The following is a 125,558-nucleotide window of genomic DNA, read 5'->3' as shown; positions in this document are numbered from 1 at the left end:
ATGATATTTATCACGTTAAAACATGAAATTATCACGTTAAAACGTGAAATTATCACGTTAAAATGTGATATGAACTTATCACGTTATTTCGTGATATGATATTTTCACATTATAACGTGAAAACATCAAGTATGGTTTTACTAGATTTCATAAGTTTACCAACAGGCGTCCCTCACAACATGGTTCAGTCCGTAAACTGACTATGGCTCGTCTACATAAGTTAATTTATACTTTAATCTTGGTTTAAGACATGGTGACATACTATAGTTGTTGAGCACTGTAGATGACATTGTTATCAGTATACGTACTCTCCGAAGGATTTTGAAGAACATGGGGTTGTACCGAAGAAAGAATGAATCCGACCCTCTTGAGCCCGAAGAAATCTGCTATAAAGCTATTGAGCTTTAAAGCTCAATAGCTCCCAGGTCATGTGACCTATTGGTTCAGAATCAATGTAGAACAGTCGATCTACACCTGTTGCATCAGGTGCACTTGAAAATATTGGTGTGGCTGACTTGACCACGCGAAAACGAGAGACGGCTGGCTTGACCGCAGTGAAATCTCGACAGTGGCGAATCCACATTTTGAGCCATGCTATTTCACTCTCACGAGTCTCAAACATGGAGGGAAGCGTGGTAGACTGCCTTTTACATGGGCTGATCTCAAGTGAAACCATACTTGATGTTTTCACGTTATAACGTGAAAATATTACCATATCATGAAATAACGTGATAAATGCCTATCACGAAATAACGTGATAATTTCATATCACGAAATAACACGATAATTTCACCTTATAACGTGATATTTATCACGTTATAACATAAAACTTTTCACGATATTACGTGATACTGAGCCAAATTATTTTTTGGAGGGTGGCAGCAATGTGCTTCCGTAGATATCATATCTAAGCTCAAGACTTTAAATCATTGTACAGGAAGGATTACACTTAATCTTTCTTTTCTTTTTCTTTTTCTTTTCTTTTTCAATTTACCGCATATCACGTATCATTATTTATTCTCCAATCTTAAAACCTCTTTACTTAGCTGACACTTTCTGAAGGAGCTCAAGCTGTACTTGACAGTGTATCTCCAGACAAAATCTACTGGATTTGTTTTAGTTCATATGGTGGATTTAAAAAATCTAATCTAATTTAATCATGCACAATTATATTACACACAGATAGATGCAATACAAGATTGATCATTTCTCCAAATAAATAAATAGAGCTGTGTGTTATGTGCACATTTTGGTAGGTTTTACAAGCAATCAATCATCATCATCAGTAGGTGCTGCATTCTGCCCTGTCCAATCAGCACAGACATACACGAGGTTCTTTACCATTAACATGTGGCTACATAGATACTGACAAGAGCAGCACACATATTAACATCCTCATGGCCAATTCTCTGCATACTCTTTATAATCAGTGGTTTGTGTGAAACTTTATGTACACACATATTACCCAGAGAATTTAATTTTCAACAAATAATATGTGATGAAGCAAACTCCAAGGCAAATACAATAAAAGCTGTTCTCCAATGAGTAGAACAAGCTTTCATATTACATTTTTCATTGGTAGAGGAGTCTCTGCTGCAGGCTGCTAAGCTGCTAGCTGGCAGACTTAATTACCTTTATCATTTAAGCATGCAGAGTGATAAAATATGAATGGGAAATTGGGCAGGGTTGTACAAACAAAAGCAAGAGTGTGCTCATATTAAAAAACATGATGATAGATTGCAAGGCAGCCTGGTGAAAAGAAGAGAAAGAAGGTGAGCTTATCAAGGGCATAAATCACTATGTACAGCAACACTTGTGACCATAGTTACTCTGTATGTTTATGCATGGATGTGTTTCTGTGTGTGAGATTCTCCTTAACTCAAGACTCAACAAGAGTGTGCTTGCTAGATCATTAAAACTGACATCTGCATCAAATTAAATCTGTTGCCCAAATCACCATGGGTCTCCTGTAAGCCTAATGCAGATTTCCTTTAGACACACCGCTCTGTACTGTAGATCAGATAGATTACATTATTTCTTATTATAACCCTCACTGACTAAAAAAGAAAAAGGAAAAAAAAAAGAAATACAAGCACAAAAAAATGCTAAATTTAAATTCCATGTCTTATATAGACATATCTGTACTCAGATTTTAAACCATACAATGATTTAATGTCTTAATTTTATGTTTTAAACCCTTTTTCTTGCTACTGGGTGAACAGGTTGTAACAAACAAAAAACAAATAGCCAATGCCAACACGCTAACGGTAACATACCAAAGCTAAGCTGGGGTTGGCTGGGTGTGCAGAGTGGGTCTGGCATTGGTTACTTCATGATGATGGCGGATACTGTGCAAACAGCAAGCTGATTAGCATCATGGAGCCAATGGTGGAAATAAAATATAATAACAGTACAGATTGTGACATTATTCTTGATTAAAATGTATTTTCAGTGTTGTGTAGTAGCGACAGTGACATATTGGCCCATGTCAAGGATGATGCTCATGTGCACCTACAGAGTATAAGCAATAGGAATCTGACTGCAGCCTACTTAACCTTAAGATAAAAGATGTCATTATCAACAAGGGTTTCACTGAATCCTCATTGGTGCACAGATGTATGTGACGTCACATTTTTTCCAACTGATCCCACTTCAAACAGAAAACTGGTTTTAATTCTAATAATTCAATTAAAGCACTAAATGGTACCAAATACACCATAGACTTCTCCTGATTTACCCGATTTATCTACCAGTACCAGTACCAGTAACATCCCAGTAACATTCACTGCTGGTGTTCAAAAACATTCAGTATTATACAGATTTTAGCTTTATCTCTCTGCCATACATCAAAACTAGACTCACAGACCTCACACAGTGCAACTCAGTCTGGTCTGTCTGGTCTAATGTCAGCTGGATTTAATGTGATTTCTCTATTACTTAGACATGAGACACAAGGAACAGATATAGTTTGGCAGAGAAGATGAAAGGGGTATATCTCCTGATTTGAAAGAGACAGAGTGAAATACATCAGAGAGCAAATTCAGTACACCAATAACACCCCCAGGCCTCATTTCCTAATCACAGCTCTAATGAAGATAAATGTGGAGCCTGTGTATGTGTGTGTACAGGCACGCACTTTATGTTTAATGAGTGGAAGGATCTGCAAGTGCTCAGTCATATAAATCATATCTATATACAGATAAATATGATTTGTTTGCATGTGTCACTGTCTTTGTATGTTAGTATAATTTAGTAGTTTTGCGCATATGAACCTGAACAATTCATCTAAATACCGGATGACTTTCATCATGCATACTCATGTAACTGCTCTGTTTAACAAAGCCCATTGTGAACTGTACAAGCTATGCTACCTTAATGACTTATTCTCCCTGAGGGAGAAACATGAAAGCAAAGTATTGGTAAGCTATCAACTGATTAGACAACACAAACAACAATATGTCAGCTCTGTAGCTCCGGTGCTGTGGCTGCTGACTCCTCATTAGTTTACTGTAGACACAAAAAGCCTGTCTCTGCATTATGACTCACACAGTGCACAGTGAAAACATATGTGAAATTCTGAAATGCAAGCTCATACATGCAGAATATTATATAAAACTGCTTTATGCTTTTATAGCCATGTCACTGACCCTCTTTGTTTTTATATTACCCACGTGTCGCTCTCACTATGTCACTGGACTTGTCTGTTCATACCAGTGGGTTGTCTTGATTGCTATAATATATGGTGCTGCTTCAAATGTGTTTGCATTTAAAGGGTGCTACAAAAAATTGATACATGTTCAGTACAGTACACATAAATGCACAAGATATACATAGAGTATAGTGCTTGTATAATATTCAATATTGAATACTTTCAGCACACTGATGTGTTACAATATATTAACAGGCTCCAGATGGTTAGTCATAAATATATAACATCAAAACAGCCTGCTTGTGTGACTGGCTGATTCAGCTGATTCTTCATAGGCAGGTGGAGGGAAAGTATCTAAGTATGAGGCAATGTAACCAGGAATGAATCAACAGGGTGAGACAGTTATTACTATGCACTGTAAAAAAGTTATTGGCATACCAACAAATACAAACTGACACGCACACAAAAAATGAAAAGTGCTGATTAACTAGCTATCAGACCCTATGAAGACCCACTAGTAATTTATGACAGCCATAATCACCGTCAGGTAGCCAACACACACACACACACACACACACACACACACACACACACAGAACATGAACATAAAAGTACTATGGTAAATTACTGTCAGGTTGTTATCAGATCAGAAGTTGAGTCTTCAAGTAGACTAAGGTTTATAATACGAACATGTTTTTCTAGAAAATCCTTTTCTACGTTTAACAAAAGAAGCCAAACTTAGTACAGTTTTACATTTTGATAAATAGAGTTAGACTGATACCAGTCTCTGTGTGCTAATGGTAATGGGAGTCAGTTAGCTTAGCATAAAGACTGGGAGCACTGGGAGGTGCTAGCAGGCATGTTTTTTTAATTCTTGAGTCTGTATAGCTGGATATGGTTATGATCATATGATTATTATTGATTTTCCTATTCCCAAATGTCAAATTAATCCTTTACATGTTGACAAGCAGTAAGAAGAACTTGTGTAAAAATGTGTAAAATTGGCAAAATAAATATTTGCTACATCTGCTGATGATGCACACTAACATTGACTGAGATGAAGAAGGATGTGCGGAGGCATAACACATATATAACAGAATGTTTTTTGTATTGTTGCCCCACAACCAATTTTAATCTGGAGCTTGAATGAGCTTCATTTTCCTCATTGACCCTCACAGGGAAACACAAACACCCCCTCAGGACACACTGAATTGTGTCCTTTGTGTGGCCATGTTTTGTTTGGATAAACGAGATATTGTAAAGTAGGTGTTGCCTTTGTTAAATTAATTAGACCTCCACTGTCACAGCCCTCCCACTTTGTTAAGATCCTGACAGCAAGAAAAATGACTGACAAGCTTTTAGCATCAGCAGGAATACAGGGAATTAAGACAGACACACACTCCCCAGGTACACACATATTTAATACACACATACACTTTCAATTTGACATGGCAGCTGCTGTGCAGTTCCAGTGTTGTTCTCGTTTATTTTCCTTTCACTTTGGAAAACACAAATTGATTTAATTTGCATCAACAACAGCAATGGTGTCTCCCTCTGTTAACATTCTCACATAAACACACTCTTTCACACAAACATACTCACATATACAAGTACACACAAACTCAAAAGGTAGGCACACTCATAAGCAACTTCAGTTTAGCTTATTTGAAATTGTTTTCATTACCAAAGCATTGTCCCAGCTGCATTTGCAGAAGTAGTAGTTTTCTATGCATACTATATTTAGAGTGTGTCAAATTATCACGTTCATTGCGATTAATTAATTACAGTCATATTTAGTGCGTTATGTTTTTTAATCACGTTAATCTAATTTTTAATCGCTAACTTTACTGTTCCTGTATGCGAGTTGCCTTTTTATAAAATCTGTGAGAGCCATACTTCCCCAAACTAAACTCGAGGAGAACACCCCACGTATTAGCAAGTCTGCGACCGACAGGCTGATGAATGTTTTTGCAAAGTGGATAGCGATGAACTGCAGGCCGATAAACATGGTGGAAGACGAGGGGTTAACAGAGGTACAGCAGTGCTTTATATGGACCTGATGTTATTTTCTAATTATTTGGAGATTAACAAAAGGTTAAAACTAAACTAAACTACTAGGTTGTAGGCAGTACTTGGGACTAGCCTCAAATACAGCAGACTCGTGACTACATAGTGTGATGCAGAGGGTAAGGGGAGAGGCAGACCCACCACTGTTCAGTGTAGCATGGATAAAGCTGGTAGTCAGAGTTAACCAGCTGTGAACAGCTCCTGTCAGACTCTCTGTGTCTCTGCTGGAAAGACAGGGAGTCTGGCGGGGCTCTGACAGTCACTACAAGCATATTTATCGTGCTTTGAGAGAGTACATTTATGCAAACTGTGGCTTTTTTATACATGGCATGGCAGCTGACATATGAAATAGATCTCAGAGTCTTGCCTATTACATCACGGTGGGGAAGGAGGGCAGAGAATTCAACTGAAGTAACGTGTCAAATTTAAGCAGACAGCTTTTACACACACTATATGTTTTGTTGGAAAAATCAGTATCAACTTTAGATGCCCACAAGGTTTAATGTGATTATATGCACAGCGCAACAAAAATGATTTAGTGTGGAGTATCTAAAACATTATGTAACTTTTCTAACAATACTGCAATGAGCACCAGTACCGAAGCCAGGAAAGTGGGCAATGTAACTGGGCAATATTAATTTGGTTCAGCACTAAATTCAGTCCGATTACGAGCTTAATTGAAGATTCTGTTTATAAATTTGTACTATCGAGGGTGCATGAGAAAGAGAAAATAGGGTCATGACAAGGGCACTACAGGTGTCATGACCTGACAAAAACATGTCTCCTCCAGAACACCACAATACACGATGATTGCATTTACTTCCCCCTTTTGTCTACATGACAAACCTGCTATTGTTAGCACTGACAAATTGACTGTCAACACACGGAGAATAATACCAACAATATTCTTTATGGTAACACTCAGTTACTATGTTTGCACTTAAACTCTGATTTATGACTTTGGCTCTAAATGTTTATCTAACTAGCTTTTATAGTTTTCATTCTCTGCATTTCCAGTCATTTGTTTCTTTTCCCGTCACTCACTCAGGCTTCTAACAAAATCATTCCAGAGGGACTAGATAAGTGTGGCTGTTGTGATAAGAAACTGCGAGAGGGAACGATGCAATCTGTTTCCATCTCCCCCCACTGTCGCAGAAGTTCTGATCCACTAGTGGATATGAACGTCAGCATTATTGATGTGCGGTACAGCATGGCTAGTATCTCTGATCTACAGAGGATGCAGCGTCTCATCTACCGATTCTGATGTTATTCCCCTACTTACCCTGAGTAATTCTAATCATGCAAGATAAAAAGTTTGGGGAGGTTGATTATGATGATGGCGTTCAATAAAACGCTTTCAAGGGTTTAAGGGTTCAACGGGTTAAATGCTTCAGGTTTTGATTAATCTTTTTACTTGAATTAAACGTATACATTTGTTTATTTCAAGCTAATTTTAGATCATTTTGTATCCTCTAGCTGAAGCATGAAATCAAATCAAAACACATTTAGTGGTCTCAATTGTTATTCCTATAGGCATGTTCAAGATACTCTGTATCGAGCACAGGGTTTTGCTTTTACAAACCTAATTAGTTATTGATCCTATTAAGCGCATAGATTCAGCCACTTTCCAAGAATTGATCCTGTTTATCTCAGAGGAACACATTGTGTTGTGTAACACTATGGATGACAAACACTAAAGAGAAAATCTTCAGTGAAATTGCATTAATTATTATTCCTATAGCTTACATAACCAAGCCCTGAAACTGCTTTGATCTGATTTTAAAATACATAAATAAATACATTTAAAAAAGCATTGACGCACCACTGGTGAATTATTCATGAATATACTAACATAACATTTGTCACATTTCAATTATTATATTCACATGTATAGTCACTAGCAACGTACACAGTGCTGGCTACACTGGGATGACTAACACCTGTGACTTGGACTGGCTAGGCTAAAGCAAAAATGTTGATTGAAATAGCATTCATTGATATTCCTAATATAGTAGATGTAAAGCACAACCCAAATTACAAGAGGCTCTACACACTTAAGGAACATCAACAAAGGTGGTTTCAATTATTTTATCTAATTACAGTAGAGCTTCTCCAAGGATTGTGCACATACTTTGCTTAATTGATAGCTCACTCACCTGTTTGCCTTGCTTGACGGTTGTTCAAAAAAAAAAAAGAAAATCCTGATAACAAAAAGACAAGTAAAATACACAGAGTTCTGTTACTGTACTGTACTACTATAAACATCTCTCTGACTTTCTAGCTTGTTAACTCACCTGCGAGAAGCTCCCATGTTGGATGAATATCACTTTGCAGCTTTCTGATATGACTGGGCCTCTCACACAAACCTTGTTGCAGCGTCACATTATTTAACATGTGTCAATAGAAGTCCGTAATGTACACTCAAAACTCAGGCAAAGAAAACGTCAAGGTACAGTAGACATGGTATGCCACTCGAGAGAGCAGTGTTGATAAAGGTGGTGTTTTGCTGTATATATATATGTGTGATGTATAACTGTCTCGTCCTTGAAACAGCCAAACAATCTTCTGTAAACTAAATAAATCATGTCTTTGCAGTGTATATCTGTGCTGTCATCAGTGTCTATTTCAAACTTTGACAGTTAGCCTATAAAATCCTAAAAGGACAAACGTTTCCTTCAACTAATCTGGATGTTCACTGTTTATTCTCTGTGGATTTTCCATCTTTCATTCTATCTTGACTTGCTGTCTTTCTGCTCGCCTGCTTTCCTTTTGGATGAGCAGAGAGCACGCTACCACCTGCTCCCATTGCTTCTGATACTACCCTTATTCATTTATTTGTGCTAGTGGTATTATTTTATTTATTGAGGCCTGAAATTGAAGTGCATTGGCAGATCACATATCTGATCCCGTTGCTGAAATGTGCTGGCAAGGGCCGGCAAATCTTGTCACCAATGTGACGACACCTGCTCCAAGGATAATTGCTTTCAAACAGGCTGATGTCCAGCTACACTCTCCCTCCCTCTACCACACGCACACACACAATCACTATCTCTATCTACCCAGTTAAATGTCACTCAAGCACTTCAGCCAAGACACACACATTTTCTCACTACTTTCCATATTTTGTTCACAGTTTCTTTCTCACACAGACTCTGTCACCTGCCTTTTCTTTCTGCCCCTTTGTGTCCTTCTTCTCACTCTCAGACACATTTCAGATTTCAGATTTCCTTCTCTTTCCCTCACCCCAAAAGTTTCTTTCCATGTTTTATAGTAGCATATTGATTGAAAAGCTCATGTTTAACGTTAATGAGGACGTTAAGTGTAACAATAAGCCAGCATGCAAAATAAAAAAGTCTCTTGTATTGGTGTACAAACAGCCCCCTGCTCTGATATTATCCCCTTGGTTTAGTGGGATTTTTCAGATGCTCCACTGCAATGTATCAAAACTTCACCTCTGGCAAGAGACTGAAGAAACAGTCTATGGGGAAGTCCCCTGCTGATCCCGACATGAGTCAGCTCTTTCAGGGTTTTATGTCCCCCTGGGACTTCCTTTTATTCCTCTTGACTCCTGATAAAACCAACCATCTATTTTTATTTTTGAAGCATTAATATCACAGGGCAGTTTGTTCTTAGTGGGAGATTTGTTCAAAGCTTTTACTATTTCGACAGTGTGAGCAGATAATTAGATTACTTTTTTTTTCTTTGCATACCTACCAGAGGAGTTGCATTCCCTAAAGGTATTATTTTCATATAAGTAAGAAAAATATGTCGATATGATTAGAACCAAAGTGTATAAATCAAATCCAAATGAAACAAATACTTTTAGTCTAAATTTAAATTCTATTTCATGTCTGTTTCTCCCTTTAAACAGTCTTAGTTTTGGTTAACTCGGTCAGTAACCTGAGAATTAGACAGAATGAATCAAATCATGTGGTAGCATGCCTTATAAAACATCAATGAGACCACCATATTGATCAAGATGTCAGACAATGAAGAATCTAAATCCTGCTTCCTTGTTTCCATAAAGTGAGGAGCTTAAAGGCTGCTGCACATATTGACTGTGAAACAACTCTCAGAAATTGTCTGATGCAGACTGGATCGATCTATAGATCTGACACGCTCATATTTCTACACTACAGAAAGCTCTGCTTCACTATTCACCATGGGAGAATGTTTCTGTATTATCATCTCCTCTGGTGCTGTAGACATTTTCTAAATCCATAGAGGTGGTGCCACATCACACACCTGGGCTTCACCATTAACCTTTTTTAAGAGCTACCAGAGTACCTGGTGATACAGACAGCTATCCCTGTAAAAATAACCCAACACATGTCCAGCACAGGTCCAGAGGAAGGTTGGCTAATGTGCATTGACCAAATATATGCACATCACTGTGTCAGTCTGACACACAGGGAGACAGACCATAATACAGCTTGTAGATGGTCTTGAACATTTACATACATATTTAACAGGATAAAAAGGATTAAATACACTGGGTATATTTTTGTCATCTAAAAATATTGCCACTATATTTGATTTACTTTTCTCACTACATTTAGAAGCATTGCCCCCCCTTTTTTGAGCCACAGTTCTTTGTTACATCCGAAAGAGCAATTGAACATCTGTTTGGAACATCTGAGCTGCAATTGAATTGCTCCTTTATTTGTGTCTTTGTTCTATTTCTATCTCCTTTTATCTTACAAGTTGTCAGACATTAGCCTGGGAGATGAGAGCTACCTGTGCACTTGTATCTCGATCAGAGAGAACGACATGGTGACTGCACCCTTGTGATACACACTTCAGATGAGTGGGAAAATGCAAGACAAAACCCCATCTGGCTAAGGGAAAACAACATGTACAATAGCTCAGTCAGCAGCCTTTCAATAATAATAATAAAGCAAACAGTGCGTCAGTGCTTCTGCATACAGTTCCATGTGCGCTTGTATGTTCTCACACTGGATGACATTGAGATGGAGCATGCTGATCTGTAAACTCCAGTGTAATTAATGAGCCCACTGTGCATCACAGGGACGTGAGAGGGAAGAGAGAAAGAAAGAGGAGTGAGAAGAAGGAGGGGCGCCAATGAGAAAGCTGTGTTTAATTAGACTCATACAGAGGACCGGCCGTCCTACAGGACCTGCCAGTCCTTCAAAAACTCTTATACCAATTATCATTCTGCTGAGAGAACACACCAATCGAGAGAGCGAGAACAATAAGGACCGTGAGAGGCAAAGTGACTAAGTAGCAAGAACACATGATGTACTGTGCATTTAGAATAACTCAGATTTAAAAGGACATTTTTGATATTTTCTCATCACATCTGCAAATTCATATTGCTCTCCAGCATATCATATAACAAGCATTGCAAATAGCATTTTCATTTGGTGATAAGCTAAACAAACAGCTGTTTAGTTATAACGTAAGAGGAAAAGAACAGCGACCAGCTGCAGGACTCCTCCAGAGAGGAGAAATGTATTCTGCAATGCAAACAGTTCCAGGTGGTTAGCTGTGAGTTTAGGTCTGTACTGCATTGATTATGGGCCAGACAGAGCTCCACATCCATCTGGCAATGAAACCACAGACAGATGGAGGGGGTTGTTTCCCAGGGCTCAGGAACCATAACTCCTGGAGCTGGATGTCCTGGAGCTTTTTGAAAGGGTGTGACTCTGAACTCAAACAATGATACAAACTGTCCTCACTCTCTCAATTCTCTTGCCAGGCTGCAAATATTCTCAGCAGTGTGTCTCACTTTCTCAAAAGCAATCTCACTCTTATCAGGTCAGGTATGTGTCTCTGGCCAGGTCCACAAATCTTTTTGTTTGTTTGTTGTTGTTGTTTTGTTTTTTTGTTCCTCTGTTTGCACTCAAGGACGTTTTCCACACTGCCATCTTCTCTCCCTCTCCTTTATCTCTTGTTTCTTGTGGTTATGGCTGATACCACAGTTTGAGTCAGGCTGTACAGAGAGAGGAGGAAAAGCAAAAAAAGTGTAGAATGGGATGGAAATGAAAGCGAGGCAGACAGAGAGAAAAGACAATGTGGAAGGTAACTGAAGATTAAGAACATGAAACAAGGACTCACTGAAGCAAAAAAGAAAAAGATTCATGCAAAGAGATAAAGAAGGAAGACAAAGATAAAAGTGACAAAAACATGAAAGGAGGTTAATGGAAAGAAGACAGCACCAGAGAAGCAAAGGAGAGGAAGGAAAGGAAGGAAGTGAGGGCTGGGGAAATGGGGGGAAAAGTGAGAAAGAAGGAAGGTAGGAAAAAGGAAGGGTAAAAAAAAACAACTCTTTCTCTCTGTGTCTTTCCAGCCCAGTACTGAAAGACTTGTTGTGAGCTGCTGCAACAGATTGGCATCACAATCCATCACCAAGGGGGACAGTGGCCACTCTGCATGACTCAAACACGCTGTTAATAACACACACATACACAGATACAGTTATACACACCCACAGACATACGCGCGCACACACATACGCACACACACAAACACCGGTGCATGCACAAGAAGTTTGTAAGCACTTGCCCTTTGAAAAGAAAAAGGCAAGGATACTGTCAGAAAGCTCAGCAGAGAGTGGAGCGCAGCAGGAAGCGAATGAGAACAGGAGGTGACAGAGGGCAGTTACCTTGGCAACCAGGCCTCTGGTGACAACCGCCTAATCAGTGGGCGGACAGTCAGATACCCAGGGTGATTCCCAGGAGACGTATGCTCATTTCCCCTGTGGATCACTGGAACTATTTTACATTAATGGCCAAAGTGTTTTCACACAAATATTGACAGAGGGCTGCTGCTGTACTGAATGCACATTTTTGTGTATGCATAATGTTAGCTGGAAATTTACACAAGTGGTGTAAGATGGACTTTTATTATAGATATATAATAAAAAAATGTGATGTTTGCAGTCCAAAGTTTTGGTTTAACACTTGATAGAAGTAATTCATTTGATCTACAAACGAGACGCTTCACCAAGTGAAAATCATCACATCTTACAGCCCTTGTCAAATGTATTTAAACTTTTCTGAGAATAGAAATGAAGGCAGCTTAAGTATAAGTTATAGCATGAGTAAAATAAGTACACTGGACAATCTTAAAAAGACTGTAATTTACATCTTGGACTCAATGAGTTGTTCTGTGATCCTGTACCCCGTACTAATAAATTTGTTATTTCTATTTTAATGAGGAAAAAAAACATTAATTGTATATTGACTGTGGTCCCCTGAAAAACCTAAATGTGGTAAAAAAAAAAAGAAAAAAAAAATATATATAAATAAATAAAAATGAAAATATTATTAATAAACCCTAACCCTCATCAGGGGCGATGATTACTAATTAACCCCTTAACCTAACCCTTACCCTAACTCTATCATCAGGGGCGATGATTACCTTATTTACCCCTTAACCTAACCCTAACCCTAACCCCTAACCCTAACCCTCATCAAGTGCGATGATTACCTTACTTACCCCTTAACCTAACCCTACCATAACCCTAACCCTATGATTACCTTATTTACCCCTTAACCTAACCCTACCCTAACCCTAACACTAACCCTATCATCAGGGGCGATGATTACTTTATTTACCCCTTAACCTAACCCTAACCCTAACCCTACCCTAACGTCGGTTCTAGGGAGTAAAACGTGGAAGGATTATCAATTAGCCGAAGGTGTAGATAAATTAAGAGTTGTATTAAATAATATTTACTTAAATTCAATATTGCAGACATGAATAATTTGTATTTCCCACAGGTGTGACACTAAGGTTGACTGGCATTCAGCATCATCACTACAGTGCTTGGGCCCTCACAGGTAAATTGAGGTCCTGATCATAACAAGACATGCTTTATGGGCCAGGCTTGTGGCTGTGGTAACCATTCTCATTGACAGAGGGTAGATCAGAGGCCACAGCCTTGAGTGACAGACAATTTGCTAAATGTCTGGTTAATGCTTAACCAGATTCCCGACTGGGGTCAACAGTGACAGGGTAAACACATTGTTATTCAATATCTCTTGTGGAAAGAGGTTTTACCTTTTGAGTGTGTGTACATGACTCTAGAAAAGGATGTTATTTTGAAATTTGTAAAAGAGAAAATATTCAGTGTTTATTCAGGAAGCGTTTTATGTACGCATCCATTTAAGCATACTGATTTTTTTGTTTGTTTGTTTTTATCAAAATGTAATCCGAGTCCAAAATGCTCAACCCAAAGCACCCCACTAGTGGCTATTTCTTTCATGGTCCAGCAGATAATATCTTCTCCTTTGAGTCGCGCCCCATCTTCCTCTTTCTCCATTTCCTCTTCTCTGCAGCCATTATCTGTGTCTGGCATACACACATTGTCATTAGGACAAGGAGATATCTGATAGCAAATTTATTTCCACAGAGCACACACACAGGCACCACACATTGCAGTTTCACATACAGTATGGTCATCACCAATTAGGTGGTCAATTTAAGAGGTGTCAGACTCACTCATCATTCTCAGCTGCTGCCTGCCCTGCTGCTACCTGTAAATGTCATGCTTATTAGTCTCACTTTTTAAAAGCTTGTTGCAGGATGACATGCATCCCACTTTTCAAACTTTGAATTCCAGCGATCCATCCAATCAAACGGAGGAAGAGCTGTTGCCCTCACCGCTCCTGTCTGGTAGAAATCAAATGTCTGCCTGTGCAGTGTTACAGTCCGGGAAAGTTGAGCTACTAGATCTGTACCAATTTATATGGTCTTAGTGACGGATATATTCCTTAATATAGCTCCTATTTTTTGACAAGAGATTTTGTCACATGTGAATTACATTATTATTTTTGAGCAGGAGGGAAACTTCATTCTCTCATTTTCCACTCTGCCACTCTACAGCAGTTCACACAAGCTGAAAATTAAAGTCTGCATGAAATGGAAAAATTGAGTGCTATTTGCTTCGGCGTATTACTGTGTTTCTTGTGTTGTCAGGTAGATAAACATCCACTTTGACTTCAGTGAGACTCTAATGCTTGATGCTGCGGTGCTGCAATTTATGCATTTACAATGAAACTTTATTTGTTGAGCTGAATTATGGTTTGTTTCATGTACTGTACTGTCAGTACTTACAGTTAAAAGCTCACACCAGAATTCTAACATGGTAATAGTATTAGTTAGTTATTAGTTAGTATGTTGAGCATGTGTTTCTGTTATTCCCACTTTGCACTCCATACATCTGTTCCTGCACTATGTAATTTTGTACTCTAATCACCCGCAGGAGTATGTACAGTAATGCTTTATGGCATTAAATCACACACCGCCAACAGTTTCACTGATTTTAGTAAAATTTTGATCATATTTTATGGATAAAATGTTTTCTGGTTTTCCATCTGGTGTTCTTGTGCCATGTCTTCTGTTTTTGCACTTGCTTGATGCTTAACTGTGTTAGCAAAGTTGTCAACTCCCCAGTTTTCATTATAAGTAATACAGTAAGACGGTGGAACTGCACTCGATAAATCACAAGGATACCGATTTCTATGTAATTTTACTTGAACAACTGTAGAAACCTATCACATAAAACCTATTGGTAATCTAAGTCCAAACTGGGTTGTGTACAGATTACATAAAAGCGATACAAATTCATCGCAGATATGTTTTAAAAGAACCAGGATAGTTTTTTCCTACCATCTCCAGTCTTTATGAACTTTTTTCCCCAAATTCTTACTATTTCAGTCACAAAAAATTGAGTTCAAGTTTATTTGCAAATGAATGCTCAACCATGACACAGCATGAACTCTGCAACAAATGCTGCTTACTCACAAATGAATGTGCAGAAGTTCTGTTTATGGCTGACTAAAGGTACTGAATCATGCTGATTTTGCTGTTTACTGCACACCAGGTGGAATGAATGCTGAGATAAAAGTACACAAAGTGGCCAATTCCGTTCATGAATATCAAATAGGCTAGCAAATACCCGCTGTCATGACAGGTTGTTCAATTTGGTGATACTTCACAAAAATAGAGGCTCCCCCCTCTACACATAGTTAACTATATTTACTGGCTTTTCTGTTAAGGCAGGGATGCTGATGCCTGGACACACTGAGGGGTGCCCTACAGAGATCACATCAGGCCCAAAAGTTGGAAGTTTTACATTCTTTCACATAGTCTCCATATACTGTATATACCTGTAATGAAAATAGCCATAATATTTAACAATGAAACATTGATATCATGTTGATAAATTATTAATATTGTGTAAATATTCTAGCACCTTAATAATTTCTGTTTTTTTCATTTCTTGTTCTTTTAGTAATAGTGTTGTTTTTTGTATGCCTTTGTGACTTGACTTACAGCACACATACTCTGTGCAATATTGGTTTGGTAATGTAATGGATGCTCAGCTACCCTAGTTGTATTAGTGTACACACTAGTGTACACACTCGTAGAACTGTAGTTGGGATTTGATTCTGTGATTTATGGAGTTTTGAGGGCTTGCACTGATCTCTACCCGCTCTTGCTTTTGTTGATGTGAAATTTTAAGTTTGCAGGGATTTGCTGGAAACACATTAACTTGATACAAAAGTCTATCTGTTCCCATATAAAAATATATTTTAAATAAATGTCTACAGTCTTGTCAACTGTCATTGCAATTGCAATTCTGTGTCTTAACCATTAGTTCTGCAAATACTGTGATAACATCGCAATTCTGTTCCTCATCCAGTGACACACTCCAGCACGGTGTCATCTGCAAACTTTTAATACATATATATTCTCGCATGTCTCCAGGCACAGATTACATGTGGTACATTACACGCACATGTATCTTGGTGAGTGAACCCAGAGAGGGGAAATGTGAGCAGCAGGGTCTGCTTTGATGAGCTGTCAGATTAAGGATTATACCAAGGAGCACCATTAAAACTCACAGCAGCACTGTTCCACTTTCTGCTCCCCATCAGCTGTTTGCGAAACCTGTCAGAGAGATCGAGAGAGTGTCAAGAGTGTTAGTGGGAGAGCAAAATGGGCTGGAAAGAGCGAAAAGAGGAATGAAATGTTGGCAAAGAAAGAACTAGACAATCACAAGGAGGCAGGGAGAGGAAAGTGAACTGACAGTACAAGAGTAAAAGATGGGAAGAGGAGAAGGAAGGCTGATAACAAACACATTACCAGACTTGATATATGGAGGTGTATAAACGATTCAACAGCTTAGTTGAAATGGAAATGATAAACACTGAGTGATATTTGAGGATCTTGAGCATTAGTCATTTCAGACACTCGAGATTTTGAAATTCCGCATTAACCAAATGAAGCATGAAGCTCAAGGTAAAAGAATTAAACTGAAAGTATTGAGAAGCAGTGTTGGATACCAGTGTCTACTGTTTCGACTCGTGGACAAAAAGTAACAATACCTGAGCTGAATGTCAGTGGAAGATGTTTAGACAGCCACAGCACAGGTGAAACCTAGTGTAAAAATTAAACTGCGTTCAAATCAACACAAACTTATACAAAAAACAATCTCACCCGTTCTGTTTGGGACATACTATGCGGTAGTTAAGACAACCATAAAAGAAAAACCAGGTGAGGGGTTCAGTTATCCTCTGTTAGAATGAGACTATGAGGAGACAGAGCAGATATTGTATTCTGCAATGATATGTTGTACTACAGTGGCTTTCTACTGTAAATCTCTGATGTTATTACCTGATGTCAAGGACACACTTGATGTGACAAACATTCAGTGTATTATATATTAGTGCCCTATGACCCCAACTATCCTAAGACTACTAGATTCATTTTTCCTTGGCTGGAAAGATGGACGCAGCAAATCAAAATTGCTGACCAAAGGAAAACTGCTGGAAAGAGAAAACTGTCCTTGTGCATACGTTTAACGTTGAAGGGAGAAAGGGCTAATAAATAAGACATACTTTAAACATTATGTTTGAGATGCAAGATGCGTAACACTCAACAGGGAACAATGCAGGTTTTGTGTTCAAGTGACAGAACCGGTCCGTGTGCATAAGTTCTAGCCCTTATCACACAATCATTTCTGTGTTGATAGACGTCCAATGGAAGTGCACTTCACAAAGTTCAGTTCAGTTCTATTGTTTTGACTTACCCTTCATAAAGCTGCCATCTTGGTGAAAAGGAGTGTGGGTGAGTAGAAGGACCCTGCAGCTGTGACACAAAGTTTGAGCTGATATTTCCCTGTGGCTAAAATCACTGGCAGAAGTGAGAACCAGAGATTAGCTGAAGCTTTTATTCTCACAGGGTAGCTCGCCTCTCTAATGTGAGGGAACACCCAAACTGTGTGGACAGAAAAAACTTCTACTTCACATCTCCACCTCTTATAGCAGACAAGAACAACATATCTTTGTCTGAAAATTCAAAACATGCAAACTGTGTAATCATTCCTCCTTCATCTTTTAAGACTTACATCAATCTTTTACTGCCCCCTAGTGGACACTGATCATAGCTACAACTTTCATTATGATGCAGTGGCCAGCATTAACCAGCAATACAATGTTTGCCCTGATACAATTTCAACAATGATGACAAAGGAGGGAGTTTCCCGATGCTTATCTATAATTTGCTTGAAATCAGCCATAAATGAATTTCCCTCCACTGCGCTAGATATTAGTATCACTGTTTATATATTATCACCTTCATTCATTATGATTTCTGGCAGAGAGTAGCTGCTCAACCATGTCTGTCATCCTTCAGTCAGGCTGATACAGCACTGAGCAGCCTGCAGATCTCAGGCCCAGAAGAGATTTGTACAGCTGTGCTCAGTTTAAATTAGTTATTGAAGAACCAACAGTGAGTGCATTTATAATTTACTGGCCATTTACTGCTAATAAATTAAAAGCGTTCTCATGTTTAACTGTGCTTTACTCCCCTTCTGGGAAAAACATTTCAAATAACTATTTCTGTCTCACTATCTTTGAATTCTTTTTTGATTTGAGGTTTCTGGGTTAAGACCTAACAAACTACAGTTTTGTCATTAATAGACAGTTTTTGTTTTTTCACGTTCACCTGAAATTTCTGCCTTATCATAACAGATATTTGGAATACATTATTCATGCCCCAAAGTGAAGGGGGTATGAATTATATAAGCGGATGTGTCTATAATCTATTTGATCTGACATGTTATTTATAAATACATGGCATGAAACTGAATAAATAGATCAAATTCCAACATAACCTGCAAAATAACACCTCAAGTTTGTTCAAAAATCTTTTTAAAGCTAGACATGTATTTTTGATATTGAAGACAGGTACAAACACAAAGAGTATTCATTGTTTTCAGCAAGCAGCCAGAATCACAGAGATGTCAGAAACTTTCAATTGAACAAACTTAACCTTTAACTTTTGTATAAAACAGCTTAACCCACTAGGATTTGGCAGAAAGAGGATTATTTTGTAGGATCTACTGCAGACCTAACAATTCATGGTCACTTTGTAATCTTTAAAAGCCAGTTGCAGCAAAATATATATTTGTTAATTGGTGTGTATTTCTTTTTTCTTTTTTTAAACAAAATGTGTTTAATAAATGCTTAACAACTCTCCGCTTTGCATGCTGATAAATTCCTTATAAGAAAACCTGCTTAGCCAAGAATTCAGGATAATAATATGCTTTGGTCATTAAACTTACATAAGCATTTAAACAGACACAGAGTGTATGCATTGTGCAAGGATACATTCAAACCTCCAATATGTAACACTTCGTCTGTCCACTTGACCCACAGACCTGAGCTGAACAGAACAGAGCTGCTTTAAAAATGCTATCATTCTTCAATACAAGATGCTAAGATAAGATATAAGTTAAAAAAAAAGAAGAAAAAAGCTTCAAACTAATCTAAATAAGTAACTAAAAGTAACACTAATAATTGCAGGAGTTGTGAGTTTTAATGGGTGGAAACCAAAGAAAGCGCAGAACAGGATCATTAACTTTGATATGAATATGATGTATATTGCCTCAAGCTATTAATAATGAGTCATATTTCTGAATACATTTTGAAATAAATAATTTATAGCTTCATGAGCGTGCTTCCTATACTTATAGATTTCAAAATGCAATGTTTTTCTCATTTATCTCTTTACACACCAGAGATTTTACTGATCAGCATTTTGGCAAATTCAAACACTTTCTAGAACAGTCTTGGTGGTTTAGATGGGAATTAATCTGTCGGTCAGTCAAACGAGGCATCATTCCCTGTGAGAATATACAGCATATCATTTAGCTTCACTACCAACCCCATTGCATCCTTTTTTTATTTTTTGCACAAGTGAGATAGATGTCTATTGGCTAAAAATGGCTCTCACGGTCATGGCACCCCATGACTGTGAGCACCTGCTTTAATTGTAGAATTCACACTTCAGAGTGAAGCATTGTAGTACAGGAGTTTGACTTTTAAAAGGCTAGTCAACTTTAAATTGACTGTGGAGAAACCTGGTGGTCACCGTGGCAATAAAGGCAGAATTAATAAGGGAGAGAAGATGTGTCTCCATTGTTCTCAATGACCCTCTGACCGTGGGCGCTCTCTCAGCACAGAGAGAACCACAAGAACATAAAACCACCACCAGGAAAATGTGAGATATTCATCCACATCTACGAATCATTAAAAAGTCTCATTTTGAATTTTACTTTCAACATAATGACCTTTTTACCAGTGCAGGTGATGCATTAACTCTCCCACTCACTGCACTGGATACTAATTCATATTCATCATATGCAACAGCCTATCTGCTCTTTTACCTATTTATCTTAATATCTTTATTAAAATGTCACTAAAGTCAATGAGGAAAGCAAGACTCAGACTAATTTCCTGCCCACCTCACTTCACCTTGCTATCTGTCAGTATTTTGAAGGGTTTGGTTGCACAGATTCAGACGCCAGGGTGATCTTGCAGGACGATAGTATCTGGGGGAATCACCAACAAACTGAGTGATGGCAAGATAGCAAGTTGCAAAATAAATCTCCACACATTCCTTGGATCCAGAGAGCTGTGTATATACACCGTCCTTACAGCCCCGTCCATCCTGAATTTTTCATTATTCACACTCCCTCGCTCTCAGCGATTACATTCATGCATCTTGGTAAACATGCTGGTAGTTATCTGTCAAGTTTAAAGGAACAGAACAGAGATAAATGGTGCGTTATGCATTTATGCTTTAGTACACTTTGGGGGAAAATTAGTCACTCTACATTTATTTAATCATTGCATCTTCATGTTTTACTGCTACATACTCATGGTGACAAAAATATGTATGGAGATGTGGTGCTCACACTAAAAAGACATAACTAATTATATAATTAGAAAATGTAAAAATGTCATCGCAAACTGACGTTCACTTTTTTATCTTTTTAAAACTTAAGCCAGCAGGAAATTAGTTTAGCTTAGAAAATGCTGACTATAATCTAACAACTTTAAAAGTTGTTTGTTCACAGATGAAACAAACAAAGCCTGTTAATTAATGAACTTTGAAAGTGCTTCCGCTCTTTATGATGAGTAAATCTAATTCACACCTGGCTGTAGATTAACATAAAGAAAACAGTATCAATCTTGTCATCTTACCCTGAACAACAAGATATATTTCCCAAAATGTCAAATTATTCCTTTAAACTTGGTTTGTTTTAAATGTTAGATTAAATTAAAAATGTTTGTTTTGTATAATATGATTTACATCAGAAAAAAAAACACTTAAATACTGTAGCACTAATACACCAAGCTTCACAGTTTGTCGCTCCCTATTTCATCTGAATTTATTAGACTTGCTTGTTTGTTGTATCAGTGCCAAAGCTGTTTGGCAGTGTGTTCCTGTTTAGAATCATTTGGGAGGACATGGTAACATTTGTGTTTTATCAAATTATTATTTTTCAATTATCTTCAGTCAGTCACAACAATGATGAAAACTGTATAATAAGAAGCTTTTTAATCATGCGCGTCAGCAGGATGGTTTGTGTTTGCTCGTTCTTGTAGAAGCAGAATTGATTGAAAAGCTGTAAGATGGCATTTAGCTTCACTGGGAATCATTTGAATTACCAAGAAAAAGGTCATGGCACAAAAATAGCCTTTATTGATAGGTAAAATCAATTATATTAAGGCAACAGCAGTACTGAGACTGACAGGCAGAGAGGGTGAGTGCATAATATGGTTTTGCTTGCTGGTTTAAGTGAACTTCTTTGTCAAACAAAATGCATAAAAATAAGTAAAAGAAACAGTGAATTAATACAAAGCATTTCAGAAATGGTTGGCACTGTCTTTGGTTGGATCACCGGACTTCACATCCTCTGTCTTGGAGCTCTGTTAAAACATGCATAATGAAAATACAATGTTTATGTTTACTTAGGGATAAAAATGACAGAAAAATATGTTCTTAATGATTATCTGGAAGATTGTGTTGCTGTAAAAATGTCCAAAAAACAACATATGAGTAGATTTACATCTTAATATATATATATATAAAGAGTAATGTTGGTGATAAATTATGTTAAAGGAGTTCACCATTTTGGAAAAGATGCTTATTCTCTTTCTTGCCACAAGGGGAGATGAAAAGATCTCATCGCTGTAAGATAAATATGAAGCCAGTGGCCAGTTAGCTTGACTTAGCATAAAGACTATAAACAGGGAGAAACAGGTATCTATGTTCTTTCCTCAGTCTTGGCAAGAAAGCAGATAAGCGTATTACCCAAAATGTGAGCGGTCGCTATCCAAACTGCAGTACTGATTCTTGAATGTTGACCTGATGCTTCTCAGTGGGACTGCAGTAATCCTGTTGGTCTCACCTTGGACTTGAAGAGGAGGTTAATGACGCCCTTTGAGCGCCTGTCTGCTGTTCGGTCTGAGGTCCCACAGACAGACATGCTCTTGCTGTCCCTCCTGGCTCTGGTGGAGTCCACCTCCTCTGTACCCCCCACCACTGTCAAGGACAGACCTGTGGACAGAAACTACTTTGGTGTTTGTGTTTCACTGGATACAGGCTTTCTGTGAAACCTCTGCGTCTTCCTGCTGGTTTTTGTGACTAATTGTGCTCCTGCAGCTGCTCTACTAATGAACTGTGTGCTCTGGCAACACTGGCGCCACTGTGTGTATGTTCAGCCAGGCTGTACAGCTTGTAGTCAGCTGTGCTATTCAGAGGTGCATTAACACCACAGTCAGTGCTGGCTCAGCTGGCCTGGTCCAACATGGCAAAATGCCACAGAAACAGTGAATCGTGGCCTGATGCACTATTCTGAAGTGCAAGGTTATGAGACTGAAACGATGAAATATAAACTGGATGAAAGTACTGCGCAGTTCTGAAAAATGACATGATTGATGCACTCATTTGCCACCTTACATCAGAGTTTGTGTTAGGTGAGGCTGTTATTGCAGCACTCCCCAGCGTGCCAATTTGTTTTTAACGCACACTAGGACTTCCTGCCATGACCTTGTCTGTGTATTTTTCCATATAGTCAGCTTTCCAGAACATCAGAAAATCATAGTCCTTCCTTACAGGTAATTTTTTTAAATCTAAATTTGCGGGAATGTTGTTTTCAGATGTAACTGAATTCCAGTAAATTAAGCAGCATCAGGTGGTTTTGTATTTGTTTGTCACCTGTGATGGCAGGCAGGGATCTGGAGTTGGCATTGGTCAATGACACATTTCCTTCATTTGGCTCAGACAAGTTGGTGTCACTGCGGAACTCCTGTTTCTTGGACAGCTAGAGGGAGACAGAGATCACATAAAACTCAGCAACATCTCCACAGATACTCAGTCCCATGACATTTCACTTCTTTGCCTCTTTTCTCCTATTTTCTCCTGTTTCGTCACATGATCCATCTCCCACTAAAGCTCGTTCTCACCCGTTTGCAGTCCAGTGTACTCGTCCTTTCCCTTTCCTCTGAGATGAAGATCATGCTGCTCCTCTTCTTCTTCTTCTTACTCTTCCTCATTTTGACCTCCACATTTGTGTCTCCCACTGTCACCACCACCTCCTCCGTCGTACTTGCACTCATGCTTCCGCTGGAGCGCTGAAGGGTCCAAGAAGTAGGCGACTCAGGGGGGAGGTCCCTGGCAGAATGCGGGAAGGGAATGATTAGTAAATTAAAGTGGTTAAATGTTGATCGTCATATGCAGGTTGTTCTGGGGTGAATTTTTCAGGTGGATCAGGTTGCGATGATATACATGCAATTCACACTGGTTGCCATTTTAATTATAATATAGTGTGAGCATGTATCCTGAGATGCCATTCTTGCATTGTATTTTGGGGTTCTTGTCACCCTCCAAGGTCACTAAGTGATTTCATCTGTCAACACACACATGTGTTTGCTACCTGTCTGCATGGATCTTGGTTGGTGTCCCACATTCAGATCCCTGCAGTGAGGAAATCGAGATGATGGACTGACGAATGGAGCGCAGCATTGAGCGTGGACGAGTAGACTTCCTCTCATCCATGTCGGGCTGGAAATAGAGAAATAAACTATGACATACCCAGATAAAAAGACAATACTGGGAGGATAGTACAATTTATAGTGACAGTGGAACAAAGCAAAAGTACATCATCAGGGAAAGCAATTGGAGTTAAAAATACCATATCATCACTCCTACACATAATTTTAATCACTCCTAAAGGCCAAAGCCAATTTACAAGTTAATGACCATATGTAGCCCCAGTCAGACAATCTGAACCGTGTTCTGGTTGGAGGGAACTTTAAAAGGTACAAATCCCATATCATCGCTCTCGTCATAGACTTTTGTGAGTACTTTGATCTTTAAAATCCGCCTGGGTCAGCTCATTTGCAGCTTAATTAGTGCAGCTTTACCACTGTACCTCAGCGTCCATGCATGTAGAGAAACACTATCTTTAAGAAGTCTCTTTACCCCTATTTTTTCTCTCTCATCCCGCCTATTTCCTCAGTTCTTACCAGCTCTCTCACGCCGTACTCCTTCTCTACTTTCTTCTTCAGCTGTTTGAAACACTCCTCCATGCGCTCGTGGAAAGGACGCAGATCATCTGTCACTCTCTTTCCATGGAGAGAGATCCCTCCGCCGAGTAATGGAATCTATAAATACAAATGTTGTAAGCAATACATCAACATAAAAGAAACACAACTTATACTGTATGTGGTGAGTATAGAATAATGTGGGTTAGCTTGTTCAGTACCTGCCATGCAATGAGGTCTTTGAGGCGTGCCAGCTTATCTCTGTCCTCTGGGTGTTGCTGATTGTACTCTTCAGTAAAGAACGCCTGATATGAAGGAAATATTAAAAGGTCATTTCATGACGTTTTGACCCACATGTGCACTTTCAAAGAACACCAATCTTATCCTGTACGGGATATTATAACACTGAATGGTTTTTGAGGGTGAATGCTGATAATATTTCAAGGTATGAATATATCAGACTTTAATAACTTCATTGCATTTAATGTAATTTGGACAGAACTTATTCAGAGCCTCAGGAAAGGGATACTGATTCTAAATGAATTCAAGTCAATTCATCGTGGGAGATGAAAATTTGCAGAAAAGCAGTCCCCTCAGCATAGATCAAATTTCAGGGGCTTAGTCATCATAGAAAAAGAACATTACTGAGATGGTGAATTCTACACACAGTCAGGGCATGGTTAGATAAAAAATTGAGGCCACAGGTTTTCTTTCACCATTTCACCATATCCATATCCAAAAAAACAATAACAAGACAAACAATAACCATAACCAAAGGTATAATTTATGGTAATCACACTGACTTAAAATCTCATTGGGAGCTTTACTCAATGGTACAATGGTCATTAATTCACCTAGAAAAGTGTATTTATCATGAGCTACAAATTGATTGACTGTTTTTTTTTTACCTTTTCATACTTGGCAAAGCCGCCCATGACAGCTGGATCCACAATGCCATTGAGCAGCATAGAGAGGGGGTTGATGGGAAGAGTCCAGTCAGCCTGGTACTGGTTAATCATGGTCAGAATCTTCTCATTGGTGGACTCCATGGTCTCTATAGCGTTCTCCAATGGGGACAAGGTGGTCTGGGAAGAAAACCCAAGTATTACAAAGAATAGACGGAAGGAGGAAATCAAAATATGATGGAAGAAGGGACCCATGAAGTGAGGGAGGAGGGTTTTTAGGCTGGCGTGTCGGAGATGTAGATTTAAAAAATGTCGTAAAAAAGAAAGAAAACAAATTGAATCGACAGTGGTGAGATGGGGAACATGCTGTACTGGAGGCAACAAATCACAGCAAATGCAGCTCAAACATGGAGGGAAAATGCATCCTCACAGACTTACATGTTTCATGTCAGTAGCCTCAAACCAGCGCAGGATCCCTGGCAGCTTATACACAGTGGTGAAGGTTGTGCGTTCAATCCACATAGACTAAAACACAAGGATGCAAAGATGAGCTTGTACCATTTGTAAACACTGATACCAGTGATACTTGTATTAAAGTCGGAATTCCTTTCAGAGACTTATTGAAGAAGTCATTTAAAGTACAGATCATAAGGAATTTTACTGAGAAGGTAACCAAACCAAGATCAATAGCAGAGAATCATATTCACACAGTGGATCAACAGGTACTGAGCAGTATTGCATCCAGACATACATCTGACAGTACAAAACAGTTTACAGTGACAAATGGTCTGTGTTGGTTTAAATTGATATTCTTCATCAATCCACACTTAAAACCTTTAAACTATAAGTGACTGTCCTTCCCTCGAACTGTGCAGGAACTGCTCACACAGAGTTTGAGCTCTCAGCAGCTTTCATTTGAGGCATGTGTTTGTCTTCCTTATACTATATTGTATCATCAATGGGATCTGTAGCCTTCACTGTGGTGTGGGTGCAATCTAATCCAAGTCCTTCTTTGGTGGTGTTGTTTCCTAGTTAGCTGTGGGTGTCCTATATTTTTCCCTGGAACTTCATTGTTCAGCTCCACAGGGGATGAGGAGGACCCATGGGTTTGAAGAAGAATCCTGCTGTTGTCTGGAGCGTGATGAATAAGGCGTCCTGTAGTGTGGTTGTTCCAAACCTTTTCCCTCATGCAACCCTTTTTCTATCATTGAGTAAAGAGACGACCCCTGACAAAGTGACATATTTTCTGGATATCTTATTTAATATTCAGTCGGTATATAGAACAGATTGGAGAATTAACCCAAATAATGAATTCAAGGCCTTGTGAGCATCTGTGTACCATTAGTGACCACAACTGCTGTGTTGGTAGTAATAGGCTTATGTGAGTGCATATTTTCAGCTACTTTGGTGGGTAGTGCTTGGAAATGGACTTCAATTTCTCTCTAATAAGTCTGAGCAGTATGGAAAACAAACAAGGACAGAGAGGAGTTTCTAGTCTTTGCAACAGGGTCTATGTGAACATCAGATGGTATTCATGCAGTTATTTGGATCACTACCATCTTAAGAAGAATGGACCAGCTCGACCAGCAGACATTTTGACATATAATAACAGGAATAGTTGTAGTCCACCTGTGTTTTTATGGCTTTGACAAGTCAAGATGTCTGCTGTGAAACCAGTTCAAAGTCCTTGTCACATGCTTGTGTGCCTCTCTTATGTAGAGTAGGAAGCCATAAAATGGAGCTGACAGCAATGCTTGTTTCTAGTCATTACATCACTCTTCTGTTTGTTGTGGCCAGTAAGGGGAAAGTGCATGTTGAGGGGTTTGATAACTCTTGGTGCTGCAAGTTCACTGTGAATAATTCATTATCTGTTGTGTACAATAACCCCTCATCACATAAAAATGTCTTCATCTGTGACAGAGATTGAGTCACAGATGGTAATGCCTTTTTAAGGAGAAAGATACTGTGAGACCATTGTTAGAGAAGCATCATGTTTTAATGAAATACCTGCACTGGTTCTAATCAGAGTACCAACACAAAATAGGCACCAAAACCATCATGCCCCTGCCTTGTCTCTTCATTTGAGGGTTAATTGTTATCTAACAGGACTGGCAGTACAGCTGGTGTGTCATCCTGGTTCGTCTCTAAAAGATGCTGTCTTGTGTACAATAGGTGCTGCAATTTAATTTACATAATGTGTGTGGAAAGGAAGGTGAACTTGTGTAACTTGACACTCTCTCTATGGCCTATAGATAAGCAGGATACAGCTGGCTCAGTTACAGGTACCCCGCAGCTCTTATTGTTTCTTTTGTTTTGTTTAAACTGAAGCTCCAGTATCTACCAGATACTGTGTATATCTTCCATTAACATCTATCATTAAATGTGCAGTTCACTTGTTTTGCCAATTTAGCTGGTGGAGCTTGGGTCACATTTCCTTCTGTTTCCCATTTGGGGTTCTGTTGTCGAGTTAGGGCTTGTTGGGCTTTCATTTGGTTGCTTAGGCAGGGTAAGTTTGCAAAGGGTTGTTGGATATGAGGAATTTCTCACCCAGTGGTTTGACTCAACACAATAAGAGCAGTTCCCAGAGTGTATGACCTCTTGCCATTTTGTCTTCTCCTTGCTTTCCTTGTGTACATAAACCAATTAATGTTTTTTAAAGATTTATTTTTGCCTTTATTGTACAATTTGACAGGAGATGTGGTAAAAGAGCAAGAGAGGTGTATGACAGACAACAAAGGTCTCCAGCTGGAACTGAGCAGGTGATATTGCAATTATGTGGCATGCATGGCATGTATTTAACTTCCAATGCACTTAGCATTTTAATCTTAGTTTCATTAGTCTTAGATTCTTACATACTCATGTTCTTTGTTGTTGTTGCAATTTCTTTGTTGTTGAGAAAACATAAAATGACACATTCCACGGCAGTAATAGAAAAACTAACTACAAACACCAACAAAAACTGTGTAATAGATGTGTAAATTATGTGTTTTGGTGCTTCCACAAGACTTTTTTTTGTTTTGTTGTTTTCTTATATTAGTTTCACACATTCAGTTTTGTGTTGGGATCTTATCTTTTTTATTTGTGCAATCAACTTTTTTAGTTAAACAAGATGTTTAAGGCTTTGCGTTCTACATTTCACTTAAATGTTTCTTTTATACTCCTGGCACCAAAACTATTGTACATGTACTCCAAGCGGTAAAGTAATCTCCGACTTTCCACTAAACCATTATCTCACTTTTGTCCACAGTTGAATTTTAATTTCTTGTATCCATTTTCTCCTCAAAAAGATAAAACTCATCTCCATTGGTGAAAGGAGAGTGAATCATGACAAGTCTTCTCTACTTCCCAGTGGTCTTGCATAGTCTTCATTATTTTTCAGACTCTGTGGGCTTTCTTTCTCTTTTTATTCTTTGTTTTTCCCCTCTTTTCTTTTTTTTTGTCTTTATTATGTTTTATCTATCTCATTGGCCAATTTCTCTACCTTTTTACTTCAGTGTATAATCTGATATCCATACATGCAATACAGTATTACCTGAATCTCTAGTGCTCATCTGAAATCTGATGTCTTATCATATAATTGAATTACAACCTGCTTTTAAATGAAACACTGTTATTTCATAGCTTAGAAACTTATCTTTTCAGACTGATAATGTACAAAGTATACAAGAGCACCTGAAATACTTTCCTGGTCCCTGTGGTCATAAATCTTTTCATTAAATAAAAATAACTCACAGCAAACTCATTGTTTGGATCCACGGGTCCTTTCCTCACAGGTCTGGAATAGTGAAAACGTTGCACGTAGTTGGACTTGTAGAAGCTGACCATTGTGTATGAAGAGGGAGACAGAGGTTACAGTCAAACACCATTTACAAAAAAGGCAAATACATTTTCTTTAAAAATTACATAATCAGAATTGCCATTCTTTTTTAATGCCTATCATTTCACATTCCCGTTTTGCTGTATTAAAATGATGAGTGCTGTTTTACTGACTTGATAATCTGGTCAGGAACAGGTTTGTTCTTCAGGCGAGGAGGAATCTCGAGGACTGGCTGCACTGTGAAACACTGGATATCTGGTTCAGATCACTTAGGAATAAAATATGACTACATGATAGAGTATCCCTACTTGTGTTAGAAGGTACAAACTAATAGTGGTGGATGTGTCTGACCTCTAGATACCGTGTTTTATTATACAGAGTTAAACTAAAAGGTACATCATAAATAAATACCAAGGCTTCTGTCTAGATGCCTTGGCAAAAGGTCTCCTGATATTTTCTTTTGGAAAACTCTGGATTTTAGTTGATCATATCATTTAATTTTTATATTTGTAAAGACTTTTTCAGCAACCCAAAAACTTGTTAATCCAGAAAGTAATGCATGTAAATGTGTACTTAAAGGATACACTGAAGTGGAGAGTTCCTGATATCGTCTCCTGGCATGGTGGTGGTGTTGAGGCGCACAGAGCTTGGGAACTGGCTCATCAGCTGGTTCTGAAAGTCCTCTCTGCGTTCGTACTCTTTGCCACGGTGGATAAACACCTTGTTCTAAAGCATAGGGAGTGAATTGGGGTTAATAGTGACATTGAAATGATTAAGCCCTTATTTATCATGGAATAAACACTGAAAAATTGTCTTTTTACTTACTTACTTGATGTAGCACATTCATACACAAAGGAGAATGGTACAATACTTTACATAAGGCATTTAAAGTTAAGTAAAACATTTGAAAAACTGAAAAAATACAACTTAACTAAATAATATATACAAACTACAAAGGGAAAAAATGATTTAAAAGATTTAAGAAGTGCAAAAGCATAAATAAACCATTAAAAAAATCTTTCAATGACCTTGAAAAAAGCAGTGGCAAACAGAAAAGTTAAGCTGCATGTTTTGTTCTGACCCTGGGGACGATGAGCAACCCTGTCTCAGAATACCTAAGAGCTCTGGATGACTCATAACAAAGCAGCATAATTTGATATCAGAGATGTATTCTGGCTCCCGTATTCAGTGCTTTGTAAGTGTATAACAGTAATCTAAAATCAATTATTTGATGCAAAGTACGAAGTTGGTGCAAGGCTCTGAGAAATCGGGTGATGTATTCCATTTTCTACGTTTTAGTGAAGAATCAGCTGCAACTGTTGTATTGATTTTTTTACAGAGACTTGTAGAGAGACTGTTACAATATTCAAGCCTACTAAAAACAAAAGCATAAACAAGTTTCTCTAAATCTTGTTGAGACGTGAGCTTGCTTTATATTTAAGGTAGCAGTAGGATGATTTTGTTAATTTTAGGGAATTACATCTGTGTCTAATACAAATGTGACAGTGACTGTATACTGGTCCATAATCATCAGGATTTATTGTTATGTAAATCTGTGTGTTGCCTGTCTGCATTATTATGGTAGGATATTTTGTTGTTTTCAAAAATGTGACTGAATGGAGCATATAGATAAAAACTGGACCAAGCACAGACCCTTGGGGAACTCCACATATCGTTGCTGTTTGTTCAGATTTGTATTGAGAAAAAATATATTGCAGATATAATTTAAACCAGTTAAGGGCTGTGCAAGATAGTTCCATCAAGTGATATCTTGTGGTCAACTATGTGAAACTATGTGAAGACATAGACTTTACCATTGTGGGCCTGTGCCTGTTTTCCATTCAGGCCCTGCCCTGCTCCCCTAAAAACGGAGTCACTGACTTTGTCATATTCCTTACCACAGCAGATTAACTCATCTAATGAATAAAGCAGCTATAAACAGTAGAATATTTTATTTTTGCAGATTGCTGAAATCTACAGATCCACAATGTTCCCATAAGGCTTTTTATGTCTTGTTCTGTTAACTATTTTGCCGGTGTGTTTAAAAACTTGTCCATGGCTGCAATTTTAAATAGCTTAGCCTCTGTGCTGATAATAGGAAAAAAAGTTTTTTGACTGTTGAACAAGGAGTCAGTGAGTGTGCATGCTTCTACTCTATGAAAAGTGAGAATATTATTTTATAATGCTGTATATTACAAACACAAACCCGGAGGAACGGAGGGTAGCCCTGTCCGTAGTAGCCCACTGCAAAGTAGTCCGGCTTTGGCCTCAAGATCTTCATAATGTTCTCATAGAACTTGGCTTGTTTTTCCTGCAGAGGGAGAGACGAAAAGATACAGAGAAGGAGAGAGGTTTCGATATGCATTGTGTGAAGCCATAGCAGTTTTATCAGCTCATGCCAATGACAAAGCTACCCTCAGCAGAATACTGGGCCTTTGAGGGTGATAGATGCAGGGGAAAATAAAGTGCATGACATCCGAGGGCAATGCCTGTCATTTATATAACCACATAAATTCAACATTAGCTGAGACAGCCCCTGCTGCAGTTATATAAAGAGAAAGATTTTTCCATTGTTGGAAAAACTGTAATTCTCTGTTGGGAGAAAAAAAGAAGAATTGAGTGATGTGGAGACAGAGAAGAGGGTGTTGGTAAAGAATAAGATAGGATTTGGGTAAGAAGGGAATCACTTCAGTTGTGGTGCCAAAGCAAGAGATGAAAGAAATACAAGAGTGACTGAGAGGACAAAGTAAGAAGGGTTAGGAGGGGTTTGAAGTTGCTGATGATTGGCAATGAGGAATCACATTTTCGGGGTCATATGGTAATTGTGGAAGCTCAAACAAAGTTCTTGAGAAAAAGATACATTTAAAAGGAAGACTTGTGTCGAGTAAGTATTCATTTTTAAAATGATTCTGAATGGTTTTGCTGAAGTGGGGTAATATTTTAAAGAGCAGATGACTAATTTAGTATGGAAACGGTTCAGTGAGAACAATATGGTCTGAAGTTAAGAAAACTGACTTAGAGCAATTTAGAACTTTCAGACTGGCTACTGGACATTTTCCCCAGATTTAGTTTAACCATATAATGGCCAAAGACCAAACCAATCTAATTCTCACATGTTTAATTTAACAAGGGTCCTATAGACAGCTACACTTGAAGTGACTTATGTCCGAATTCTCTTTCTTTCCTTCAAACACCCCTTTAAACCGAAGAACATCTATAAAAGGAATTCAAGGGAGGCAGCTGAGATAAAGAAATACAGAAAATAATGTGAGATCAAGAACATTGTACAGAAGATTTGAGTTTGTCATATATTACCAGTCTCTTGCTGAGTAATTCGTAGTCAAAGATCTCATTTTCGTACTGTTCAGCAAGTTCCTTACACAGAGTGATGGCCTCTTCCCACATCTAAACAAACAAACACACAAGGAAAAAAGTGTCCTTCATTACACCATCTGCTAATAAATCGGTAACAGCTGTCGTGGTGGGAATTCAATCTTGTGAATCTCTGTTTCCAGGTCTCTGGAGAGAGTGGAAGGAAATGTCTCTATCACTGCTTCAAAGAACACAAAACACTTAAAGAGAATACTAAACAATGTCACACAAACATACTGCTCAGAAACTGTGACTGTATGATTGCAACACTGTCTCATTCTTTAAAAGACACTGTATGATACAGATCATTTTCCAAAAGAATGACCCAGAAAGCAAAGCTTAACTGTCCTGCCAAAAAAAGACAATAGTTTCTCTAGAGTGAAAGTTATTGCCATAATTCATTTGATCTATGATGGTGTAGCTAAGTAAAGAAAAAGCATGTCGTAGCCAAAAACAATGCTGACCTTGCCCTTGTCAAAGTAGTCAATGATGGTGTCGTAGAGAGTTTCTTTGAGCTGCCGTTGGGTTTGTGAGCCATGGGACTCAAACTGGGGGCTACACGTCTCGTCTAACCACTGTAATGGAGACAGGATAGAAGACACAGAGACAAAAAGTGAAATACAGTGTGCATAATTTTTTTTATTGCTGAAACAAAAACAAAGTTGCAGTCAGACTATTTATCATGATGTCTCAACAAGAGGGGAGGAGAACTTAAAGCTTAGAGTTTCATTGTTGTTGCAATAAATCAATATTAGTCTCTAAGCAGAGTGTGCACAAAAACATGCAGCATGATGCTCATTTATTATATAAATGAGACAATGCTTAATCTTCCATTACATAAATTGCACTGAAATTCATTTACAAAGCAAACAAAAAGTACACAGTGATCACCAAAACTGACTTATACACTTGGAACTCTTCTGTCTGCTTAGGAAAGTGGGAAAGGAAAGAATTAGAGCATGCTGTGCATTACAGCCTGATCTTTGCAATAATGTGAACCGGGCGTGACAGGACTGACATCAGCAATGAATAGAGATTATAAAAAAATATTATAGAGTTCATCTGCTTTGATGTAACGCTATTAGACAGAGAGAGAGGGAGAGAGGGAGAGAGAAAGAGAGAGAGAGAGCCCCTAGTCCTCTGTCTCTCTCTGTGAGCCTCTAAGTGTCTCATAAAACAGATGAAAAGACAAAGGAGGTCAAACACACTCAGACACATGCATGGGCACGCACACACACATACACACACACTTACTGCATCAATCACCGGAGTGATGAAGCCACAGAGGCCGATGCCATGCCATAAACTCACCTCTGAAGCGTTATCATTTAGAGGCCAGAGACATAGCAACAATTCATCAGCTAATAAAAAACTCTCAGTCATGACAGACAGACAAGTAATTAGGCCGAGCAAGACACTGAGTCCAGCATTAAATTACAAAATATCTTTTTGCATAAGTGTGTGTGTGTGTTTGTGTGTGTGTGTTTGTGTGTGTGTGTGTCTTACCTTGAGCAGGCGAGAGTGGAGCAGCAGTGTGTATGCTGCCTCGGTGTAGTTTTCACCCTCCAAGTGAAGGTCCCTCAACTTGTAAAGGTACCTGAGCACACACACACACGTGTACGAACACAGACACAGTCACAGAGAGGAAGTGAAATTTAATATGTAACTTATATATCACTCCACTAGATGCCACTGTTGGGCAACTTGAAGACGTGCAAATGAATTAATCACAAGCTTGTCACTGTCTCATGGGTTAGGGTGCTTTTTTCACATACAAACACAGACACACACACACACACACACACCTGTACATATCCTGAACACAACACTGAAAGGTTATTCAAGAGCACACACACCAGTATAATTCGGCGTAGGCCTTTTTAACGGTCTGGCAGATGTTTTGTAGCCCAATAATGTTTTAGAACCCTGACGAGGAGGAAAATGGGAACATTGGGCTGCTAGTGGACCAACTTATCCTTTTATTGCCTTTTTTTTAAAGTTTGGTCCTTTTTCTCTAACTCTCTCTGTCTGGAGACATCATTTCACCACATGGCCAGAGGCAGGACTTTTTTTTTGCTAAGGCATTGATGACGAAGCAAGAAAGCAGTGGCTTCTAGATTCTTCTAAATGAACTACATTTTGCAGTATGGATGCATTTACCTCATCTCTTCTTTTACTTTTTCTCACCAACTCAGTCACACTGCCAGCAGCAATCCAGGTGATGTCTGGAAAAACACACTTCTCTTGCTTGTTTGTTTAATTCATGACTGTCATGTATTTGTCACCATGCTCTCACTCTCTCTATTCTTCTGTTACCTTCCATAACTTCCTTCATCCATCTCTCTGTGTGAAACACCACTGGTATATCAGTACTGAATAGAAGCACTGGCCATTGTGTGCTTAAAAAAAACAGAAATAAATACTGTCCATAATTGCTAAAGACTACAGCATTTTACCTTCTTTAGGTGTGACAAAGCTCTCACCTAACTGAAGAATATTCTGATGTAGTTCGCTCACATTAAAAATAAGTGCAAAAAAATGCGTGTGTGTGTTTTGTGTGCTACAATATAATACACCAAGGAAATAGAGGTGGCACTTGCAGCTGCAAACCAACAACAAAAGATTAAATCTTTAGAAAACCAAGTATATTTAGCAGTAATATCCACAAAATCGCAGTTTGACTGGTGTCTGGCTGGGTTCTTGTTAGTACAAAGCAGTAAAGCTAGTTAAGCTCTTGTACGGAAACAGCAAAAAACAATATATTATAAAGATTAGTATATTGTGCAGTAGTGGGGATGGAACAAAACCAAAAGAACTGTTGTTTTTTTAAGTAGTCATTTTTTCCACAAGCTTTTTAGCAATTACACTGCAAATTTAATGTTGTATAATTCCAACACAGGACCATAACACAGTTAGTTTGGGGTTTCATTTTCCATGCATTGCCTGTAGTAATAGAGCTAGATCTTTAAAATTCTGCTTTATTATATAATACATACAGTGTTTAGAGCTTAAACGTGTTTGTGAGTTAAACTATGTTTGTTTGCTGACATCAACTGGCGAGCCGACCAAATATTTCCACATTCTCCACAGGATAGACGGAGGCAGCTGATCATCCACAGAGTTGAGCTCACATTCACACATACAGATAACTAATTATGTCTATAAGCCATTGCCAGAAACGCACTGTGGGACCTGACATGATCTGTATTCCCTCTCTCTCTCTCTCTCTCTCTCTCTGTCTCTCTCTATCTCTCCCCTGCTTCATTTGCTCTTCCTCCAACTCTCTAGCTCTCCCCCCCTCGTGCCCATCATGTCTCTCTTTCTCACTGCTCTCCCTCCAGTCAGACCAAGAGCTGATCCCGTGGATTTTGACATTAATTCAGTGGGACTCATATAATCCCTTGTCAGATTATGAAGCCACACACAGAGACATTTACACACATTCTGACATACACATGCATGCACATTTGACACATACACCACTTAAAAGAATATTATGTTAAATTCTGCAAGTATATACCTGATATACATCCCTTCACGATTGATGTCCTTGTAAAAGTTCTGCAAAATCAAAAGGAGATGGGTTAGCGTCAGTCTACCCGTGTGTTTGTGTGTGTGTGTGAGTGTGTATGTGTGTGTGTGTGTGTGTGACAGAGAGAGATTTACAAATCATTGTGAAGCACAAACGGCAAGTTTCTAATTTTGTATTTGAGTGTTTATCTAAATGGCTGTATGTGTGCATTATGTGTGTGATACCTCCGATTGCCTGTGTGTGTGTGTGTGTGTGTGTGTGTGCATGCATGTGTGGGAGTGTGTGCGCGCGCATTTATTAGTTAAGCAGCACAAACTCCCAGTTTAATGAAGTTTAATGACATCTACAGAGAACAGAGGAGTGAAACAATGTGATGTAACCTCCCCCACCAGCATGAGCCTGCATACACAAGAATACACACAAATACACAGACAAAAAAAAAATACATACAGTAAATACAAAAACGAGCTCAATTACTGAGAGATTTACTTTGGAGCCAAAGCATACTTTATCTACTTACTTTACTTTTTCAAAGGTCAGATACATCATTGTTTGCATCAACACATTTTAACTTGAGTAAGCCAATTTCCTGCTGCAGGCTGGCCCATCTATATGAAGGTCAGATGATTTTACATGCAGCAGATGCTTTTGAAAAGTCTTTGAAACATACTGTATATTGAGACGATCTACAATATAATTTTCCATTTCCATTTTCTATGTCTTTCTCAATGTAGGGGCAGATGTTTGTTTTTTTTAAAACATACACATATGACATCTTAGATGGAGAAAGTCATATCTGCAATACCAATATACATTTGTGAACAGTTAAAGGTGTCCCTGGAAAGACACAGTCATACTGGCAAACCTTGAGCCCAGAATAAGCAGAGGTTTAGCCTAGCAGTGTGTGCATGAGTAAGCATAGCAAATACCAATGTGATTTTGCGTACTTCCTAAGTGAAGTTGGCCTTGCAGGAGGAAGCATGGTCGAAGAGGAGAGTATTTTTATCTGGCCAAACAAATGAAAGAGAATAGCTAATGGGCAGCTGCCCCAGACTACAAGTTAAACACCTTTGCCATGTGTCAGCAGCCTCCCCTCCTCTGGGAGAAAATACATTTTTTTCAGACACAAACAGACTTGCATCTATTTATCATGCACGTACGAAATGTCAGAAATTTCTCCAAAAATAAAAATTCTAGGAATGAATTCAAATAAAAACAATACATACAAGAAGGAAAGTACAGCGAGAAATTCGTATGGTGGATAGATGGGATCTGTTACAAAACCTGAGAATACCTTGGGGAAGAATCTGATTAAGAGATCACATAAGAGAAAGAATGTGGAACAGACAGGAGCTGATGCAACCCTCTGCAAACAGTCAGAGACCAGACACAGAGATGAATCTTTTCCTTTAGATCAATCACCACCAAATTAAATGCTGTAAAGTAATACATAGACCTTGGCATGAAAGACAAGATATAAAATCTGTGTTTCGTAATGAACTCTTCACTCAGTGTGGCTCTTTGGGTATAGATCAGATTATTGACTGAGGTCTGCAGGGCACACACTCATTTAGTAGTCTCTTCTTACATTTGTCTTTCAATTAATAATGAGTTTATTGATGTGTGCATGTGTGTGTGTGTGTGTGTGTGTGTTTTGTTGATCTGTGTGCATCTGAGATCAGCACCTCATTGCTGTGGGGTTCAATACTACAGCTACAAAGTACAGTACATGAATCACAAGGTTAGTGTCAATAAATGCAAATCCATGGTGACACATGCCAGATTCACAACATATGGGTGCCACAGAGCATCAAAGAAACATGAAGAAAACAAAAAGTGATGGATGAAAACATTTGTATGGAGGCTCACTGCAATATGGTGAAATTTTACCCAGTTTCCTACTTAGGTTAGTTCCATGCTGTAAGAAAACCCTCTAGAAAACCTTTGTTGTGGTGAAGACATTTCTAAAGCTGATCAAGCCCACAGAACTCTGAAGGACAAGGTTTGGACAACTCACCCAGCTAAGCTTCAAAGACAGCTGGACTTACCAGCAAATTGACGGTGCAGCTCATGCGGTTGTTGCGGCTGTCATCGCTCATCACGGTACGGTAGTCAAGGAGACGAATGAGGAGTCCCTTCACCAGGGCAACGAAGTGCTGCACCTGTGGCCTCAGCATGAGTTTCTCTGCAGCACAGTCCAGGAGGCTGGGAGACCAGAATCGACAAGTTAATTATCAGAGGGTTTCATGTTTAGTGCTTAAGAGCAGAATATTTTTAACTAAAATCTAGTCAAGATATTTTCATTTTAATAATTTCTGTCCCATTATATATCACATTCTTACATTACTATCACTTTATTACTTTATGCAATTCTACTTCTTTATGTTTTTGTCAGACATTACAGTCTGCAGTACTACAGTATATTTTAACACTTGGGCCTACATGGTCTCAAGTAGTTGCATGTATCGCTCATCTCCTCCTCCACCCTCCACCTCATGGTCCAACTTCAGAATGATCTCATTCTCAAACTGCAGAGGAATAGAGAGAGAGAGAGAGAGAGAGAGAGAGAGAGAGAGAGACAGAGAGAGAGACAGAGAGAGAGAGAGAGCAAAGAAGGAGAACAATGGGAGATGAGAAAGCAAATAAGAGGAGGAATAGAAAAAGAAATCAATTATGCAAGCATAATTAAGGTGTCTCTTTCCTTTTATGTGAGCGTCACAGGAAACCGACGGAGGAGCACAATGTGTGTGTGTGTGTGTGTGTGTGTGTGTGCGTGTTAGTGTTTCTGTACAAGTGTGGATTTTGTGTGTGCAAAATCTTCAGATGTTTTGAATATTCCTGCACACATGCACATGCTGCAAATGTTCACACATTTGTGTATTACATACACAAATATTCACTGTATGTATTCAGTGTGTGAAGATTAGTTATAGAGAAAAATGTGTGAACATTTCTGCATGTACGCGTGTGTTTTTACCTTGTGGAAGTTTCCAGAGGTTGCATGTTCACAAGTGATCATGTCGAAAAAGATGGGAATGGTAGCCCTTCTCAGCTCCTCCTCTGGGATCAAAGTCATCTCCAGGATAGGACCCACCATGCCAGGGATGAAACAGATCTTGTGACTGCCTAAAAGATACAAAGTACAAATAAAAAAGTACAGGTCAATTCATACCCGATCCATCATGCCATATTTATTACCCGTTCTCTGTCCACTAAAATATCCCAATTCAAGTTTCAAGTGTTTTCCTTCAGCAATGACTTTAAACCAGGCCAGGTTCTACAGTACAAGGGAGCAAAAGCTTTACATTGGACCTTCAGCTTAATGTTTTGTAACATCAGCTGAAATGATTTCAGTTTGAGAGAGGTTAATTGAAATAAATTATTATATTTTAAGCATTAATTCTTCCTTGAAGCACATCGGCAGCATGTATTTAGTTTGAAACACAGGCACCTGATAATCTGACCTACTGTATCAGTTGCCTCTGTATTTAGCTGTGATTTCTCTGGAGAACGAAGCTTGAGGAGTGCTGTACTGAGTCATAAAGCAAATCGTTACTGAAAAGGAGAGACACTATTGTTTAAAACTTTGCAGCTGAGTTCTACCATAATCTGTTCATTGGGGACCACACTCAGGATCTGGTGACACGCTAATTTGTCTGCCAACTGTCCAACTCTAACTGTCAGCCAACACTGTAGCTACTAGTTCACCCCACTAATTTCAGATTTTGACTTATAAAGTAATGGATATTGATGTCTGTCTACGTGAAATGGTGCTGACATTGTCGACTCTTATTTCAATGCTGTTGCAAAAACAGCCTCCACTGACACTTGGTTGTGTCATGAAACGAAAGTGAAGAGACACCTGCACCTACACACACAGGTATTTCCTGATATCAGGGGAATCACATGTTCGTATACCCAGAAGCAGCTCTTATATAAACTCGATTTTCTTACCTAGTTTGTACCAGATATCACGTATAGCAAAGCCAATGAGTCTCCTCATATCTCCATACCTGAAAATAAGAGAGAGAAAAAAATTAGATGCAGAGAGAGGCAGAGACAAAAAGAAAAATCAGCCCCGAACGATGGTTTGATCAATACTGTAATTTTCACTTTCAGAAACTGAACAGGCGAGTGGGAAAGATAACGATGCACTAATGTGCACCAACATGAACTAAACTGAATGTCTATCTACAGGCACCACACAGTTTTAATAGGCAGTGGGAGTGTAAACGGTAAATGCAGACTCCAAATAGATCACAAATCACTGAGTGTTTCATTAAAGCGGTAGAGAGTAGGTGTAGTAAATAAGGAAATTATAGGGTCCTCCTCTCACTTGGCCAAAATCTTGTTCCTCTTGGTTGGCGAGAAATGCTCAAGCTGCAGAGACTCCTGGGTAATAAATGCCACCGCCAAGTGGAAGTAGTTATTCCACAGCTATACAGGGAGGAAAAGTGAGAAACAGAAGGAGGGGCATGTTAAATATAGTAAAAGCAGAATACACAAGATAAAACCTGCAACCACACACAATCACGCTTACCTGCACTTCAAAGTCATCGTTATTGAGGAACTTTTGGTTCATAGTGTCTGCATAGGTGTTGATCGCTCTCAGGAACACTCTAATGGACAGAATCACAGACATTTATTTTACATACATCAAAAAGTACAGTGAAATGGAAATATGTGCTACAAGAAATAACTAAATATGAAAGAATAGAATAGAATTATTAATAAATCAAGAACAACCTTACTTACTTGAAAAAAGTCATGTCTAAAAAAAGTCATGTCTAAGAATACGATAAGAATCTGTCAGTGTTTACAAATGCTACAATTTGTTTGTGGCTCATAGCTTTGTGCTGCTCTTTGAGACAAGCCCATAAATTTGCTTCAGATTCAAAACTTGTGTCAAAATGATAGATCATGGTAGCAACTTCACACAGTGTGCAGGTGTATCAGTGAATTGTGACTTTGTGCATTTCTAAAGTAAAGAAGCAAATCTGCTCCCAGTCTTTCTGCTCCAACACTATCTATCTATCATCGTTATTCAGAGTCGAATAACTCTCTCTCCTCTTTCTTTCATTTTCTTTTTCTCTCTCTACCTGCACATCTCTCTGCTAAGCCCGGTTTGCAAACCAGTTATCAACCTGTCTTCTCCTTTACCTCAATCTCACTTTTACCTATTTGCCTTTTCTTTTGCTCTGACACAGCTGTACCCTCCCCTGTAGCTTTAAAAAAAAAAACCCATGCCTTTCCCCCCCATCGGCTCTCATACACAAACACATTTGTCACATGAGCCTTTTTCATCACCACAGCCCTGATATCACCTTTACTATCTCACTATGAAAATTCACATACACCAAGCCTAATACCAGTTGTTCCCCTTTTTCTTACAGTAGCAAACTTGGGAGTGTGTACAGTATGTATATGTGTGTGGTTGTGGTATGTTACCTGTTCTGTACCATGATCATGGCCATCCAGTCAGAGGGATACACATGTTTCCCAATCAGATCCTTGAAAAGCAGGAAGGACTCCATCAGGAAGTCCTGGAGTGAAATAGACATAAGAAGGAGAATGATATTTAACAATATCTTAATTCAATACAGTTTAAGACAGTTCGGAGATATCTGCAGAAGTGTCTGTACTTACCACAAGATCATATGTTCCACTGAAGGTTTCTATGTATGTAGCATAGTGACGATCATCCATCTGACTGAGGATAGCTGTCATGCAGGCTACCACCCTGGACTTTGAAGGTAAAATGTATATGTTGGAGAAAAAAGGAGAGAGGGGAAAAAGAAATGCACCATTACTTTTTGGGCACTGTGCAGCTGCTTTTAAACTGAGTGCTATACATCTTAAGCTAAAGACATTCAAATGGTCATTTGTTGCTGCTCTATGCCTAAGCTTGTGTCAATTTCAAAGAAAACCTCATCTAACATTTTCTAATTTGAGCCACAAATTTATGCTAAAGTCCAAACATCATCACACACTCCCTACATGACCTGGAACAAAAGGGCAGTGCTCCGAGCAAGGAAAATTGCAGTGATGCTGGATGCATCAACAAGTCCCTACCCCAATGTTATTCACAAATTAGCATAATTATTATAAACAAACATAACCATTGGCAGGAAGACTGGCAGCTTCTGCAGTTTCTAAATTGCATTCCGTAGTTGGCACTGAGGCCTTCTGCCAGGTAAGATAAAAAAATAAAAAATAAAATAAATAAATCAGTATTTCTACATAACACAAATAAAAAAGCTTTCAGTGTCCCTTGTGACAGCAAATGGTGAAAGATGTGAAGAGCTTAAGGAAAAATCGCCCCCAACATGTCTTTTATATTTTGTAAATAAAAAAAAGGCAGCCTCAAAAAGAGAAGGCAGAACAATACCAGAGAGAATCATTTTGAAAAACACTAGGGTCTCATTTGTAGAATACAATGGTCAATTTCAAAGGGGAAGACAGTTCATACAGTGTAATGTTATAAAAACATGATATCAAAAGATCATATCTTATAAAATGAAAAAAATGTAGGTAGGTGCTATAAAAACTCTTTTACTTTAGTGCTAAATTTAAATAATGCAGATTATGTTTTAGTGTTGGAGTTTTTAATGAGGTATTAACTACTTAGTATGTGCACTTAATTTTGAATATGGCCCATGGTAAGTACACAAAAACACTTAGAGAGAGAGTAGCAATAGGGAGAATTAGAGATAGAAGATGAAAGTGAAGCAGAGTCAAGAGACGGAAGAGGAGGGAGAAGGAGCAAGCATTGCTTTTACTATGAAAGTAAGACAGACATGAAAGATGAGGATAGGCAAAAAAAAAAAAATAAAGTTTTAAGTGTATGTGAAAACTACTTATGCCAAGAGAATCTCCTTGAGCTGGATTGAAGCACAAAATTCATGGAAAATTTAGCATGAACCTTTTCACAACCAGAGGCTGAGAGAAGGGAGACACTGAGAGGGGCAGTGGGCAACAAAAGAGAAAAAAAAACTGAGAAGAGAAAGAAGGGAGAAAAACTTAACTGTACTGACCAGAAGAAAAATATATTACATACACATAATACTATCCCTTAGAGTGCTGAAATATTGATTGAGTCAAGCCAAAGTCATCTACCGTCAGCCCCTATAACCTCCCCCTTCTCCATGTACTCCACCACCTGATTGTCTGACGTTACTTTCGCAATCATTTCTCTCTCTGCCGTTGGTATTTTTTGTCCAGTCAATAAAGTGAGGCTCTATTGAGAACGTAAATTGAAACATGGTAAAGCTTAAACTGACAGTATATGGAAAAAAGAGAGAAAAAAACATGTTACTTTTGTTATTATTATTATTTTTTTCAATTATTTTCCATCTAGGTAGGTACAACTGTCACATCAATAAAGGCCACCAGAGTGAGACTGAAACTACAAAAAAGTAGATTGATGACGTAAAAGGGGGTCATGGCAGCTCCTGACTGCAGGAGTCTGACTCGTAAAGAGCACAGTGTAAATATGTACCATGGAGCATGATGCCTTGTCTTACGCTCTACTTAAAGCCAATGTCTTTTTTTTTTTTTTTTGTACCTCCACATTAATGTTTATTCGCTGTGGCAGGTGGACCACAGCACATCTGCCAGGGTTTGGTAAAAATGTTCTCCAGAGTTGGTGGCAGAAGAAGGAAACACAAGACACAGATGAAGAGTGATGGATGGCTAATTGAAGATGAAAGATGAATGCCGTCTAATGTGGTGACAGCCTTTATCTGAGGAGAATGGGCAGGGTGTGTGTGTGTGTGTGTTTGTGCTTGCCTGCATATTAATAAGAAACATACTTTTTGAGTCACATATTGAAAACAAAAACATATTCTCACCCTGTACAGTTTTAGAGCAAAAATATGGGCACCCACATATACTGATGAAGGAAGCATTTTATTACATAGATGTGTAGCTTGGGATATGTATGTTATTGGATGCGTGTGTTTGAGCTCAGTGTATAACCACCCACCTTTTCTTTGCAGTGACACCAGAGACCCTGTCAGCACACTCCCTTCTTTAATCTCTCTTCCCTTCTCCCCCCTATGTTCCACCCTTAAAAGTGCTAGGAGATCAATTCAGTGCAACACTAAAGCAGTAAACAAGTACTGCAAGTAACAGTCACTAAAATGAGGGAGCAAATGTTCAGATTGTCTAAAATTAACTCCTGTTGTTGAAGTTAAAACTCAACCTGAAAAAATCAGTTTTCCCGAAATGATAGCAGCAATTCAATGATGTATTTAATCTACTGGACAGAAAACCACACACACCTCATGGGGATATAAACTAAAAAGTCAGGAGCAAGTAATAAAATGAACTCTGAATCTTTCTACCTCTTCTTCTCCCTCTTCATCCATCTCTTTATTCCTCCTTTCCCTCTTTAGTGTGTAATGGTTGATCAGTAATAGGATTAAGAACACACACACTCAGTCACTCACCAAATGCTCTTCAGTTCACTACTTTCTGTTCGGTTTAATGTTCACTGTGTGCTTGTGTTTGTGTTGAAGTGCAGGTCACGTGTCGTATTGCCCTACTTCAGTGTAATTGGTCTGAGGACTCACACTCTCAATCTCCCTTAACACCATTGAAAACACACAGTTTGCTCAAAGGTCCAAATAGCCGACCATCAGCTGTCTGTATCCTCACACATTGATGTGTTTCATCAACACATTGCATGGCATACAAAGACATGTGGGAAAACATATGAGCTTTGTGTATATTAGTAAAACAGAGGCAGAGAGAGAGAGAGAGAGGGAGAGAGAGAGGGAGAGAGAGAGGGAGAGGGGCTTGTTGAGGCAAAGGCCTTACGCAACAGTAAAGAGATTACTGACAAAACAGGACACAGATGCTGGAGAGGTCTGGGATTTCTCTCCCTTGCTTCTCCTCCTCCCTCCTTCACTCTCACTCCATTTATCTATCCAGTCGATCACTCTTGCCACACTTGTTAATAATGTATTAACAGCTGCAATTTCAGCGTTGCATCAAAATGACAGTTATCTGGAAATGCACCTGCACCACTTGAAATAAATCTAGACGAAGCCTTGCTAGAAATCATTCCAAGCTGTTTATTACACTCCAAAGTGTTGAATTAAGCAAACATCATAATGATCACTTTGCTATTTCTTCAAACGTCAGAAGAGGGGTTGAGAGTTGGAGTTTGCCTTGTGGGTTGGGCTAGAGAAAGGGTCACAGGGTTATTAAAATCAAAAGCATCTCGAGCTGCAGTTTGAATATAGATATATCTCACTGCATATCATCAAACTAAATGCTTTCATTGATCACGGGTGGAAAATGTGCCCTCTGACACATGACATTTGCCCATGTGACTATAAAGGTTTCAAATTACGTGTTTGAAATACTTTAACGCTTTGCTGAATGCTGAATGTGAAACTTCTGCACAGCAAGTTATTTTAAATCTCTTGCATGGACTTCTCATTGTCATATCCCTTTGCCAGTTTCTGACATACCTCACCGTGTTATTGCATTTAAACACGCCATTACTGCAGTGCCACTGCTGCTGAGGCTTGTTTACTTCTGTCCTAACCGTGGGTTGGTTGATAGGTATGCAGGGAGTGTACTTAGTGACTGTAGTACACTGGTTCCAGCAAAATAACCTTCACACAACAGTCACCACACAGCCAAGAACATATTGCTACAGTAGAATCATTGAAATATTTATCTATGACATGCTACAACATCCTGCAACAATATCGCAAATAGAGAAGAGTCATAAAATCAGCTAACACAGCAATATCTGTTATATCACCATACAGTGCTGGTCAGTCTGCAGCAGAGAAATTGTCCAATGTGTACTGAACAGAGCAAGAGCACATTCTTTCAAAACTGACAGGTTCACTTTGTGTCGGCAAGTTTGAATTCTCTGTTTAAAGTTCATGAGATGCCCAGTGGGATAAACAGTGATACACAATTATTGCAATTAAGTATAATTAACATATTCATATTAATTCTTTGTCTTATTAAGACAGGGCATTAAAGCATTAACTTTGACAGCACCAATTTAAGTACTTAAACTGTTAGGGTTTAATCTGTCAGAGGAACACAAAGAAATGTTTCTGGTATGTTAGTCACAACCGTCACTCAGTAGTGTGAACACTGTGGAACAAGCATATCCACGACATTTAGCCTAATCTGAGGACAAGCAAACAGACAGACAGGAAGTGATTCAAGCAGCAAACAGAACCAAACGCATGAATAGATGAGTTTAAAGCTCAACATTCATCCATTTAAATAACCCTCTCAAGTCTGTTGACACCTTTCACAGCACTTTATTCATCCATATTCAGACTGTATTTCTCACCCCCCCTTCTCTTTACTGCGCTGTCCTTTTCCCCAGGTGGGAAGTCATTAAGCTGCTCTCAACTATGATTTTTCATCATTTTTCAAAACAGAACATCGAGAAAACATGGTCTCACTGGAAGCCTGCAGCACTGCACACTGTACATCCACACACACATGGTCATCTGTGACCCCGCCCTCTGCTACACACAAACACGCACATTTTTCTGACACCTGGGGGCTGAGGTGTAGAGGGGGATGAAAGAGAGAGATCGATTGTGCGGAGGTGTAATTCGAGTTGTGTGTGCATGTCAGTTGATGTGGCTGTGTTTGTGTCTGAGGCACAGTGCGGCAGCATGGGTGTCTATGATGTACGCTTGTTCACTGTTCAGAAAACAGATCAATGCGTCCTCAGACTCCCATTTCCCAGTCAAGTCCAAAGAGACACAATCAGCTGATACAAATGAGGTAAAGAAAGCAGAGGAGGGAGAGAGGTCAAAGGGAAAGGCAAAATGAGGAGAGGAGAGAAGAGAAGAGGAGAGGAGAGGAGAGGAGAGGAGAGGAGAGGAGAGAAGAGAAGAGAAGAGGAGAGGAGAGGAGAGGAGAGGAGAGGAGAGGAGAGGAGAGAAGAGAAGAGAAGAGAAGAGAAGAGAAGAGAAGAGAAGAGAAGAGAAGAGAAGAGAGGAGAGAAGAGAAGGATGATTTCATGCTTCTCTTCTCATCCTTTACTTCAACATCACTGTCATGCTTTGTCAGCTTATGTTTTTGTGCACTCGTGTAGTATTTCCGAAGGCCTCATTCATTGTACTGCACTCCCTGACTGCTTATGTAATTTTCACAAACACATTCAGACGGTCACACAGGCACACACCCCTTTGGTCATCTCACCAGAGGTCAACTGAAACACAACGCAAGGTGAGTCAACCACTTTGCAGTGGTGCATACATCACCAGTTATTTTCAGATGGGGAGGGTTCAGGAGAGACATTCACATGGTCATTGCATCAAGGGACCACTCAGGGAACACACAGGTAATAATTCATTGTCCACAGGAAAAAACACACACAGTCATAACTCAAAACACAGTTACGTAACACACACAACAGTTTTACTATACTTGTAAGAACCTCTGCTTTATTAGTGTTTATTTCAGAACTACTAGCATCAATATTATTTTTAGAAAAATAAATGAAATCTAACTAAACCTACTCCGATTTCTAACATAAAACTCAAAACTTTGAGCTGCCTGTAAAAGCAGTACATAGCAACTAAATATTCTCACCTTTCCTGATGCATGACGAATGAGGAAATTCATTTGCAAACACACACTTCCTACTGTGCACAAAAGACAAAGCACTCATAATTAAGCATAATTAGAACCTGATGTCATGTGGCGTTTAATCTCACTTTCTATTCAACTCATCTCATTTTTTTTGTCTTGTTTGGCTCAAGAAAGAAGTCAACATCCTCATCTGGTATGCAGAGGAGCAGACAGATTTAAAGAGAATAAGATAAAAGGGTGGAACAGTCAACCACAGAGGGTGAGGTGTGTGTGAGAGACGATGATGAAACAAGAGGAGAGAATGCCATGAGGAGGCTAAAGTGGGGCAAAGAAGAGGGAGGACGGCGACAAAAAAGAGGAGAACGAGGTGAAACTACCAGGGAGGGAAAGCAACAGAACAAGAAAGAGAGAGAGAGAGAGTGAGGCAATGCTACGCTAGTGTTCACGCAGAACAGCAGAGATATAAATAAAGTGACTAAAGAGTGTGTGTTCCTGTGTGTTCAAGCCTGTGTGTGTTTGTTTGTGTCCTGGCACAACTCCCGGGAGTAGACACTTTCATGCTGCCAAAGTTTCACTCGGTCTACCACCATGCCAGGGTCAATGCAGACACGCACACGCAGACACAAAAACCAGGGCATGGCATTGGATAAGCCACCAATCGAGACAGAAATAGGGATATAGACAGAGATAGAGGGAAAGAGAGAAGGCAGTGGAGGAATTAATGACAGAGTGACAGTGAAGATAAAGAGTGAGAAGCGCAGTACAGGAAAAAAAAATGGGTAGAGATAGATCTGAAAAAGGCAGAAAGAGGGGGAGAGGGAGAGAGGGAGAGAGAGAGAGAGAGGGAGAGAGAGGGAGGATCACTGGGCTCCGCGAGCATGCGAGGATCAGCAGCAACAGAACGAGACGGAGAGAGAGAGAGAGATAGAGAGCGGTAAAGAGTCTGAGGAGAGCGCTACTGAGGACTAAAGGACTATCAGAGATGAGACAGAGACAACGAGAACAAGGGAGAGGAGAAGTATGCGGACCAAAGAGGAGGATAAGAAAAGGTGAGTGACTGAGAAAGCAATGACAGACAGTTGGTGGAAAAGATTAGTCTGTGTGTGCAGTAAGTGTGTGTATGTTGACAGCATAAAAGCCTAAAATGTTTTTCTTATTTTGATAAAGATGCTCTATCATGACCCCCCTGAGGAATCTTTCCAGTCCCGTAGCCCACGGCTAGTACTTTAATTTCAAAGCAGCTCATACAAGATTTAAGACACTGGCCAGAATGGGAATAGAGCTAATGGTGATTGTATGGAAGAGTGCGACAGGGAGCCAACTCGACAAACGGACAAAATCCCTAGGTTAAACCTCTGGGACAAACAAAAAATATACAAACAAAAAATACAGTGTCTGGTGTTGGTTGGATATCTTATTTCCTACAGACTCGCTCTCATAGATTGGATAAAAGTGTCTAAAGCTTCACTTCAGGGAGGCTGTTTATAGCATTTGTATGTGTGTGTGTTTGTTTTCAAAGAAGAAGTGTGATCACAGCATTTAAACTCTGTGTGGATATATGTCTGCCTGTGTGCGTGTGTGTGTGTGTGGCAGGTGAATAATCCTATCCATCTGTCACAGTAGGATTTGATGCATATGATTGTGTGTGTGTGTGTGTGTGTTTGCGAACAGTATGTGCGTGGTGCTTATTTTGCGTGTTTCATCCTCCAACATTAATTACAACTTTTGCTTTTAACAAGCACTCCAAATGCTCCTGTCGACGTGTGTGTGCGCTATTAAAAGCCTCTGAGCCAATCGTCAGAACAGCTAGTGTAGCTTTAATATGGGATTATATTGCAATAACCCTTCTTTTATGCACTAATGCTGCTCCTGTGCATCTGTGTATGTAGTTATAGTTTTTTTGTTTTTGCAGATGAATTATTGTTTGACTGACAACAGAAATGATCAAAATTCTGTTAAGTTGCATGGAAAAATATATAAAAAATTGATATTGGACCTCTAGTAATGGAAGCACATTTGTTGAATAAATGATGTCATAATGATAGGGAGCTTGTTGCAGGTATATGGTTATTAGTGATCCATCACAATGTTGCTAAGTGCATTTCCCGGTTTTCCTTGAATGAAAGAATGATGCATAGCCAACACAAGCTGTCAGAAACTTTATTCGGTACTAATGAAATAATATTGCTTCCAGTTTCTCATAAATGTGCTTTATTCATTTATTTCCAAGTTTCTTTACTGCTTCACAGGTTTCATGTTTCAGATTTTATATTTTTGAGTGGTGTATATTTGTTTTAAAAATCTGTGTAAAGGCATTTCTGAGATTTATTTCTAAATACATTAAATATGTTGGAAAATAGTTGCTGAAAATGTGTGAAAAGACTATGAACGATAGTTAGAGGTTAAAACAGTTTTTCACCAGTTTTCAGTCCAGGATTTTGTGGGCAGTCCTAAAGGGTGGTTCGATGACATGCTGAGACCACCCTAGGCTTCCCCCTATCTCTCTGCTAGGGGTACCTAGAGAGATTAATTCATCTCGCTCATAGTGTTTCAAAGTTAGTCATGTAATTTTATGAACTCATCTGACATGTTTCACTTGCTTCAAAATAGCTGATTTCATAAACTTGTTGATATTTTTAATGGGTGGTTTGTAAGACTTTCTTCTTTGGTCTAACAAACTCAGAACACATATTTCTTTCTTTACATGGACATGGCATTTTTTTAGCATTTCCAAACTTTGTGTAAAAACTGTATAAAAGTAGAATATTGAAAACAGCTGCAGCTCAGATAGAGATAATTTGAAGGGGTATAATGTTAATTACAGGCTGGGCAACCCAAATCAATAGGTTATGACATTATACTGCATTGACTTTAATTATATCCCTTTTCTCCAGAGGATGACAGATGATGGAGAGAAAGAGAAATAAAGGTTAAAGGAGATTGACAGCGAGACAGAGTCGAAGGAAATGTGTGTATTTGCGTCCTTGTGAGTATGTGTGTGTGTGTCACTGACACTTTAGCTGCTTTGCTAACCAGATGGACAGTGAACAAGTGATGAGAAGGAGATGAGATGAGGTGAATGAGAAAGGGACTAGAAAGTCAGAAGGGGAGGAAGATGGATGAGGGGGAGAGAGAAAGGGCAGAGGGGGCAACAGGATGGAGAGATGGGTGGAGGAGAGATAGATTGGGGGTTAATGATGGAGAGATTGGATGGGACGTGCAGACAGGATGAGTGATACGGCAGAGAGGAGAGAGAGAGGAGATGATAGAAGAGGATGGAGAGAAGGGGGAGTAATCGGAGCACAGGTGAAAAGCAGGGATAAAAAGATGAGGTGACAAGAATAAAAGGCTAAAAAAGAGAGAGGGAGGATATTTGAGTGAAAATGCAAAACCCAGACTATATCACACACTATTAGCCAAGCTGATAAGATCAGTATGTGTGGTCGTGCATTTGCAGTTCCCCCTCTAATGTAGACACTTTGTTTTGCCCCCGTTGGCTCACAGGATCTAGTTTTCCAATTTATCGTGTTTATCTCTGGTTATCAAATATTTGATGGCAAGTGTCTCATAAATATTCAGTTTTACGTTGGTTTCTCTGCACTGCTGCTCAACAAACACACGTTCCTCAAGCCACCACCACAAAACAAATGAATTAAGCTGGCAGATGGATTTGTCAATGATACACTCTTTGTCTTTATTTCACCCCCTTTTTTCCGTTATAGGTACCTAACTGGTTGTAAATAAGCGCACACCATAAAATCCACAGACTTCACTTTGTATTTCTCTGAGGGCCCTCTGACTGGAACAGATGATCGATTTAAATTACGTCGTATTTATCCCCTCATGAAAAAAGTAAAAGAAGCTTAAAAAAGGATTCAAACCTTTAAGAAAATTATTTTTTTTCACACTAAATTAGGAGAGAATGAGCCTCAGACAGCTATAAACACATCCTTGACTAATTCATTTACATCTGTGAATATGTAAATGAACACGAGACATTGATTTATGATTTATATTCTCTACACATTACATTCAAGGACCACGGAATAGAATGAATTACAAAGATAAATTTGGAGGTGTGACTACTGATGATGTTCTTGCTTGCAACTGAGAACCTTTTCAAATGTATTCAAATTACTATCATTGTTATTATTATCTAAAGGCTCCTCAAAAAAAGGCTGGCAAGCTAAACCTAGTCAACCTTTTTGTCTTATGCATCACTGCTTCTAAACATGTATTCACATACAAAGTACATGATGCTCAGAGGAGTTTGTCCAAGGGCAAGGACAGTGTTGCTTTCAGGGTCACCATCACGTGATGGGCAGGAAATAAACTAAAAAGCTCAAAATCTGATTCTCATTTATGTTCAGAGCAATGTGACATCTTCATAGGCATAACAAAGAAGGTAAGCCAGATTGGAACATAAATTTATCATGAATACACAGTACACAATGTGCAGTAGAAAAGTGTTCCCCAAAGCTGAGCTCCGGGGGTGTTGCAAGATTTATCATATGATTTTAAATTAGTTTTTTTAAATAACATCCTAAAACTTTTTTTTTAAATCAACAACATTCATATTAACTATGTTTTATTTACCCAAGTCAGACCAGTGGGTTGTGCTCTCTCTTCCCACATGAACAGCAAGCTCACGTGTCTATTAAAGCGCCTGCAAACTCTGTTTGTTTTGTTTGTTTGTCTGTCTGTGTACAGCTGAAATCAGTGGTTGCCAGCCTTTTTCCTTAATGGACTCCCTTTTCTATCACTGAGTAAAACTGACAACCCCATAAACATATTTTATGGATATATCCTATTCTATTCAGTGCATAACAATAACAGAAGTAGTGACAAAGAAATGCTGATATATATCAGGGCCTCTTCTTGAAGCCTTGGCAGGCACTAGATGAGGTCAGGAGACCCAGGATGGGAACCACTACCTCCAGTAAATATTGAATGGAACCTGTGCTGTAGAACACGGCCCTTTTTTAAAATTCTATTTCTCATAAAAATGATGGTTTGTGTGCAGAGGAAACCTATTTTAAGGTCTCAGACACCAACATTTTCCATAGTTTGCAGTAGCTGCCTTGAAGAGACACTTGAGTCCCTTACTATCAGTGAGGCACACACAATCTGCCCCAAACAATGCTTCAGTGAAAACCAAACTTGGATTATGCTGGGTTAGCTGAGTCTTTTGGCTTTTGTGATATGAACCTTAGCCCTTTTGTGGCTTCTGGCTTTTCAGTCGAAATGCTGATTAAAGTGCACTGTCCCTGAAAAATACAGTTGGATCCAATTAAAATGCACAACAGGATGCAGAAAGCTGAGGCTTCCTGTTGTTTTGATGATCATTACTGGAATTTTTCCTTCTGTCTGAGAAGCAGGGATAAATGTTAGGCCACCATACTTAAGAAAATATGAACCAAGTGACCAATTATTGAAATACAGGGAACACTAAACATTAACTAAACATTGCATTCATAATGCATATCTGCAGTGCAGCATGCAAACATTAGACATCTGCTGACATACAATATTAATTTACAAGCAGTGATAAAACAAATACTAAGACTACTATTTATTACTGCTTCAAATACAGACACACCACTTTTTCTCACCGTACTTAATACACACACACGTCTGTACACAGCTGTGGAAGGCTTCTCAGTAATTCTGCTGAGTTTTATGTCTGCTGATCACATCATATCACACTGAAACAAGTAATCTAACAGCTCACACTCTTACTTAGCTCTCATCAGGTCTACCTGTGCTGACATCACTCAGGCTTCCCTCTACAATTATTCATCTTCAAATACTTGTGTAAGCCGTCTTGAAATTATGAGTCATATTCACGGAAATATGAAATATGTATTTTCATTGTGCAATATTGAAAGAACTCATATTTATTCAGATTGATTTGAGGAGTACCATTTTTGTAATAAATTGTCCTAAATCCTTTGACAATAAGTGTCCCTGAATTAATTAAGTGTTAGTTTTTAAAGTTTCAAAGGCTTGTGCAATCTAAGACATAGTGTTAATAAAACATAAAAGTTCATTGATTTATAAAATAAAAGGATGAAACACAAAAGTTTTCTCTCTTTGACTCCCTGATAGGAGAGAGGAAAAAACAGACTACAATACCCAAAATGCAGTGCGTGCCATGTCTCAAAGGGCTAGTAAGGTGCAGCATTTGTTCTGTTGTGGCGCTGAGTGGGCGAGCGAAGCAGTGTGATTACAGAGCACTAAAGCGAGTCTTAGACTCCCTAAAAACACATACACATATGGCCCATCAATCAGCTGCTGAAAAATGAGGCTCACCTTGAAACGACAGGGGACTCGATTCGCTGGAGCATTCAGTGCTGTTACCACCACAAAGGCGTAGGTGCGCACTCATGTACACACAAACACACACAGACACACACAAGGCCTCAACTGAGACTTCCTGCGCTGTAGATGATTCTTGAACAGCCCGAACCCACCAACTGGTAAATTAAACTCATTGCATGTATAAACAGATTTCATAAAAAGCTGCTCCCTGTAGTGTTTAAAGGCTGTGTGTGTGTGTGTGTGTGTGTGTGTGTGTGTGTGTGTGTGTGTGTGGTGACAGATGCTCTAACACACTTGCAGCACGTATTGACTACTCATAAGCTTTCCAGACCTCCTTCTTCCTCTCTTTTAATGTCTGTCTCAACACGTATCTCTCTTTTCTGTGCTTCTCTTTATTCTTTAACAAACTCCATCAGACATTTTAGAGATTTCAGCCTAAGAAAATGAGTCTTAACATCTCACCCTGACACACACACACACACACACACACACACACACACACTTTCACTTTCATCTTGTCATGATCCTTCTCCTTCATCTGTTCCCTGCCCCTCATCCCTACACCACATTTCACCTCCCTGTGCTGCCATCTCCCCTTTTCTCCTCTTTTGTAGCTACCCCTTCATCCCCACAGCCAGGAGCAATACCTCCCCTTTCCCTCCCCATTCATTTTGCACAGCCAGAGGTGTGATGTGGGCGAGAGACTATGATTAAATATAGAGACAGGCGGAGGGGAGAGAGAAACACAAAGCAAAGCAAAGACAGCATGACAGCAATGGAAAAGGGGGTGGTGAGTGGAAAAGTGTGACAACAAACACAGGTAACGATGAAAGACGAGAACGACAAGGTGAGAGTGGTATCCAATATATATATAGAGAGCGAGAGGTAGAAAGAGAGAGAGATAGCCACGTGCATCAGAGAAACTGATTTCTGAAGATATGGTGTCACTTTCTCCCTGACAGCCTGCAGGTCAGGGGTAACAAGTTAGACTTGAGATGGTAGGCGGCACACATTTAAACACACACTCAAACACACACACAGCTAGGGGGAGACAGTGAGAAGAGTGTGAGAGGGGGAAAGTTTGTTGCAGCAGGTGCTCTGGTGTGGCTGCTGGTGGAAAGACAAATGCTTGGAAATAAGCTGCAGTGAAATTACCTTCAATTGACTTAGTCTGAATCCCAAGGCAAACTGCTTGACAACACATATACACACTCAAACACACACACTCTTGCAAATGTGCACAAACGCATGCACATCTGTGGTCCTTACCAACTCTGTTGGGCACACAAACACTGCCTCTCTCTCTCGTTCTCACTCTTCCCCTTCCTCTCTCTTTGTTTGTTTCAGAGAAAATATCATCATCATCTGCAATTTCCTTTTTGCAAACAACACATTTCAGTCCATTTCTCATCCACCTGAAGGCTGCTGCCTGCTTTGCAAATGGATTTCACACACACAAACACACAAACCTGGATGGATGTGTGAACCCCTGGTCAAGACCTGTATGACCCATTCCAGGACAATGGTTGCCACTGTTACCATAAAAACCAATCATAAACAGTCCGGGCTGTCAATTATATGTGACCCCCTGCTAGCACTCAGGAAATGTAGTAGTCCTTGAGCCAAACACGCTGTCAAGATATTCATATAAATAGCAGCAATATGTCACCGAGGCAGAAATCCTTTGATCTGGTGCCTTACGTCAAGACCTTACATTTGAAAGCTCTGCTGTCTGTCTGTCAGTCTTGAGCACAATTGTGTGCCAGGAACTTTATCTAACACTAACTGCACAGTATACTTTGTGTGACACTGACTGTTGTCTCAGCAAACATGTAGAGAAGTTTCATAAAATAGGGAAACAGACTGAAAACAGTCTAAATTTAAACTGCTTCCAATTCTTAGCTGAGACCCATCAGCATAATAAACTGCATTCACTCAGTTTTAATATTTAATGATCTTAAATGAAACCTGAAATTTCAAAGAGTCTGACAATATTAATAACACTTGCTGTCAGAAAGAGAGAATGGATGGCCTCAAATGACATTTTTTAATTCTGCTCATGGTTTTTAAAAACAGTATGCGGTGTTAGGCTCCAAAATGGGTCGATTAAGGTCACACATAGCAGCATCGAGTGAATGTGTGCATGACTTTGATCCCCGAATACATATAAACTATTAGTGCAGCAGTCAGGGTCATCACAGTCAGTATGATTTAGTACCTGTCCAATGGTAAGAACATATAAACTGATATATTTTGGAAAACCTTGAATGTAATGTTCACCTTTGCCTTTGAGACCAGCTTATGAATGAAAACCTTCTTTGTCAGTAATCGCACGTGTTCTTAAACTAACAGGAGGACAAGGCCACAATTCATTTATTTTGAAAAATATTACACTGCTCCCTCCTTGACCCTATACCACAAGGATGTGTGCTGTGATGTTGCTGATCCAGCTGGCATAAAATAAGCTCTATCTCTGTGTGTGTCTCTGTAAGGATGCCAGCTGGTTTAACAGCAACATTAAGTGCAATGAAAGGACAAATCAAAACATTGATAGAGACATAAAAAAAAGAGTCTGCTGACTGATGCCTTGGACTAGCATAATTTAGTGCACAAATTATCTTTTGCCACCAGTTCTGTCATTTGCCTAAATAGACATCTGTTTAAAAGTAATGTCAAGGAATCAACAGCAAATAAGCTTCATGAGTGCCACTAAGGAATCACAGCTGAGCTGGAGTCTTTCAGCATAGATGATAGAAAGAAGTGTCTGACCTGGATCTACAAAATGTCTGGAGTGCATCGATGCTTGAATATTGTGCAGAGATGCTTTGAAGTCACAAAACAATTGCACAGGATTACAAACCACAGCACTGCCAATTACCCTCAGGAGTTAAATGTGTGTTATTGGGTGATACCATTAGCTTAAATGAAATGTAAATTTAAACATACAAATGTCTATAAAATATCAAATATGAATACAATACTTGAAAGCAGTATAAACAAATTTCTAAATTAAATGAATTTGTTTAAAGAACCTCCATCTACTCTCATATCTTTTTTTCTTTGATATACCCTGCCAATATGTGCTGCTGCAATGGCCCAATTTCCTCCTAAGGAAAAATCAGATATAATATTATCTTGCCCCAATTTCTATCAGCTACTCATAGTGTCATAGTGCGGCATTAAAGTATTCTATGTCGATTCTCAAGTGATTTGAAGTGACCAAGATCAAAAGGCTAATTTTGCTCTCCTCCCAAATAACCCAAACTATTTTGACCAAGCATATTAATACAAGCCCAGATAAGGCTTTGTAAAGGCTTTGTAAGTAAAAGAGGTCTACTCCATCAAAAAAACAGAAGGATAGTCAGCAACAATGTTGCAGAGCCTGAGTCATTAGACAGATTCCCAAACTGCTTCTCTGAGAGATGTCATGGCATGATGCATCATCAGTTTACATACTGCTGTGAGAGGCAAACATAACATCATCATGTGACAGACTGTGTCATCGTGGAATAAAAAGACTGCAAAGACATCTGTAGGTTCAATAAAGATTTACTCACAACCTCCTGGGGTGAGTGTGCAACTTTGTAGAGGCAAACGCTATTACCCTTAAGATAGGTCTAGTCTTTTGTGTTCCTTCAAGAGAAACGGCTTGATGAGATTTAGAGTTTTGCCTCTCTAACTCGAACCCACCTGCTGGTCTAATAAGAGGTTGATAGAGTTCTATTGATCTGGTCAGCGTGTGCATTCAGTCGAGGTCAAAGCTTTTATATGGTGCTTTACGTGCCTAATGTCTGTGTCTCTTGTTGCCAATCTGACCATTTATTCCCTGTTATCCCTGCTTTCTTCTATCATTTCTCTCTCTCACTGCCTCTCTTTTTTTCTCTTTCCCTCTCAAGAACGAACCCGCAACGCCCAGAGAATCCATCCAACTCCTCATCTGCGAGCCACTGGTTAGAGGCAGAGAAAAGCTGTGAAAGTGATGTCCAGTCAGAAGTAGCTAAAGCAATAAGGAGGTCATTAATAGAAGGACACTGAGCGTGTATACCCTTATTGGATATTGAATTCCTGTCTCCAGCTTCTACATACAAACTCTCCCACACCGGCTCAAAAATACACTGGATTCATCTGGATAAACAAAAGCTGGAAACATTGCTGCTTTCCATTGGATATAATCTGGTTGACGTTGGCTAATGTCACCACTCGCCTCTATACCGTTCAGCTCCTCAGGGGGCTGAGCCAGTCTGTAGTGGAGCATGGGCAGGAGGGTGGCGGATCCAACCAATCCTGTGCCTGCGCTGGGGGTTCCCCTGGCAGGGGGGCGATGGGGCCTGCCGTGCAGTGTCGGGGTGCAAACATCTCCCGGGCTGCGGATTCTCCCATCCATCAAACGACACGGCAACCAACCAACCAACACGCATCGGCCACTCACCAGGGCAACAGAAAAACCAACTTCAGCGGAGACAGCGGAAGTTATCAGAAGTGACAGCAACAGTCTGCCGGTGTCCAAAGAGACATCTCAGAACAAGATCAACAGTCTGACACAGGACGACATGGGGTCACAAGGGTCAGGCAACGGAGTTTACTGCCAGATTAAATCTGTACGGACAAATTCCAAGGATACAAGAGCTAAAAGGACAGCTAGGTATACAAATGGCAGTGTGGTAACCTCTGATGTGGTGGGAGGAGTTTGCACTGAGGTCACAGAGGGTAAGGAGCTAACCCACGAGAGGAGGAGGGTGCAGTCTTTACGCGGGGAGGGCCATCGATCTGTACTAAAGACGGCAAGTGTTTGTACGACCATGCACGCCACCCTACCGCGGCCCTGTCGAATGATGACGACTTCCCCATCCCGCCTTTGTGGGACGTGTGGGAGGAAACGTTCACAGATCACACCATGCACAGGTGCATGTCGCAGGAGGGCTCTCAATCAAATAACAGCCAGCCAGACGTTACCTAATCCATCACGGACACAGTCTGTGGCTCTGAACCAGTCGAGGAAAGAGTCTGCTGTGGACTCCAAAAACACAGACACAGCAAAGACCTCCATGCACACTTCAGTAAAGACTACTCAGATACCACAGCTGTCACACACTATACCGAAAACACACAGCTCACATTCCAACCACACAGTCCACACTCAGAACAAAACAAAAGATTCAAAGCAGCGGACCAGGCCACATTCTGCAGACCTTACTCTTTACAAGGATTCAGCCACACAAACAACAGACATATACACACAAAACAACACAGACCGGACCACACCTACGACACACACACAACAAGCACACACACCATCTGCAGAAGAAACAGACAAAAACAAGAATGACTCGGCTGAAATTCAGCACCCTGATGAACACAAACACACATCAGCTTGTATCACTTCTAAATCTCAAGCTTCTTCCCTTCACAGTCGCTCAAAATCTATCAACACTCCACCCATTCCCCCGAAAAACTCTCCTAAACCCACTCGTTCCCAACTAGGTACACCTGTAGTGCAAACCAAAAACAGCCAGGAGAACGTGAAACAAACATCCTCAGAACGGAATAAACTCATGGACTACGCAAGACAGAAGAGCAAGTCATTTGATGACCACACTCTACCTTGTAAGACTCATATGAAAGCACAATGTAATGGGGCTCCTGGAGGATTGTTGGGTGGAAAAGCAGTAAATGCGCCACGTGGGCTGGAGAGTCAGCTTCAGAGTGTGGAGGAGAACCTAGTGTCCAACCAGGAGAAGATCAAGGTGCTTCTCAACGTCATTCAAGACCTGGAGAAGAGCAAGGCTCTCAGCGAAGGGTGAGAGAAGGGAGTTTAGGAGGGAAGAAATTAAGAGAGAGAAGGGGAGATAAGGGATGGAAGTATATAAGAAGAGGAAAAGAAGAACTAGAGGATGAAGGGTGAAATGAGACACAAAAAGAGGGTTAGATACCAAGATAGAGAGCGAAAAGAGAAAATGAAGAGGAGGATGAAAATAGAGATAAGAGTGTGAGACAGTGAGTTGGAGTGATAGAGAAGAGGGTTTCATGGGAGTGTGCAAGATTAAGAAGAAAGTAAATTTGAGATTTTATAGGAATATATATAGATGGGCTTTCAAGTCCGTGTAATGGATTTTAAATGTCAGGCAGACCAGTGGAGAATTGCTGTAGCGTGCGTGTGTGTGTGAGAGAGAGAGATCCAATCCTGTAGGGATATATGATACCTGCCAGCATATACTCAAGGCCTTACTCTGTCCTTTAATCTTATATCCCTTATAGGGTATGTACTCCTAACTGTAACAGTATCCCTTAGAGACACTCTGCAGCCCACCATGTTAAACCAATCAGTTCTTCACTCTCTCTCCTGCTAATTCTTTTATTCATAAATCCTCCTTTCCTGCTACATATCCTTTGTTTCTCTCCTCTTCATGCATCCCAGTTGGTTTCTTTACTCGCTACATTTCAATCAACGCCCTCCCCTCTCTCCGAGGCTCTTTAAGCAGCTTCAAGCTATTCATTTCTTTCTCCACCTCCACTCTCAGACCTCTGCTCCCCATTCTTAATTAATACCTTTTCTCACTCCTTATCTTTCTTTCTTTCTTTCTGCACCTCCACATATAAATCCTGTCTGCGACTGTGAATCACTCCTTTGACCTCTCACTAGTTTTTGATCTTCCCTGTCTCTCTCTCCTCCCCCAGACAGCCTGTCCGTCACTCTCCTCTGCTGTCAAGTGTTAGCTGTCACTGTTTTGTTTCCCCCTCCCTCTATCACTCCCCATTCTTTACCTCCTCATCCTCCTCTTCACCATTTCACCTATACTGTCTCTTCTCCTTTACCATGTGTCATTGTCCCACCTTAACTTTCAACCTTTTTCACCCATCTCTCCTTTCTAATTTCTCATGACATTCGTAATTCTGCTACCAAACTAATTCCTTACATTTTTGCTTCTTTGCATCTTCGTACACCACCTAATTTTCCTCTTTCCTCCCTTCATCCTTCACTCCTTTCTGTTTGGGGTTCAAAGATGTCTTTAGCTCTAGACTAATCCCTATCAGATTACCTTTGAGAACTGTAATTAATGTAATAAGGCTCCTAAACTCTGTGAACACGCTGTCCTGCCCTGTGTGACTGTATAAGATTATGTGTTCATATCCTTCAGTGTGCGTGTGCTTGTTATGAGGACGTCTCATGCTAAGTGCGTAAAAAAAGGGGGGTAAATAGCAGACGGAGAGACAGATGTAAGAGAGAAGCAAAGACAGAGAGCAATTCAGAGAAAAAGACATCAAAAGAAATCGAAAGTAAAAGAACTAGAAGAAGAAGTAAGAGGGTCTACATGCATTTGATGCTGTGCCAGAAAAGTGGGCTGTTGCTGTGCTGTTTTGCTCTCCTGAAGCAAATACGTATCTTCTCTTGCTGTTGTTGTCTTTGATAAAGACCGGTAGGGAAGAAAAGCTGATGCCAGTCACACGGTCTATCTCCATGTAATTAAAATGTCTATTTTATCAAAATAAATCAGCTACTCACATAGTTCAGTAAAGGGCAGCCAAAATATCTTGGCAAAATGAAACGTTTTAATTACATGGCAGTCAGCATGAGCTTGTCAGACTTTTTGATTTTTTTTTTTTTAGCCGACTTGATTTTCCAACAGCTCTGTAGTCTTGTTCAACCTTGTTAACATGGTGTGCATGCATAATCACATTTTTTTGGAGAGTGGCAATGTGGACCAAATTTCAATACAGTTATTTTCTAGTATTAAAGATAATACAATGCTTTTCACAGAACATTATGCTTATAATATTAATGTCAGGTAATGTTTGGCTCCCAGACACTTAGACAGTCACTGCAAACAATGCCCAGTGGTTATTTTCACCTGCCTGTAATCACAAACAGGCAGGATTTAACCCACCACGACTATTCAGCCTGCTACTTCTGTAACCCATCTCCCTTTACCTGCTGGGTTACATCACATGCACAACATCAAACTCTTATTTTGTGCCCTTTGACGATCAACAGACAATACACCTCATGTTGCTGAACTGAATATGTGTAGGAGGAAAGAGCAATAACAATTGTGACTCCAGCAGTCATGAAAGCAAGACTCTTTACAGTCAACAAAAGCTAGGCTTGTTTCTAGTGCAAAATAGCTATTTCTATGATTTCTTCCCGTTGTCGAACCACAGTGCAAAATGTTAAGTGTAGTTTAGTTTGAGACTTTAGTTTTTTTAGTAGCTGACACCAAATTCTGCTATTTATTGATCAGTTTTGCGATTACCACATGACATAAATAACAAAATATCAGTAGTTTAAAAGCTTTTCATGACATCAGATGTGTTTTCAATTAAACTCCTCTTGCTAGCGTGTGTGAATGTTTGACATGTGTTGTTTCTGCAGTCGCAGCTCATACAGAACTGGTCAGGACATTAACAACTGCCCCACCTGCCAAAAGACAGCCTGCATCATCTACAGGTAACCTGATCAACATAATGAGCTTACTGCATTACATAACCCAACGATGACAACTCATTCTTTCCTAGAGTGTAATAAACAGCCCTGAAACTTCTCTTGAAAACTTGTCTTTTGTAGTCTTGAAAATGTTCAATTTCCTGAGGTTTCCTAAGTTTTTTTTTTTTTATCACTTATTCAGCACATATTCCTTTTTTGTTTTTGTATTCAGTTTTCATTAGCCTTTCTTCCTGGTATCCTGCTGTCTCTGCCCTTTTCTCACACTCTGATAATTGTACTACTTATACAATGTATCACTATTATATGAAATATGCAAGACTATGAGTGATCACCCTCATCAATATTGAAATGAATACGTGTGTTATTCTAGAGATTAGAAGAAATGCTCTCTCCAGGAAATTTATTTACACACAAAAGAAAGCTCTGCGCAAACACGCAAACTAATCCAACACCTAAATGATGCATCTTTTCAGTGCCAGTGATCCCTTGTGTGTGTGACCTAAATAAATAACTGCATTGTTAGATCCTCTGGAACTTATAGAACTGCTCACCAGCAATGTCATATCACATATAGTTTAATCCCCCTATCACCTTCACCCATTCAATTCTTATTTCCATCTTTTCATTATGTAAATAATTCCATCTTGCCTGCTCAATCCCTCTTTCATCTCTAAGTTTCAATCAGACTAGTTTCCTCCATACATCTTTGCCTCGTTCCATCTGTCAATTGGCATTGCTATAATCACCTGTGCCCCTCCAAGACTCTGCTCTTTCTCTGTACAGCACACACAAGCTGGAAATGTGGATTTTTTGTAGCTTCACAGACAACACAGAATGAGAAACAGAAACAGAAGTATTTGCTTGCTGTAACTTGTAGAATCTGGCACCAAACCCTCCTTTTAATCCAAAACTTTTTGTGTGCATGTATCAGACCAAAGCTAGGCCTGAAGCTAATTTTGCTTGTTTACAATCATATATAAACCTACCTCGCAGGCCACAAGGGATAAAGACAGATCTATCTCTCCAGCTCGGCCTGATTTACAAAACCACTCTCCTCCCAGTAGGCACACATCTGCATCCCTCCTGTATTTTTACTTTCTACTTCTCTGTTGTTTCATCTCTCCATCTCTTCACACTTGTCCAACTCACTCTTTCTCCTCATCCCATTCTGCCCTTGATCTTAATTAACACAGCAGAGTCCTTAGCTCAGTAAATTGTAATGAACACCAAGGGAAAAGAACTGCCACAAGGTAACATATCCACAGATATATCCATACGGATATACAGAGATGTAAATAAACACATGCAAATCTTCCCCCACTCTATACGGAATCATATGCAAGCACATACACCCAAAGATGAAGACAAGGGAGCACAAACTGCACGCAACTAGCTATGCTACAAATTCTCTGGCCTGTCAAATTTACTGCTTTTCCTTGTTTTATACTTTTTTAAAACTGAATATCTTATGAGAGAACAAACTACACAAGACGTTATCAAGGAAACAATTGGCAGCATCGGTTTTGATGGCATTAGTCCTAATGAAAAGATGTTACATAACCATTCTCTATTGAAAGCTCTCCATGTAATATTCAGCAGAAACTGAAAATGCTTGTTACAGGAATTTAAAAATAAATTCTAATAATAATTCTTTTATAAATAAATACATATAATATACATAAACCTACTCTGAACATGTGCAAAGAAACTTGTCATTACATAGTAACCACAAAAGAACATCTAACCATAGTATTAGACATTACAATACATCTCAAGACCAAGAATTTTGATTCAGATATTTGTTTTTTGTTTTTAGTTGTCTTTGTTTTTTACGTTTTTATGGGTTGAGTCAGGCCTGATCTCCTGAGGAGCATATTGCTACTTCTCACGTCAATGTATTCCTTCTTTTCTCTCCCTCTCAGTCTCAGAGATTTATGTTTTCTACTCCACTTTTCGTTTATGTTTCTTGCAGACATGCAAATACAGTCATGTACACACACATGGTAATTAAAGTCTTTGCAAACACACACTCACACATACAGAGAAACAAAGAAATTAATATATTTCACGCTACATGATGGATGTTACTGACTTGGACAGATATGCAGAATTTGCATTTTCTTCTCAAATATCAGTAGAAGGTTCTGACATAAATTACACATTACATGTGCAGACAAATACATTTTCAGAAATCCATTATAACAAACACACAACAGTCAGAAGTGGAAGAGCTCAATTTGTTTGACTGGACAGTAACAACCTTATTAAATTCTCAAAGAGGATTCTGGGAAAAGAGGATCGTAGACAGAGACACGTAAGCGGAGGATGATACGCGTGGGACTGAAACATCCATCCTAATGATTTGTAGTGGAAAAAAGGGTTTTTGATGTGGGCTGGCTGCCTGAAGATGGTTTGCCATTGTCAGTCCTAATTAATGTATATGCTGAGAGACAAGTTGGAGATCTTTTGACAGCCTCTCTGTTCACATTAAAATATTCAGGCACGTGTACACTAACACCTAAAGGTATTCTGTCACTTTCTGCTACTCATACATACACGTAAGAAGTAAGTTTAAATGCATTCGTTTATTCAACAGGGACAGTGTGCAATAGATGTATTGCACATGATATACCAACACTGTGCACATTCGTTTTGTTGTACATATACAATGTACAGTACATTATAATATAAAAATTATAATCTCATATAATACCAATATATATTGAAACTAATACTAATATTGTGGGGCTTTCTTTCCACGCTTTTGTGGTTGTAATGGAAAAGGCAGTTAGACCAAATTTATTTTGCGGAAAACACAACCATTTCTGAAAAACATGACTCACCCTCACTTTAGATTTAAAATTTTGCTGAAGATGACAGCTTGCAGAACAAACTAAAAGCAGCAGAATTTTCTACTGTGCTATAAGCCCATGAACAATAGTGAGAGGTATGGATAGAGAAAGGTAGAGAGGTAGTTAGGGAGGACAGAGGGAGGTGGAGGTTGAAACCTGGTAAATTGTGTGGATAGAGAAATATAGAAAACAAAAGAGACTATACTGAGTGAATGTAAGACAGGTGTAGCACAGGTATGTGTGTGTGTGTGTGTGTAAACAATATTTGGCGGTGTATATGTGTAGTCAGAGTACATCTCCTTTATTATTTATTCATGGCAGCCATCTCCCTTCCTCTGTGCCCATCAGAGCTTTTACTTCCTCTTCTATTTACTGATTCCCACACTCCTTTCCATCACTGCACTCTTTCAGGGGAGCCAAGACCTTTCTGCCCTCCTCTCTCCTTGTCTCTAGTGGGCCTCTGTCCTCTCCTCTTTAACTGATTCCTACTATCGTTTTGTTTTCCTCCTTTATTCTACAGTAACCTCTCTGCCCTGGTTTATTAAAGCTCTCTCTTTTTATCTATCCATCCCTCCATCTCCCAGAAGAGAGTTTCTTTCTCTTCCATACGTCCCTGTATGCTCCTTTTTCCAATCAGTCAGCCGTGGGCTTGTTGTGGAAGATGCACACGTAGGATGTCAGGGGAGCACATATGTGTTTGTACAGTGTATGTTGGGATGTTGGGATAGTGGGATGTTGGGAAGGGTGGGTAGTTGTCTCTACTCTCGCTGCCTCATCATGTGGCTCATTAACTCCAGATACCAGGCCTTATGCAGCTCCACCCGTGAAATCCAAGTCAACACACACACACACACGCACACGCACCCACACACACACACACACACACACACACACATATTCTCTTACTCACACAAAACCATAGTAAGAGGAGAGAGAAGCTCAAAGTCTACTACACTATGACCTGCAGCAGTGGACACTTCAGAGGCGGTGAGGAAAAAGGGTGCGAGAAGGACGAGAGGTGGGAGGGGGAATAAGAGAAGCATAGAAAAAGAAAGCCAAGAGGGTCTGCTTTGAACACATCAGACGAGCAAAAAAAAAAAAAAAAATCTTCCTTCCTTTTAGCTTCTCCATTTTGCAAATGCTCCTCTCCTTGCCTCTCCTCTCCATTCCTGGGATCTTTTTTATTCTCCCCCCACCCCTCTCATCTCGCCATCCTGTGATCTATTGGTGCATGAAACGCAGAAGAATACTATGGACGTGAAATGAGTGCTGAGTTGAGGCCTATGTGAAAGTATGTGTGCTGAAGGTGCACATATCTGACTTAAGAACACAACAGGATTTAACATCTCTATATAAAAGTGCATTATGTGTAAGTACTACCTCTCTTTAAAAGGTTTTGTCAGCATTTTGCGACTACATCTTAAAACTCCTTCACTCACCTTTCTCCCAATCCCTCTCTTTCTAATCTCTTTCTGCTCAGCAGACCTCCACTTGTCCTCACATCACTTTGCTCATCTCTCCTCTACTCACTTTTAATCTCTTTTCGTGAAAAATGAGCTATATAAATAAATTTGACTTGATTTAACACTACCCCAACCTCTAAACTGTGCTCTCTCCTTCCTTCCCCTTAAAGTGCTGTCTCTCTCTCTCCTCTCCAGTGTGGAGCATGATTTTCGACAGCAGGAGGTACGCTTACTGGGGGTAATGGAGGCTCTGGAGGGGGAGTATGATGTGCCTGCCCCCACTCTGAACAAGCCCACGCTAGCTCCTTCCTCTTCCAACCGCCCAAACACTAAGGCCCGTGTCAAGAAATTTCGCAAGAAGTGTTTCTGGTGGCTGTAAAGCTTTGGGGAAAACCCACAACTACCTTTCTGGCCATATGGCACATGAGTGATGATTATATTTCAGGAGAACAGAGACCCCAACATTTTGGAATAAAGCATCTCTCTCATGGTCCCGTGGGCATGTTTAAGTGTCATTAAAATCAACTGGAGCATTCCTGTAAATGGCACTTTTTCCACAGAAATCCATCGTCAGCTCTGAAAATATACACCAGGGGACCAGTTAAAGAAAGAGGAAATGCAAGATGGAGGAAGGACAAGAGGACCAAAAGAGCAGCTGAACTTTCCTCTCAGATGTGTCTAAGAGGGAGATCAAGATCACTATGACCTTCTCTCTGTGGAATCCAGACCTCAGCGACTGATTTGTGATTAACTTTAAGTGAGAATACTGTTTTCTCATAACAGTTCTGTAACAGAAAAATGAAGCATTAACACTTTGGATGACAGACGGGTGTACTGTTTGTCACTTGGCTGAGTGGTTGTCTAGACAGATGGACAGATGCATGATCGGAGACATGCCAAGACGGATTCACGCCTACAATAGACAATGAATCTTCAGTTTCAACAGTTTTTGGCTGAAGCAATAAGCAGGGAAATCGGAACAATTTTTGAAATCCAAGGAACTAATGGGAATACTGTGTCTTTGGATGGCTTGATAGCCAAAATTTGAATGTAGCAGCAACTGAACAGCAAAGAGGATACAAGTGGGAAACAAGATGATGAGCTCTCTGGAAACAGAGCTAGCTCACTGGATGGATATCAGGCTTTGGGAGTGTGCAGTGGAGATTAAAAATTGTATAAAGAATACTTAAGAGACAATGTGATAGGCAGCTGATCACAGACTGACAGGCCGTGTCAGATAATTTCAAATTCTGTCAACGTTGTCTGACAGAGTGATTGATTCTCCCCTTTATCAACATCCAAAATGGAAGTGTTTTGATGTAAGCTCAATCTTGTTTCAAGGATTTTGACACAGTCACATACACGTTCATGCAAACACACACACATAACATACTCACTGAAACAAAAGCAAGAACTCTGCGCACACACACATTACACAGTACAGGATACTCATACTGTACACACACTTGTGAACCAGTGCAAACTAGGGGTAGACCAGTTATCACTTCACAGTTAGTTATTGGCTTGTGTTCATGTTTCAAATATGTATCAATATTTGCAAAGTCTGAGCGAATAAAAAACAAATTGTGCAGAAGAATGCCCTATTGTTGTGCAACATATGGAGACCACAAAACCATCCGTTTCATGTGATTTAGCACCCACCAACTGTGACTTTCTACAGTTTCACAGTGAGTACATGCAGTAAATTGTCTAGTAAAATCAAAACAGATTTTTTGAAAAGTTATTCCCCAATCATCTTGTTTACACATACATTTAATATACAGTAGATAATCATTTCCATATCTAGCATTTGTTAAAGCTAGCTGGTTAATTAGGCCACAACAGAGCAACAAAGATCAATGCTAAAAACATACAATCTCACATAAATATCAAAAAACATTATCAGGTCAAGGTATGTTATCCCATTCAAAAGTGCAATTTTAACTAATTAAACAACGCCTTTGTAAAACCATAACCAATTAGTAAAAGAATATCATACTATATCACAAACTATATATTGGCAGACATGCCTTTCATCGGAAATGAAATCTTTTAAAAAAAAAAAAAAAAAAAAATGTATGGGTCTATCCCAGTTGCAAACATACACTATTATTTTGCACACACACACACACACATACACACACACACTGCTTAGTTTACTGCAGTTTAGAGTGTATCCACTAATCTCACAAGGTCGTACTTCAGCTGCCTCTGGATGACACAACTTAGAATCCTGGATGACACCAATCTTACTAATTAAAGGTGGAGTCAGCAAATGTGGAGAAAGATCGTGGATATTTGGTTTCAGCACATTAGCATGTGCCAGATTTACCGCCCCTCTCACTCCCACTGCCAGCTCCCCCCCCACCACCATCTCTCCTTCTCCTCCCCTCGCTCTTGTCCTGTGCACAAGCACGAATGCCCCCTGTTGCTGTTGGCTGGAATGGTGTATTTCCCATTTACAGAGCGAGGGCTGTGTACAAACACCAGGTTTTTTCAGCGTGTACACAGAAAGTACAGGTAGCAGACTGTGAAGGGATATTTGCTGAATTGGACAAAAATTGTACTGAATGAGAATCGCTAACTGCACCTTTAACTATAACACTCTGAGCTCCTACAATGTCACTCCCCCTGATCTTCCTCTTCTATGTACAATAAAAGTGTGTATTTTAAACAAAATGTGCTGTTGTTGACATACTTTGGGTTTCAGAATAAGACTGCATACCAGACAAGGATTTTTCCGAGCCGTTTTACTACTTCAAAGACACACTAAGGTTCTGCAATGCTTGACTCGTCAGTTTACAGAAAGTCAAGTAGATACAGAATGGCGCTTGTATGTACTTACAATTAGGGCATGCTCTCGACCCATTGTGATGACCGTCTGGTTGATGGTCCTCAGCAGAGACACCACAATGTCCTGGATATGTTGAAATGTTTCTCCCTGAGAAAGACAGAGACAGAAAGCATAGTAAAGCAAAGAGAATGACAGAGAAGGATGGAGGGGAAAAAACAGACCAAAAAAAGAAGATTGTTAGACTTCTTCAAGTGAAAACACACATGCATGCAGAACAGAGACCCGTCAGGTTTTGTTTGTGCAGCCACTTCTCATGCAGTCTCCTTACTGTGAAGACTGTGAAGTTTGCACACATGTAGTCCAAAGCTTCACTCAGACTCTGAATGGATGGATGGCACACCAGATGAAACAAGAAAGAGAATATGGTTTTCTGTATCTGAATTTATACTTTACTTTTTAGAAAATCAGCCTCACCAGAACATTCAGTTAATCAACTCCAGTGTGGACATTTCCTTTGAAGCCACTGTGCTGTCATGTTGCTTTACTTCATTTGAACAGGGGGAACAAAGGGGATAAGATGTAGAGTCTGTGTCTACTTGTCTTTCAATTCAAATTGATATCTGCAGTGGTGTTGTTAGGCATTAAGACAACATCATGTAATTTTTTTACCTTAAAATAACCTTACATTTTTGATGCAGCACTGGTTTATGATAGAGTGGATGGTGCCTCTTTCATTCCCACTCTGTGCTCTGTACTTGGTTCTTGCACAATGTATGGATGATCTCCCATGTGAGGTGCATAATGCTTTATGCCATTAAGTCACACAACACCAACAAGGTGACTGATATTGGTGAAAATAAATCATATTTTATGGAGAAAATGTTTTCTGGTTTCCCCTTACGTTACATCCTCTGGCATCTGCCTCAACTCTGTAAATACACAGTTTCCTGATGGACTGTAAAGTAAATTGCTGTGAACAGTAGCTGCTGTTAGCTAACCCTTAGGCATGGTCAGACTGGGCACTGGTGCTGGTGTTTACACTTGTAGCACAGGAGTTTTTGACTGCCAGGGGGAGGAGGTTTTTAGTCTCAGGATGGGTAGAATGCTGGCAGAGAGCAGTGTCAGTCTCATCCCAGAAACAAATCTGGGAGAGTGGCCAAAGTAGCTGGGCTCAGCAGCCTTTAGCAGACTTAATGGCAGAGGTGAAGGTGGACGCTGACAGAGGAAGCTAAGAAGAGAAACTAAGCAAGAGGTCACCGGACAAAAGTTAATCTTTCAGTTGTTTGCGAGAGCTTTGTGAAATAAAAGGCTGCGAGACAGATGCTCATCTGCATTTCTTGGACTAGTAAGTAATATTAGCTGGCTGCTATGTCTTATGTTGTTGCAGTTGCTTGATATTTGGCTGTGTTAGAAAAGTGGTTGACACGCTAGTTTTTAATTAATACACCCAATAACACATGTACAGCTGTCCACATTTACATTTACATAAACTAATATTATACTAATATACTAATACTAATACTAATATTTGGAACTCTTGTAAATGTTGAGACGACACAATGAGACAGACTCGATATACATAAATCCTCTCTCATGGTATATGTACTTTTATGTAACACAGTTGAAAACACTTTTCTATTTACCTTGAATTAATTAACATTGAACATAAAAATCTGTCAATGAGAGAAAAAACAGAAATCAGATTGTATAGAGAAATGAGGTCTAATTAAGGACACATAAAAATAGGCCAAATGACTCTCTCACAAGTAACCATGCATATGTAAACCATGTACCGTCACAGGGTCAGGGATTCATGCACACAGGACATAACACAGACACACACACAGACAAAGACACACAATGCTACAGTGAATTGGTGAATGGAGGCTGACTCTGACTTGCCTGGGGGCAGTAACTCACTGGTGAAGCATCTGCCACATCCAAACACACCTTTGCATTACTGCTCCAGGGAGTGTGTGTGTGTGTGTGTGTGTGTGTGTGTGTGTGTGTGTGTTTGAGTGTGACCCAAATATGTGTGTATGTCCTTGTATGAGCTGATCAGCAAAGCATAAAACAAAGTGGGAAGGTCCAAAAATAACAGAAGTAGGTAAAAAGGACTCAAGTTCAAAGTTTCAAACACACCACTCTGTTTTTCTCTGTGTGACTATATGTGTGTGTGCTAGCCTGATGGCAGATAATTTGAAGGATCTGATCAGAATAAGGTAGGAAAGATTACACCACATTAAAAACACTGACTCACAGCTACAGGACACAGAAAAGATAAAATATAACAGCATGTGTTTCAGCTCGGATACCATTTTAATTTCATACCCCAAACTCACACACACACACACGTGTGTAGTTAAGGTTGAGGCGCAGCTGTTGATCCCAATAAGCCTAAATCTTTCTGGCTCACTGTAGGTATTTTGGTCTCCTAGAAAGACTTTCTCAGACAGTCGTCGCAAAGCAGGAAGATGAGAGATGAGACAGAATGATCCCTCTCTCTCCTGCAGCAGGCAAGGCATGTGGAAGTTGATACTCTGTTCATTTATTCCAGTCTGCAGATAGACTGGTTTATCGTCTCGACTGGCAACATGATATATATATAAAATAAAAACAGAAAACATTGTTTTGGGGTAGGGGATAGGAAAAAGCAAGAAAGCTCTGGCGAGACATGTCTCTCTCTGTTAGTATTCTCTCTTTATCACACACATATGAATGCAGCTGCATCCACAAACAAAAGTTACTTGTAAATTCTACACAAACTCTCCCACAGATATGAGCATCTGTCTGCCGTGCCGTCTTTGTCTTCTGTCTTTGTCTCTCTCTTTCTGTATCTCTTTCCAATTTGGAGACATCTGTGGTGTGACAACTTAATCAGGTACCACCCAGAGCGAGGAAAAGAGAGATGGGTGAAAAACAAAGGAGAGGATGCAGAAAAAAAAGAGGTGGAGGGTGAGGAGGTGAGGCTCTCCCTTCTCTTCTTCTGTTATTTGCCCTCCATCTGTTTTCCCGTCGCCCTCTTCCAATTCCATCAATGTCATCTCTCTAGTTCCCTGTATTGTTTCCTTGTAAAATCCTTCCACCTTATTGTCTATGAAACAAACATTTTCACCTCCATCTGTTTCGCTGTTACTTCTGTGTGCTGCTTTTCCATTCATTCATTCTTCCTGCGTGGCCATAAGCACTTTTCATTTCCGCTTTTCATCCTTCCCCCGACAATCTCTGTCATGATACACATTGTGTACACACATTGTCTGGGTCTGGGACAGTGTCTGGGTTTTTCCTAAAGGCTGTGCAGAAGTGTTATGGCCAAGGTCCTGCATGTGCATTAATTATACTATGTGGAGTCTACAGTAAGAACACACACACACACACACTAGGAAGTATGTATGTTTTTTAATTCGACTGCAATGTTTGTACCTTAGGAAGTACATTTATATTTAGAATGAAATATCAGAGCCAATACTCACTCTGTGTCTTTAATGTTCAGTATACGAAATAATATAATAAATAATACAGTGTTTGTTTGTGTGTATACACTTATATGTCATCCAGTATTAGACTTCTGTCCTCATGTCGTTTGATATAAAGCCTGTATGAGGCTGTGCGTCACTGGTTTGTAGTCTCCACATTATTTTATTGTATCCGTCATGTCCTTTTGACACTCCGCCTGCTTTCGTTTTTATACCTCAACCGGCACAAATTTGTCTCATCAAATTCACTCCACTCCATTCATTAATTCTCTCTCTGCTCTCACTGTCTCTCTTCTCTTGGCTCATGCTTCATTAGTGTTATCCAAATAAATAGAGCTGGAAAAAGGCCATACCTTCACTTCAAAGACTCAGCAGGCTGTCAACAACTTGCAGGAGCAATTAAAAAGCCCTCGGCTGGATACTGGTGATGTATTTGCTCTGTGTGTATGTGTGGGCATTAAAGGTGTTTAGTTCAGGAGCTGACTGGATTTCGTTTCGATAGACTAACATGCAACATGCGTGAAACAAAATCAATTAAATTCTAATTGGTCAAGGCCTGCTTCATTGCACAACTGGATGACTGAGGACAAAACAGCTTAAGGCTATTTACTCTACTCTTTGGACAAGACAAGTTTCACTTGGGTGGTTTGAAGCTCAGGGGTCGTTCAAATTCATCCAGTGATTTTTAATTCATGGGCAGGATAATCTTTACCCTAACACTTATTATTCTCGAGTTACCAGACCTGTTCATCATTTGATATACGCAGACTGACCTCAACAATGTAAGAAATAAAGAAATAAAAGAACTGAGGTGACAATGCGGAGAGAAAGAAAGACGTGAGAGCTTGGCATCTTGCTTCAATAGAAGCTATGAATGGCATTTTGTCGTGTTATATGCAACGGCATGGAACAGGTTGTCCTTGAGCAAGGTCAAAAACATATTTGTTAACGGGCACTTAACCTAGCAATTGTACCCGAACCATGATCATATGTAGCAGATCGGATAATCGGATCATCAATAAGTTTTCAGTGCAGGTCGGATTTACTGAATTATGTGTTCTTTACTACAGACAAACTTGCTGTGTGTCTCACCACATTTTCCCTACTAAGGACTTCCAGGATGTTGTTGAGCAGCTCCAGACTATTTCTTCTCTCATCATGAGGCCCATCAGCCATAGTGACCAGTGCCCCGCTCAGCTCCCGCAGCATCATGGGTAACAACACATCACGGCACTCTGTGAAACAAAACAAAAAACGCACATGGTGACAGGTTCAATAAGCAGAAACACAATAATAAACATGCACACAAACTAGGTGTCACTCTGAGAAAGAAAACTTTCCAGTCAGTGAGAAAAATTGGATATTGTGAGACAGTGTACGCAAGAGTGATGTTGTATTTACTTCTTTTAGGGCAAGGCTCTGAAAGATAAGAATGCTTCAAACGCAAACAGTCACAACATCAGTATTTTCTTTAATGTGTTTCCTCTCTGAAAAACCCGGACTGAACATCAATTGGTGCAGCACCTGTGGAGACAGCTGTGCCCACACATCTATGAGTGATGATGCCACTGCACCCTGAAGAGGAAATTCAACCTTAACCCCAGACTGCACAACGGAGAGATATCAATCAAGTGTCTATTTACAGTTCCATGCATGTCTGCTGCTCTGTCAGCCACACAGTCAACACATCAATCACCATGGCCTAACATTTTCTCTTCCCCATCTCTCTGATTAATCCTAATCCTTAGTTAATTCATGTGGTAATTTGGCCACAGATGCAATACATCATCCATAATTGCATCCATAAAAGATTATGTCAAACTGAAGAGCACTAAAATGATTGTATTAATGTTAAATATATACATAGTCAAAACTACTGTACATTCGGTTCTATTTTTATACTACACACATGGTGTTTAACGCTCTATAAATTCTTTATGGACATTAGATGGTCACAGCTCTTCTATGGGGGTTGCCCAAAGTCATTCTAGGAATTAGAGGGAATCACTGAGGGACTAAAATAATGCAGAAAGTATTGTAGTGGAAGGGGGACTAAGTACTCAAGCAGACCTGAGTAAATTAAAGGATGTATGTGAGGCTTTGCACCTTTCCTTAAGAAGAGAAGATCAAAGATCATTTTTATGTTGCCTTGAGTTTTCAGATTGATGAATTTGTTTATTTGATGTCCCACAATATCCTCAGTGCACCAACAAGGAAGAAAAACAGAAAAACAGAAAAACAGTGCTCCCTTTCAGCTGCAAACAAGAATAATATTCAAACGTAACACTTCTAACAATCTGCTTCAAAAAAAAAAATACACTTCCACTTCCACTACAAACTTTTCATCTTATTTGCTGTCACAAAACAAGGCTTCTAAAAATGTACAGTGTTCTGTGGACATATGATGATTTAACGATGAGACTGGCCATTTGATTAGGTACGCTCTGACAGCTTTATTGATTTTTAAGAAAGCCATCCTACCAAAAGTCTCCTCTGATATTGTTTAGAAGTCTAAGGCTACAGTATATTGATTAAAATAGATACTACAGGTCAGAAATAAATGATGCAATCACAGATGCGTATAATCTAAGAAAACTGTGATTTGATCCTCGATATTTTTTTCATCATGTCTACATGTTCTTACCCTTCTTCATCTTCTTCTTGCTCCATCTTTCTGCCCCCGACCCCCACCTCAACTTCCTATACTCCATTCCTCTCTTGTAGCCGCAGGTAGACGGAGCCCATTAAAAGCTCATTTGGGCTGATGCTCGTTAGTTTCATTATTAACTGAGCCAAGCCTGCACGCCTGCTGAGTGGACCCTCATCACAACACTCACTCAATCACACAAACATGCAGAGAGGGGTAAATGCATGAGTCACCAAATGCCCTTAATGAATAGAGGAAGGACAAGGAGAGGAAGACGGAGGAGGGGCCTAGACAGGTGGAGGAGCTTGACATACTACTTTAGTTTGTCATTCAGTTCAATTTAGCATGACGTATAATAAACAACTTGAAATGAAGAGATCCTTTTGTCAGAATTAAAGAAGATAAAACAGGGATGCCTCCGGGTCTGTGCCCTTTAGAAAGATAGAGGATGGCTCTGTTTTGAGTGGAAAGTGCTAAATCTCTTTAATACATCAAAGCATAAACTAATCATCTTGTGTCCTTTCAGATAGAGAAAACAATGAGTGTTTTATAGCAGTATTGTTGCGTGTGGGGTGCATGGAAATTAATCCATCTGCCTTCCTGGGGCTGGATGTAACGTGCAACCTATGGAGAGCTCAATTTCCTGGTGAAATGACCCCAAAGCTACATGCATTTATATTTCTACAGATCTGAAAAACAAACCCCGTTGATATTTTGAGGTGGTTCGAGGGAGACAAAGCAAAATAGAGAGCAGGTGGGACGGGTTGAAAAGGTAACCCGTTGAGTGAAAGAACAGGAAGATGAAGAACACATTGACTGAAGCACTGTCACTGCACACTGATTTTATCACAGCGTAATAGCGACATGTTGGACAAAAAGCTCCAGACGGCAGCTGAACTTAATTTTATTTCCCATTTCATTGTGGTTATTTTCTAATTAAAGACAACTTTCAGCAACAACAACAGGAGGCACACTCACATTTTATGTACCATAGACTGCTGCAATTTCATTTTCCACAATGACACAATCTGGTCGACCTTTCTACAGGGCATGCCGACACTGGAAGTGTTTATATTTTCCCCTAGTTTGAATAGTGATGGAACAACCACCAGAGACTCATGCTTCCTGGACACTCTCTGTATAACCTGCACTCCTCTTGGGGCTTTTGTTTGCAGAGTAAAACACACATTAGTTCAGTCAGCGGCTGTTTCTCATCTTAAAATTCAGAAAACTTATTGAAATCTATAAACACTCCCAAAGCCTGCTCATCTTCAGATTGGTCAGGGCTGGGATTGTCTGTTTTGATTTTATTTAAGTTCCCCTTCCCTTCAAAAGGCCTCTTGAGATCCTGAATATGAGCATAAAAAATGATGAAGTACAGGCTGCCTCGGTAATGCTTCTCCAGACTCTGTGGCAGTCACTGATGTGGAACAGCGCCTTTAACTTTGCAGGTATTTCTCAGCACCTTGCCTGGCCTGGAATAACATCAGGAATGCTAATATCTGCTGCTTCAGCCTCAAAGGTGGCCTTCTCAGAGACTTCTTTGAACTGCACCACGGTCCTCCAGGTTTTCACTCTTGTAAAAACACCTGCTACAATGATGTGGAGGTCCCAGGTTTATCATCATTCTCTAAGAGGGCATTTGAAATTATTGCTATTTCAACTTCAATTTCTATAACACTTGCACTGCGGTGCGGCACTGTCGTTAACTGTACACTCTCTGTGAAGAAGTTTGTACCAACGGAGAGATCTTCAAAAAAACTTCCACAATAATGAATAAGTGACTCCTCACAATGGATCACATCAGTGATCCAATCAAACATGATGGATGCCTCCTACATTTCTTCTCAGACTTTTTTTTTTTTTAAAGAGATATTGCAAGAGCACATACTGTGATTTTGGGGATTTTATTTCTTGACTGAGTCATCATATTGGCTGAGTCTGAACCTGAACTGAAATTTTACCTCATTTAAACTAGAGGCAAAATTCAATTAACAATAATAATTCCCCTTGCACAAAAGCAAAATGCTTCCTCATATCTGAAGATTCTGCCATTGTATCCTCACTCCTGGCTGTCTTTCACTCATGTGCCCCAACTCAGCACTTTTAAATCCAGGTTAAAAACTTTTCTATTTTCACGTGCTTATGGCTGAGCTCTTTTAAAGAACTTTTAAAGAATTTCTAATCATAATCCAGTGATTCGTTTATTGTTTTAAATTGTTTTCAAATTTGCTATTTTAATGATTTTAAATGACATTCTGATGTTTTTAATTAAATGTTCTTCTCTTTTTAATTTTTTATTTCTATTGCTATTGCTTGTCTTAATGTCAAATGTTTTTCCTTGCCTCTGTAAAGCACTATGAATTGCCTTGTGTACGAATTGTGCTATACAAATAAACTTGCCTTGCCTTGCCTATGTGTGTGTGTGTCTCACTTTCTATTTCTATTCTTTGCGGTAGTCCTCTATGTGCAATGCAATCTGCTTCCTCTCCATCTAAATCTTGTCTTGTCGTTTCCCATCTTGTTTTTTTCTCTCTGTTGACCCTTCTACCTCTTATTTAACATGTCCCCTCTCATTTTAGGTAAAATTCATTTCAACACAAACTTTCAGTAATATATCAGCAATTTGCCACCTAATAAGTGATCCAACAAATCAACAGCTTTGTGTTATCACAGTCTTTTTAACCTGCCTTCTCAGTGAATATAACACATGTGCAATGTGGTCTAGATCTGCACTGGACTGAGTCTCTCTTACAGAACTTCTTTTCAGGCTGCATGCAAATCCGGCATATTTTGTAGGGATTGGCAGAGTCTAACCCCAGTCATGGCCCTAATCCTATAACCTTAAACCATTTTTGCAGAGGTCTGTTTGTTGGAACTTGCTGAAGGCTACTTTGTATCAAAGTAGCCAAAAAATAGACACTGCCTGAGAAGCTCAACTAAAGGCAAGGGTTTCGGGGTGACAGGGGAGATGAAAGGGAGAAACTGTGCAAAAGACACCAGAGAAAAGGCCAAAAAAAATGCCTCTGAACTGATGCAGTCGTTGCTTTTTGCTCACAGGTTTGATATAACATAATTATGAAAAAAACTTTTACAAACTAATTCAAAATGGAAAAGGTGCAACTTGACATACGACTAAAATTAACATTAGTGAATGCACCAAAGGTTGCACATCCCTGTGCACACTTGTTTCTATGTTCCACTTGCCTGTGTGATTTAGTTGTATGTTCTGTGTTGTAGCCTGCGGTGCAACAATGCAGTAAATCAATTCAGCTTTGCTGTGGAAGAAAGTTTCGCCAAAAGGTACTGACAGACAAATGGAAATTGAGGTCTTGAGGCAAACACTGGGATGCATTTTAACTTTTTCTCATCTAGCTTTCACCGTGTGCAGATATACACACTTGTTCAAAGAGACAGAAAGACACACTTGTTCAGAGGAAGAGGAATACACACAGGTGCTCACGCACAACACACAACACGTTCAAAACGTACACAGACGATGCTTCAAGTACTCATCTATATTCAATGGAAATGTCTGTTTATTCTGGCTGTAATCTCCCTTTGATTATTAATACCAATGTGTCTCTGTGTGCCCAAGTGTGAATTGTCCTTTTCGTGTCTGATTTGGTGCTTCAACGCTATTTGATGTGTAAGAACTGAAATCTTTTTGTGCCTGTGTGAGAGTGTGGTTATGTGTTTGGGTTACCAAGTTTGGGAGAGCAGACAGCCGCCAGTGCTGGCAGGCCACCGCAAAGAGAGCAGCTATGATGGCTCAGCATCCAGCTCATCTTTTCTCTGTTCCATTTTTTTCCAATTTGACAGCCAAACACAATAAACTATAGCACATGATAATGAGATGCAATCTCCGTTTCTAAGAGGCATGTAAATCAGGGGCGTCGTCCCCTTTTTTCTTATCCCTCTCTCTCTTTTCCCTCCCTTTGGTTGTCGTGCCTTGCTTTCAGGAAGATAGAGTGATAGAAAAGATGATAATGAGGAGGTTTAGAGGCGCAACGACAAGTAAATCTTTCGAGTTGAGAGGGGGTTGGGACCACGCCAACTGTCTTCCTGCTTGGTGATGACTAAATATCTCTCTCAGCAGGTTTTTCATCTCTCCGTGTCACTGTGGGTGTCTCCTCTCATCCAGTCTCCCTCCATCCTCCATTTGTCTTCCTCCCTCCTTCCTCACTTTTCTGTTGCTCTATCTTTAAACCCCATTAGAAATTTAAAGTCATACATTTCCTCTGTTCATATTTGGGTTGTTCCTATCCCACCCAGGCTGTTGGTCTTTTTTTTAAATCACTGGTTCGATTTGGTGTCATAGTAAAAATATATTTGACATGTATGATTTGTAAAAGCAAGCAAGCTGTCACAACATGGTTTACTGGGGTAATATATTTTTCATAGACCTGCATAAAATTGTCTATGTGAATATTGTGAGTGCCACCCAAAAATCCTAGGCCGATAAGTTACAGATGATGGAGTGCACTATTGAATGATGGTGATACACACAGTAGATATGATGCCTGAAAGTGCATTTTTCACTGTGATGTTTGCTGTGATGTTGATAATATCTGGCACAGAACAAATACTGTCAGCAAAACCAAAGTAAACACAATCACAGTAAAGGGTTCTGTCTTGAGTTTAATTGCTTCTCTTCATGTTTTCTTTAAGTGTACACACACGCACAGACACACATCTAAAAAAATCTGAACCTGACAAGAAATTAAGAACAATAGAGATGCATAACACCATGTAGGTGTTGATATTTGCTTAATAGCCCAGACAGAACTGGGCATGATTGTCATGTTTACCACTTAAACAAAGATTTGTTGTGAGACTAACAAGCACAAGATACTGCTGTTACTGTTCAGATAATCCCCTGAGTGTTGCTTGTAGGTGCAGCTTTTATTTATTTCACACTGTCTTTCATGGCCTGTGAATTATCTTTCTTTCCACTTGTCTTAGTCACTGTCTGAGTCACCCACTAATTGCCACCCCTCATCTTTGCCTTCCTCCTCTGTCTCCCATATGACTATTAAATTGATTGACCAATAAGTCTGTTGCTACAGCATTTTTTATCAATTTAACCAAGGCAGATCAATGGCAGATCAATGTCTCACAGTGAACATCTCACTGCTTTGACTGATGGGCATGCTTACTCCCAGTGTCTTCTAATAGGGGAGTAATATATCACAAAGCTGCCGGCTCTGTTTACCCCTTTATCTGATTTCAGTTTTTAAATCCTGCTTTGTTGTAATTCAGATTGGATAACAGGATAAAAACACAACTGTGATTCACATGCTCAGTCTGTAAATCTTTATTCACTTATTCTTTATATTATCTCCAATTTCCTGAAGTGTTGAAATCATTTGTCGTAATATCTTCAATGCCATCCACTGCATAATGACCCAGTGTCCCAACGGGGATCATTAAGCTCTTAACAATCCCAGAAATGTTATTTTGCTGTAACCTGAGAAACATATAAAAGAAAACCGCCACTTAGCCGCCCAGTGGAAAGCTATTAAAAGCACCAAGCAGTTTTGTCAGGTTGCGTGTGTCTCACATCTGTACCAAATTAAATTAGTAAGTGAGTGTGTTTATACACTGACCATTGTATCCCTCTACTGTTCTTGTCTAGTATCCATTGGGACCAACCAACAGACACAGACACATGGATCAGAATATAAATGAGATAGAAGGAAAGTGTGAGACAGAGGCATTTCCCAAAATGATTAAACTCCATTCACTTTGCTCCATTAGTCTCATCCATCCCTCTTTTCTCCCATTGTTTCATCTACAACTTCCCAAACTGCAGTCTCTGCAGACTCTACGATCTTCTCTCCCTCTCTGTCTCTCTCATTAACCTTGTGCAACAATCAACCCACAGCTCTACAGTGAGCAGAGCTATATTGGGTCAGCCTGTACAACAACAGTCAAAAATCATTTATGGCAGATGGCTCTGCTGCTGTCAAACAACCAAACCCATATTAACACACACACACACACACACACACACCATTTCTTGTAGCCAATATATATTCATAATTCTCTGGCAGGTAGGTAGGCAGTTGCTGGGTGTTTGTGAATGTGATTTCGGTGCAGTTACTGTAAAGCGTGACATGAACCTTAATGTGATGTAACAAAAACTAATGTAATGCAACAGCATAAAATAATATATTACAGCAGGGCACAGGAGGAGGTAAGAAGAGGAGAGGAGAGGAGAGGAGAGGAGAGGAGAGGAGAGGAAAGAAGAGGAGAGAGCAGTAAACAAAAAATACTGTAGTTCATGAGGTGCAGAGTGGAGCAGAAACAGAACAGAAAGAGGCACTTTTCAGACAGCCTGAGGGGAACACAGCAGCCTATGACAATTTTGTTTTTTTGTGACTCACATGTCTGTCACTTAATATGGCTATATAACCGAGGACAGCATGTCGCCACATGGGGGTGGGGGCTTATTGGACCACCGAGCAACCTGATACTCACACATGCACACGCACCCTGAGCAGCAGTTGAGTTGACAGATTTGAAATTACAGCTAAACCAGCTGCTTTGAGAAAGGCTGGGAGAAATACATAACAATAAATCCAGGTCCCTTGTGGCACATGCAAACACTTGCTTACCCTCGGGGGAAGCCTGTTTATCACACACACCATCTTTCCGCCATTAAAAACATTGGCATTTAGTTAATGTAATATACGAACACAGCTTTGTATCAGACCACATGGAGAAAAAGAACTTAATTGGCTAATTGGTTTCTTGGAAATATCTAATCGAAAACTGTCTTAGAAGACAAACGTAGCAAACCACATTTAGTATCATTATAACTGAGGCCCAAAGTGACCTGTCACTAATGCTGATTGGTAGAGGATGTGCGGACAACTGAAATCACTCAGTGCTGATTAAATCCTGACAATAATAACTGTACAGCACATCACTCATCCATATTCATCAAGCGCTGACATGCATCTGTTAAGCACAGCGGGGGAAATACAGACATGGGTGTGAACAATGTCAACAATACTGTATAATGCTCGGCAGTAAAATGCAAGCAATTTTAGTAATGAGATCGCTGCTGTCTCTAGAGGCTGATGTGAACAATGAATAAAAAATGTTCTTCACAGGCAGTTTTCCTGATTTACTTTAATCTATTTCATATGCACTATAAGAGTGATATGACTACAGTCTTGTGTCCAGATATATAGATGGAGGACGGGAAATTGTAGCCTGGCTGAGAAAATACAGAGGGTTAGTGGAATGAATCATGGACTTTGACCAGCTTTGGAAAATGAGTGGGCAAACAAAATGACAGACTCATCCCTCTGTCCCTCTGCTCTTTGCTCTCCTGATTTCTTCTTCTTTTTTTCCTCCCTTTATCAGTGTTGATGCTCTCAATCTGTCACAGTGATTGCCTGACGGCATTATAATTCGACTAAACTGAGCCATAATGTTCCTCGGAAAATTTAATTTAGTCTCAAAACCAGATTAACCCATATGACAGGATGCACATGTGTATCTGCACAAGCATGCCAGCATCCATATTGGTGCATTGTGTGTGAGTTTGTGTATACAGTATGTGCTTGCCAAGATCCTTAATCCCAGGAGTGTTTGTTGAATAAATCAGGAATATTTTTGAGCTAGAGAAAAAACAAAAAATCCAATCCCTTCAAACACTGGATGCAACCCTGGATGAGAAAGCCAAACACATGGACAGGCAAAATCAGTTGGACACACATAGATATACATGCATGCATGCATGCACACATACATTCATTTCAGACAAGGGTTGGAGAAAAATTAATACATGTGACTAAGTGAAGGGACCTCCTTACAGAAATAGCAACTGCTTTCCTACTGAAAAACTGCAAAAAAAAAAACGACCTTACATACAACCATGTAACAATCTTACATACACACACAGTGTGTGTGTGGGACTTTTCCTGGGTTTTTGATTTATGTTCCTCCAAATACATGTTTACGATATTTTTTCAGAAAGAAGCAGATTTATTTAAACCAATTCTCATCCCGATTTAGTTTTTCCGCTCTTGAAAGTTCTGGTGTTTTCTGCTAAAAGAAAATGCTGACCAATGTAGTTTGCAGTAAACAATGTCCTCTTTCAATGAGGACAGCTCAGAAAATTTTCCAGTGAGGAAAGAAACTGTCATGCAGACGCAAAGGTGCAGCTCATTATGCACCTCCAAGTATTGTAAATAAAAATGAATAAATAAATAAAAAAATAAGCTAAAATATAGAAGGGTTGCATTGCATGTAGTACTTTTAGAATCCAAGTAAAACCTAGATTTTTGTATTTTTTAATCTGCTCTTTTATATCCAAAATAAATGCTCAGATTTTTTATACATTGTCAACATCAAAAATAATTATCCCTAAGATCATTGATCTCCTGTCTCATACTGACACACACACACACACACACACACACACACACCATCTCCTACACTGTCAGTGTCTTGACACTTTTCCCCCGAGAACGAGCTTGGCAGGCCTGCTCAGACAGACAGTCCAACAGACAGGTAGGGGTTATTAAATATGTATTGCAATGCAGTGATGGGACACCGGGGGCCATTAGCTATAATAAATATATAATTTAGCACTGCTGCATATTTCAGCCTACTGAGCGAATGGCACCCTATCATACAAGCCCTCTGATTAGCATCCCAATGCTAAAATGCATCTCAATTAGACCGAGTGTCAGCCCTCATTTGGCAAGGCAGGGATCAAAATAGAATGGACCAATGTATAAATGAAGGAAGAAATAAATACGCAGCATGCCAAGGGATGGAGAGGAGACACCGGAACGGCTATGTTTCTACGAACAGAATGCAGGTTTGCTGATAGATTGCATGTGAGCAGGCCTTAAACTTAAATCACTTTAGGACAGTTTAAGAGCAAAACGAGACCAGTCTCTTTCTTACTCTCACAAATTCTTATTTTTCCATCCTCCTGAGCCATTTTGTTCAGCACCACAATCCACCTGTCCCCTCCTCCCACTTTATCTGTCTCAAATCCCTTGTTCCGTCTTTTCCAACCAGCCTTTGTCTCTTCCCCACGCCTCTGTCATCCATCTTTCCGATCCCTTTACGAGTCCCTCTGCCCCCGCCCCACCTTTACCAATCATTTTGTCATCCGTCTTTCCTCTCATCCCAGTCTCAATTCCTTTTTTCCCAAAGATTCTTCCTTTCTCCCCTTGCTAACCCCTGCCCCTTCCTGAAATGAACTCCTCTATTTTTTCATTGTTTGTTCTTATCTCCTTGAGGTCTCTGCTACCTATGCCTGACTCAATCTGTCATTTTTGCATTTGAATACTTTTATTCCAAATGGAGACTTAACACAATTTCAATAAACCTTAGCCCTCAATGACTCTTGGCATGATTTCAAACCACTTTGTGGGCTATGACTGGAGCTAAAAGTCATTTCCAAAGCTTTGCTTCCAAAATAGTTGTAGGAAAGGCATCTGTTCTTCACATATTGACTGGTCTTTGTTTGCCAAAATTGATATATAGCATTTGGGCATGATGCCCTACTTTCCTTTGATTTTTCTCTCTTTATCTTGCACGCTCTTTCTCTACTTGTCATCAACACTGCTCCCTCTGCTGTTACTTTCATCACTTTACCCTCTCTTCCCTTCCTTTCCTGGTGAAGGAGTGTAACTCTGAGCATGTTGACAGCTAGCCAGAGGGCCAAGCCTGTCGCTTGCTCCCTAGGGAATCAATCATCTGAGCCAGGATCAATACTAAAGGACCGTATCCCAGACCGGCTACTGACTTGGCTGGCAGCGACTGACTGATGAGCAGACCCACTGCTACACTGGGCAAAAACAACACTGAGGGTAATGCACACACCCATTTAGCATGCATCACTGCACAAACACTGAAATACACAAATACACTTACATCCAGCTATAATGTCATCAGTCACTCTGAAACAAATACATACAAATGTGTTTGCAGGTTGTGTATGAGAATGCATTCATTGACACATGGAGCAATGACCATGACATATGTCCAGCATAGCTGAGCATGTATCTCTCAGCCCAATTCAGACCCATTTTTGTCTTAAACCAAAGTTGGTCTATCACAATCACTCACAGTCTACATCGAATTCTTCCGTTTGCACTGCAGAGGCCTGATTCTGGCCACCATTATCGAGTCTGGATTATACAGCAGCACAACATTAGGCCATTCTATCTTCTATCATCATGTCATCGGCCCACTACAAGCAGATTAGACAGACATAATAGACCTGAACAGAGGTAGGGGGTGGAGTGATTGCTGCAGAGTGTGCGATCATCGATGTGTAGTGCACTTTAAAAGGACTGATACAGACAAACTCATGTGTTCCTGACAATTATACCAAATCTAGTCAAAATCATGTGAAAGAAGACTAGACATGCCATCAAGAGTGACATGTTAATGATAGTGAAGCTGCAGCGCTCTGAAAACACTTTGTCTTATTGCATCTGCTTCAAACATTAGATGATATTACTTCTTCTCTTTTGGCAGACAGCAAGTATCACCTGTGACATTAATATGGATAACACTTATCTTTCTTTATATTCACCACCAACACCCACTGAGGCGTGAATAGTATTCTCATTTTCCTCTTGCAATAAGGTTCATGGACATTTTCAGTCTGGCTGAAGAGGGAATGTCAGTGCCGCAAGGACAAAAGAAAACTGTCAGGTACTGCCAATGACTAACAAATACCTCTTTAGCTCAATGTTATTTTAGCCTCAGGACTGTTTGATCTCAGCAAGCGTGACTCGATGTACCCTTTATCATCAGCAGAGGAGTACATTAATAGATGCCACTTGTGCTGATTGTAATAAGATGGTATCTGACTGGGGTCCATTGCACTGATTGTAATGTCAGTGGAGGAGAACATAGCAGCACTTGTGTGCTAGCGTCAACATCAAATATCCATATTCCTTTCTTTATCTCAAAAGAAAGAGAGATTGTGATAGAAATTATGTAACACGTCACATTTGTTCTATGTAAATTAAATTGACATGATTGATGTGTAAGTCGTAGTAAACCAAATAAATGCATAAACACAAGTACGCCCTTTCACCATTTGGCTAATGCTTTTATCCAAAGCGCTTTACTAGATTGCCCTACAGGGAATGGAACATTACCCTTGCAGTATTAGCACCACACTTTTATCCACTGCGATGTATCATGATAAAACCTTTAAAGCAAAGCAACTCCCTTACTGGTCATAAAGTACAGTTGAAACAGCTGGATGGACCCTGTTGCTGGGCTGGAATTGCTCACTGAATAATAGACCTTTTAATGTAACCTTTAAGCAAGGAAAAACTAATGCTCTATAGGATTTCACAGTGAAAAACCTAGTAGCTGTAGCTGTTTGGTACTGTGCACATCTGTAATTGGTTCTTCACACAACTTTTAAGTCTGCTGGTTAGCAGCTTAGTGCAGAGGCCTGAACCTGGAAAAATCTGACCCACCTTGTCTCTGAAAGAGTTGGCTGCTGACGATTTCAGTCATGGAGGACACCTTCTGTTTCTGGAGTTTCTCAGGGGGGATGCAGGAATAAAAATCATGCAGCAACTGACTGGAGAGAAAAGGCAAGAGGCGGTGGAATAAATAATCAGAAAGATCATTATATGAAAAGAGCAACAGGTTTGTTTACTTGAAAATGAGCACAATAAATATTCAAGAATAATTTTGTACAGATTGTTGCATGTGTTTTGAATTTTAATAAAAAAAGAATCCCCTCCTCTAATTATTTCTACCATGTAATTGATTCAAAGATTAAAAAACAACAACAACCACATCTCACTTAGTCCAGCTTAAAACATCTCTTCTTTAACGTCATCAAAAAAGCAACCACTAAAAGCAATGGTTATGCAGCACAAACATGAGCAGAGCAGTGCATGCTGTATGAAAACAAATGAGCAACAGCCTAAACGCGCATTAATGAAGACACAGGTTTGAGTCATCCCCCACCCACAAATTCAATTTTAGAATAATTAAACAGGCTGGTTGCAAGCCCTGATCCTACTTAGAAAGATTGAATGCTTAGAGCATGGCAAACCCTCTGTCTGCGTTTGTTTTTCTGTCTCTCACTTTGTCTTCTTAAATTATGCCACACAGGTTGCAGAAGCACTTTCAGTAATGGTATGCTTGAACGAAATGCACCACCTCTGTTCCCAAACCCAAACATAACAAAAAAGTTTTCATGACTTCTGATGTGCATAAGCTGACACGCTCGGGCGCAGAGGCTCAGAGCAGACTTATCAGGCCCACTAATCATCCGAGCTGAATTTAATTAAAACCCAAAATGTCAGCCTATTCCCACATGGACATGCAAAGGACACAGAGAGCTAAAAAAAACCATTCATAAATAATAATGTATATGCTTGTACCACTCTGTGGTTCACACTATAGGTGAGCTTTCACGTAACGTGACCATACAGAAGACAGAACAGAACAGAACAGAGACAAAGCTTTGATGTCCACCTCATGCACGGTGATTGTAATTCACACAGCTTGTTTTCTGAAACTTTGCCTTAGGCAATTCTGATCAAGAATGCAATGGGGACCTAACTTTCAAGTTTAGATGGCTCGGGTATGTTTGTGCATGTGTGTGTAAAGAAGTGAAGAAGACAGACAATAAGGGTGAGTGAAAGTGTGTGGAAGGAGAAAAAAAAAAAAAAAGAATGACAGAAAGTGAGAATGTGTGCACTGACTTTTAACTCTCTGCCCCTCATCACCTTTCTACTTGTGTGTGTCTGGTGTTAAAGGTAGCACATCGATGAGGCTTTGTTGACATTGAGCCACTCTAGGGACTGAAGTGGCAGATGAGGATACCCCAAAAGCACACACAAGTCACAGAGAGGTAGAAACAGAAATTGTTGGGATGAGGATAAGATCCTCGGTCAAAGAGAGGTTAAACAAGTCGTTTTGCCCTTTGAGAGGCTGAAGACAAGAGGTTTCAAATGGTTTTGTTGGTTTGATGGTTTCACTGAATCCACTCAAGTGCAGAGTGTGTTTGTTTGTGTGCCCTTGTGTATGTCAGTTTGATGAGATTTTTATGACCTGATAAAGAAGGCAAGGTTCAACCAGGATGGAGTGTGTGGATGACAGAGGGATGGGGGTCACTGAACAAAGCCAAGAGGAATACGTGGGCTAAGCTGAAAGCTCCCATACATCCTCTCTGTCAGTGTCCCTGTATGAGACCAAAGATAAGTACTAGTGTGTGTGTGTGTCTGACTGTGTTTGTGTGTCTGTCTAAACTTACCTGAGGAGTTTGGCATCAAACACTTTCTCTACATCATGAAGTACTGTTGGCAGGTACTTCAGAGCAGCAACCTGATGACACACACACACGCACCAAAAGTAAACACTGTTAAATTACTGTCTTGGAAGTAGAAATAAAAGGTGACTTTGCCATCAAGGAGTCTCTAATCACAAGTGTGACAAAAGATTGGTTTTATTTTTCTCTGCCTAACTTTTTGTGACTCAGCCGGTTTGAGTGGAAGTAGCATGAATGAGAGGAAGACATTAAAGCAGCAGAATGGTGATGTGGTCAGAATCTGATTGAGAGATCATATTAGAGAAGTTGCAACATGAGAAGGAGAAAGACGATGAGACAGAGTCCGACTGGAAGGTAGACGATCACAAGAAGCAGAAGCATGAGGCTGGGTGAGTGTGCATGATTACCCTCAGCAATAGAGTGGTGGTGTAGTCTGTTCTCATCAGGCTGTTGATGGACTCGAAAAGCCTCCTCAGCGACTCCTCAAACTCTGCCTGCTCCTTCCCCTCGTATAGCCTGGGACGACAGGAGGAAATTAATGGAAATGCAACAGAGAAAAACAAAAAAGGAGAAAGCATAGGGCGAACGTCAGAAAACGTGACGTGACATGATTATCAAGGGAGATGGAAGGATGAAGGAGGCAAAAAAGATTTAGAAAGGAATTGAAAGATAAAGCAAAACAGCAGGGGGGTGAAAAATCGGTTAGGGTGAGGCATGGGGAGAGAGAGAATAAGAGACAACAGGTCAAAACAAGGATATTTGACAAGAAGCTCACGTTGGGTATAAATACAGACAGAAGGAGCCACATTAATTTTATATGTGCCGCAGAAATATGAAAAGATTAGAATGTTTGTGAGTAACACTCACAAAGTTAAATACAACAATGTGAAAAATGTGACTTGAATGGACGTACAAGGATGGACAGTTTACTCAGTGTATAGTTCACAATACATCTTTATATACTCACTTTCTATGGAATCCCATTTTAGTCAGTAATAAATAAATAAACTCAGTCATGAATAAATAAATATGCCTGCAATGAATCTGAAATAAATAATTGAGACATGATATGCAAGTATAAATATATAAATGAGTCAATATAGTTCAATGAATAAAAAGGGTTTTGTTTTATCTTCTTTGTAGTCATCTGTCGGGGCAGCAGAATCAGAGCTAGGGACAATAAAAAACTAAACAAACTGGTTTGAAAGGCTGGCTCTGTACTGGGGACTACTCTGGAGCCCCCGGAGCTGGTTGTTGAGAGAAGGATGCTCCATAAACTACTCAACATAATGGACAATTGCTCACATCCCCTGCACAACCTACTGGTTAAACAACAGAGTGTGTTCAGTCGGAGGCTTCTGCACTCCACAAAAAAACACTACAGGGAGTCATTCCTGCCCACTGCCATTACAGTTTATAATGGCTCCCCTGAAAGGAGACTCGTTCTGTGACACTTTTCCAGAAGGTAGACATTTAGATATGCACTTACAGTACATAACTTGCACTGACTCATTTCTATGAGGCTGTAACATTTGAATTACTCTTCAGGGAACAATAAAAGTACTATCTTATCCATCACTCGTTCACTTGCATTCAGAGGTGGTTAGGTAACTCTCTTTCAAGAGTGGAAGTACTGACCTAACATGCACTAACCCAGCTGATTTGAATTAGCCAAGGTAGGACAACTTGTTAGCAGAATCAGCTGGTTAAGTGCTTTTTCTTTCTTCTTCTTCTACTCTTTTTTTCCTGTGTCCACTTTATTGCATATAATTTTTTTATGGATTAAAATGTTGGAATGAATCATTAATTTTTTTCTTTATCACTGTAGTTTTATTGAGTTAATATCAATGTCTGTTCTAAATTTCATGTGAAAAGCTGCACTGGAAATATATTAAATGAAAAAAAAATGTTGACTGTTGAATATTAATTTCCCTCATGACAGTAGTGATGGTGCAGAGTGTAATGGATTTTTCAAATAAATTTATATAGCAGGTTGATTTACATACATAATGTAGGTGGATTTGACAGCATAGTATATACAGCATGCATAGATTTGTGTACGAGTGATGATATTTGCATGTTTTAAAAGAAAAAACTATATTTAATGATGATGACAATAAATAATTTAAAGGTACAGAGAATGTTTGAGTCACAGGAGTGTTGCACAGGGACTGTTCCTGACACACTGTGTCTGCTGTTAACTGTTACTAGTTGTGATGGCCTGTGGGAAGACACTGTTCTTGGATCAGCAGCTTCTTAGGCAGGTTGAGCTTCCTGAGCTGGAGCAGGAGACGAGGATGTTTTTCCTGACAGACCCTGTCTGTGTTGGACTACCACTTTTGGTCCTGGAATATTGTGGATCTCAAAAACCTGCTGTGTTGTTGATCATGGTGATGGTGTGCAGGTGCAGTGTTGGGGGCCACACTAGGACCAGCTATTTAACTTCCCATCTCTATGCAGACTTGTCACCATCCTGGATGACCCCTGCAGACATCAGGAGTTTAATAGACTGGTCTCTTGAGGTGCAGTCCTTTGTGTTGGAAGAGCAGTCTGAAGAGCATACATCCCTGGGGTGCACTGGAGCTCATTATGATGTCCCCCAGTGTCACCTGCTGCCTCCTGCTGCCTCCCTCAGAAACTTTATGATCCACTGACAGTTGGAGGCTGGCACAGTGAGATCAGTGACTTTGGTGTGAAGATGTCTGGAATGATGTGCAGTGCAGTTGCATTATCTATTGACCTTTTTGTTTGGCAGGCAAACTGCAGGAGGTCCAGCAGCAACGTTTAAGACAAGCCTCACATCCATACATTTCATAAAGAAGCTTGGTTTTATATTATTGTTATCCTTATTTGTTGTCCTTATTTCTCCACTCCACTGGGACGTTAATTCTTCTGCAGTGTTTTTTTTTCACAGTTTTAGTTGATTTCCAAGTTGGTGATGATAATGTTTTTGGAGTCATCTTCATTTCTATGCTAACACAGAGTAATCTGAAAACAAGTGAAATTACGCCAAAATTGTTGTTTTTTATAGAAATGGACCATCAACTGAATTGGCTGCAGTTCCCCTCATACAACATTTTATATTGCATTTCAACTCTTAAGTCAATATTTCATTTGCTTTATTAAGCTGTAAAACCATCACACCAAAATATTGCTTAAGTCTATAAGAGCTAAACAGTACACACTTGCAATCCAGTGCATTATATTCAATTATAGTGACACGTCAAACTAAAGCTGTATTGTTTTGACAAGGTAAAACTAATGTTTAGTTTGAAGCACTGATTGTTGGGATTATAACAATCCTCCTCTGACTTTAAATAAAACTGGGATCTTTGTTGCCGTTATTCACATCACATACAAAAACACCCCCACACATTCCTCTACCATCCCCTCAGTTCTACTTTCCCCACCCCTAGCTAACTTTTCGCCCATCCAACTCTCCGCCCTCTTCCTTTCCCCCCCATCTCCTCTCTGTGTGATTCAGTGGAGCTGTGCAGTTGTTAATTACAATAGAAGTTATGAGTGCTGGAGGGAAGGATTAACATGTGGCACACAGTGAATTTAGCATGTGGGGGGAGGGATTAGGTGGTAACACACTGAGGTATTATCACTGGGCTCTTTGCAGAGTACAGTTATGATTACAGACGCATTGTCCCGTTTAATCCACCAGCCTTGTCTGCCCATGAATGTATGTGTGTGTGTGTGTGTGTGTATTTCTGTGTGTAGACAGTTGATGTCTGGATGTGTCAGGGTCAATGTTGGCGTGCTAACACCAGGTATCACACATACATGTACACTTGAGTAAAATGTTTCCCATTAGTGCACTATAGCATGTTGAGTACCACTTTAATCCAACTCAAACGATACATATGGAACTAAAAATATCCAGAGACAACTTATCTTTACACACACATACACACACACACACACACACACACACACACACACACACACAATGGGGACTTAATACCCACACATAAGCACAAAACACAAATACATCATACTAGCTCAGCAAACTAATACTAGAGACAGATGGGGACGAGAAGAGAGGGATAAAGAGAAGGCAATCAGTAAGGGGGAGGGAAAGGAGTGAAGGACACTGAGGAACAATCTGAAGAAAGGAGAGAGTGGGAGAGCCAGTAGGTGTAGATCAGAGGAGGAAAACAAAAACAGGAGGGTTGGGGTGGACAACAAGGCAAGGCTAAACATGTCTCCCATGAATTGTGAACTCACTGTCTAAGCAAATCAGTAACAAATGCCTTGTTAGGATTTATAATTGCACTGCCACCCACCACCCCCCACCCCTCTCGGACCAATCAGCTAAAATGTTCAATACTGCAATTAAGCAGTAAGACACACGGTTTCCTCAGGTTTGGCAAATCTGAAGTGCAAATATTCTGCATGACACTTAGAAGAAGAAATTAGTGGTGCAGTGACTATCATTGCTCTGACGCATCAAAATTGTTTGATAAAAATTACATCTAAGCCTCTAAGACTGATACGTGAAACTTTTAAAAATGGAAGGGTGGTGCACTCAGTCATATAACTGCCATGAGGTTTATTCATGCAGACAATTAAAAAAAAATGTAAAACCCTTAGGCTATTATTGTGAAAAAGCTGGAATTCTTAAAAATGTTGGTTAGCAAGTATGTGCCACTGTAGCTGTAGCTCCCCATATCATGAATGTTATTAGTTGTATTAGTATTAGCATTATAACCAGATATATCATGCCTTCCTATAATGAGTAAAGACCTCAAAATAATTAGATGTCATTATCATATCATAATAATATAAGGTGTCATAGGAAACAGATCTTTAATAATACAATCTTTATCGCATCAATGCGAAAAGATCTTCAGATTAGAAAACATTCTTACTGTCTAAGATGACAATGTGCTTCTATAGGAAAGGTGTGAACAAATGAAAAGAGGATGAATGAAAAGATAGAGATAGAGAAATTTAAAGATGAGCGGAAAATATAGAGGACATCGGGATGTAATAAAACAAAGGAGAAATATAGAACATAGCGGGTGCTTGGGGCAACAGAAAAAGAAGCAGATACAGCTGATGAACTAGACTACAGGGAAGTAATGAAAGCCATAGGGCGTGAAGGACAGAAAGAAGGTGAAGGAAAGAGCAAAATCTGGTACGTCGTGCCTTACATATTTTTCAAGTAAACACCCTAATAGACTTTGCATGAACACGGAGCTAGTTTGACAAGCTAATAAATCTTCAATGCTGCCTATTTAACTATTAATGACTGCTAGTCTTGATGGTGATGATGGAGCCATACAGATGCACCTACAGTGTCTGCAGCTCTCATGAATACCTGAATCTCTTTTAGCATGATGATGAGATGTAGCAACCAGTGGGACTCCACAGATAAATTTGGATGATTTAGTTTTACTGTGAAACATAAGTAGTAGGTGTCCCACTGTCACTTCCTGTGACTGTAAGCAGGTCGCCTCATTGTTCACTCTCTTTTACAAGCTAATGGCCCTTTAAACCTTGTGGTCTGCCCAGAGCAGAGGCACCAAAGAAAGGATAACACTTGATTCCACAGGGCACGGCTGTCACAGTGGAAATGTGAGAGCCTGTCTAGATTCCTGATTAGTCGAGTAGACGCCGCTAACAAAGAGTTAAGTCCAGTTAACGCAAGCAGCACACACAAAGTTTGACAGCTAACTTTACAAGGAGCAACAAAAGTAGTAAGCCGGCTTCCTCCAATCTGCTACTAATCTAATTTAATTAAAGTTATTATTTTCTTCTGTCTTTGATAATTCTGAAAAATTGATTTATTGCACATCCATAATTTGATACCCCTCTAAACCGTTTTATTTCCCTACAGCTTTATGAGGAAAAATGTGATGTGAAAACTTTAGATGAAGAGCAAGTTGAAGTTGTCGGCTGCAGGTAGTTGGAGGACGACAGATAGAGAAGGACAGAAAGAGGAAGAGAAAAGGAGAGTGAGATTTATTGGTTCAGAGATACCCAGGGGAGGCTCAGTCAATCCAGGAGCAGTGGAGCTAATGCAATGCGTGCACAAACACACACACACACACACACACAAACGCAAAGACATATACTTAGAAGTATGCTTAAATGTATATGTGTGGGCTTATGTAGAGGTACGCTCCTATGCACAAACACACACACACACATACCACTTGGGAAACCACGCTGATGCATCCACACAAATCCGCACACACTCTATGAATAAATAAACAAACACCCACGACAACATCGATAAACAAACACACCAATTCCAACAAATAGAGCCCACAATGCCCTCTAGAAGATTAAAAACACAGACCTTCTTGACCAGTGGATTTGGAATGACAAACACGTACACACACAGTCAGAGATCCCCTCTTAATTCAGTTATACAACCACTAATATACTGCTCCTAACAGAGGCAGACAACCCATAAAAATGTACATAAAACTTAAATCATACATCAACCAGCACTAAATTACGGATATGATTGTGTCTTATATACCACAGGTACTCCAATCACCCATAGAGAAGATATATAACACAATCGTGGATCATGTTTCTGATCTGTCAGCATCAACTTTTGTGCGGCTTTTATAAATGGTGTTTACAGTTATCGTATGGTGCAGCTCTCGACACAGCAGGAGTGTCATAAGTCTCTCCTGAAGAAACTTTGTCAGTTTGGTGTTTCACTGGCTGCCCATTCAGCAGCCCTGCCCTGTCATTAGCTCTTATTTGGATGCTGAACTTTATCATCAATGCCTATTAGCAGCAGTAGTGCTGTAATCAGCAGCATTTTCTCACAGAGCTGTCAAAAACGATTACTCCGGTGATACAGTGTCAGTGGACTCGGTGTGTGTTTGTGTGTGCGTGCGTTCAAGGATCTCTATTTTCATCATTGTGAGTTCAAAAGGAGATTAGAAGCAGCCCACAAACACAAAAACTCACTGGGAGTAGAGCATGCGCGACCGGACGATGAACTTGAAGATGTACTCGAGGGCTTTGAGGGTTCGGAGGATGGGCTCACACTGTTCCCCTCGACTGGACACATCCAGATACCTCTTCAGCACCGACATGAGTTTTCTGAGAGAGAATGATAAGGGAAAGAAAGAGAGAGAAAAGAGAAAGGGAGGAAAAGAGAAATCAAAATCATTCAGTTAGAATTGTCATTCCTTTTCTGATGTTCCGCAAGTTGGAAAGTTAATCACCAACTCCATTTTTCACTTCTCTAGAGCAGAGAGACGATGCGACCGAGTGAGAGTGAAAGAACGAGAGACAGGAATACTACTTTGTAGATGGAAAAATGGCAAAACAGTATTTCACACCTCAACAGATATACCTTTCAAATAGCTAGCAGACAGTTGTATTTGCCCTCAGATGTATAATGAAAAAAAAATAAATCATTCTCTGACACACGTGCAGCCTAAAGGCATCTTTAAACAGAAATACTCCGGTGTGTCAAAGCAGTTAAAAAGAGAGATGTGTGTAACAGAGTTCAGTCTAAGTTTATGACCTACAATATAAGCATTTCTATGTCTTGTCCCTCTGCAATATATCAATGGCATGCAATACTAGCATATTTATAACACATAAAACAATACTGCAGGCCTACAAAGGGTTAAGATATTTGGCTTTGTGATTTCCATGAAATGGCAACAGTGGCTCAGCCACTAACTTGTTTAAAACTACCAAATCCTCTTAAAAAATAAAAGTCCCCTTAAAAAAATGAACTTTAATCTGGCCTCATTGCTGTCAGGGTGGCCTTGAAAATATTACTAATGTTATTACCATACAGTCTTCCCCGGTTTTGTTTTGGTGCATGGCTTAAAGGCAAGCACAGGAGGATTTATTTCTTTTTTAAGAGCCAGAGATAGGGAGTTTAAAATGATAGTGAGAGGGAGTTAGAGCGTTTTACATAACAGCCCCTGGGCAGATAGGCGTTGAGCTGCAGTGACCCTCTTAAAGAGGGTTTAACACCGTCACACTGACAGGGGAGGGATGGAAGGACGGAAAGATGGTGGAGAGACACATGAGTAGATGGAGTGAAAAAAAAAGACAGGAGGAGAGAGAAGTGTCATGGATAATTTAGCAACGGATGCCGAGGAGAAGCAGTTAGGAATGCAAGAAAACATTCAGGGGGCAAAAAGCGAGCAGGAGGAGTCAGACATGTTTTTAATTTCCTAACTGAAGCTTTGGCAGTGCAGACAAATGTTTTCTCTCGTGCCCACTGAATTAAGTGAAGTGAATTATCAGAGAGTCGGAAGCAGACGGGCATGTTTGGGAGCATGCCTGAGTGCTTTAGCTGCTACTCCACAGAGAGGCAGGGTTAAAACTCTGGCTAGCTGAGTGTACAGTGAAGCAACACACTCTAATCCTTCTCAGTCAAGCGCTCCAAAGGCCAACACACATACTGGCCTCCAGTGGCAGATGAATATAGTGCAGTGTTTAATCATTTAACATTAGATCTTCAGGTGGCACAGGTCACCAAAATAGGTTTCACACCTGTATACCTCTGGCACAGAGTATGTGATACCTGACAGGATTATGCTTTTGATTCTGGAACATCCCACACTAGTCCATGCATGCATTTCTGGACCTATACTTGATGATGCTCTATCCAACAAAAAAGTCTGTTTTCGGCTTGATGACACAAAGCATTGTTGAGATCTGATTCAAGAGGTGGAAGACTTTCCTCATGAAAGATCATGTACTCCTTCTTTTGAAATACAAAAATGAACATTGCAAAACACAAACACAGTGTGGCATGTTTGCTGACATGAAGTCTAACACTCTCCTTCCTGCACATCCTGAAGGTGATACCTCAATGAAGCGCTCAGCTGTCGTTTTATGGAGCCCAAAGTAAATTCATTTGAACTTTATATGGTCAGTCACGCTCACTGAGTTTAATTGATAATAAAGTCTCCTGTGGCAGATTCAATAAGGAGATGCTTTTTCAAAACATTAACAGCATTGCTGCATGAGCATACTGATTTGCAACATTTATGAGGAGCAAAATGACTTTTTTCAATTAATTTGTGCAACTCTTGTGCAACAAATGTTTTCACATACATGTTTTATGCCTACAATGTCTATATTTGTCGTGTTGTTTCTTTCTCAGACAGTAAGTGTAATATATCAATTTAAATTTGCCTATCTTTGTCGCATTCACATTAAATGTTCATGTTCAATATATTATATTATTCATATGTAAATGAGAACTGTCATTCAAGAAAATCATGCATAACATAACAGAATGAGATGAAAACAAGTGTGCTTTGATCCATAAAGTAACTTACTTGTAGGCCAGTGTAGCGCTGAAATGCTGCTTGATGTAGGCCTCCAACACTGTGTTGAAGTGCTGGAACTTTCTGTCAGCAATCAGACCTATGATGTAAATCTGGCAGACAGAATGGAGAAACAGACAGACAGCTGTGTGTTTACAGAGCAGCAGGCAGATGAGAAGTTATGTACAATCAGCAGATAGACATGTTTATTTGGAAAAAGATGGACAGGTAGACACAAAGATGTCAGACTAGATACACACACATACACACACACTACAGCCTGTCAAAAATCAGCTGCATCTGTTGACAAGGCACACAAACAGAGTCACACACACAAGCATTTGCTGGGTAAACACACTCACCAATGCGTCAAACACGAGGATATCATAGTCGTCAGTCTGAGAGTGTTCCATCATGATATTGAATAGGGCATCCAGGGTGTCCTGCAGAAACTACACATACATAGACAAAAGAGACGTCTGGTAAGTGTGCACACACGGCAGACTACACACTTATGCAAAGACACACTTGTATTCACACCACTGACCTTGACTACCTCCTCTCCATCAATGATTTTGAGTTTCTCCAGGTTTTCTTTGAGGAGCTCAGGTCGAGTCCTCCACTTAAGCAGCCCCAGCAGGCCCACTGGAGAGGAGAGACACACAGAAAAACATTTTCTGCTCAGCTGTCTTAACCATTCACACACCTATAATGAAGCTGATCAAAGCTATTGTTTTGAAGGTTAGTCTTCATAGTCAAGAGTGCTCCAAATCGTAGTTTTTCACTGTCCTCGAACACTTGATAACGCATGTCGCACAGAATACACAACTGACTTCACCTGTCAGTGATTTGACACTTTAATATCATGTATGAGATAGGAGGTGGAAGTTACTACACTGTATTAATATTACATTTATTGTTTGAATAGAATATTATTTGCTGCTTCTCTCTTATACATATATAAATCCATTCCTGTTTTCCAAGTTCATCTTTGACTGATAAGCAACAACAAAGTAGCAATTTGTCAAGGGACAATTTGTCATGTGGACAGAACCCGTTCCTCCACTTAGTGAGACTGTCAGTTGTATATTCAAATCCACAGTTTCTGTCACTAATTCTGCTACAGTTTGACATGGGGCAGATTTCCACGTCTCTGTAGGGCTGCCCGCTTGAAGCTCACTGCTTTCCCTGTCCAACAATGTCTGACTCACCAAGCCAAGCCGCGCATCTGGTGGGTGGCCCCAAAAAACATTGTGTGCCTGCCTGTATGTGTGTGTGTGTGTGTGTGTGTGTGTGTGTGTCTGCCGGTAGAGGTGATTAATACTGCAGGATAATGTTCATTATAGTGATGGACTGGTTTCCTCAGTAACAGCTGTTGCACTGCACCTGTGTCTGATGTACGTTACAGTCTGGAGTGTAAATGTGTGTAGGCATTTGTAGATGTGGATGTGCATTTCATCGTGTTTGTGTGCGCGTGCCCGTGTGTGTGTGTGCATGTGTGGCACTAATAAAATATACACACACTGCATACTTAAACAGTTGCCTGCATCCTTTGCCCCCCCCCCCCATTGACCTAATTAACACACTGTTGACTCACTGTTAATTGGGTGGACGTCTCCTTTACCCTAACCCTAACCTCACTTTGCCTCACCCTTCAGCTACTGTTGTCCTGACTCAGCCTTTAGCCGTAAGCCTAAAAATAACCTGTATTACACTATCAGTTTTAGTTTTCTAAGGAGAAATCTAAACTTCCAAAACATTTAGCCCAATACAGTATGTACACTGGACCAGCAGTGTTTTCAGACTTAAAGCAACCTTCCAAGTTGTGGATTTGTCCTCTACCAATTTCACAGCCAACAGATGATTCATTGTCTTGGCCTGCCCTTATTACTCTGTTGAAAGAAGATGTTAATGAATGTTTTTTTGACGTGTCAGGTTTAATTTCAAACACCCTTGCACTCCTTATAATTTCTGCCCTAACCCCTCTTCAGTTTTTGTGTGTATATCAGCGTGTGTGTGTGTGTGTGTGTTTCTGAATAAAAATAATTTGCCCTGACAAGTCTCTACAGCAGCTTAATATCAACACAGTGTCAATACGGGGTTATTTGAACATTGTAACACCTGCCCCAACCACACATACAAACAAACCCACACATACACCTACCATTCTGTGTAAGCTTGGTGGAACAGACCAGGGTGGAGATGGTGAAGCCGTCTCTAGAGCTGACCGACAGGCCTCCTCCACTCCCGGACACGTTGCTGGAGCTGCGGCTCAGCGTTACGGACTTGTGCAGGTCGCCGTGGTTGCGGGTTGAGGGCAACGACAAGTAACAGTTCACATCCTCCATGCGCTTACTGTCACCCTGAGAGGACATAGTAAGAGAGTCGTTTTTAACCCAATAACGTTGACACACCAGTGATATTACAACTTCGCTAATGATGGCACAGATGTTTGCCGGGTGTCGCAGCAGCATTGGGACGAGAATTATATTTCCTGTATTTAGTCAAAATGTCTTGAGGCTCTTAGGATTTGCTACACTTGCAGTGATTTATCAGGCCAGTCCTGGAGGAAAATGTGACTGAAGTTACCAGTTCTATAGCAGTTATCCCCTGTGATCACTATTGCCATCTACTTTGGTTTGTAAACTCATAACTTTAGAAACAATGGACAAGGTCAGGTTAAAAAAAATAAGAGCAGAAAAACAACACCAGCTCCTGGTGCAGTATTTTTCATCTTAAAAAAGACAAGATATCTCCTCTTGGCATATTGATTTTGTACTTTGTTTAGCTGTTTTGACTACTGTACATTCTTCGGTATATGGGTTAGTGTACCATCTTCAGGTAAGGTACATTCAAGCCTCAAACTTCAATGTTGTCCTCATTAATGCCAAGCCAGTAAGGAATACTGAGTGGCAGCATGGTGGTTCAGTATTTAGCACTATTGCCTTACAACAAGAAGGTCCCAGGGCCTTTCTGTTCATGTGAGTTTCCCCCAGGTGTTCCAGTTTCCCCTACCACCAAACACATGTTAGGTTAATTCGTCCTTCAGTGCCCTTGACCAAGGTCACTGTGAACAGAGAATGGATTTCACTATATTTTGTACCGTGTATGTGTATATATGTGGCAATAAACCTGATATGATTTGAGTGAGTGGGTGAAAAAGTTGGGAGTGGCACAGACATTGAGGTGAATGCAGGAATAACAAGAGATAATCGAGAAAGAGTGCACAGTGGGACCATCCATTTGGTCTTTGAGTGAATCACGAGTAATTAATCTTCATTGCGTTTGGCATTTAATCAATATGGGGATTCAATCTTAGCTCTGGCTCATTTGGCAGGAAATCTATTTGGCTTCACTCAACCTGTCTGGGTGGCCATAATCTCCCATCCAGACCCACTATATGTTTAGGTCTGGTATGGTTGCAACTGAGAAATTCGTTCTCTGCTACAGTGTTTTTTTCAGAGAAACATTTTCTACCATCCTTTAGTCAAATAACCCAGTATACTTCTGTGATACCACTAATTTCCCATTACTCTACACTGAGATCAAAGACTCAGTTTGGTACATTTGTTCATGTTGGACCATGAATGCTGAATCAGAAAAAGCTCTGTAAAGTGGTTTTGTTACTAACCGCCAATTGACAAGGTGCCTTTCAACTGATATCTTATCTACTTAGAGATATTTCATATCCGTCAGAGTTAGGCTGTTCAATCCAAAACTCATTGGTCCAACAAAAATAATGAGCTGTGACACCTTATCATAACAGACTCACTATGTCATTTATTTATCAGAGGAGTTTCTGAAAGTCTTGTGTGTTGATCTACTATTCATTTGAATTAGTATTATTCTGCAGAGAGGGGGTCAAAGAAGAGATTTGGGTGACAATAAGTCTTCATCGAGAGACACTGGGCCTGTTAATGGGTTAATATGTTTTCTTTCCACAAAAGTTCTGTCTCTGGTTCTGACCTTAAAGACGATAAGGTCATGAAGCCCATCTTGTAGAACTGTCCCATCCTCCTTCATCAGACGCACAAAGGCCATTGCAAAGTTCTTCTCGCTCTTGTCCTTGGCTGGAGACAAATTAGATGAACGTGTAAACAGAAGAAGGGAGAAGGGTCAGAGGAGAAACACATCATGGAAATTTAAATGTGGTAGGAAGGGTGTGAATTCAGGCATGGGAGGAGGAAAGACTGCTGATTTGTATAATCAAGTGCATGCAATGATGACTTGGGTAATTTTCCAAATTGCATCCAATCATTCGGTCCTTTCAGTGTCACATTATACTCAGGGGATCAGTGGAGAGGAGTTGAGGAGTGTGGAAGCATGCAGACAACTGACAGGCAGAGGACGAGGGGGGGCTGATACTTACACTCCTGGGAAGAGCGGTGTCTGAACATGAAGCGTAAATGAATTCTGTGCATTTCTTCTAGAGGGACTGCCACCTGGAGGACATTTCATGTTATCATAAACAGATAAAATAACAGATACAATTTAAAAAGGCATACCAGGGCTGTTCTGGGATTTATTTTCTTGAAATGAGAAACATACAAATGCTTTATAAACATCAGCCATCTTCAAGGAAACTCGTATAGATATAGGAAATAAACTTTCACCAGTAACTACTTTTGAATCCTTAGCTCTGCAACTCATTCCACAACACACACACGTTTATACACAAATGCACACACACACCTTAATTGTCTCCATCCAGCGGGGCTGTTTGATTTGGTAGTAGATGACGGATCTGTACTCACTGACCGCTTTATCCCCGGCTCCCAGACAGATGGAGTTCTAGGAAAGAGGGAGAGAAAGAAAATACTTGTCATTTTGAGCTGAAGGATTTCACGCTTCTGTGTGTGTGTGAGTGTGTGTGTGTGTGCGTGTATAGCTGTGTGTGTGTGTTTCATTCTGCAATAAAGCCACGTCTATGTGCCCCAGACTATGAGAGGGTGAGTAAGCTTGATCAGTGCCATGCTTGCTCATTGGCCCATACCACCTCAATCTCTTAAATACTGCATGGACACATACACACTTTCATACCTGCACACTGCCTCTCACACATAAACCAATCCCTTCTTACAGAAATCCATTTCCTATCAAATACATTGACGTGCTCTGTACAGCCTCATCTATTCAAGCTGCTGACCTGTATGACCTTGCCCTCCTCGTCACAGACCCACATGATGACCTCCACGTTTTTCTGTGTCGTCTTGTTGTATTTGTCAAAGTCGCCGCCCTGTAAGGTGAGGTAGATGTCATTGCGAACATCTCCCGGCATAATGATCTCTGGGAAGCCCAGCTTGCGAGCCACCACAGTGCTGCGGTCCACCAGGTGAGGGTATTCCTTCCGGATCTGAACTATGTCCCCTACCAGGGCCTTCATGGTCACCCACAGACCTGAAGAGAAGTAGGGGTAGAGGAGGAGGGAAGACGATGATGTGTTAATGTTTGACATTGGATTTTTTCTTCTTTGAAGCAGTATTCAGTCTGTCCCTTAAAAATACATATTCTTGATAGCCTTTAAATGGTTTCTGTATCCTGAGGGATACAGTCATTTTACAGGCTGTGGGGGGGTGGGTCATTAAGTGGATGCAATTTACATCATGACTAACACTTGAGGGGGGATGCGTCAAGTATTTATGTTATGTCCCTTTCAACATTCAAAAATACAGTCATTAAATATAGACAATATCTTTTTTAGAGGATGCTTTTTTATGTTGTTGTGAAAAATAATGAACCTGATAATCAGACATTTAATAGTCCATATTAGGGTAAAAACTGATATACTTACTCTTTATTTCACTCTTGGATGTGTATGAGTTGAATTCATCCTTCATTGAAATTTAGACAGATGTTTTATTAAGTATAAGAATTTATCAAGTTTATAGATATAATAAACTGGTAGAGAAACTATATTTCATTTTGGCATTTTGTTTCAGTATGTCTGATATCTGGTTCATTAACTGTTAGTTCCTGATTTATTCCTTATTTTCCCCTAAATAATGCAAGATTTTGTGTATATTACTGTACAGTTTCCCCTAAATAATGCAAGATTTTGTGTATATTACTGTACAGTGTCAAAGGTGTGAAAGAGAGTAATATTGGTCTGTTATACTTCGTAGTAATCAAAGTTGATCACACAAAACAACTAAACAAGGGTTTGTTTGAGTTAAATTTAATAATTCAGAAAATTGTCTGTCCAAATATTAATACATTTACTCAGACAAATAAGTGCCAGTCCAGGCTATTTTAAATAAGGAACTCAAGGTGTTTACATTACTCTTGCGGCTAAGAGGATTCAAGTTAAAGCCAAACGAATGAATAAGGAATTTCAATGCTCTGTACCATTAAAACAGAATTTAATGCATTTTTTTTTGTTTTTACGACCCCTGAAACATGAGCTCTGAAGGACAAACTTAAAGTGAGATCCACTTTGTGTAAACTTTTAGCATTTATCTAAGGGAAACATAATGTAAAAGTGTTCCAAGGTGAGCCAGAGATGTGGAAATGGTTGCTGTTGTTGAAAACTAATCAGTAGTATAAAAATGATTGCCTCCTGTTTTTAAAGTGTTGTGAGAGAAGTTGCCGAAGGACACAGAGAAAGGAGGCGTTACTTTAATAGACAGAAATGTAGCCCTAAAGAATATGGACTCTCACACAGCTTTCAGAGAAATTATGTGGAAAAGCACAAATGAAGAATGAAGAGAAAGGGGAAAAAAGGGGTGAGCTATTTTAAGAAAATACAGTACATAGCTGGTGAAATCTGGACTATGTCACAAACCTACATTTTCAAGGCTAACTAGATATCTATGGGGAATACTCTATACATGTGTGTCAGTGTGTATGTGTGTGTACTGTGGCAGGAGCATCTCAAAGTGAGAGGAAGGAGAGATTAGGGGTGAATGATGTTAAGAACAGACATCTGGTGGCCTCAGGTGATCTGTCCATATCTGCTCGTCCGGGTGCTCCTTTCATATCTAGGTTATGCCCAGAGCCTTCAGGAGCAGGAGGAAAGATAAAAGCTGAGCGATATAACAGTGCAGTCTAACATGCAGGGTTACTCTATGTGGAACATGACAGTGTCACACATAGGAGCTGTCAAAGTCAGCCATAAACATGAGGTAGTAGGCAGTGAGACTGGAGGCTGGTGAGGGAGAAATAAAGGGTAAGTAATATGAAAACATCGGCTCAAGGGTGCATGCTATCCATCAGGATAATGACCTTCATTCTCACCCACAGAGCAGAGAGAAGAGGCAGGATGCAATCAGGAATGGCCATTTTGGCTGACCACAAATGACAGCATTCACAGTCCATTGGGAACCTTCAGTGCATACAGTATCACTAACAGCAGAATAGTCACATGGAAACACTCTATAGGAAACCTGTATGTCAAAACAGTACCTTGGCCACCACTGTCTCCTCGTAAGGCTGTCACTTTGTTCAGCAAGGTGTGGAGGTAATCATTCTCAGCAACCACCCTGAAGCCAAACAAACACACACAAAGGTATTAAAAACACACAGAAACTGTTTCATCTTAAAATCATGCAGATGCTGAAACCTTTACACACACAAATTGCAATTTTGCTATTTTGATCACAGGCAGTATCTGTGAACATAGATGTAAGTGCCTTAAAGAGGGAAAGAGGCAGCAGAGCTGAAGTATATTTGGAGAAGAAAAATAGGACATACGGGAAGAAGGGAATGAAAAACTGCTTCTCCTCATCACATTCAATCTTCCCTTTGATGAGATCACTAATGTCCATCACTGCCAAGAAAAGAAAACACATGTCTGTGACAGCACAATCAAAGAAAACGCTGTGCAGTCATTTCTGACTTCACTGATTCATATCAATCAACAATAACAGCCCCAGTGAACATTTTGTAGATAAAGCGCTTTCACACACTAGTCTGGCAAAACAGGCCTCACTATACACCCCAAGAGGTGTTTTGTGAAGTAATATGAGGATATAAGCAGCTTTGAGCCGGAGGGCAAAACGATAGACTTCAGGGAGGAAAAAAGTAGTGGACAGCTACTATCAATATTTTAGTTTTGTTTACAAAAGATGTCTGTAGTTGCACCAGGTAGCTGGTGATAATGCCCACAGCAGTAGGGGCAGCAGCTGACAAAATTGCTTTTAAAACCTTTAGGGAACAAAAGTAAAAAGAGAACATAATTGTTGGCTCGTATACTGCAGCTTCAAGACAGGCTACTAAAAGCAATACCAACAATAAAGTGAAATCATTCTGTTTAGCAAAGTGTAATAACTCCAATGAATACTTTCTACATTGCTTGAACACTTGGACTGGCAATTTAGGAGCACCATCAGCTAAAATAAAACTGTATTGGCTGTTCTACGAGTACCTGCTACCCCAAATGGACGTCTCAGGCCCTGAGTGAACTTCTTGCTGTAAGCCTCTTTCAGGTCCATCCTGCCCACTCTTACTATCTGACAGATCAGATAAATCTTTTCTCTACTCAGGTCCTTGTTACCCAGATCCTGTAAGAGAAAATCAGGAAAAAAAAGGAGAACAGAGAGAAAAGAAAGCAAAAGAACACAAGGATAAAAAGACAGAGGAAAGAGGAGATGGGGACAGAACGTTAGTGGGAGAGAGAATGAAAAAACAACGTAATCTTCTAACAGGGAATAAATCCATTAATTTCTATATAATATTGCATCTGTGGAGATAAGAAACAGTATGATAGTGCCCCCCTGTGGTCACTTACTGTAAAGACGACCTTCAGGTTGTTAAGCATGTCAATCTCCTTGGGAAATCCTTTGCTACCCCATCGAACCAAGTAGTTCTCACTGCACCAAGCATGCAAAAGAGAGGAAATTTGAGATTATTTGTATTGGAATATTTTAATACACAACCACACTTAGTATCAAAAACTGCAACTGCAATGAATTCAGTCTTCAAAAACAAAATTCTGTTTGTCAGTAGTTCCACCTACAGGAAGCGATGAACCAAAAAGATAGAAATTCCATCTCTGTCCACTGCAGGAGAGAGCGAGTGTTTGGTCCAGATAAAGCTGGACTGTTTGCCTCTATCATCTTTTGCATCTTTTGGTACTCTTCGGGAGAGCATCACAGAGCAGCCTGTCTGGTACACATGAGGATACTATATGCGGTTTGATGATATGACATCACTTGATGTATTGAAAAAGTTAAAGCTAAAAACTTTCAGTTAACCCCTGACAGGCATGTGGGTCCACAAATGATCCCCAGTGCAGCCACATCATTTTGATTTAAGTGCTAAAGACACAACTCTTCTCTTCCTAATAATGTTTTCTGACATACAAGCATGTACCAAACACGGACAGAGGGATAAAAAGACAGATAGACAGCAAGACAGATGAGTGAGTGAGTGAGTGCAGTGGGGTGAATCAAAAAGAAAAAGCTGATACCTTTCTAAAACATTCCTGTCATAAAACTCTACTATCTGCCACTTTTTTAGACAAAGACAGACATATAGACAAGGTGAGAGAATGGATAGTACAAAACAAACAAAAAGCAGATAAGAAGAAAGAGAATCAGAATAAATGACCAGAAAATATCAAACCTGGATGGATAAAAATGTTCAATCAGACTTTGGTGGATATATATTGAGAAAAAGATTACTGATCCAGGTCTATCTTAATGCTCCCAGCTGCAGTAGCTAAGACATAGATATACCCCCTATGACAGTGAGTGACAGGGCTTAGCATCAGCCCTGTCAGGCACCACATAGTGCTGCCAGTCAGTATCTGCTGCCCTGTAATTTGTGTTTTCTGTATTCTTATTTTTGTCATACCATTGTTCTAATTTAGTGGGGTTCAACAAAAGAAGAGAGAGGACAAATGTGGATACAAGACAAGGAGCGGTATGTAGACATGAGGAAATGAAAGGGAGAGGAGAAGAACGTGAGCTACAGAAAATCTGAACCTGACTTCGAAGGTAATCTCATTCCTTTCAGACAGTAAACTGATACTAAGAGAGACACAATGGAGGCTAAACCCATTTAATGCAAGGCAGAATTTTCCAATAATTTTATATTATTTAAGGGGTCGTTATTGGATATAGTTTACTCATCTAATGATATCAATCCTGAAATTTAGACTCATAAACATAAATTATTTCAAATGTATGAAAGAGGAGATCATTTAATCTACCAGACTTCTACATCACTTTATTATTTAAGTCTCAAATTAACTTGAAACGAATGCACTGACAACCACCTAAACACATTGTAAAGCTCAGTGTATGAAACTAGGACCTGAAGCTAAGAGAGAAGTACAATAAAAGTGATACCTGATGATGGTCTGTTTGATGGGGTCATAGAGGGACATAAAGAGTTCTGAGTCCTCTCCAATGCGACAGACGAAGTTTCTGACAAAGACGTAAAGGCTGTGGGTGGGCGAAGACTGGATCCGTGCTGAGATCCCACTGTGGTCTGTCTGGATGTTGGACTGGTAGAAGAGGACATTAGTTGTAGGAGGCAAACTTTGTACAAAGATTCAACAGGAGAAAATGCCAGCCAAAAAGCTTTCATTTCAATATCCTGTTAAATCTGGTTAGCTGGTATAACAATTAATAACAGTCGGTTACTTCATTTTTGGGTGTAAGAAAATCACTGAATAGGAAAATCACGTCTTACTAATGAATTAGTTTTGAAATAAAAAATAAATAAAAAACAGGCTGTGTAGAGTTAAAGTGAAGCCAATTTGTGAGGAAGTGAATTGTTAATTATGTTAATTAGATATGATTGGCAATAAATTGTATTACTCATGGAATTTTATGCAGATAAAGTTTAATTTTATTATTTTCTGATGGAATTTTATGCAGATAAAGTTTAATTTTATTATTTTCTGATTAAAAAACTAAATGAAATGACAAAATTGTGATCCAATCATATAACAATAACTTTAGCATTTTCCAATATTATAGCCTCATGAAAGGGGAGAACAGCTTCCCAGTTTCCTATGTACATACATTACTCTAATCTAATCTAAATTTAATTGTAATTGCAACATCTGTCCTTCCATCCACTTGTAAGATTCTCCCTCTGTCCTTTGACACTTTCTGTGTGATCCTCTCGTCTTTCTGCTCTCTACAGCAGCCACAGCTCTCTACTGCCTTCTTATCCTTTTCCTCACCTGCTCCTCTCTGATGCGTTCATTGATCTTGGTTGTGGCTTCCTCGTGAGCCCGAAACAGACTGATGACACTGGCCCGCTCTGGTTCCAAGATGTTACCATCCTCATCCCGAACCACCTGGTCCAGCTCTAGGATCCTGTAGTGGGAATCAAGAGACGAGTTTTGGGGAGGTTGAAAGAGAAAGGTAACAAGTGGTCATGGAGGAAAGACAACAGAGGGGTCATGGGAAGGAGGAGTGACAGATTGAAATCAGTTTGAAAAATCTGTTTAGTCAGTAACTGCATTAGAGTGATTCTGTTTTCAACATACTTGTTGCCATAGTCAATCTTGGAAGTGACTTTCTGCTTGAGCTCCTTGAATTCGTCACTAGGCAGAGTGCCAGACAGAAGCTGGGAACGCCACTCCATTAACTCACACATCAGTCTCTGGACCTGTTTCACACGCCCTGGTTTATTGGCCTGGATGGGTAGACGTGTGATGTTATACTCAAACTCACACATACACATTTACAAAAGTGTTTTTCATGTGTTAGGATTTTTTTATTACCACAAAGAGCTGCTTCCATATGCTTCCCCATTCCCTCAATGTGGTGGTCACCTCCTTCACCAGGGGCATCTCTGCAGAAATCACCACCTCCTCATCTCTGTAGTCCCACACACATACATGAAAACATGACAAATTAAAAAACAAACCAAAAAAATAAAAATAAAAACTTTTGGATGCAGTTGAAGACTTTTTAATTCTGCTCACCCTCGTTTTTCAATGATGACCTCCTTAAGATGGACAAAACTGGCAGGAAACACTCCCTGGAGAGGAAAATGTGTGGGGGAGAACAAAATCCACAAAACTAGAAAAGAATATCTCCCAATTTAATAAATCTGAATGTCATGTATTATGTGTTATTGTATTCTTTCTGTTAAAATCAATGTGATGCAAAAAGCAGGTTGTGCGTGTGAATTTTTACCTGTTGAGATCTGTTCCTGGCCAAGTAGCCTCTGTACCATCCTGAAAGACAAATCGATTGTCATCTTAGTGCTATCACACTACACTGACATCTCTACGTGAGAAAGTGAGAAATGTGGAGGTGACTAGACTGGTCTGGTGTCTGACAAAGACTGACACATTTATTTGAGAAAAATATTGTTCATCAAAATAAAATGGTCCTTTAAAAAAAAAAAAATACAAATCAAGAAATGTCATATTATAACTTCAAAAGAGGTTACTTACATGGTGTCCAAACTAAAATATTTCAATGCAATGAACTCAGTGACTGTTAAAATTCAAATATGTCTCATATTTGCTTCAACATTTACTCTATTGTTATTAAGTACTAACTTAATTCTGACAATATTTTTTATTTGTGTATTTCGCATGTTTAATGAAGCTGGTTTTTAATATCAGGAAAATATGACCATTTTAGATGTAAAAAAATTAGTGCTGTCAAAATTAACGCGTTAATTTTGTCGATTAATTTTAAAGCTGAGAAAAATATTGTTCATCAAAATAAAATGGTCCTTTAAAAAAAAAATACAAATCAAGAAATTTCATATTTTAATTTCAAAGAGGTGACTTCAGAACAAATGAATTCAGTTACATGGTGTCCAAACTAAAATATGCTTTAAAATTTTAATGCTATAAACTCAGTGGCTGTTAAAATTCAAATATGTCTCATATTTACTTCAACATTTACTGTATTGTTATTAAGTACTAACTTAATTCTGACAATATTTTTTATTTGTGTATTTCGCATGTTTAATGAAATGGGTTTTAATATCAGGAAAATATGACCATTTTAGATGTAAAATATTAAAATTATCTGATGTATGTTACAAAAATCCTCATAAAATTGTTATTTATGAGCACCATGCAACAATAATATATAGAGAATATTATATTCTTACCATCACAGGCCTCCTGGATGTAGACCATGTCTCCTATCTCAAGTGGAAGCTGCTTTTCTCCTTTTCCAGCAAAATTCCACTTGACTTAAAAAAAAAATAGTTACAGTCTGGTGAGGGATGCATTTATTAGATCATATATTTTTAATGGTAGTATGATGACAAACCTTCCCAAAGCCAAGACCTCTCATGTAATAAATGTAAGCACAAAGAGTTAGCTAGCCCGACTGCTGAGGTACAGGAGTTCTTTGGTAACCTTGGCAACAGCTGATTTTAAATTGCCATGTTCACCTCTGAAGCCAATGGCTAAAGAAACAAAAAACAGCACCAGTATAGGCAGAATGGACTGCTCATAAAAGTAAAAAAAAAAAAGAAAGAGAGAGAGAGAGAGAGAGAGAGAGAGAGAGAGAGAGGGGCAAAGGAGAAACACTCTACAACTATCAGTATATAAAGAGAACACAGTTACCTCTAGCCTAAAAATAGTTCACCTGTCAAACTGGCAGAAAAAAATCATGAGTGACATATTAACAAAGTTTATTACAGCTAGATATAAACTGAGTTTTAATAGAGCTGAAAAAGATGACATTCAATTTTTAAAATTAAAAGAACTATTTTGACAACCTGCTTTCTGTATCTTATGTGATAGTGAACTGAATGTGATGGTGGGCTTTTTTAAAAAAAATATTGTATGATATTTCATATACCAAATGATTAATCATCATATAATTTATGCCTCGGATTTACTGTACAGGCAGCAGTCATAGCAATAGGTGTTTGCAGCAGGAATAGCAGCAGCTAGCAGTAGGTAGAGCAGTAAGTCGAGCACTGGCAGTATCTACCGTAGCCTATCCTGCCTCACCAGAAAGAGTACACTTGAAATCATTTTGTTGCAGGGTAAGTAAGCGTATAGCGAAACTAGTTGCACTAGCTCACAGGCCGGCTTTGCTTCACGGTGTGGGCACTGAACAAGCCACACAATGCTATAAAATGCCTGCTACGTAGAGCAATTCTTGTAACTGTATAAAAAGTGGCACACTACTTTCAGACCAACACTTAAATAAGATATATAATGCTTTCAAAAGGAAATCATGTGTGTACAGTGCATAACATTATGTGGTTTTTATCAATTCTTGCTACAGTATTTAGCTGTGCGGCTTTGAACTTCCTTCCTTCTTCCTCCACTTCCTGTGTTGTAGTCTTACACAGAGCCGGAATATATTCAATCTAAATGCAGTAGATAAACAATACTTCATTCAGTTTAATCATATTAGTAACTGATTCAAAATTACTTGTATAAAGTTATTGTCATGTTCTGTGTCAATCTTAAAATATAAGTGATAAAACTATTTGAGATGAAAGGTGTAAAATTGTCTTCACTCGTGTTTCCTTTGTTATTTATTGAACGGATAAATCAATGCATCGTCTGCAGCAGGCCGGTGGATCTCTGCTTTTACAATTTAAATTACAAGTCAGAAATCTATATAAGTTTGTTTCTGTCTCACATATCTAACTGCAACACATGCTGATCAGCTCGGCCATATTTAACCCAGATACCAGATAAACTACAGATTGTATTGAGAAGTTATGCTTTGACGGTGTAGGATTTGTTCCATCTTTCCACAACTAAAATTGTAATTTTCAGGAACGATTTATCTTCTTCCTTCTGTAGTTATGCACTGCATAATGTGTAATGCAAGGAAATTGCCTCCTAACTGCCGCTCAATTCTCCATCAGCTTAGGATGGATGGTAATTTTGTTTATGATTTTATCCTTCAGACAATCCACTGTATCTCTTTTGAGTTCTGCATTGAAGGTAAATGGTTAATATTTTAGGATTTAAATCTTTTGGAGGGATTACATCTGATGTGTTCATCCTAAACTTCTATGAAGCTGTTAGCACCTGCTCACATCCTGTTAAGCAGGAAGTGATGGACATCTATTTTTCTCATTCTTATTCATAGCCTGAATAGTTTACCAACATACTTAAACAGAGAGACACTGTTGCAACATGTACGTGCACACACACACATACAAAGACACACACAAGTGAGCATGTACTGACTTACCTACACCATACCGCTCCGAGATGGTCCTTGTCCAAGGAGCCATGGTTGCGTGTATTCCTTCACCTCCTTTCTAGTCTCCCTTTCTGATTCTCCTCTTATTTCTAGCTCTCTCTTTTGGGTGAGGGTGTCTGCTTCTCACTTCTGTATTTTGTTTTTTTACTTTAAATGAAAGCAATAGGCCCATCCCCCTCGCGTCTCTTCCTCTTCTGTTTCTCCTCTCTTCAAGCGGGTAAGGGGAAGTGGGTGAGTGCAACAAGGTGGAGTCCTATAGAGGTTAGAGGCCTGCGCAGTGTGAAGTCTCCATTTTGCTCATTTGTACTCTGTGAGTTACCTTATCTGTATTACAACTGAATGTAAAACATGAACATGCATATCCTGTTACAGAAGGGTTTTAAAGTAATGATGTGTACGGTATGTAAAAATGTATATTGTTGCAGTTCTCATTAAAGCAAAACCAGACCTGAACATGTCCCTTTTTAAGAGCAAGGTGGAATTAAATGTGACATTTTTTTGATTGATTCTTTAATCTGAACAAAATATAAACTGGATACCACACAGCGTGCAAAGTCTGGGACTTTACTCGACTGTCTACAGATTCTTTTATTCTAACCCTAACCCTCGTGTATTCAAGCTTTTGAAATCAAAAGTGTTAGGAGTCAGGAGAAGAAGCAGCACCACAGGTAATAGCTTGATTTTGTGTACATCTATAAATAATTTCAGCCCATCCCTGCTTTGGCATCACAGACTCTCTCCCTCCCTCTGCAACAAAAAAACTAAGAGTGGGAAAATCCTTGATCAGACTTGGTATGAAAACACTTAAATTTGCTTGTTTTAGGAATTCTTTATAAAGCTATACCTGAGACGTCAAATAAAACACCTTCAGTTTATTTCCTTTTACCTCCTTCATATAATGTTGTCAGGGTAACCATCAACTTCCCATTCTGAGAACATCTTCAACAGAGGAGGACGTTTTTCAATATTACTCTCAACATACATTATAGACTGCGCTGTTAAAAGTGAAAAAACATGAACATGATCATCTTTTCCTGTATTATGGATCAGGGAGTAACTAATCTGAAAGTCATCCTTCATTCCTTATACATTTTATGATCAGAATGACAGTCCTAAGGCAACAGTTTTTGACCTCTAATAGTGCTATGGAGCTGTTTTTCTATGAGTCGGTCCCAGTTTTGTTTGTTTATCACCCACACACATGTGACATGATACACAGTCACACCAATTGTTTCACATTGCTCCACTGATCTACAGGTGGCAGCAATTCACCAGTAAATGCAGAAATGTACCAACAAAGACGGCAAAGGAGAAGATTGCAAGCAAATAAACATGGATCTAAACAATGCAGGATTTAAAATACTTAAAAAGGTAAACATAACTTTTACTTGTTTGAATGAAAAATCCACAGGGCATCTTTAATACATACTTTATAAACATTGTCCAATTGCATCTCTAATCCTGTTATTTCAATTCTATAAACACATAAGTGTAAAGTAATTGTAACTAGAGTCTGACTTGAGTTCAAATTTCCACAAGTCAAAATCAGGAAGACAGGAAGTGACTGTGACTGTTGATCATTTCTTGGATGGCATTTTGAATATAAAAGACAGCTTTGCAGGTTGTCTCTCAGAGAGAAACAGACTGTCAAAACCTGACAGCCACACAACAGAGCTGGTTTACGGTTTTATCAGGATCTGACTGATGGCGTGGGTGATGTGTTTGACTTTTATTATAGTGATGATTGACAAGACTGGCTTTCAGCACACGTTAATATCAGCTACCTCTAAAATGATGCAGAAAAATGTGGAGTATTTAGTTGTAATTATCTATCACGGGTATGTTTTGTCATCACCACCGTTACAGGGAGGACAGCTTTTTTTCTTACAAGTTGTTTTGGCCAGTTCAGCTCTGATGTAGACTGTGTTGACAATGCTTGGGTATATTTACATGTTTACTATAAATACAATACATACTTGTTTGATGGAGTAGCTGGCTAACTAACAACGATATGCAACTAGCTCAAAACTGTTCCGCTATGTCATATTACCAAAAGATTATAAAATAACCATACCATACATTTTGCTGTCAAATGTAGAACAAAACAAATTCACGAAGTGACTGAGGAGATCGACAACTTGTTCTTAGGCTCTGTAATGAGACTGTTAACAGAGTACAGTGGATGAATTCCTTTCATCCCGAACAGAGCCACCATGGCGACCACTGTAAGTGATGTATAAGTCCAAATAAAGCAGACTCAAAAATATACCACACACCACAATAATAAATAAAGCAACATATAACAGACTCTGTGAAAAGCCGAAGCTGAGACCAGTCACATCAAAAATTGACAGTTCAGGCAGAAAAGTTGACAATAAGGGACAGTTTTTGGCCAGAATAAAGGTAACAAAAGGAGGTGGAACAAAAGACTGTCATTTCAGAGTGATAGTGGCAAAGTCAACATGCAACAACTTGCTTAGTAGGTCAGTGGCAGCTTATCTAGGCTTGATACAGCACATTGGAAAAGTGGGTGTGTATGGAGAGTTGGAACTGCTTAAAGGTGATCCGGTGAAGATAGTCCTTAAAGAAAACGCAAAACCATACAGTTATGTATTGACTGCCCAAGTTTGTCCCTTCAGGGATACGGTTACGCCCCCTTATGTTATGTGTTGTGAAGTGACGTTTTGTAGTCGTCTGTCCTGAGTTGAAGTTTAAATACAGCAGACGTGCAACTTCCCCGGGTCTCCTGTTTCCTCATTAATAGTCATCATATTAAATGACTAAGTATATAATAAAAATGGCGGCGAGGTACGGCCTCACGTTTGTTGTTTTTCAGCGGAAAGTCCGAGTTTAACAAGCTTAATTTGCGCGCGTACGTCGCGATGCTGTGGCTACCTGCAGTACAAGCTAGCTGCTCCGGTGTGATCAGGACTGTGCTGTGTCGGAGGACAGCGCTGCTACGGGGAAAGGAGACTGGTGTAAACGGATAAAGGAAGGACTGTATGGCACGACAGAAAGACATTAATGCAGTAAAAAAAAAAACAAAAAAAAACAATAAGTGCTGACAACCAGGACAAAGTTTGCACAAAGGAAAAGCAAATTGCTGAAGGAATATTCTCAAAATGGCTGCGCTGGTCGGACATATTGGACCATTTGAAGAAAATACAGAACAGTGGAGTTCATACACGGAAAGGTTTGAGTATTTTGCCCTTGCTAACAACATCAAAGCTGATGTTATTGTACCAACGTTTTTAAGTGTTATGGGAGGAAAAACATTAAACCTACTGCGCAGTCTAGTGCAACCTGCCAAGCCAGGAGACAAGTCCTATGATGAAATAGTGAAAATATTAAAGGATCACTATTCACCGAAGCCACTGATCATTGCAGAGAGATTCAGATTCCATAAAAGGAACCAGAAAGAGGGGTAACCTTTTCACAGTTTGTAGCTGTACTGAAACAGTTATCTGAACATTGTGAATTTGGACTTTAACTCAATGACACCATACGTAACCGGCTGGTGTGCGGTCTACGTAGTGAGGCTATTCAGAAACGGTTACTGACTGAAGCTAACCTGAGACTGGATAAGGCCATTAAGATCAGCACATCAATGGAGATGGCTGCCAGAGAAGCACAGCAGCTAAGTGCATCAACCCAAGTGCATAAGGTGTCTGAACCCACCAAGAAAGCAACAACTGGCCAGCTGTGCTACCGTTGTGGGAAAGCAGGGCATCAGGCACCAGAGTGTTGGTGTAAGGACTTGGACTGTAGGAAGTGTGATAAGAAAGGCCACATCGAACGTGCCTGTAGAAGCAAGAAGACTCAGACACACAAGCAGTTCAATGAGGAAAAGAGAGGTGATTTACACAGAAACAAAAAGAAACACGTGAACAAGATGGAACATGAACAGGATAAAAAGAGTGATTGTGAGTCTGATGAGGATACCGTGCATGTTTTATCTGTCTTGGAAAACGATGATGATGGTTACTGGGTCACACCACTACTTGAGAATAAACCAGTGCGGATGCAGGTGGACACTGGTACACGTGTATCCATGGTATCAGAAGTTGTATACAAAGAGAAACTGCAACACCTTGCTCTCTGAGGGACCAAGCTTAAATTAAGGACATACACTGGTGAGCCTGTCCCAGTGTTAGGAGCTGTAAATGTGGCAGTGGAATACAACAAGCAAAAAGAGGCTCTTCCACTGTACATCATTTCAGGAAACCGTCCAGCTCTGCTAGGTCGCAGGTGGCTAAAAAGAATCAAGCTGAACTGGTCAGAAGTGTTCTTGGTTATGGATGGAGAAACAAGCCCACTGCAGGAGATCTTAAAGAAGTATCCCCAGGTTTTTGATGGAGAGCTTGACAGCATGAAAGACATCATGGTTAAGCTGGCAGTTAAACCCGGCAGCACAACCAAGTGCCTAAAAGCTAGACCTGTCCCATATGCCATCAGACCGAAAGTGGAGGCAGAATTAGACAGGTTAGTGAAGAGTGGGGTTCTGGAACCTGTAAGCACAAGTGAATGGGCTACACCCATTGTCACCGTCATGAAAAAGGACGGAGCTTCAAGAATCTGCGGTGATTTTAAAGTAACTGTAAATCCGGTCTTGACAACAGAAAAGTACCCATTACCCCTCACTATGACACTATGACCTATTCTCCTGTTTGGCTGGAGGTCAGAAGTTTAGTAAGATAGATTTATCTCAAGCATATAGAGGATACTATAGAGGATAAAGCAAAGTTGAGCAGAAATTGAGAAACTTCCCACAGCTGGCACCATTACATCCTTGGGACTGGCCTGAAGAACCGTGGCAAAGAGTCCACATAGACTTTGCTGGACCACTGGACAACCACATGTTCTTAGTGGTAATTTGTGCTCATAGCACATGGCCAGAGGTTGCTGTGATGAAGAGCACCTCTTCAGAGAAGACCATTGAAGAGCTATGGTCCATCTTCAGCCGTTTTGGTCTACCACAACAACTTGTCAGTGATAACGGCCCACAGCTAGTGTCTGAAGAGTTCAAGACATTCATGGAAGAGAATGGTATTCAGCACATCAAGTCTGCGCCTTATCACCCAGCTACAAATGGGCTTGCTGAAAGATTTGTACACAAGATTTGTAACTATGAAGCAAGCTCTCAAATCCTCTTAAGGCACACAGTCCCTCAACCGACGCCTCAGTGCATTTTTGTTGTCATACAGAAATACACCTCATGCTACAACAAGGGTGTCTCCCGTTTCCTCTATGCTAAAGAGACAGCTCCGCACTCGACTTGATCTTCTGAGACCACAGAAGACTAAAGACGTTGTTCACCTGCAGCAGAGAGCTCAAATGGAAAGATGAGATAAAGCAAAGATCAGAAGTTGTCACAACTGGAGATAGAGTGCTCGCTCGGAACTACACCAGCGGTGTTAAGTGGACACCTGCAACAGTTGTTGCCAAAACAGGTCCTGTCTCATACATAGTGGAAACCAGTGATCATCTTATCTGGAGAAGACATGTCGATTAATTTCTCCACACTTCAGGTTTGTGTGATGACTCCTCTCAGGAACCATTTCTTGCTGGTTCAGTGCCGGAGGTCTATCAGGAGCAATATCAGTCATCAGCAGCAACCTTCGGGAATGGACAGTGTTTCAGGCACACCTACGTCTGCTCAGGTGCCTATGCCAGACATCACTCCCAACCTAGGACTCATTCAGTCCTCACCAAGAGACACACTGACTGATTTATCCACAGATCGTACTTACCCCAGACGGAACAGACAACCTCCTGAGAGACTGCTATTGTAGTATAGCGACTAACCCTTCACATTGGGGCAGAATAATCCCCAGGGTTCAGTCCAGATTGAGGTAGTCTACCCTCTCTCCGTAGTTAAGGCAAAAGTTCTATAGCCCTGACATGTTAATTAAAGTTCATTATATATTGTGTATTTGGAGCAGAGACTTTAAGTGAGAATGCAGAGCTAGTAAAATGTTTGACTTTTATTAAGGGAACATTAAAGGTACAGGGGGAGGGATATGTTATGTATTGACTGCCCAAGTTTGTCCCTTCAGGGATACGGTTACGCCCCCTTATGTTATGTGTTGTGAAGTAACGTTTTGTAGTCGTCTGTCCTGAGTTGAAGTTTAAATACAGCAGACGTGCAACTTCCCCGGGTCTCCTGTTTCCTCATTAATAGTCGTCATATTAAATGACCAAGTATATAACACATACAGTGTCGCAGCACCTCGCCGTATACCCATTCCACTCCTTTCAAAAGTCGAGGAGGAGTTAAAGCGGATAGAACAGAATGGCATTATCGAGCGGGTGACGGACCCAACAGAATGGGTTTTGCCGATGGTGCCAGTGCTTAAGCCGACTGGAAAAGTAAGGATTTGTGTAGGACTCACTAAGCTGAATGAAAATGTAAAAAGAGAAAGGTTTGTCCTTCCAACGGTTGACAGTATTCTGCACAAGTTAGCTGGAAGCTCAGTCTACACTACGCTGGATGCAGCCAGTGGATTTTGGCAAATTGCCTTGGATGAAGAAAGCTCAAAACTGACCACGTTTATAACTCCAAAAGGTCGCTATTGTTTTAAGCGGCTCCCCTTTGGAATAACTTCCGTGCCAGAGATATTCCAGAGAAAAATGCAAGAGCTTTTGCAGGACCATGAGGAACAGTGGTCTACATGGATGATATCCTGGTGTTTGGAACCTTAATGGAAGAACACGACCGTAACCTGAGAAAAGTCATGGACACCATCCACAGGTCAGGCTTAAAGCTTAACTGACATAAATGCAAAATGAGACAGAGCTCACTCCACTTCTTGGGTCACGCGATTGGCCGGGATGGCATTGCTCCATGCCCACAGAGAGTCACAGCCATCATCGCCCTGGAAACACTGAACAATGTGTCTGAACTGAAACGAGTACTGGGTATGGTAAACTATGTCGGCAGGTACATACCTCATTTGTCAGACATCCTGCATCCTCTTAACGAACTGTTAAAAACAAAGGTGACATGGATGTGGGGCCCTCAGCAGGAGGAAGCTTTCAGGAAAGTTAAAACGTTGATATCCTCTGCGCCGACGCATCAAGCTACTATCAAGGACTCAGTGGTGTACTGCTGCAGGATCATGGAGGTACACTCAAACCTGTAGCTTACTGCTCTCGAACGCTCACTGAAGCAGAGAAAAAATATGCACAGATAGAGAAGGAATGTCTCGCTGGGGTGTGGGCTTCAGAGAGATTTCAGAGAGATCTTTATTTGTGTGGGTTTAAAAAGTACTGTTAACTGATCATGAACCTCTTGTGACGCTCATCAACCACAGAGACTTAGATAGAGCTCCCCTGAGATGTCAAAGACTTCTTATCCGCCTCATGAAGTTTAACCCTGTTGCTGAGTTCCAGGCAAGAACCTGATCATCCCTGACACCCTTTCAAGGCACCCACAGCCCATTGAGGATGATACCAGACTTGATGAGGATGTCCAAGCATATGTGGATGCTGTGGAAGAGCAGGAGAGAAACAAACCAGTGTTAGAACGCATAAGAGAGGAGACAGAAAAAGACGACTCCATGCAGCTCGTTAAAAACTACATCAAGAAGGGGTCTCAGTGTGTGCTGTGGACTATTTCAGAGAGAGAGGCAGTCTAAGTGAACAAAACGGACTGTTAAAGAGAGGAAACCAGATCGTGATTCCACAAACCTTGAGATCTGAGATGCTGGAAAGGATCCACCACAGGCATCAGGGCGCGACCAAATGTCACGAGAGATACAGAGATGCCATCTGGTGGCCAAAGATCAGCCAAGCAGTGACAGATAAGGTGCTGTCATGTGCTCATTGTAACAAACACAAACCAAGCCAGCACAACCAAGCAACCAACCACTCATTACCACACCGCTGCCTGAGCTCCCTTAGCAGAAACTTGCAGCAGACTTGTGTGAGTTTAAAGGAAAAAATTTCCTAGTAGTTATGGACTACTACTCGAGATGGCTGGAGATACTGAGCCTTACAAAGACCACAAGTGAAGCAGTCATGAGCAAGTTAATGAGCATTTTCACACGATTTGGACTTCCGGAAGAACTGATTACTGATAACGGCCCTCAGTTCGCCTCTCAGCCATTCAGGGATTTTATGTCCAAATATGACATACAGCATACAACTTCAAGCCCGTACTACCCCCAGGCCAATGGGTTGGCCGAGCGTGCAGTACGAACAGCCAAAAGCATCTTGAGACAATCAGACCCTCAGCTTGCTCTTCTGAGTTACCAGGACACTTCTACAGAACCGATGAAAGAGAGTCCAGCCAGACTCCTTATGGGAAGGAGACTACGGACCACAGTCCCCAAGCTCAATCACCTGTTGAGGCCAGCTTGGCCTGATTTGTCGACTGTGAAGCTGAACGATGCAAAAGCTAAAAGAACCTATGAAAGAACGTACAATAGGAGATACTCAGCAAAGCCACTGCTGTTGACATGGGTGACAGAGTATGTCTCAAAACTGACACTAAAAAGAAATGGAGCCAGTCTGGGGTTGTCCAGGCTACAAGTTCAACACCACGTTGATTCGTTGTGAAAATGCCTGGAGGAGAAACCATCAGAAGGAACTGCAGGCAATTGCAAATTGTCAACAGAGAACTTGATGAGACTCAACCAGTGACAAGCTCAACTTCACCAGACCGCAGTGTTATCACTCACAATGTTCCAGACCCTGTTGGTCTTAAACCAGAGACCGCTGTTGAGACACACACACACCTGGAGTCAAAGTGATACGCTCTGGACGTGTTGTGAAACCTGTTGTCAAGCTGACTCTTTAGTTAGTTGGAAGGGAAGCCAAGTGGGGCAGAATAATCCCCTTTCCCGTTCCACCAGGGAGTGGTAGTCCACCCACTACCCTGTAGCCTAGAAATGTGTTTTATTATGTTATGTATGATTGAGTTTTTTTTTTTTTTTTAATGGGATGGATGAATAAGAAGGGTTGATGAAATAATTTGTTTATTACCTGAATTGAGGAAATTGTTCATTTGAGTGACTTGAAATTTAAAGTTACTATTCAGAATATGTTTCAGAAGTAATTGTTAAAGTTCAGAATTCATAATATGATGCAGAGTATTCCTTTGAATTTAAAAGGGGGAGAGGCGTAAGTCAGCCTTGTGTTTATATGAGCACTCTTCCAGAGTAGCCAGTAGAGGGCGCTACAAGTGGGTGGGTGGGTGTAGAAGATCCTACACCCGCGAAAATGACAGATCAGTCAAAGTGAGCCCCCTTGTGGCTGGCTATAGTGGCTACAGGTCATAATTCCCGCACCCTTCATAAAAATGACACTAAAAACTCAATGTACTCTTCAAATAATGTTTCTACAAACGTGTTTGTTATTCTAGGTAGTTTTCATCACGATAACCCATGTCCAAGAGTCAATTTCCCCAGATAAGATGGGTTTTATTCGTTATTTGCCACTATAAACACACTCTGACCTCCTCAAGCTTTTATTTTGGTACTTCCGGTTACCGGCATTTGAATTTGCATATTAGCTAAATATTTAGTTTCACCCGAAACATTTAGATTCAACATTTAGATATAGATTTATATTTAACATTTAGATTTAACATTTAGATTCAGATTTAACATTTAGATTTAGATTTAGCATTTAGAGTCTACATTTAACATTTAGGTGTAACATTTAACATTTGGATTTAAATATTTAAAATATCTCTAAGTTCACAAATATTGTTTTAAATGTGCAAAAAAGTTACTCTCAAAAATTCAAACCAGTTTTTTAAACATCGTTTGAAGCTAAATGTGACAAAATGTTGCTGTTATTTTCAGCGCGCGGTCCCATTCTCTCATTCTGATGAGAGCAATTGAACTAAACGGCAGTTGGTTTCTATTGTTGTTGTACTGATGTTGAGGTATATCAGGGACTGTACTATTGCTCAGGCGCGAAACTGAGGAAGAGGCTGTGCACATTTATGCACAAGGTACACTGGATCATCAGGACATGACAATTATTAATTTTCTATGTTCTGCAGCCTATCTACACAGATCAGCTGTTACACATAGTCTCAGGTTCATATCAAATCAAATCAAATCAAATCAATTTTATTTGTATAGCCCAAAGTCACAAAGTACATTTGCCTCGCTTTACAATCTGTACAGGGAGTGACACCCTCTGTCCTTAGACCCTCGGTTCGAGTGAGGAACAACTTGCCCACAAAAACCCTTTTAACAGGGAAAAAATGTGGAAGAAACCTCAGGAAGAGCCACAGAGGAGGGATCCCTCTCCCAGTATGGACAGACGTGCAATGGATGTCACGTGTACAGGACAAATCAACACAAACATATTGTACAATTACAATGACTGACAAAATGGCAATGAATCACAATGAATGATAAAATGACCACAGTAACAGATATGGTAGCAATAATGACAGTAATAATATGTGTAGTGGACGTCGTCGTGCAGGATCACAGCAGCAGCCACGATCCACGATAACCTGCTGGACGACAAAACACAGAAGAAGGGAAGTTTGGTTAGTAACATGCATTAATGAGACATGTATGTCCACAGATGAAGGGAGAGAGAGGGAGAGGGAGAGGGAGAGAGGGTGAGAGAGGGAGAGAAAGAGGGAGAGAGAGAGAAGGGAAGGAGAGTCCCCCGGCAGTCTAATCCTATGGCAGCATAACTAAGGGATGACCTGAGCCAGCCCTAACTATAAGCTTTCTCAAAAAGGAAAGTCTTAATTAATTATTTTGGACTGTTGGAGATGTTGATTTAATTTTTATTAAGTTTTTATGATGAACTCCTCTTCTGTTTGTTTTATCTTTAAATAATGAAGGTGGACGGGGGACAGACACTTGGCCATGTTTCTAGATATGAGAGCTGCTCCATCCAAAGTGGGATGGATGCCATCTCTCCTAATCAGACCAGGTTTTCCCCAGAAAGGTGTCCAGTTGTCTATGAAGCCCACATCGTTTGCTGGACACCACCTCGACAGCCAGCAGTGAAATGATGACATGCGGCTAAACATGTCATCACTGGTCACATTGGGGAGGGGACCAGAGAAAACTATGGAGTCCGACATCGTTTTGGCATATTCACACACCGATGAAACATTAATTTTAGTGACCTCCGATTGGCGTAACCGGGTGTCATTACCGCCGACGTGAATAACAGTCTTACTGTATTTACGCTTATCTTTAGCCAGCAGTTTCAAAAAAGATTCGATGTCGCCCGCTCTGGCCCATCTGGATGCATTTATCTATGGCCCCCGGTGTCGTTAAATTCACGTTTCGGACTATGGACCTGCCAATGACCAGAGTTGGCCTCTCAGCGAGTGTGTCGCTGAGCGGGGAGAATCTATTAGAAACGTGGAGTGGTTGGTGGTGTACCGTGGGCTCCAGTTTGGGGCTATGCCACCTTTGAACAGTCACCCAGCCTCCCGGCTGCTCGGGAACTACCGGGGGACGGCTAACTGAAGCTACCTGCGGCGGTACCGCACCGGCTACAGGGGACTGGCTAACTATCTGAGCTACTGACTGTTCGGTGGTGCGGTACCGTGCCTCTAACTCACTGACCCTCGCCTCCAAAGCTACAAATAAACTACATTTATTACAAGTACCGTTATCACTAAAGGAGGACGAGGAGTAACTGAACATGTGGCACACAGGGCAGGAGAGGACAGAGCAGGAGAGGAGAGAGGAGAGAGAAGTTAGTGTGGCTAACAGAAACTGGTGAAACTAGCAGATTGTGGTCACAATAGTAAAGAGACCTGTTCGTGCACAGACAGAACAAGTCTAAGGATAGTGCAGAGATAAGTAGATAGTCGCTGATGTGAGAAATATACAAAAATCTGTTTAGGTGAACAGAGCAGAGAGCACCGTGGCAGCAACACCGATAACCGGAAGTGACACAATACGTTACCGCAAAGCACGTCGTCCGTGTAGCAGTCAAGAACAGACAGTTTTAGAATACTGTAACAGCAATACTAGCACGCAGTGTGCTAGCAAAAAATAGCGGCAGATTATTTAATCTGATTGAAATGAAATGTCATTCAGTCACATTATAACATATCCTGTGATCTTCTTTCCGTCACGATTTTTCTT

General features: G+C 39.9%; 2 protein-coding genes across 3 annotated transcripts; one reads left to right on the top strand and one right to left on the bottom strand.

Moving 5' to 3' along the window:
• Positions 1-21,716: 21,716 nt before the first annotated feature.
• On the bottom strand, positions 21,717-113,671 carry dock2 (dedicator of cytokinesis 2). Its single transcript, XM_010749110.3, has 51 exons — positions 113,461-113,671; positions 111,398-111,481; positions 110,461-110,501; positions 110,247-110,302; positions 110,043-110,139; positions 109,806-109,954; positions 109,497-109,632; positions 108,652-108,809; positions 107,088-107,169; positions 106,725-106,860; positions 106,052-106,127; positions 105,764-105,840; positions 103,509-103,759; positions 103,055-103,153; positions 102,732-102,804; positions 102,329-102,432; positions 100,527-100,725; positions 98,910-99,007; positions 98,725-98,814; positions 98,375-98,475; positions 96,027-96,161; positions 89,492-89,600; positions 89,070-89,140; positions 87,274-87,380; positions 74,239-74,381; positions 69,722-69,817; positions 41,858-41,956; positions 41,660-41,754; positions 40,752-40,830; positions 40,548-40,648; positions 40,166-40,224; positions 39,189-39,337; positions 38,654-38,739; positions 38,260-38,416; positions 36,200-36,240; positions 34,186-34,276; positions 33,144-33,254; positions 32,623-32,712; positions 31,514-31,618; positions 29,892-30,033; positions 29,481-29,562; positions 29,223-29,307; positions 25,929-26,015; positions 25,494-25,670; positions 24,807-24,890; positions 24,568-24,705; positions 23,976-24,103; positions 23,506-23,713; positions 23,258-23,363; positions 22,449-22,597; positions 21,717-21,966 (listed from the first exon to the last, which is right to left on the bottom strand). The coding sequence occupies exons 1-51, from the start codon at positions 113,501-113,503 to the stop codon at positions 21,904-21,906; spliced, it is 5,523 nt and encodes a 1,840-aa protein (XP_010747412.3). The 5' UTR covers positions 113,504-113,671; the 3' UTR covers positions 21,717-21,903.
• insyn2b (inhibitory synaptic factor family member 2B) lies at positions 47,244-69,555 on the top strand. Of its 2 annotated transcripts, XM_019263911.2 has the most exons (4): positions 47,245-48,849; positions 58,018-59,918; positions 62,490-62,564; positions 67,072-69,555. In XM_019263911.2, the coding sequence occupies exons 2-4, from the start codon at positions 58,375-58,377 to the stop codon at positions 67,253-67,255; spliced, it is 1,803 nt and encodes a 600-aa protein (XP_019119456.2). In that variant the 5' UTR covers positions 47,245-48,849; positions 58,018-58,374; the 3' UTR covers positions 67,256-69,555. The 2 variants fall into 2 exon arrangements, with proteins under 2 accessions (XP_019119457.2, XP_019119456.2); XM_019263912.2 differs by lacking the exon at positions 67,072-69,555 and having other exon boundaries at positions 47,244-48,849; positions 58,018-59,725; positions 62,490-63,940.
• Positions 113,672-125,558: the final 11,887 nt, after the last annotated feature.

This window comes from Larimichthys crocea, chromosome I (assembly GCF_000972845.2).
Source record: "Larimichthys crocea isolate SSNF chromosome I, L_crocea_2.0, whole genome shotgun sequence".
Lineage (NCBI taxonomy): Eukaryota > Metazoa > Chordata > Actinopteri > Sciaenidae > Larimichthys > Larimichthys crocea.
The sequence above is the reverse complement of the archived record's forward strand: the minus strand, read 5'-3'. Positions and strand labels throughout refer to the sequence as shown.

Bases quoted from the DNA above. Each gene is read 5' to 3' on its own strand.
- dock2 (XM_010749110.3), bottom strand. From the start codon at position 113,503: ATGGCTCCTTGGACAAGGACCATCTCGGAGCGGTATGGTGTAG. The intron at 89,601-96,026 runs GTGAGTTTTTGT...CTGTCGTCCCAG, and splicing joins TCGCGCATGCTCTACTCCCA to GCTATACGAGGGGAAGGAGC. The intron at 24,104-24,567 runs GTAAGAACTGAG...CTCTATTTCCAG, and splicing joins AGTACGGCGTGAGAGAGCTG to CCCGACATGGATGAGAGGAA.
- insyn2b (XM_019263911.2), top strand. From the start codon at position 58,375: ATGGGCAGGAGGGTGGCGGATCCAACCAATCCTGTGCCTGCGCTGGGG. The intron at 59,919-62,489 runs GTGAGAGAAGGG...TTGTTTCTGCAG, and splicing joins AGCAAGGCTCTCAGCGAAGG to TCGCAGCTCATACAGAACTG. The intron at 62,565-67,071 runs GTAACCTGATCA...TCTCCTCTCCAG, and splicing joins ACAGCCTGCATCATCTACAG to TGTGGAGCATGATTTTCGAC.